At 39.8% G+C, this 121896-nt stretch overlaps 1 protein-coding gene across 3 annotated transcripts; it reads left to right on the forward strand.

Moving 5' to 3' along the window:
- Positions 1-22133: 22133 nt before the first annotated feature.
- Positions 22134-121343, forward strand: LOC124300307 (frizzled-2). Of its 3 annotated transcripts, none has more exons than XM_046754255.1 (2): positions 22134-22270; positions 114332-121343. In XM_046754255.1, the coding sequence occupies exon 2, from the start codon at positions 114385-114387 to the stop codon at positions 116308-116310; it is 1926 nt and encodes a 641-aa protein (XP_046610211.1). In that variant the 5' UTR covers positions 22134-22270; positions 114332-114384; the 3' UTR covers positions 116311-121343. The 3 variants fall into 3 exon arrangements, with proteins under 3 accessions (XP_046610211.1, XP_046610212.1, XP_046610210.1); XM_046754256.1 differs by lacking the exon at positions 22134-22270 and adding an exon at positions 51752-52077; XM_046754254.1 differs by lacking the exon at positions 22134-22270 and adding an exon at positions 84893-85377.
- The last annotated feature ends 553 nt before the right edge of the window (positions 121344-121896 follow it).

Raw genomic sequence — 121896 nt, forward strand, 5'->3', positions numbered from 1 at the left:
GTCTTACACATGTTAACGTACTAATCTAAGTCAAATACGCAGCTGCTCCTAAATGCTCCTGCCTGTTGCTGTTGCTGCTGTTTCTGCGTCTCGTCTATAAGTCGAAGACGCTCAGAATATAACGCTCTGATCCCACGATTATACACAAATCACACGAAGAGAGAAAAAAAAAAAAAAAGAAATAAATGTTGGAATCAAATTTGAGTGAAAATTTGGTGAGAATTTCAACGACAAATTTCTTTCGAAGATACAATGTAGATGACAAATTTTCCAGTATCATATGTGCGTGAAAAAGATGAAAATGTGAGGTAAAAAAATGACAGTCGGGAAAAATTGCGCAGCAGAGATTTGTTCGAAGGGAAGGGCATCACTAGCTCTATGAGAAAACTAGAGCTCCGTATGCGTAAACACACATGCGCAAACAAGTCCAATTGCGAAACTTGACACGTAACATCTGTTCGAACGTGTAGATCGCTAACTCGTCCAATTTGCTTCGACTTGCCCGAACGAATTCTCTCTAAGGATCAGCATTTTATGCAGGTACACTTGTCCGCAGTGATTCTGACAATATAACGACCAGTTTTTTCGACAAGTTGGTCAACGCGGCAATCCAGAATCAGCCCGCAGCGCCACCGCTGACCGACTGCGAAACAGACTCAATCTTTGTGAACGTGACGCAACCCATGACTGCCGAATCTGATCTAAAAATACAAAATTGAATTGTAACCGTAGGATCTGACCAGAGGTTACAAACTTTGGCTTAATCTTTGTAAACATTACATAACCCATGACCGTCGAATATAACCTAAGGTTACAAAATTTGACCCAATCTTTGTAAACATTACATAACCGATGACCGTCGAATCTAACCTGAGAATATAAAATTGAATTGTAATCGTCCAATCTAACCTAAAAATACAAAATTGCATTTTAACCGTAGAATCCAAGTTACAAATACAAAATTTGGACCAATCTTTGTAAACATGAAATAACCCATGACCGTCGAATATAACCTAAGGTTACAAAATTTGACCCAATCTTTGTAAACATTACATAACCGATGACTGTCGAATCTAACCTGAGAATATAAAATTGAATTGTAATCGTCCAATCTAACCTAAAAATACAAAATTGCATTTTAACCGTAGAATCCAAGTTACAAATACAAAATTTGGACCAATCTTTGTAAACATGACATAACCAATGACCCATGACCGTCGAATCTAACCTTAAAATACAATTTTGAACTGTAACCGTAAAATTTCAACCAAAAATACAAAATTCGCCGGTCATGCGTTGTGTTACGCTTACGAAGATTGAACCTGTTTCGAAGCCGGCCGGCGGTGGCGCTGCGAGCTGATTCTGGATTGCCATCTTAACGGACTTGTCAAAAAAATGGGAAGTACGTTTTATTATATATTCATTACACGCAGGATAGAATAGTCCGTGAGGCTGATGGGAGAAATCGGGATGTGAAGAAAACGGACTTTGGAATGCATCCGAGGATTGATATCGAGGAAAAAGAGTAAAAGAGACAAAAAAAAAAAGAAGAGGAAAGCAAACGTTCTTCTGTCGGAGCGCGAAACGGAAATTGAGAGCTACTGCGGTTGCACGGTGTATATATGTTACATACTATTCATATAGGCATAGATATATTGGGGAAAACGGATGCAGGGTCTTATCTTCTACTGTCACTCAAATCACGGTTCTACCAAGTCGAATCTTGGCACCCCGAATTTTCATTGTTATTATACGCATTTGTGTACATAGAAATAATAATAACGTCGCGATCATATCGGTTACACGGGTGATATTTTACGCTTGGTTCCGAAATATCCAAGCGCTTTAATCTATATCACGTGCGTGTAATACAAGTTCTATTTATAGGGAAGAGAATTTATTGAAACTCAAAATCGAGATTGACGTACGAGTCTATTAATATAATATGTATGTTTATTTTATTTCCCGATAATATTGACAGCAAGTATTCACCGGTTACCATGCAATCTGACGATCAGAAAAATAGTATGGCATCTACACAGGTCATCGTAAGAACGAAAATGTCAAAATGAGGAATGGAAATGGTTATGAGACGAAGAAATTGATTATATGAATGATTAAAGTAATGAAAGAAATAAATGAAAGTGACAATTGTCAATAGAATGAAAATTGAATGAATCAATTTCTATGGAAAAATATAAGTATCTAATTCACAACAATCGATACAGAGTGAAAAATTCAAAAATATTGCTTGCAGAGTATATTGGAGAAATTTTTTATTTCCAAAATTTGTTTTGAAAATATGACAGTTTCAATTTGATTCGGTTCTATCAAGTTATTAATTTTTTAGAAACATTTCAGCTGATAACATAAGTTTTTTCTACTAACCTAAACTTCTTCTTCGTTCAGAAAACGAATTGTTTTTTTTTTTTTCGATTTCATCGTTCATAGTTCAGAAGCTTACGATTGCACTTTGTCGATATTTTTAAAACCCCAATTTAGTTATCGTAAAACGTATTTTCGCCGTTACTTCTTCATCACCAAAATTCATAATTCCAATAACTACAACGAAATGACAATAACTGCGATAAAACGGGATTATGAATAGTAAGAATTGATTACGATATCAGGGCTGAAATTGATGAAAATTTTCTTCGTCAATGTCGCAAGTCCTGCATCAGCGATGAATTTTGGCGTTCGTGTTCCTCGAGTTGTTTGCCGGCTGAAGCAAGGTTGGGACATTTGTTACCCTGTTGTGAGAGTGAAGAAAAAAATAAAAAATAAAAAAAAAACAAAGTAAGGAAGAGGAGAGAGAAAAAAAAGGAGATAAGAGTAAAAAAGTTTTCTTCAAACGCCTGGCAAGTTGCAGGTATACGTGCATGTACGATAGTTTTGAATTCGTAATGTATATGTACTCTTGGCTCGCTTTGCAGAGCTTTTTGTTGCCTCGCCTTCAAACGATTTCTCTCCCTTTCCTTTCCTCCAGCCGTCGAGTTGCGTTCAGGTTGTTCCGACGTAATTATTTACGTGGACCTCGGCTGCCCTTGTGCTGTTTGTATGCGAAAACGACCTGTGTCCGCGTGTGGGTGTGTGTGTGTGTGTATGCATTCACGTGTAGAGATTTACATCCGAGTCCGTGGAGGCAAATGAAGGAATTGCAAGAAAATGAATAAACTAAAAGAGGGCGAAATTCAACGCCGCGCGACGATTCGTCTCAGACTGTAAACATCGTTTCGAAATACTTGGTTAAATAAAGTTTTTTCATTCAAACACCTCCGAGCCGCTGTAATGAAAATTTGTTTTTCGGCCTAACAAATCCTCGGCTGCATTGTGTATTATATTTCGTACTTTATAACCTCCTGATTTTTCATCCTAACGTTACGCGTTTTGTTTGCGAAAAATACGAAGTGTCATTCAAACGATGACAAAGTGGAGAAACGATATTTAATATACTTGCGCTGGGAAAAGAGTCTATTTACTGTTAACAAACGTATATTTGGATTGGATTTGTTGAGAATTAATAAATTTCTATCGATCGTCATTTGACTCGACTAAAATTTGGTAACAATAACGAAACATTTATTTCTCTATATCCAAATATAGAGAATTTCTCAGTGTGTCAAGATTTCACATCTCCAAATACTTTTTTCATTGGCTATTTTTGAAATTGCTATATTCATCAATTTCATTTAAACAGTTTAAAATATTGATCTAAAGCAACAGTCGGCTCTATTATAATATTCAATATCGTAAATTCAGACGGAAAAAGAGGGAAAAAGAATTTTAAAAAAATGAGGACATACATTTTATTGTTTATCTAGAAAATAAAAAGACGTTTTGGATAGCATTCGAAGTCTTGATTTTGCAAAAATCGGCTCTTTTGCATATATAATAAATCTGGAAAAGAAACGAACGTACGAATGTTGGAGAATGTTGAACTTTTTCAAGGGTTGACATTTCCGATACATTAGAAGCAAAACTTTCAGTAATTTCACGTACCGTAAAACGTGTATACGTTTATGGCAGAGCAACCGTGAAATCGAACGTTTCATGAAGGTTGAATAAAACCTCTCGAAATGTAACGGCTGTTGCCTAACGAAGGGTAAGAAAGCATGATGGACCGCCCGTGGCCCTTGCTCTCATGTTCACATCCGTGTTGGTCTCTCTTTCTCTCTCTCTTTCACACACACACAGTTCCATTGAGGGAGCTTCGTCATCGCAGCTAAGTTAATTTTCCAATATTTCTGCGAAATCTGTACGTCCACAGATGGAATGTAGCAGATGTCATCATTGTTTGACAAAATTCGATTCCCAAGTTTGTAATTCAGGGCAAAAAGAAAACATGTGATTCGAATCACGCGAATTACTCGAGCACAATTATCAGTAGAAATTGATCAAGTGGAGTGTGATCCGTCTAAACACTATTTCAATTTTTTCATTTAGTTGACCAATCAAGTTTTCGCTTCGTTTCACAATTTTTTTTTTTCAAACACATTTTCCTATTCAAAATGAGGTTGCATTCATTGTACAATATTGGAAGCTTTTTTCGGTGAGGTTTTTCACCGAATATATCATACTGGTAAAATTGTCTTTCAATCGTTTCATATTATTAAATCGTACAAATTTCAGCCAATACGATTAAAGAAGTATATTAAAAAGTATTTGTAGTGAGCGAAAAAAAATTTGTCATTCGTATCAGTAGCTTGTTCGAGATACTAAAAATCTTATTGAAATATGATATCACAGATAAAATTCGAGACAATTAATATACGTCAAAAATAATCTACTTCATGCTAAAGTGGAATTTACAATTGTTGAAACATGATTTATACGCTGCACTCACACAAGCATGTCTATAATATAACACAGCGGGAAAGTTTATTGTGTTAAAACGCACAAGACCTGGTAACCGCTGGGAACTCGTCGTTGGTTCCCCCGTTACGTCACTTCCGATTTGACATTTCCACAGGGAAGCTCAGCAACGCGACGCCCCGTCGAAAGCGCACCGTGGGTATATATACACACACACACACACACACACACACATATATATATATACACTTCGTTCTCGCACCCCTCCGGCTATATAGGCTTCAAATTTCTACACCGTAATTTTGTCGGCACGGACCCGTTTCATACAATTGCACGTCCGCACCTCCACCTCTCTCTCTCTCTCTCTCTCTTTGACTCATTCATATTCATTGGGTTAGAGTTGGCGCGGTTCGACTTGTCACTGGTATTTACCGCGCTCTTTGATACCTCCAACTCTCACCATCCAGTAAAATTTTTGTCCCACTATATATAGTATTCGTATTGTACGGTGATCAGGATTGAGGATTCAATTCGCATCGGCAAATTTTGACACTGCGCAGAATGTTGGCCCTCAAAGTTAATTTCACGATCAAAAGATGCTGAAGATCTTGTGTCCTCATCACCGCGCTCACGTTCCACAGATTGGTTACTTTTAAATCTAACACTTCTACAGCAGAACCAAAACTACTGTGAATCGTTGTTAGCTGTCTTTTTGGACTCAAATTATGAGGGTTAAAGATACTAATTGAGTGCATTTTTAAAATAGCTTGAACCTCGGTTCTCAAAAACATGTATATACTTTTGAATGTAACACTTGTACAGCAGAACCAAAAAATACTGCGACCTCGGCTGTTTCTTGGGACTTAAGCTACGAGGATTACGGCTACAAATTGAGTTCATGTTTGAAACAGCTTCAACCTCGTGTCTCAAAAACACGTACAGTTTTTGAATGCAACACTTCTGCAGCAGAACCAAAAACGACTACGAATCGGATCGGCCATTTTTTGGGTTTCCAGAAGGGTGATTCCGCACGAGATCAAATCCGTGCAACACCATCAACGTGCGATTAGATTATTATCGCGAGATCTCGGGTGTCTAATGCGTACGAATAACATTGAGGATTGCAGAGACCGGTTGCGTCGAAGGGTTTCGAAGCCGGAGGTCGGGGTGGACAAAAGCTGGTCGTCGGTGGTGCCGGTTGCAGGTTCAGTGCGCGGTGAACCAATGAAATGGTTCGCGGTTCACGCCTCTCCGTTTTCCCCGGGGCGATATCCAGATTGGACGAAACACACGTCCGTGTCCCCCTTCGTTCTCTCGGTGATGTTGATGTGTGTTTAGCGGTCCATGATTGTCTCCCGACAGCTCGACAACACTGCGATGTGTATTAGATACTGCGGTGATTATTCCTGCATCGTAATTCTCGCCCGTCGTGCACGTACTTCTTCTGTGTACCCATTCCGCTTATTGGCCTCGGATAGCAGCGCCGAGGGGCTCGAGACACGCGTCCATTCCAACCTCCCGGCATGCTAACTCTTATTTATATGCACCCACGTTCCGGATTGATCTATCTTCGCCCTTTTCCGACCAGAGAATAGAGAGATGTGAAAAGTTGAATACTTGTCGGAGCTAGAATTTTTCTTCCCACTTCCGATTTGTCGACCCCACGTCGGCCATCTGTAACGATATCGTTACGTCTAACTTTTGGGTTTTTCGGTACCTTGAGAGTTTTCCAATTTTTTTTAAATTGCAAAACTATTAGATCATCAAAAAGAAATGTTAAGCTAATTCCCTGAATTGTTTTGCAATTTTGGGACACTTCTAAGTGGGTTCAAAATGGCCAAGTATGATATCGTTATAGATATGATTAAAAATAGGCAACACGATTTGGACAACACTCGGAGAAACTCAAGAATGTATTCCACTGTATATTGAAGATCATTGGAAAACCTCACGATGGAGGAAAAATGCTTAAATTTATCTTCCACTTCTTTTAAAAAACGGGTAAACAAGAAGAAACGACACATAAAACGATTTTGCTGATTTCAGTCAAAATTTTCTTTCATCTTCTTCGCTTGGAATCTTGATTTGTGTATAATAAGTTCTGATAGACTAAATAGAGGGAAGTTAGCTTATAATCCTATCGCATCGGGTTCGTAGTCCATTTTTCAATTCGTCGGAGACTATCTACAGTTGTTTATCAAAGAGAGAGATAGAGAGGTTTCCACTCGATTCGTTCTTTAATTGAGCTCTACTACTTATCCACGAAGATTTCTCTTGACCAAGGGGTGAATTAGTGGGTCTTAATGAGGATGGTGAGATTACGCAATAAATCTATCAATACCGTGTATTGATTAGAGGTTCCTTCGAAATCACATTAGTGAAACCACGTGAAATCTTCAAAGTGTAAGTACTAAGAAGTTCAGTCGCTTAAAGAAAAATCTCCAGCGTTTCATAAATCGAATTTAATGGTGAGTGAAACATTCTGATTTCAGAAGTTTGTTTATCAATAAAATGCCGTAAATAAACGCTAATCGTATTCGTTGTTCAAATGTTGCACAATTGCACCAAATGTGGCGATATTGCGAACCAGATAAAGCGACGAATATTCTGATGACATTGCTACAACGTGACGTGATGCTGGAGTAGTAACTCTTCCTTCTCTGTGCCAAACACATTTGTTTTAATTACTGATTGGACCAGTCTGTTCATCTCTCATCTCTCCGTTTGAATGTACCCGACATTTCACTGATTGCGGTTGCACATAATATGTAATTATACACGCACTGTCCATACCAACGATCAGTGGGCATAATTGCGTATTCACTGATTCCACATCGAGAACCATTCATCATTCAAACTGACAATTATTAGATTAACAGCTTCCCGGCAGCGGTATCGTCACGATGTCGCGACCGTCACTCGATTCATCAAACCACAAAACTTATCATAGCTCAGAACTACACTAAACATGGCTTCCATTTGTAAATCAGTACCAAAACTAGACTGTCGCAATCTCTTGTCTCTCTAATTTCGCTGTCCAACTTGAACTTTCCCCTCGTGGGTTTCACTGTACTAGAATTGAAGAGATCCAGATGATTGAATAGCAATGGTTAAACAGGACAAAAACCTTCATCCAGGACAACGGATTATCGAAAGTTCAGGATTTACCGGACGTTGCCTGTAGTTGGCAGAAGATGAGAAGATTCGAAGTGATGAGAGGGCGATCGGAATTTTGTTTCTCTTGAATGAATCGCGACGATATCGTATCCACTACTCAATTCATCAAACGACAAAACTTGTCATAGCTCAGAACTACACTAAACATGTGCTTGTACTTGAACCAAACTACAAGTACCAAAATATGCCGTGGCGATGTCTTCTCCCTCTGACCTCGTAATCCAACTTGTACTTTCACCTCGTCGATTTCACGAGGAGAATCAGATAATTGGCCACCGATAGTCGACCGACACAAAACCCTTCATCCGGAACAACCGATCAGGTACTCCAGGTCACACTAGACGTCGCCTGTCGTATGCAGAGTGGAAGTTGTCAGAAGGCTAGAAGATTCGGAGCGATGATTTGTTTCCCTTGAATGGAAGGTGGAGAGAAGACGGGGACAAGTGGACCGTTTTGTGGGTTGGATTTGGTTATCAAGCGCCTAATGAAACACCTAATGCAATCCAATTCTCAGCGGGCACTCGAGGCTTGGGTCCCCCGTATTTCGACCGCGTGGGCGGATGGAGGAGAGGACCTTCAATAACGGCCCGGATGTCAACGAATGGTAGGTCGACGGTGATTGGCGGATAATTGGCCGCACCGTGAGGAGTAATTATCGGGGCGTGGTTGGCGGTTGTTCGGTTTATAGGCTCGACGGTTCCCCGTTTCACCGGCATAACAAACCCCGCAGATCCGTTTATTATTGGATTCGCGATGGACTCGTTGGTATTGGTCTGTAATTCCTGTCGCTGATACCAGCCTCCAGGCTGTCTTCCAGAGACCGAGTCTCGACGGGGGTGAAGAATTACTCTCGGGATGAGTATTACTTTTGTCCTCGATGACTCAGGACCCCATCCAGTCTCGTCTCCCTCCCTTCCTACTCCCTTTCTTACACGGACTTATCCCGTGAATAGTAAGATCACGCGAGTCGAGTCGAGTTGGGAACTTTTATCCTGGTCCCATTCGGGAAATGAAACCAATCCTCACTCCCCAATCTTCTCGAAACCCGCCGCGCAATCTCTCGCCGTATTTCGCGGTTCACCTTCGCGATATTCGACGTCGAGTGATTATTATTGCGTCGAAGCATCCTTCACATGTCTTTTTAGTCCGGGGTGAAGTTGTTTTGATTTCTTATGTTGAATTTTATCAATCCATGTTGTTAAAGTTCTTTTAAGAAATCAACTGTGCCACACGTTGTAGATTTTCTGTATATTCTGCGGTTATTACGAAATTTTAGGTACTCGATATGTCTTGCTCGGACTGTATCTAATCTGTAAGAGGTTAAGATTTCCTGAAATTGCAAAGTTCTTCGAAAACAAACGAAACCGATTAACGGTGAAAAATTGACTGGTCTGAAAACATTACTCCTCATTCTCTTTTCGTTATTCTCTTCATTCGCAAATATTAAAACAACATTTTTATTCTTGAGACTAACTCGGATATACCTCAGCTAATTTTTTTTTTTTTGTAATTGACCCGCTTCCCAGTTAAATTGTTGAAACAAAAAAATGCTGTTATTGAAAAAATTGATCGGACACACACACACACACTATTAGACATTCCTTAAATGTGGAGAACGATTTTTTTCAATCGAATTGTTTCTAACAAAATAATAATTGCCGTTATATCGCAATAATTACTCTCGAGCACTGAAAACCTGTTAGTATAATATAAGAAATAGCAAAAAACCGCAGGGTAATATACAAAGAACGGATGTAAAATGGGTGGTAAGAATACTTACCACTATTGCTCAAAGGATTAACGCATGAGACCTTTCTAAAAATAATCGAAACCAAGAATTATTAAACTAAAAAAACGTGTACTTTTTAAAATAAAAAATCTAGCCACGAACTACGAATTTACGAAAAAATTATAACGAATTAAAAAAATTAATCGAAAGCTTGAAGCCAAATGGTAAGGAAAATATACTCTTGTGAACAAAAAACGCTGTGTTCTGTTTTTTATTTATTTATTTTTTTTTTCTGTATTATTGAGCAAAAATGTTTCCACACGAGCTAATTTATTCACGTAGTTGTTCATAGTTATAATCAAATGATTTCATCTTGAATTTTATATTTCACCTCGAACAACGCTTGATCCTGAAGAGAGAAACGTTGCGCTGAAAGCTCGGTTTACCTGTTTCAGGTAATTCGATAATTGGTGAGAAGCAGTAAGAGGAGGAGGAGGAGGAGGAGGAAGTCGAGTGGAAGAAACAACCGAAGGATAAGTGAAGGTAAGAAAATTTCCTACAACCGAGTTAAAATATCATACGCAGATACGATTTGAAAAGACCTCACCGCTGAAGTGGGCTGAAATAGCTTTCGTAAAGCTTCTTTGCCGCGTGCATAATTCGCGCGCTCGCCATGCAAGCTCGACGTCTCTTTACGGAAATTCCGCCTGTATGCCCGTCGCAAATCGGCTACTGGCTGGAACGAGAAACCGCCAGAACATCCTTGCGGGGAAAAGACATTAATTTATTAACGAAGCTCGCGCTTCAACCGCTCAGCTTTTTGCCTTTGACAGTCCGGCTGCCAACGATGACACCTCAAGCGCCTCGACTTTGCAACGAGGCAATTTTTAATTACTAAAATAATTTCTTAAATGAGAATTTTCTCCTGTTTCTGTTTCGTCTACTCCGTTTTCTGATACTGTATCCACGTTATACTGATAAGTTTTTAAGTCATGCAAGACGCAAGCTCATCATTTTTCTTTCTTGACGAGAAAAGTGTTCGCAGCGAAAAATCGTGAGCATGAAGTATATGAAAAAGCTTTCATTCAAATTTTTGAATAAATACCAATGTTTTGCCACACAGTGAAATGATTCGTTCACTTTACTAAATACGCGACGATGAAGTTGTTTGTTTCTATGTTAAAAAGAAATGTCATTTGATGCAATAGAAAAAGCGCAGTCTGAACACAACAATTTTTTGTAATTCAGTGATATTACGTTTATATTTGAATGAATGAGAAATAATCTTTGTTTAAGGTTACATTTTTGTTTCTGTCTCGTCACAGTAATTTTTATTATAATAGTTATTGCACGTTTGTTATAAAATTACATTGAAATTCATTCAATTTCGATAAAAGTAAAAACTTGAAAATCAAGTATACAATTTTTTTCACTCTCATTTTTCAATTTAATTTGTTTATCGGATTGGCATGGCAAAAAATACTTTTTCTATACCAGGCGCGTGTTTCGTTACCAATTGACGATAATTAAATCAACAGACGAACGATGAGTATTTAATACAGGGACGAAATTGAAGTTCGCTAGAATTTTTTTCTTCATCAACCGTTTCCTTGTTTGATTGAATTATCCGTTAATTATAATTACACGCGTGCAGGTAATCCAATATCGCTGTAAATGAAACCTCGGTATTTTCACATCTCTTCATTTTTTCTTATTTTTATTTCAACAAAACGACACTGATATTGAATCTGATTAAAACAAACCTGGTTTTATAATTCTTCATAATTACACTTGACTCTCACAAATAAAAAAAAAAAAAAAAACTGAGAACATTGCTCGTGTGAGAGTAAAAATTCAGAAAGATTGGAAAACATGTAATGTAAAATTTTCAAAAACGCGAAAATCTTGATTATATCTCGAGTTTGAAAATGTGAAAATCAACTGTAACCCGTGCCTGTAAGAGGAAGGATTTCCCAATTTAAAATACACGTGTTTCGGACACGTTCTCAGTATATATTTTACTGTAAGAGTAATAATGTTCGAAAAAATCCATGAATGTGAGGTTCTAACGAGCATTAGTGCTACTATCTGAGAAAAAATTCACATCATCATACCAGGTAATATAGACAATTGCATTTTTTATAAATAAAAAGAAAAAGTCAAATTTCTAGGGTGTGCAATTCGTCGAGATTGGTTGGTATGATGATGTGAATTTTTTCTCAGACAGTAGAACTAATACTCACTAAATCTTCGCAATTACAGATTGATTCGAACATCGTCATTCTTACAATAAATTATATGCTGAGAATGTATCTGAAACAGGTTGTATTTTAATTAGTGATATCCATCCATTTACAGGCACGGGTTAGAATTGATATAAAAACCTGAAAGAATTAGGAAATTGTTTTTTAATTATTTATAGTTGATTTGGGGGATGGTCTGAAAAAAAATCATCAACACCCTAAGTATATACAATGGGTCCGGCGGTAGAGGCATATAGAGCTGCCTAATTACACAGTAGAGAGACGGTGGAGGTGTAATAATGAATCCTGAGCCTCGGTGTTTCTCGGCTATACGCACAAATAAAGCAAAGCCACCGTTAGTTGTAAAATAATACAGCCACCCGTGTTTATTTATTTATCCGCAATGCGTGACGGCGTAACATCTTCGTATGTGTCCTGCACCTACCCATCTTTATTATGGTTCCAAGTTTGCTGAACGATATAATGCGAGTCACTCGCTAAGAAGAAGAAGAAGAAGAAAGAGAGAGGCTGAGGAATCGTTTTACATTGTTGTGTGGCTCGATAAAGTAGGTCGACAAAAAAGGGGCGATGAAGTTCCGAATTTGAACAGTCCCGAAAGCGTCCAAGTCCGAATTATTTGGAGGCGAAACTTGGAGTGAAGATATCTTACTTTGAAGAAACAACAAAGTTTCGAATGGTCGGAAACCAGACGGCTTAAAGTTACGGAATACATGATTTCGAATATTCAAGTTACGATAGAGCAAAGTTCTGACGGAACGAAATTCCGAAAAATTAATTTTCGAGTTTAATCAACGAGTGGGTGTGAAAAATGAGAAAAACTAGAAATCAGAGTGACTAGGATTACGAACGCAAAAATATCAAATATCCGAAAGAAAGAGAGATCAAAGTGGCGAAATTTCGCCACGCTAGAAATTCACCGAACTAAAAATCTTCGATCATTCGGAATTTCGATGTTTCAGATTTTTGAATTTTCTCATTTTTGCACTTTCGGAATTTTGATGTTCCGTCAAAGTTTGAGTTTTTTACTTCAGGCTTCGCTACCCAAACTTTTCGAATTTGGCGCTTTCGGATTACATTCGCAGGCTCGGAAGATCTCTTTAAAAATACAAAAACAAAAAATAAGGTAATCATAAACAGAAGTTTAGATACGTCGATGCAATCCATAAGATTATTTCGGTTCAGTAAAAAATCTAGCAGGTATATTTGATAAGCTCATTTTATTCAGAAAACCAATTTCTACAAATTCACTGAAATCGTTTTCTTTCATTTTTTATTAGTTAATTCAATATTCCTATACAATTTGATTTCAATCAATGTTCTAAACTTAAATATTTTACGACGAGTTGAAGCGAGTAAAAAGTACTGATTTTATTTGGACAAGCTGTTCTTTTGATACAGATTCAGCTGTCTATTAAAAGGAGATTAAGTGAAGAAGCTGTCTCGAAATTATGAATACGTAGTGTAAAACGAAAACCAAAATTATAATCAACAGTCCTTCCCGGTATGCTCAACAAATAAACGCTTACATAAATCAAACGATTTATTTAAACGGTAGAAAAACGTTTATAAAACTTTCAGAGAGATTCATTCGCTGTTTATTCATGCGTTTAATTACACGCGTTCAAAACAAGTCGATTGAAGGATAATTATTACTGTGATCCTAAATTGTAATTCTGTCCAAAAGTATACCACGGTATATTTGCAGAACATTTTACGGCTCCTGAGTTTATTCGTAAAAAAAAAAAAAAAAAAGTGATGAACTTCGAAAAAAGATCTGTATCAAAATCCTATTCAGTTGACAGGAAATTTCCGTTAAACTCGATGAAAAAAAAAAAAATAATAACATTAATAATAATAGAAAATAGAAAAAAAAAATAACGTCCGTTCACTCCGAACCTTGTGCGAAAATGTTTTATTCCAAAAACGGAATATCAATTTTTTTTTATGCTTCATAAAAATTAATTTGGGTGTTTTAGAGAGGATTTAAAAATATTTTTTATGATAAAATCGAGTGATTCAAGAAATTTGATTTATTTAAAAAAAAAACTTTTCAATGGTCGTACTCACATAGGAAAAATTCTTGATGGAATTGACCGTTTACAAAGTTGGCGTGGAATGCCGCCTACATAAATAGATATAAATGCAATAATTAAACCGTAATAAAGGGAAGAATAACGTTCAACTTGACTCGGAATGCCTTATACACACAAAGTCGACGTAAGATTACACCCCATACATTGCGAAGAGTTGGGAATAATCGCGTACAGTCCGGTCGTAATCAGCAATCGACACATGTAGACAGTCTGTTAGTTTGCGTAATCTGCATTGCAAATTCCACCCAATTAAAAGAGCGAGTATAATCGCATACGGGTTTTATATATATATATAGCCAGTAACCTGCGGAGCAGCGGTTCGTTGCGACTGGATTCACAATCAAGTTGAAACATTAATGAAGCCACTTGGGAGAAATAGAAAGAGAGAGAGAGAGAGAGAGAGAGAGAGAGAGAATGAGAAAAAGAGTGGCTGCGCCATTGTCTATAAATTAGCGATTATTAAATCTAGAGGTAATTTGTTTAACCAAACGATAATAATTGTTATTTCAAGCAAATGAAAACGCGGAACTTCTACTTTCCTTTATTCTTTTTCAAATCGCCTTCCACTTCACATTATATTCCTGTATAAGCTTTCTGTAAAATAAGTTGAAAACTTTTCACATACCAGCCGCACTTTCTCTTATCGAATTTTTGCTTGAAAAAATCTTTCGCGTTTTTAACACCGTAAAATTGCAACGATCCATTTTATTTTACTTCAATTCTTTTGATTCAACTGTTATTTTATTTCACCATGATCCTGTGTATTTACTTTGATTCGATTGATTCGGCAAAATTACGTCAGGACTGCATCGAGGAGAAAATTATTCTCTGTTATCCAATTTAAAAATATATTGTTTTTTCAATATTTTATGGATAATTCTGATATGAATATTTAGTTAATTATTTTGAAACAATTTTCAACTTTTACTTTCTAAAAATTCGAATACCTGCAGGCTATTAAAGCAAGCAATCGAAACTTCGATAGGTTTCGATAAAAAAATTGCTGTAAACTTGGTGACAAAAATATACGCAAATATAATGGATACGAGAAATCGAATCGTAGCTTTCGACAAGTTAAAGTTTTTCCCTTTATATCTGTAAAAGTTGACAGTTTTCAAAATTTTTTTCAATTTTCCACGCATTTCAACGTAAAACAAACTTTGAAGCTTGTGTCGACATTGTTGTGTTTTTACTTTTTCTCTCAATTTGTTGCCATTGAATTAAAATTTCGGATAAAAATCGCAAATTGGAATAAAAACTTGTTTAAGGTTGATTAACTTAGGTCCAAGAGTTGAGTCGACTTCGTCTTAAGAAATGAAAATTTCCGTTGTATCGCCAGAAGTTGACTGATTTTGAAAATTTTTTCTTCGAGACTTTCGAATATATTGTGCCAAATTCATCCCTTATTCATTTCAAAACATTCTTAATTATTTTGATCATATTTTACAAGAGATAATCTCTTGTTTTCGATAACTGCAAATCTTACGAATTTCACTTTCAGTCGTTGACGTGTTTTTTGCCCATTTTTGACGTATTCCAAACACCGTTCGAATCGGACCTACCCGAGCAGTTTAATTCCCTCGGTTAAATCTGAGACCTCCTCGAAGGAGAGATTATCTCTGTACAATTACCGGGGGGAGATTTCGCCTCTACAAAATGAGCCTAACCATAATCTCCGCGTGCGGCGTTGATCTTAAATATCAATTACGGGGTAGTTTAGTTTTATTGGTGCGATAAAATTTTACCCGGAGTTTGGCCTTCGTCTCTTCGACCAAACGTCCATGCAGGTAACGGAAAAACGTGGAATACACTTTTCGCCTAATTCACAAACAAGGTGGCGTGTCAAAATTGCTGCTTTTACGCCCAATTTTACGGCTTACCGCCACTCGAGTCGGTCATTCAAAAGTCGTAAAGCTCCCTGAATTCCACGACAATCTCACGCCATCGTTAATTGTCTCGCCTGTAGTTTATCTACGCGATAGTAAAGTTAATTTCGGGTGCTGTAGACAGACTCATTATGAATTTTACCCGTCTTTACATACCTTCGATGTACGGGGATAAATGTAACACATTTCTAATGGTTTTGCATCAAGTATTTTTACGTAGAAAACACCAAATTATAGTGTCTTGCATTTTCAATTTCGAAATGAAACCTTTTCAATTGTTTCTGAGAAATTTGAGAGAATAATTGTTAAAATTATGCAAAATCGAGCGAATCTTCTTGTAACTTGGTATACATTGTGTGGTAACAGGTTCAATTTTTTCCTGTCCTTATTTCCTTTCTGCGGTTTTCTGAAATTCTGGACAATCCTGTGACACGTCTTTAAATTCGTAGAATTTTGTCTGTCAAATATTTTGAAATCACATCAATTTTACTATTGTATTAAAATTGTAATGAAATCATTTGCAACCTTTTGTGAAAAGCTTATTATTATGGGTAAAATTTTTATTGTTATTCTAGAATCTTGAAATCACGAGTAGGGAAGATAAGATAATGCAGGAAAGCAAATTAGTTTTCTCACAGAATCTTTCAAAAGTGAACCATTTCTTCGCTGTAAAAAAAAAAGTGTACGCAGAAATCTTAATTTGTAATGCAAATTTAATAATAGTGGTTTATATTTACTTTCATAAATCTGAAAACATTTTGACAAAATATTTTAGCCTTATCGGAATCAGCGTTCTTCGTTTGAAGATCAATCGATTCATCTTCTTCGAGTAATTTCAAAAAACGTTCGACTTATTTAGAAAACAAATTCAAGAAGTGAATCAGTAATAATTCGATTTAATTGATAAAGCTCAAGTCTTTAATCAAATCCTGCAGTATTTAACGATAATTTCAATAAATTCTGAACAGCACTGAGGCGTTAAGGTGCGGGGGTAAAATACTAGAATAGCCGATTGATAAAAGGACCGAAATATCGAATTCTCAAAGACGATGAAATCTAATTCGGAGAATTATTGAAATCTAGAACATCCGGGTATAGAAAATCGAAAATATAGAAAATCGAAATACTGGAAGACAAAATATAGGAAGGTCAAAACATGGAACGCTAAAATCTATGGTCTGTATACGATTTCATATTTTTAAAACGAATTCTGACGATTTTGAATTTCGAAATTCCGACCTTTCTATTTTTCTACATCTTCATGCTTCGACTTTCACCATTTATAAATTCCATAAATCAAATTTTCACTTCTTTAAAAATTCGATATTGCGATCCTTCCATTCTTGATTTCTCCATACTTTGACCCCCATCTGAGGCGTTATTTCTGAAGATGAAGTTACTTCCTGTGCCCTGTAATACGAATCTGATTAAAATGAGATTTTGTCGTCCGAAGCTCAATCAATTCACCCAATTCGAACAATATCGAGAAACGTAAGAGTAAAAGTCCCGCAAGGTTAGGAATAATTCTGTAGTGAGTCCGTGACAGTTCGAATTAGTCGACAAAGGTGAAAGCTTGAGTCGACATCTGGACCATTTAGCGATAACTTCAACAAATTAAGAACATCACCGAGGCGTTATTTTCGAATATGAAATCGCTCCACCTCGATGATATCTCGCCTCGAATGTACTACACTCCTGCATTAAAGTGCCAGGCGACAGATTTCAAGTGTGAAAGAGGCGCGAGAATAAGCAGGAGGATAAAGATGGAGAGCAGCCGAGTAGTCAACCGTATCGTTTGCCACGATAATAGTGTAAAGACTAATGAGGCTCGCTGGTGGGACGTTTGCGTTCCTTTCTCCGAGGATGGCGGGAGGATATTCGTGCGAGGTGAGGAGGGCTCTCTCGTTTATACGTAGATATGGGGTGCGTATACACACCGTGTCCGAAATGACACATTGGGTAGTAGCTCACGCGGCGAAGCACCGAGGGCACAGTGAGTGCTATACGAGCCCCGCATGAGGCCCTTGATAGGTTTATGGCAAGCCTAACAATAATACCGGCTAAACCGGATTGACTAATCGCCTTCAAGTTTGTTGTTACGACTCGACTTCCTCCGCAAACTCTAACCATCGACGAAGTGCAGATCTTCTGGGTGTCTGGGATCGTATGCATTTAACCCTTTGAGTCACACATTGTTGCGCTGAGTCAACTTTGACGACAAGACGATATTCCGCGGCTTCTACGCTCGCTGATTACGAATCTGAAATCAGATTTCTAACATTCGAGATCGCGGATCCGATGTCGTGGACGGTAATTTGAAATTCGATCGTATCCGGTCAAAACACTGATGACGGTGGCTTCGGAGTCGCTGATTACTAATCTGAAATCAGATTTGAAAAATACAAGATGGTGGATCCAATATGGGTGGACGAAAAGTTCCAATTTAACCGAATACAGTCAAAAAACTTTGGCATGGCTGATTACTAATGGGAAATCAGATTTCAAAAAATCTCTAATTTAATCTAATCCATTCAAAGAAAACTTTGTGTATGGGTTTTTAGGATCACTGATTACGAATCTGAAATCAGATTTGGAAAATTCACGATGGCGGATTGGATATGACAGATCCAATATAGGCGGACGAAAAATTCAAATTTCTTCGAATCCGGTCAAAAAAATGTATGCTGTGATTTTTGGGGTGGCTGATTACAAATCTGATATAAGATTTCAAAAATCCAATCTGACTCGCGTTGAAATCGACATAATAATAATTCAGGGTTAGTTTTTCGAAAATCGATATTTTTCATTAATTTTATTGCGAAACAATCGTACATTGAGTATGTGTCAATTTGTTGTAATTGTAAGGTATGAAGATCTCTTTGGACATGCGAAAATAAAAACGGCTAAAATTATAAATAAAAGCTTAGATATCGATCCTTCGTTTCAAATGGCTTGAAAATTGTTAAAAATCCATTAAATTCGTTTTATTCAACTCTAGGATGTTTAATCGTTCAATTCAGAAGACCATTTTATAGAAATTCATATACAGTGTGAAAAAAATGATTAAAAAAATAGTGAATATTTTTCCCCTGGAAGATTAACGCTTCGTAATTCGTGAATGTTTACAGTCCACTATAAAATTTGTTCTTGGTTCCCATTTCTGCGTTTTGTAATATATTTAACGTGCCACGTGAAAAGTATTCCTAGGTGTTATAAACTTGGCGGTGAGTTGGTTATGAAACGGAGCGTTGGTGATATAAGTTTGTTATATACAGCTGAGCCATAAATTTCCATAAGAAGTTTGCCTCGGTGAAATTCAGCTTCTGCGGTGAATTCGTCGCGGTACCCAGACGCCATTTATTGTCGAAGATTACACCAAGTGTGTAAGTCGCATAAGAGGAGCGGAAGGAATTGCAGTTGCTGCACCAACGGGCGAATATTTAATACACGAGTGCGATATTTCGAACGTGAAACGCGAGCCGCGACTCGAACTCCAGGGGCCAGGATGTTGAGGAAATACTCGTGTAACTGCCAGGGAATCGAGCCAAGTCTGAACGTCCTGCCTGCCTCGATCCTGCGGGGCTGTTAACCTCGTTTCTTGACGAAAAACACATTTTCAGATAAGATAAGACGCGCCTGCCTGTTGGATACTCATCGATGACGACATATTGAAAGTAGGTAGGTAGGTGCACGATATTGCAGCCAGCGATATGAAAACCTCCGCGAGGCAACCGATAAAACTCTTTCGTCACTACAAAACGGATTCTTCGTCTCTTCTCCGCTTGTGATTCTCGCGATAAAGGAATGTTACTATTTTTTTTTTTTCTCAATTTATTTCATGTTCTCTGATATTCGGAGTTTGCTGCTTCGCAGATACGAGTGAAAAGAAATGGAGATTGTTATGTTGTTTCACAAATATTATTGTTTATGCTGAAATAATTAATTAATCTATTAGTGGTTCAGGAAAAAGGCACTCGATCGCGTGTTTTCTTTTCCCGTTTTGAACAAAGTTGAGGTATTGTACTACAGACTGGAAAAAGATAATATTTCGCTTGACTCGTGATGAAGTATACCTAGAAATTGAAAAAAAAAAAATAGCAAAATGCAATCGCACATGACTTTGGTAATTACCCTTTTTTTTTAAAAAGTAATTCGAAAAATGCTATCAAGGAAAATCAAATTACTTATTAATTAGCTGTATCCGATCGCAATTTTTTTTCTCAGCGTAAGTATCAGATAAGATTTTTAACCGGTGAAATTTTTTTTACCCGTCAAGAGCGTGAAGAAGAAGTAAAACAATTTTAGTTACCTCAAAAAAGAAAAAATAAAAACAAATTGTTACCGCTGTCTCGAAAATATTCTTTGAATACTTTGAATTTCATCGCAATAAAAATGACTGTCTTCAAAACTATATTGATTTATAGTGTTCCGGACTTTGGAGTGTCTGCAAGACACAAAAAAAAAAAAAAAATCAAAACATGGTGCATCCAGGAAAAATGGTTCAGAGCTCGGAATTGATGCTAGGAATGCACCGTAGAGTTTCGGTGTCCACGGGTGTTGCCATGACACCATGGGCCTACCCCCATCCCTCTATAGCATAGCCAGGAAATCCTCCCCCGTTAGTTCCTTGCCCAGAGGAGAGGCCAGGACCCCCGTCCATGAATTGCGAAACAGCCGTAAAATTACATCACTCGTCCTAGAACGCCCTTCAGGATTACATTTTATCATCTTTCAAGCGTTGCGTAAGCCTTGACTCGAAAGTAAAAATAATACCAGACCACAAACGCGAACGGGACGAGAAAGTGAGGCTTGAAAATTGACCGAGCAAGAGCGAATCGCTCGAATTTATCCAGCACGCGAGTGAAATTTATCCTTTATTGAATAAACGTCGATCGATTTAGGGGTAAATGATTTTCGGTTAGGACGAAGTCGTAAACTGGACCGTTTTCATCGGTTGGGTTAAATCCGAGGATGATATATATCAATTACTAACCGTACCGTAAATTCTGTTACTATATTACCGTATTTTCACAAGTATGAAAAGGATTCAATCTGACGAAATCCAACAAGCGATTACAGCTGTACAAAACCAAAGAGTTAAATTTTATCATGTTTCCAAATTGCGTATTTATTAATGTCGAAAAAGAAATTCCGAAATTCTTAGCACTTGGTTGAAACGTTCACTTTATACGAATATTTATACTATTTCGACATTGTTATATTGAAATAGTGTTAAAGCCTTGAATTAGTTGTAAGTCATCGCGCGATAAAAAAAAATTTCACTATTATTTAACGATCAAGATTTCTCCTTTTACAAATTTCGCCAGCCATCGTAAGAAAGAACGACGAAAATTCGAATTCCAAATCAAGTCCCAACTTATGTATAAGTGGTGATGAAATATAATACATCGAAATGTGTCAATATTTCATGTATTCGGGTTACCGATTCACGGCTGCGTCGTTTCAAGATGTGACCCAAGAAGAGTTTTGAGGAAATTATCAATTTCGTTCAATTTTATCGAACCACTCTACGTTATATTTCCGTATTATATATTACAGAAATCGTAAAATTAGAGGCGATAAATAGAAGGCTAGATTGCTCCGACGAAACGAGAAGAGAGAAGAAAAAACGATGAATCGGAGTGAATGAAGCGGGAATATATGATCCGTTTTATAGCTTTATTCGCAAAATAGGAAGGTAGTTTCGAGGATGGTTTTAGATCGGTAAAAGATAAGAGGCACTAGCCAGCGAATAAACATCAGCGCAGCAAATGGAAGGTGCAAAGACTGGCGGAGGATGAAAAAAAAGAGGGTTGGGAAAGAAAAAAAAAAAAAAAAGAAAATGTAAAAAAAGCGAGAAATTTCCTATTACTTTGAGACCTTTAGCTCTCCTTCCAAGCGACGTCTGGGAACCCTTCTGATCTCACCCCGTGTAGCGAACCCATCACGCATGTGCAGGGCTTATCGATTTCCGTATTTCCAACAGCCGACGCCGGGCGTCGTTGACGTCGTCGCGATGCATGCCTCCCAAAACACTTTCCCGTATTGTTGCAACCGGCTCTTTCAAGGTTAACCCATATCCACCTCGGTTAATCGGTGTGTTCCGCTGTGATAACGGTGATAAAAAAAACAAAAAAATCAAAAAGAAAAGAAACAAAACATCACCGGAAGTCGCGGTTCAGTCCGGGGGAAGCAGTGAGGTCGTCTAAAAGTGTCGAAAGTGTTGTTCTGTTGACGAAATATTCTGTACCTGTTCGGGAAAATTCATCTGCAGATCCTCCGGTGTCACGAATTTCTGCTTCATCCACGGTCAGCCAATTTTCATGATTAAACTTACGATGTTGAATTCTTTTCACAGCCTGTGCAAATACGTATATTTTGTGTATTATACGCTTTCGCAAAAGCACGATAATTCCCACTGTAAACAAAAGGAGTGTCAGGGTGAATTCGTTCCGTGGATAAACTGGGCTTTTCGCAAAATAATTCCTCTTCAACACCGGAAGAACGGATATCCGGAGCGAGTTTTCTACCGGATGGTTCTAATTAGCGATAGAAATAGAAACACTGCCGGGATGAAGGGAAAAGTGAACGGGCTAATCCGACGCGTAAACTTGAACCGTTTAATCGAACTCCGGGGAATTGAGGAGAGCGATATAAGAACGGGAATTTGGCCGTAGTCGAAAATTAGCCGACCGCGAAGAGCCTTCGTGTCGAGGTTTGAGGGGGGGGGCGGAAGAAAACTCAAAGCGTGTCCGAAACTCGCGTAGAGTTCCGAGTAGATTAACCTAATCGAAAATCGATACGCTTACACCAAGACGTGGTACGGTGGTTTTTATTGTCGAATACTGCAATGCGGTAATTATTGCAAATCTGAAACTATTGCTTTTGGTGATTGTTTGGAAAATTTGGAAAATTTTTCAATTCGAAACAGGAGCCGCACGAGTGATAAGGAAATTTCGCAAACTAGGGAAGGCGAAAAAGTGCGGAAAACGGAAAGGAGCGATATTTGCGGGCAGCGTGTTATTATAGTATGCAAAATTGCTAGTCGGGCAATTTAAATTAACGCAGTTGTTCGACTACGGGGCTGTTGCAATTACCGCGCGAAGCTGCCTTCGCCACCCTCTCTCAACCCTCGAACTGTAATATATCGTAGTTTGAGGCTAGGCTGATTCGAATTTGCCATGCAAATTAGGCGCGGGACTCGGAATCGCGGGGGATTCGACAAGGCTGCCGCCTCTTTCCCCTCACTTCCTGCATTTTACCTTCAGAAATGCGAACAATGTTTTCTTTCTTTTTTTTTTTTAGTCGAAAATTTTTCGTTCAATTCTTCACAGTTGCATTCAAATATTCTAGTTAAATGTAGATCTTTGTAATTATGGTCCAAACCTTATCGGAATTACAGGAAAATTTTGTACAAGTGATTATATAGCACAGTATTAAATCTACTCGTTAAATTTGCTTTATTTTTTACAGCTAGATGAAACTTTAGAATTAATTTATTCTTGCACCAATATCGAATTATCGCAATAGTTGTAAAAAAATGATGGTTTCATTCTTATTTCATGTATTTAGAAGTTTATTTTTCGATTTTTGAGGTAAACATTGAAGATAGTTAAGAAAGAGAGAAAACAAAAACAGTAACAACAAAGAATTTCTCTCGGTTTAGGAAATCGACGGTACCTTTATAGACGAACAGAAAAATAGAAGAACTTTTGTTGCAATTTTGGTCACCGAAGATATATAATCACGCAGAAGTTGTTGCGCAAGGAATTTTCAATTTTTGAATTATAATATTCCAACAGCGATTTCTGCATCTGAATTCGTTTACGAGAAATGTGAGTGAGAATTTTTCGTCCACTCGGAAATTAGTATTTTCTTCTATTAGTCACGGCTTTACAATTTATCAAGCTGTATTTCGACAGCGAAAAATTTTCAATAACAAGCATTTCCAAATTTGAAATTTACGATCCTTCTTCTCTTTTCGAAAGCTCATCAATCTAGTTTTGAAATGGAAGAATGAATGAATTCTTCGGTGATCGTTAGTTCCCTAAGAACGTTCGAAAAATGCGATTATCTTGAGACTTACGATGTTGTTATGACCAACATCTTCACGATTCCTGCAGCGATACGAATATATCGCGCCAAAATGGACGCATCGATTGATCGCTTATTTATAAATCGGGGAACGATAAGTCAAATATCGTTATAGCTTATTTTATTCGTATTTTCAGCTGCAGAAGGCAAAGAATTGCTGAGGAGTATTTAAATAATCCGTCACGTGTTTGACCCCAGTCGAATTCACACATTTATATACGCCGTCTATTAGCTCAAGTACGACTTGAGCATTTTCGTTTTTCTCTTTCCTGATTTATGTCCATTAGAAATAGAAGCGCAAGTGTCATCTAAAATTTAGAAGCTCAAATTTGAAACAGAATAACGCAAAATATATTTGGCACGTCTTGTTTTCCAAATTGCGTTGCTGTAATTATAACCGCTCAAGAGAACATTAAAATTATGAATTCTTTCGTTAAAATTTGGAACTTGATTTATACAGAAAAAATGAGACTTGCTGAAAATGTTTTAAAGCTGGATTCAGATTCTTAATTCCATAATCAGTTGGATTTGTTTGGTAAAAAATTGAGGAAAGTACGTAAATTTATGACTTCTGTGACGTTTTAGAACGTTTCGTATATAACTTCCCGATATATTCGTATAAAAACTGCGCCCTAGCGCCCGGAGACAGAAAGTTATAGACAGTTTGTATACCGCAACACGATCTACTTCAAGATGTTTGTGAAGAGATTAAAAGTAGCGACGTTATTGTAGCGATGCGCACGATGTTGATGAAAAAACTGTCAGCTTATAACTTTTCAAGTATCTGAAATTCGCCAAATCTTAATATAAAGCATCGCACATACTCATACATGTATTTTTACATTTTTAAGTTGTTCAAAGTGATTCTGAAATGGCAAAATAATGATTTTTCCCTAACGTTGCGGTTTCGTTACGCTTACGCCGCTGGATTCAACCTTATGAATTTTTCACATCCACTAGCTTATATTACATTATATCACATATATACCGTATGTCTACTGATTAAATTCTCAACAACTGTAGCACGATCCGTTTTTCGCTAGAATTTAATGCGCATGCGCTGCAACGCGAGAGAGCGGTTGTTCATCAGGGCAGCCAACTGTCTCTAACCTAAAAAATGTTGACAGTCATCTGTATTGAGCACAAATACCGGTGAAAAATGTGAAAATTTTTGAGGTTAGTTTTATGACGGTTGGTCACCCTGTCAAACAGTGGCTCTCGTAACGCGGCGCATGCGCGTTAAATTTTCAAAGACAACGGACGACTCGGTCGTATGGAATTCATTCCGTATAATGTAACCTCGAGTTTTATACACCCTCTAGTAACTCGTAAGACATCGTATAGCTGCGAGGGTTTCCCCATGCGGTGAGCGAATTGATCGCAACCTGGTAAAATCATCCATCACCCAGTGACAGGCCACCCTCTCGACCTCCCTTGCGCCCTGACGACCGTCGACGTCTGCGTGCGCGGATCGCATCTACGTGTAGGAAACACAAACACAGGTGGACAGGGCTAACCGAGGGGTGAATTCGGCTGCCAGGCTGGACTCACGCAACTGCAGCTCGCCGTTGACGAAACAACATCAACGCGAACTTTCCAAACCTCCGCACTCTGTGGAGTTTGATGTTTTCTGCACGGTCGTTGATGAATTTTTATCTCGTCGCGAGTAACCTTACCTACCTTGAAATTTTAAGACGACGACGAGATGGGAAAAGATGAGGAGAAAAAAAAATAAACGTAGAGGGGAAGAGAGTTCCCAGCAGGACGCTTCTTAAGGATCTATCGGCTCTACCGTCCGAATCAAAAGTTAGGATGAGAGAAAAAACCGTTCGAAGAAATCTCAAGATATGTTATTTGCGCCAGTGTTAGTTGACAGAAATGAATCCGAACAAATCCGAACAACACAAGCTCAAATATCAATAATTTGAAAAATTCTTGATCCGGTTTTGATGCTTTTGGGCTTATTTTGGGTATCATAGGCCGATAAAACTCGCGCATGCGCGGTTGATTTTCAAATTTCTGGAGATTGTCCCGGAACAGTACGTAGGGGTGTTGTTTCGTTCGTGTTCATCGTCATCGGCGCAAATAACATTGCTGGTTGATATACTTTGCACAGTTTTTTCGCACATCGGAACTTTTTATCAAGACGATGTTGGGGTGGATTCGTTTCCTTAAAGGGAAAGGACGGCCCTTCCATAGATTCGGTTGCTACTGCCAACTACCCCTGATGCGGGCGCAATACCGTCCTCGGATATCTTTGCCACCCTCGTTCGGCGTTTGGAAACGTGGTAAGAAGAAAGTGCCGCGGCTCGATCGATGCCGGGTTTCTGCTAAGAGAGCGAGAGCAAGAGGAAAAGGAAAAGGAACGGGAAATTCGGGCTCACCGTGTTCTCAACTTTGATCGAATTTGATAATGCATATTGGACTCTGAGATGTTGTATATTCGGGTTGTTCCGATAGTTAGTCCAAAGAGTCTTTTTTTTTTTTTAATCTGCGAAAACGTTTTGCGGCAAAACGCAAAGTGTCTTCTTCACTGCGTGCAAAAGTGTTCCCTGAGGTCTGAATGCTGAGAAATTTTTTTCATTTTTTACACTAATCGCATAACGAGCTATTCTAACTTGCACGCCAAATTTTGAAAACTAAACAGTCTCTCGAAGAAAATTCTTCTCCTGGCGGAGAGTCGATAAGTTTTTGGATGGAAAATTAATCTAGGGCAGTAAAAAACACCAGCATCCTGGTATCTGGTAACCTGGTATTATTCCTGTTTAAATATTCTCTTTCTCTTCATTCATTTTTAAACAGTCTCTCACTTTAATTTATATTTATTTAATTGCAGCTTTGTCGTTTTAACGTCTTGAATTGTTTTGTTGACAATTATTCACTCGTCTTTTATTAGGTTGGTTGAAACGTGTAATATCCATATATTTATATCGCTGAAGATATCTCACATACTTAATGTTTTATGCATCTCTGATTCGATTATGCGAAACGGAATCTTCAGATTACTAAATTATTTTATTCGTTATCGAATGTTGAATTCTTCGAGAAGAAAAAGAAAATAAAAGACACATTATATCTCAGGAAAATCAATTTCACTTGTACTTGTACAAGTTTTTGAGTACAGGTTTTGGTTTACACTGCCTAAACATATTTAACTAAGCGACATTTTGAACAGTCTAAAACCGATCCTTCGAACCAAATTCAAAATCAGACTTTCAAAATTTTGGAACACCCTCATCCCTGGCCTTCGAATTTCGAAATCGTAGAGACTGTTCTTCCCACCGCAAGTATAAATCAGGACATGTAATTACGCGAAGGGGTTATAATTGAAAAAGAAAGGAAGCGGAGGTAAAAAAGAGCCGAGTATCGTCCCGGCGTTCGGGGTGCAAGGGGGGAGGGGATGTTTCGTAGCTGCAGACTCGCGCGTTTCGTTTGCTCTCTGCAAATATTGACCTATTATGCAATACAATGCACGTTTGTTTGGCTTTGCGCGGTGTTATGAATAAATTACATCAGATCCGACCACCCCCTACCTATAACCCCCCATTTCTCCCGTTTCGATTTCCTTGTACGCAAGCGAATAAAGGTAAAAACACTGTACATATACATGTATATGGGAAATTCCATGGGAATCCAACCGACGTCTGACCCTCGCCATTTCTGACTTTGTTTAAAAAATTTTCTCCGCTTGTTCCAGTTCTGAAACAGTACTCTGAATTTTTCAGATTTTTTATCCAACTGCTCAATTATTTATAAATATTTAACATTATTTTGAAAAGGACCTCTTTTGATTAGTTGAAAAAATTCTCACAAACTGTATTTTCTATTTGAAACATTTCAAAACCGGGTTCATGATGGGCTGATTTATTCCCATTTTTTTTCAGCACTACAAATATTTTCGGTCAACTAAAACATTGTTCGAATCATCTGAAAATTCCCGAAAAATTCTCAAATTTTCTATTTTTTACATACAATTAGACAATTTCTAGATCGGTTTCATTATCCAGCAATTCTTGTTTATTTCTTTGGCTCATTTGACTTGTTTTATCATCTTCATAATGAAACCAGAACCATCAGAAATAGTCTAAGTGAAAAGTAGAAGTTTTGAGAATTTTTTGAGAATTTTTAGACCGTTTAAGCAATGTTTTACTTGATAGAAAAAAAGTAAAAGTACTTAGAGAAAAAAGAAAAGTGCTGAAAACAATCTGGCCGGTCTTGAAATGTTTGGAAAAGAAAACACAGTTTTTGAGAATTACAAAAAAGATCGTTTTCAAAATCAACCTTAATATTTATGAATAATTATCCAGTTATATGAGAAATCTGAAAAAATTGAAGGTACTGCTTCAGAGTCGGAACGATCGCAGAAATTTTTTTAAACAACATCAAAAATGGTGAGGATTGGACGTCCGTTGGGTTTCCATGGAATTTCCCATATACACATCGGGGTTTTTGTTCCTCGGACAACTACGAATTACTGACTGACTGTTTTGCGTGATTGAGATAATTACTCCCCTGTGACGGTAGGATCGAGGGTCCTCAAAATCACTCCTCGCTTCCGGGAATCAGGACTGCTTTTATTTTTCGACAGGTAATTAGGGGCGAAATCGATATTAGGACAATGAATGATTCTGGGACAAGGGCTGATCGTAAATATTATATTGGGGTGAATTTGTTTAAGTACATCCATCGAACTTTTATAACGTTTCATTTTTAAGAATAATAGGAACAAAATCGAGAGACAGAAATTGTGGATTATCATTTTTTTATTTTCAGGCACTTCTTATAATTGCACCCAATTATTATTTATTTCCGATTAATTTGAAGATAAAAAAAATTTCTTCGCCACCATTCTTAAGCTTCTCGGAAACTTCAACTAACAATTTTTCGGGACAGAATTATTATCCATTTTCAGGCAATTGATGAAATTTAATGTGTAATTCAAACACGGGAATTTCAAAGACAACAACATTTTGTGTTGTAGAATTTCCGTCCGTAAATATTTGTTAAAGCAGTTTTTAACGTTATAGTTAAACATAATTCAACTCGATAAAAAACGTAGAACATCAAATGTCCGGAATTCATTGTTGCGTAAAAAAATAAGGAGAAAGAAAAACGTCTGTAGACAAAAGACATGTAGTTAACTTTTTCATTATTTTCCATCCAATTACGTTTCGGTGTTGGCAAAACTTATTGGCTACACCCTTCCTAATTCCGAGAAAACGAGCGATAATATTGATTCGCCGGTGAAATTGAATCACCGGAAGCAGTACACATCACATGGCTCGAATTCACAACATTTTAGACCCAGATAAAAGCAAGTCTGTGACTGAATATTTCATTTTTCGTTCTTCTGATTCGCCTTTTGACACAAAATCAGTATTCGATACAAAAATCACATTTAGGTTATGCAGTCTGCCAAGTTTTTGTACGATTTAACAAATCAGTAAAATATATTGTAATTTTTTGATGGTAAAAGTATCATCGATTCAGTTTTGTCGATAAGGGTTGTAGAGGTTAACAATAAAACAATATCAGCATCGATCATCGACCCTTTATATAATACGAAGAAGAATTCAAAGCCACGAGTCTGGAAATTTAGGGAAATTTGCGTACAGAAACTTGAGTGTAAAGTCAAAGGATTTAAAACTGCGACCCTTTTCGATGCAAAAACGATAACAATAACGGTGCGAATCCGCTGCAAGTGAAAAAAAAACCCAACGACCTAATGGAAGGAGAAAAAAAAAGTGTATAATCGCAGTGGGGAAATTTTCAGATACGCAAATGGTTGATTTTCTAATGAGACTCTCAGCGGTCGGCAGAGGGGAAAGCGTATAAATCCTAAGGGTGTCTTTAGGGCTGATCTCAATTACAGGAGGGCCGAAGAATTATATCGATCTGCAACAGGTGAGCGAAAAGCTTCGAGAGTCGCAGAATTGAAGGAAAAATTGAGCGGACGAGATTTTGGAGTTTTTTTTTTTTTTTTTTACGAAGATGAAGTTGGTAACGTTATAGTTACCCCCAAGTTTATAGTTACCGTCAGCGCTGTCAAATCCAGCCTCTCGTTTTCTGCACGTCTTATAAAAATGAATCGCGGAAATCCTTAGAATTAGTTAAATTGTACATTTCACAATTTTAGACATATTTACGATTTGCAACGTTAACGAGAAAATCGATTAGACCGCCGGTTGTAATACATAATCCGTATTGGGCACTTCCGTCTTACCACAATTATATTCACGGGGCTCGCGGGTACCTCAAGATGACAGTTTTGTGTGAGCACGCACGGCTTAAGCCAGCTTTGTGTGAGTCGTCTTTAATTTATGGACCCCATAGCGTATACAAATGTGTCGCAAGACACGCAGCCACGAATCCCCCTGTGGCTGCCTTTTCCAGTATCACGTTGAAATCAATAAAGTTGAAGTACGGTGCCCTGTCACTCTATCTCCATCTCTCTCTCTCTTTCTCTCTCTCCTCTGTCTCTCTCGATTATATCTTCGAGCGTATGTTTCACGGTAAGGCGTAACGACCGAGGGGCTGTTCACTCGCTTATTCCGTGGTTCATCGATTTCCGAAAGGAATCGATTTCTTGTGATTTCCCGATTTTCGTAACGCCTGAATCAGTGAGATTTCCAGCGATTCCTAGCGATTGCCTACCTGATTTTTTGTAAAATGGTTCAATGATTTCCTAAGTGAGCAACCCCTCGGTAACGACTGTGAGAATATATTACATCTATACATTTTTGTTTATTTACTTGTACTTCATTTTCTCTACTTTTTTAACGCTTTTATAGATCCTGAAACACTTTAATTGTACCGCGTTTTATAATTTTTGTTGTACATACGTACACATTTTTGTGAATACTGACATGTGTTTATTATTATTCTTATGGTCTTGGTTGAGCTGTAATTTGTAAGACTGGTAACAGCCTGGACTAACGTGGACCTCTGCTTTGGAAGGTTTCTTAGTACATTATTAATAAACTTCAACTTCTCTCTCTCCTTTTAGCATTTGTTCCTTCAGTTTTTAATGTGATTCGAGAATTTTAATTTTCATCGACGTTGAATTGAACAAACCAAAGCGAATGAAATTGCAATAAATGAGAGATTGCATCAATTAAATTTCGTTTAAAAAGATATCGTTATTCAAGTTTGCCTTTCTAGTATTGAATTTAACTTTATTTCAATAACGAATCATGAACTTCGTGATGATTTCTGAGATCAGAGAACCATTGAAAGCAGAAAATTGTACAACGGATTGTGAGATAAGAGAAGGAATTGAATAGCATAGGTAAAAAGTAGAAAATAATCCACGGCTCATTGTCAGTGATTGTTGGTCGGGCAACGTAACTTGACATGAAGCATCCTCAGGGCTTTAGTTGTAGGCGGTATCCGAGGCCTGACTTCTCCGGAATCGAGGTTAGTGTAAAGAAGTCCTGTTGAATAATTTGTACATATACGTGTAGGAGAACTTTCTCTCTCTAGGACTATTTGTAACCAGGTTCCCTCCAAGATTGTAAATGTTTGGTTAGGGCTCTCGGCGCGGTTTTCACGAGTTGTAAACGGTTAGCTAGCCCGGCTTCCAGCGGTGGCTAGACGTGTATAATGTATAATACAGGAACAAGTCGGATATTCCTTCGGCTATCTCTGCGTCTTGTCAAAACACGCCTGTGTCTCGCTTTTTCCTCTGTGTGCGAGGCTGAAGGACCCAACGACGAGGATATGAGGAGGAAGTCTTTACAGACCAGACTCAGAAGCACGATAGTGAAACGCAACGGGTTAAAACCTCCCGTTTGTCTTTTTACCGATTCATTCCTGGGACGGGTTGAAGTTCCGAATTTTAAAAGTTACGAAATTGCCAAATTCCGAGTTATTCGCTGTCGAAACTTGAAGCATAAAAATCAAACTTTTACGAAACCACAAAGTGTTTCGTATGGTCGGAAACCCGACGGCTCAAAGTTACGAAATCCAAGATTCAGAAAATTCAAGTTTCGACTGAGTAAAATTCCGAATATTAAAATATACTCATACAGCATAGTTTACTCGACGAGTGGGTGTAAAAAATCAGAACGAACGGGATTTCAAACGTAAAAAATCCAAAACAAAGAAAGATCAAAGTGGTGAAATTTCACGAAACCAGAAATTCACAGAGCTGATAATTTTTGATCATTCGGAATTTTGATTTTTTTACCAGATTTTTAAATTTTCTGATCTTCGCACTTTCGGAATTTTGGGCGTCGGGTTTCGGACCATTCGAAAATTTGATATTTCGCAAAGTTTTATTTCTTCACTCCAAGTTTCGCCAGCAAAAAAAATTCGAAATTTGTCACTTTCGAATCTGTTAAAATTCAAAATTTCAATCCGCTCCTCATCCCTCCGTGAAATGAAACCGAGTAAGAACAACTAATCGAATTTCATCGTCCCGTTATGCCTGCTATGTGCACGATTCGCGATTACTTCCGGATACTCGTTCATTGTCGATCCCTTTTCCGTCTTGATCGAGGAGAATATTTTCGAGGGTTCGAGAATTCTGTTTCTCTGATCTTGTCGAGGATTCAGCGTTCGAAGCGTGTAATGGAATACTGCAGCATGAATGTCCACCTGAAACGTCTCTTCGAGGACGTTCTAATTTCAAAAGAGAAACCGGAAACTCAGAGGGTTGAAAGCACCGAGATGAAAGAACAGGATTTCGCTTAAGAAAAAATTATTTTATTCGATGGTCAAAGTTACCTTGCGGATAACTCGGTCACTACATCTTCCAACTTAATTATAACCATTTTGAAACAAGTAATCATCGCTTTAAAGGATCATTACGAAAGGGCATAACGTAAAAAGTCTTCAAAAAAAAATGGGTTCCACTTTGCGATTACAAATTTTTTTGAGCAACGCGACATTTTTCAGACCGAGTGAGATTGGAAACAAAGCTTTAAGAATGACAACCGATTATTTTGTTCAGATCAAAGTTGAACTAAAGCAATATTTGTTGCCTAATATTATTGAACATCGTCTTTATTTTTAGTTAAAATACGTGATTTTGAAATCTTAATTACTTTTTCCTCCATTAAGTGAGACTAGATGTTTGAACGAAGTTACACTGGATGAGTGGCTTCAACTGCCACTTGTTAAACCTTTGTTTTAAGCTGTTTCTTGATCTAGCAACGCTTCGATTAGACAGCAGAGATGACGGATGATCGAACGAACGTTGACTCTTCAATTTTGTTTCAAAATCGCTAGCTTTCGGTCCCCTGTAATCTCAGCCTCTTCGCTGTACGCATCCCCCGCGAATTTTTCCCAGAACTTTCCTTTTAGCGCCAGTCAGGGGGTGGGGGGGGGGGGGTGAAAAGCCGGCGAAGAAGCCGGTCTGTTTCCATTTAAACTTGAACGAGGAGACAGGAAATTACGAGACCCTTTTTGCCCAACGAAGGGCATCCTTCTCGCGTATCCCGGTCCTGGATGACGTCTTCCCGCCGTCTGCCACTCGCCCCGTTGCGTTGTGCCCCCGGCTGCAAACAAATACCGGATTACTCACCAGAACGGTAAATCTCTCACTCACTGCCGAGCGCCGCTCTTCCGAGGGATGCGGGAGGGAACGAGAAGGGAAGAACCAGAGGAAGATGATGAAGGTGAAGAAGGAAGCAGGGCCCACTCGGATGAGGCTTCAACTTATATCCAGGCCTCCTCCGTGCTCCTCGAAACTTGACTCGCACTGTTTGCTTACGCGCCTCCGCTCGGCCACCCACCAAGTTTATGCATAATCATCATCGCCACACAACCGCGGCCGAGATACTCTGGAATAAGTTTAGTACAGTACGGACTCCGAACCGACTATCCGGACTCGAAGCTAGAGCCGTTAAGCGTGATTGAACGCTTCGGAAAAAAAAGCAGAATCTTTGAAGTAAACACAGATTTTTGATGACTTACAATATCGAGGGAACCAAAGATCGGGATGGGGTTGTATCTGGGTCTGTAACATTTATGGCCATTGGGTCGTTTACGTTTGATTGTCCTTGAAACCCGCGGCGAAACATCCAGTCAGTCATTATGCTTCGAAACATTGTAAAAACTGGACTTTTCAAAGCTTGAAAAATTTCATCCCAGACTTCGTGAAAATCGACGAAACTGTAAAAGATTTCGTGAAGCTTTATACGTTATACTAGATATCAAAGATTTCGTGAGACTTTGAGGGATTTTACGAATTGCACCGAATGTTAAGAGGTGTCAAATACGTTTCATGGGATTTCGTCAATTTTCAAGAAGCTCATTAGTACTTCAACACATTCCACGCGCCTTGAGAAGATTTCAGAGTGATTAGGATACATTAACGTCCACTGAAATTTCATAAAATTTCCACGAAACTTGACGGCTGGATTCATGAAGAAATGTCATCGAACTCTTCCAGTTTTCATGATTCTCCAAAGACCCGAGTAAACTTCAAGGACCTTTCATCGGACTTCGGATGTCCATCCGTTCACCATACTTGGAGTTCCCAACTCCTCGACTGTTTGTAAATTATCTCGGACTTTATTTACTGGATGAATAAGTGCGACCCGTTGACTCCGTAAAGCGAACCCTGATTAACATGCCAGAATCGAGGCTCGCGGTCCGGGCTGATCGATGGATGAAGTAGGAAGCGCAACGGTCTTTTAAAGCCTGTCGTGAGTTTCCGGCGGGAAAAAAGAGCCTCGACGTAGCATCACGTATGTGTCTACAACGGTTATCGTGTGCTCTATATATCTGGCCATCTCTAAAACTGTCGCCAAAGAGCGCCACGTGCTCGTCCCATGCCGACGCGACGGGATGGGCGGTAGCTGCTGGGTTGGCGTGCAGCCTAGGGCGTCGCGACGCCGTCGACCGGCAACTCTGACTTGCCCGTGCTGTTATGACGGCAATAAACAACTCGTTAAACGCTCGTAAACCACACCCTTGGAGCTTAACTTACACGAGCGGTAGAGGATGGTTGGTACTGCAAGACTTTAACTCATCACCGTCAACCCATTGACGTGCTTATTGGAAATTATCACCGCACGGGGTATAATACGTGCGATACTGACTTACAAGCTTCAGACAGTATCAATTTTCCGCCACGGAGAAGGAGGCCGATGCATCTCTGTGGCCTTTGCTGCTTCTTCCATTCACAATGAACGTCAGTTTGGTGCTTTCCTCTGATTTTATCACAACTCACGTACGTTGTGGAACATTGAAAACCAGAAGATACGTATTTTTTGTTGACGAAAAAACGGTTCGAAGGTATTGAAAACAAACCTCCTACCCCCAAATATGGGCACCCTACGGGGTAATTTCTTGACGCGTTTGATGTATTCGAACGAAACCAACGCTGAACAGTTTTTATTAATGAATGGAACGTTTTAGCGTTGGTTTCATTCAAATACATCAAGCGCTTCTATCCGAAACTGAAAAACCACCACATCCAATTTCCATACTTGGGAGCCGTTTCTATTTTCATTAACTGCAACGTAGGTACACGAGTTTCAACGAAATTGGAAAGGACACCAAACTGATGTTTCTTGTCAGTGAAGAGATGACGGTATGGTTGCTTATTCCTCGCTTCCTCCTATACACTATCGAGTTTCGTAACCGGACATCTTAGTTTCGAACTTCGGAACGGTTATGAACGTGGAAAACTGGGAAGCCTTACACAAGCTAAAAACAAAGCGTCTCGACCATCGCATGCTTGAAGGGAATCAAAGAGTCGTCGAACAGCAGACACACTATATTCTTCCGATTGTGTTTACCGCCCTGAAAGCATGCTGTAATAGGATACGGTCAATGAAAGCTGAAAGCCCGGAACAAGCGATTAATACGTGTCTCACCCTAAGTACCGTTGGCTGGGGTTGCGATGCCTGATCAGGGGATGCCTCTAAGCTGTTTGCGCACATGGCTTTTTCTCGCGGAACATCTCGCTCCGTTTGCACTTACAATGAGAGAAAAAGAAGGACGTCGCGAGCACCAAAACCGACGTTTTAACAGCCTGATTTTCAAGTTTTATCATAAATTATGGTACCTGGTATGAATTTCGGAGAACAGGAAGTTGGCTCAAGTGCCTGCGGGGCTGTGGATTATGTGAGATAAACGAAGGTACGATCTCCCACGACAAATACCTACCATGTGTATACCTCCACTACTGGAGTTGTCGTCGCCAGGTTTCTCTCTTTGACAATGAACCACGTACGACGAAATAGCCATGGGTTGGTAATGTTTATTTTAATTTTCTCCGGTAGCCTCCGCGACGAAACCGCGCTTTATCTGCTCATTTTGCCGCTGATGCTGTCGCTGAAGTTGTCACGCAAGAGTTAAACGTCACTGCAACCTCCCCACCCTAGACGAAACTTGTGTCCAGAAGCACTTAGACCGGTTGCAACACTATTCAAATTAGTGTTTACTCGGGGCGCCTTTGGTAATTACGGAGAAAATCATGCCTCGGAATAAATTAGACACACAAAACAGTTTTTTTTTTTTTATCTCTCTATCACGTCCTTCTTCCGTTTTTTTCTCTTCTATTTTCGTTATCGGTATTCTGGTGTCGTTTTTTCACCACAAAACCACCTGCAGACGAAGGAAATTTTAAGTGTGGTTTCAAAACTGCCCGAAATGGTCGTAATCCAGAGTTATCATTCATTCCGCGAATATCCTTACAATCGGTTCGAATAATTTAAATTCCAACCATTTTGAATTTTCCAAGGATCAAGATTTCTACAGGTTCAAACTTTGAAATAGTTAGCTGGTACCAGAATATTAAGTGATCCTAGGAGTGAAATGTTCAAATGTTCCACATTTCCTAAGGATAAAAATTCTAAATACTGGTCTTGATTTATTATATCTTCAGATGATTTTCCTGACAGATTAGGCAAGCTGTCCGAAACCCAGTTAAAGTCATCATTTTGTCAAATTTTGAACTTTTAAGAATAAAAACCTGCTAGCATGTATCCTGACTTTTCGAAAATTTAAAAAAATTGGAATTTTGATCATTCAAACCGATGACAAGATTCGATATAATATCCGGCCTCATTGTCAGAATGACTGGAAAAGTTTGTTACGAATGAGTCGTCAACAGATTCTGTGAGAAGTACCGAACGACATCCAGCAGAACAAATTGGTGTGAAACGTGACCGGCTGACCCGCGGCTCGTAGGCGGAACGGGAATCGAAGAGTCAGCCTGAGATCCAGAATCAAAACCATCGAAATGGCCGGTGCCTAATTCTGGTCACTTACCAAACCTGTCAGTTGCTCGTATGCAGTCAGCAGCGGCAGTAGCATCAGCAGCATTCGCTTGTACTGAGAAAGTTGGGGTGACCGGAACGATATGAAGACGTAATTGGCCGCTTTGGTCCCAATGACAGTTATCCAGCATTTATTTGACGTGTGACATGATTCCGGCACGTCCACCCGTTGTCACATCTTCAATTACCTCTTCAACTGGGCCAATCAACTTCCATGACGCCTCCGAGGCCCGCGAAGCGACTCGAACGAGACATTGACGATCGGTCAAAGGTTACCAGACAAACACGTGTTGTCACCTTGTACTTTTTGATGACTTTGACAGAGGATTGGGAGTTTCTATGGCTCTCCGCCACCGTCTCCTGATTGCTGCTTTTCAAATTTTCTCTTCGACAACTCAGTTCTTGGCTGTGCCAACGTCTAGACGAATTTTTACTGCATCGTTTCGCGGAGACGGATGACGTTTAATGGCGTTTATACACCGCCTGGCGCCGTTCAAAATACTTAAATTTTCGTTCACAATTCCATTAAGCTAAATGCGCACGAGTCATCAATGGACTCAGAAACGTGCCGCAATGACGATTCACAGCGAAATGCAAGAAAGTATTTTTACGTCTGCGACGTCGATTGTTATCAGAGCAATGAATGATCTTGGAGTTGAGGTTATAAAGTCAGATTTCAAACGTCTTGTGTCACATTCGCAATCCATTTGAGATGAGATGTCTCCACGAGTAGATGAATTTTTGTAGTAATTTATACATCTTCATATTCAAACAGATTTTGTTCATTTCGAGCATATTCAAATAAGCTTTTTTTTTTATTTCGTAAACGATTTGAAAATTCATCACAAATTCTGCGAATCGTAAATTTATAACCTCATAGGTGATTACAATTTTTTATAACGTAAAGTAGCGAGAGTTGTAGAAGTTTCGTAACACATCCCGATAAACCGATCGATAAATTTCTCCAAAATTGATGAAAGAAATTTTATTTCATGTAAATTTCCCATGAAATGGATGAGATAACGTTTTCGAATTCAAGGTTAAACTTTTTTTTTTTTGTTTAAAACCATACAAAAATTATCAGTTTCTATAAATCGAGCCATGAATTGATACAACCGTGACCGACAATGTGATCGATTTGAAATTCCCGCTGAATTATAACAATCAACGAGACTCCCGAGGTCGCTTCAAATTTGTACAAGGTCGTTGACAATCTGCTGTAAGACTTTGTCGATGGATTTTTTTCCTCTCTCGGTAAGAAAAACGGTGTCAAGGTGGAGGAGGCGCAGAGTAAAGTGTATATAGGAAGCGAGGGTTGATCCCTGTTGGCTGGTGGCTTGTTTTGTCACGTCAAATGGTACGTAGACATGTTTGTTTTCCAAATTTAGGCCCATTTAGAGAGTTCGAGGGCCTGCGGACGCGGGTACGAGGACGACAGCATCGCCCCGACATGCATCACCAGCAGGTTCCTCACAAAAAGTCCGCCGTCTGTCAAACGTAGCTCAAAATAATCGTATAATAAACGATACTCCCCGCGCCCCATTGCCCCTCGCCCTTTGTCAAATTTCCTCGAGAAGGCAACCACTGGAACGCAGTGCAGGGTTCGGAGCATAACGCAACTATGTATCCACAGCTAAGCACACATGAGCTACCGTGCATCGGACAAGTCGCACAACTTGAAGTTGGGCAAGTCATAAACCTGTACAGTCGTAACGCTTATGAAAGGGTAGGAGTTTGTATTTGTCGATGAATAAATTTAACGTAAATATGAGAAATTGAAGAAAAAAGAAGAGAAAAAGAAAAAAAAAAAAATATCACCACGCACGTCGTCTTCTATTTTACTTTGAATTTAATTTATTTATACTCCATTCATTTATTCATGATCGAATCGTTTATTCAGTAGCGGTCTTCTATATTCCATTTTACGAAGAAGCCAGTTTTGTGTACCACCGTACCTCTCTCTGTACACCTCCAACGAGGTGATTATTAGCGAGCTGACTTAACGCTGTGGTAATATTCCTTGCGCCAGGTAAGCAGGTATTCATCGCTCGACCACCGCGGCAGCTTCTCCGACATAATATTTAACCGCACAAGTGGACGTTAAACTTACCACGCTTGCGTTAGTTTTAAGTGGCCGCCGCCAGGTACCGAGCCATCCACGTCCCGGTCTGCATTAATTGAAATTATATCCTAGCTGATAATTACTGACTCGTTATAAGACGCTAGCTAGGTGGGTAAATAAACCGAGGAAATACCCAGAAACTATGCCGAACGAGAACTCGGGCCGCCTTGTACCGAACGTTGTGAGTCAACCTTATTTTTTCGGGGATGCCTTCCGGATAAACTTTTCACCTGAATTTAGTGCAGCGTATTTAGACACACAAATATAGCCTCTTCGTGATTTTCTGTCCTCGGTACTGCGGAGGAGAAGCCGTTCTGGAAAGGAGGAATTCCACTTATAGATCGAGAAGTTGGGCAGAGTTTACAGATCGTGTGTTTTACTCGAGTGCCAATAACTGTTGGAGGTAATTTTAGAACAGGTTTTAATTGAAACAACCAACCTGGCCACAAATTTCGTACGGGATATAAAGGCAGGCTGACGTTAAGGTGCGTGAAAATAAGAGCGACGTGTTGAATTTATGGTTTCTAATCCCAATGCGTGGAAGTGATTTCATCGTTATCGGAATTGGGCCAGAAAGTCCACACTGAAACGAACTGGCTCTTATCGTCGTTATCACCTGCGCTGTATAACGCCGCGCGACAGAAAGTCCGAGGCATGCTCGATCCGAAACCAGGCTACCGGTGGAAAAAATAAAGTGAAATAAATATAAAAATAGGTATGAGAGAGTGAGGCTATTGAGAAAAATTAAGGAGGGAGAAAGAGGACCAGGGGAATAAGAAAGAGACGTTGCTTCGTGACGCTCTCTTTCTCTCTCGTCTTAAACACACGCATACCGAAAGTGATTCAGGAACACGTGTGTCGGTCGTCGCGTTAGCCCTTCGACTACTTCTTAATACGATCCACTAGCGTAGAATATTTTCATAATCCTACTTTTTCCAGAAGTGAAGAAATACCCTAGCGGCTAATGAATGACTCGAGTATAATGTCGATTATTCATGATTCGTCGAGTCCTCGCGATGGTCTGATGGCTAAATTTGAAGAAAGTTGAAATTCTAAGACGGGTACGGAATTGGGAACTTTTCAATGCGTCATCAATTTAAACTGAACGAGAAAACCCATCGACTTCACAAGTTGTTTCGTATGGTACATCAATGATCACTGTTTTTAATGAGAATGTGACAAAAATTGGTGGTACACTACAGACTCTAATAAACATCCATGGGAATCGGAGCGACTCTGTAAAAACTTTTGTCAAAACTTTACCAGTAATATTTTTTTCTCTTCTCTGAAAATCAGTCGAAATGAAATGATACTGAAACAGTTTGTCACGTTATTAACGAGGTACTTGGTTCTTGGTCTTTATTTTCATTGTTTAACGAAACAGAATCAAAAACTTCACCGTAATACCATCCGAATGTTACGATCGTGTCTATTAAGACTTCATAAGTGAGTCGGAATTATTTTTGCAAGCCATCCTTGAGGTATGCAAAAGGCCAATTTCGACGGGACGCGATCCTTGATCTTGATCGTAAATTTACTCCCGCTGTTCCGACGGTGGGAAACGGCTTGAATTTCTAAGAGGGAAGACGGATGTGCCCTGTTAAGTTGACGCGACGTTAAGAAGAAGCCTGTGCAGAGCGGAGGATCACGGCTGAAACAAGGACTGAATTAATATTGAAAATAATTGAAACGATTACGGTAACCTTTCTCCTAACTAAAACATTCCTTATCGGGGGTTTGAAGGGTTGGCCGTTGAAGCGTCGACAATACATCTTCCGATTCTTCCATCTCTGGTGCGAGGCACGTTTCTTATCTTCGTTCAAGTCGCAGAGACATACGTCTCTCCGTAGATACCATTCTCATTCCCGGTCCCTCCTTCTCACTCTCTTCGTCGCTTCTGAAAAGAGTGAGAGAAAGAGTCGAGGGTGGGAGGGGGGAAATTAATACGGTGAATCGCGTTCGAAGCGTCGATAAAATTCACCGGGTAGAATTTCATTTGGTTTGATATCGCTTATGGTGCTGCGTATTCTCGCCGGCGAATCACCGACCTTTTACTGCTCTCAGGGGTTTTTTACCGCTCCGGTACGATATAAACTCCGCGAACGAGGACTCGCAGCCTCTGGCCGAAAATTTTCGGTTGACAGCCACTGCTCGGCCAATATCAGCATGACAAAAGAGAGGAACTATGCATCCATCGTACGTCTGCCAGGCGTGGCAAACTGTATCATGTAGCTTGTAGTTAAAGGGGTGTGTGGCCAGCAAAATCTGTCACCCGGACGTCAATCAATAGTTTAAGGGGGCTCGGCTTGAGTGATAGGAGAGAAAGGAGAGAAAGGAGAGGGACTCTACTGGAAGCCCACCCCGCGTGGACTCTGTTACTTCGTACATCGGACTCTGCTCAAACGATTTTACTTCCCCTGCCAATGGACACCATGGATCAAGATATGCAGTCATACGACTTTGGGTCTCGGACTCTTACCAATCTGTTAAACAATGAGAAAAATTTCATTTGTTACGGTAACTAGAAAAATTGAGTAAAACAGGTATCGTTAAAAAAACTGTTTGGAAATTGTCGGAATTACGAAAAACGAGGTACGCGTAAACATTTTGCCCTATTATCGATCCTTTTTTTGGTCATTGCAACGCAAAATCTGTTTTTTCGGTTTACTCTACTTTCTTAGTTAACTAAGGCTTTAACGTCAACATATTGTTGCACACGCATTAAATTTTCGCAACAGTTACAAGAGAATATAATAACAGTGATCTTAATGAGAAAGAATAGTAACGGATACTAGACTTTCTGGTAACAGCTACAAATCTAATTTTCATTTTGTACCTACAACTATATTCTTCGATTGTCGTAAACAATGAAAATAGTTAAGGACTGAGCGGTAACCGGAACTAAAAATTTCTCTCAGTGCAGTAGAGCTGACGAGAAAAGCATAGCGAGTACTTGATAAGATGTTGGACCATGTTTCAATAACCAGTAAACTCTACTATCCCAATTTCCACATCATGAGATAAGTTTCTGTTGCAAATCTGAAATCGTCAATGGATCCGTCCAATGTTTAGTGAAATGGATCCCAAGTTCTGCGCCGTGACAACTTCATGTTGCAATTGTACACGGAAACATTTGCAGTGTCTTTTCAGCATATTATCAGAGTTATATTTGCAGTATACCCAGTTTATAAATTGACCGTTACAAATGATAAATTACGAGAGATCTGATTAACGTACCTAGTACAAGTTAAACTCAGCCTCAATCCGGTATAAAAAATGGTTGAAAATTTTTAATTGGTGTCTAAATTCACTTTGTCTTTGTTTTTTTTTTTTTTTGTTTTCGCTTGCGAAAGGTGGGGTAGGCTTCCATGCTCGCGTATCACCGTGTAGAGGATTACAATGTATCCGTATACGCGTATCAGAGAAACAATTACGCCAACTATGCGTGGCAGATGTTGTGGACGAACAGCGTGCATCCAAGCTCCCCTCGTCACGTAACCCTCGCCAGAGGCTTCCCCGTTTTCCTGACGTCATAAACTCACCATCCAAAAATTCCCCCGTCAGACTCAAGATTTTAAACATTTAACAAGCATTTGGAAGCACATTTTCAAAATATGAATGTTGTCTTTTTTCTTTCTTTGTTACTTCAAGTCGAGTTTGAGGATGCTTACTAATATTAATCATTTACGAAATATTTACTATGCAACAAACCATCCATTTCTGGTGAAGGTTGGTTCTTACAAATTTCTAGAATCATTGATTAGGCATGTGACCTTCAGATTGTTGCCTCAAAACTTACTTATCCTAAATACTGCGTGAAGATTCCGAAAACAGTGTAACACGCACAATTTATGCTAGTATTTGTTCAGTTTTGAAGTAGCAGATGAAGTAACTACTTTTGAAATTGAAGGTATGAATAGGGTTGTACCGAAGCAACTGGCCCTCATAGAATATTCAGTAGATTTTAATTCTCTCTTAGGTCTCTCTTCGTTCTCGACTTTGGCCCACCGTTTTGTATTACAGTTTCAAGTCGCGCAACCTCGAGATCAGGCTACGAGTGATCCGAAAACCGGGTCTTCCATAACTAACTGATTCGAATTGGCCTTGTATTTGCGACGAGTGAAATCAGAAATCTATCAAAAAATACTGTTAATGGAAAAGAGACAAGAATCGCATTACAGTAGTTTGATGTCAATTTTAAACACACTTTATGAATTCTCAAGTTATTTGTGATCAAATTTTTACCAAGCAAGGCGCGATGCAATCTGGAACAATACCGTTACGTCATCGATTTTCTGACCAAATTCGCACAACGAATTTGAAATATCGTTCAGTCCTTTGTGAAAGCGCATCGACGAGACTCTAAACGGAGAACGATTCCCCGCCGGCAGGCTTCTCTCCGACGTAAAAATGCAAGAGTCTGGTCTCTCCAGTACGTATACCTATATCGTTCGTTACTTTGCCCAAGGGATTTCGCGTGTTTGGTGTTTATCCGTTGCCTTTCTCGAATGCATTAAATTCCGTGTGCACGCGTCTTTGTCGGGATGACGGGGACTGAGCTCGAGGTGGTAGGGCGAGCGTCACGACGGCGGCTGCTTTGAGGGTGCGGAGTGGCGCACTCGACGCGTCATGGCGCCCTCGGCCTCCTCCACTGGCGTAGCGGATGATCGAAGACGCAAATACGTGATTGAAAAAAGGAAGAAAACGAAGAAGTAGAAGAAGAGCCAGAACGAAGACGGAGAAGCGAAATGGACACTATCAAAAACTGCTCGTCGTCGAACTCGCAGTCCAATTCCAGAAGAGGAAACGAACGCTGATCCTTTACGGCTGAGCGGAAGACATCCGTCCCTGGGGTCGCTACGCCGTTGACTTCCTCGCCACGCCATCCTCTTCACGTCATCCACCTCCAGCTCGCCGGAACACGGTAGTGAGCGGGGGCGACACAGGCGTCCTCTTGGTCCACCCCCAGCCCCGACTCGAGCCGTAGCTGCAGTGGCAGTGGGTATCCATCCGCCCCCAGCCGCCCGGTTCAAGGCAGAGTCGCACTTTGATCGCCACTCAAACATTTTTGCTCTCATCTCCCGGTTGGCCTCTGCCACCAACTAATTACAGTGTGCATCAAAGAATTCATCGGGAGTAGGCGGGCTCGCATACTATACTGCACACGGTGCGGCTGTTGCTCGAATATCACCACCGCGAGCTTTTGCACGTACCTACCTACCTACCCACGTACGTGCGACGTTGCACCAGCTGGGTGAAAAACCGTGACCGTAGTTCTCGACGGGTGAAAGAATACCTCCGGGGGTTGCAAATCTTCTCTGACACCGTGTGCCGCCGCGGCATCCTCTCCCACCGGCAGACGTGGTGGATCGAAAAACATCTCTTCAGCAGAGACCCGGCTCCACCACCCTGAATATAGGCCCGGTTCCCTCTCGCAAACAAACCTCCGCATGTACCGCGATTTCAAGAGTTGCGCTTTAAAGGCTTTTGCCGTCAAAGTCTTGAGAAAGCTCGATGCCGGAGCTTTGCTTCTCGCGAAATAGGCACGCTGTAAACAATGGTGAACTCAAAAGTGACCGGAATTGGCTGGTCCGGATTACTATAGAAAAAATTTTCAGTCGAACTGAATATTCAATATGTGCATATTGCGTTGGATTGACGTGAAATCGTAGTCTGTAATAGTCACACCGCATATCCTTCTTACATGCAGTGTTCTCTAGTGATGAGCCTTCTCTTTTGTCCAGATCACGTGAGACTGCGAAAAGACTTCTTGTTTACTATGAGATTTCTATTGGGGCGGTATGAAAGAAAAAAACCCACCCCAAACAGCACGCTGTACCTACTGAAGGAAGTCGGGAATCTTTGACGATTCTACGGTAAAGAGGGTATTAAAGCATCTCTGATCTGAGACCAAATAAAATAGCGCTTTGTGGAATGTTCTTCGGATAGCCGGCTCTTTGAAGGCTACTTCCCTTCAAGCTTCAAGACATCTCCAGGAACTTAGTCCTTCGCCTCCGGCTTCCGTACCCACCCACTTAACTACCCAGCCGCTATAATATTACCCTCTGAAATCAATTGCTCGACATTTTTTCCTCATTCCGTGAGTTCGGTTCTCGATTGATCGGAAATCACTTTCTGAAGACTCTTCGAATGGTCGAGACGAAGCCTGTTCCTTCATTGTCAATCTTGCGAATCCGCTTGGGGCCTCGAATCCGGATGCAGTATCGCTTGGTGCAGGTACATCGATGCATCGATGGCCACCACGCACACATACGCAGCTGAACGGCAGAGTGGCGAATAACATACTCTGCCTTTGTTGCTGGCTCATTCGGGATGTCACAAAGTATAATACGAGCTAATTAACTCCTCGTCATCAAAGCCGAGCTGAAGGGGTACTCCCCGACAATATGAGTAGCCACTTTGAACGGTGTTTTCTGCATACGCCATCAGGCTTACCGCGGCGTAGGAACAGAGGAGAAGAACCAAGAGCTGAAGAGACACCGGGGCACGGTTCTTTTTGGTTGATTAGCCAGAGAAGAGCGGGCGCGGGGTTTCCATTTCAGGCTCAGCCTTCAGCCGCGAGGCCCTGAAGAGTCGAACCACAAAGAACGACGAGAAGAGTCATTCGGTTCGTTTTTTATGCAGCGAGCCAAAGACACAGGAATCAAAAGCGGTCCTTCCGCATTCGAAGTGACCGTTGAATTAATTCTTTTAGCGAATCCCTCGCATCGGGTTGACAACGGTACAGTACCTAATTGGCTCTCCACTCACCCGTCATGACGAATCTCGCATTTTTCCCGTCACTACGCGAAACCAGCCAATGCATAAGCGCGCTGCAGGTTGATGACGCTCTACGTGCCCCGTCCGGAACAAAGTGCGGACTTGAAGCCGTTGAGTGCCTAGTCGCAAAATGAAACAGAAGACCAAAGAGACGCGTTCCTCCTCCGGTTTGACCATGTCTGAGGAGCCAACTTTATACCGTTCTCAAAAGCCTCAACGATAGTCTTTACAAAGAGAAGGTGGAAGAGACACTGGAGTAACGAAACCCACCTGCTGACTGTGACACTCGAAAGCCCCAGATGGATGACTTTCAAACCCAACGTTTCCGAATCGAGTCGAATTCATTTGAAGAGAAATGGCAATTAACTTTTCATCCAGAAAGTTATACCCTCTCACGTTTCCCGCCAAAGACTCATTCCGCATCCACTTCCAAACTTCACTTCTAGTAGCTCACCCGAGTTTGACTGTACGTGTACATAAAGTACTTCGTAGTCGTAAGTCCAGGGCCGAACGGCCGATAACGTTCACCGCGCTGATCTGGGTGCTGCGCACACGATAGAATTTGTGGGCCCTCGAAGATGCGGGTTGATATCTGTTTAGTGGGAAGTAAAATGCCTACTATATTACAGACTAATGGTAATGGCGGTCATAACTTCGCCCCGATAATGGCCTGACCTGGGACCACGACGAAAAACATTTCGAACGCGATACCAAATGAATTATACCTTCACCAAAAGTACCTTACTTAACTTGGCAGTCTAGTCACTGTGTCGGCTGTCTCTATCTGTCAGTCCTTCCTGCAACTCCGCCATTCGTCTCCTGTCGTCTGATTCACCAGGAAAAATTTTCAACCCCGTTTCTGCTCAACCAGCGGTACACTCCCTCTGGCTTCGAGCCCAGACTCGATGGTCTGGCCCATTTCGTTAAAACGATTCAAAGCACGTCAGAAAAGTTTCCGAGATTCTTGTAAGTGTCATCGAAAGAGTCGGTGAACGTCAATCGGTAGCTTAAAAAATCATAACACGACTTTTCAAGACGCTGTATGCAGTCGCAATTTTGCGTTTATTGGAACGTGAACTGAATCTAGTCAATCATTTCCCAAGTGGCGAGGAGATCGATATGCTCAAGTACCTCGTTGCAGCTTTCGAATGACGATTATTGTTTCGCTTCATTGATTTGCTTCTGCAGTTGTAATATGTCACCTATATTTATCACGGAGTATATTATTCATAAGCGGGACACGTATCCGCTCGCGGTCGGTTATATTAATATCTTAATTACATTGACTGTTTTTGCAAGGACATCTGGTCAATTTTACGGCAGAGATCTGTTGGGGCGAGATCTCATTCCTCGGCGCCCATCGCGTCGCGTCCTATATCTCGAGTCTCTATTTTCGTCGCGAAAATTCAACATATATTACCGCCAAGTCGCCATAGACACTTCGTCTTATCGTTAGACTGTGCATTTTTTCTTTACGAAAATTTGACTAGGTAAATAAAAGATTCGCTCAATCATCTTCGTCGGTCTGATCATACCAAACTGAAAACCAGTCGCGTTTAGCTCGTAAAAAAATATTGGTATCCACCTAAGTGTTGGGCTCTGGGATATCAAAAGTGGAACCAGTCTATCCGAAAATAGAAAAAAAGACCTGCTGCTATAGTTTGGACAAATTTTATGACCGTTTCCGTAGCTAATCGTCCATTTCACAACCATGTCTACAATACGCCATATTATACCGATTAAACCTCGTAAGGTGTAACGCATGATTCATGATTCAAAGGCAAAGCCTACCAGAAATTTGACTGGTGATGCCTACCCTCCATGAGATTTTACCTAGTGTGTATGGAAAGCGCGTTGCATACGAATACGCGCGTGCGCGTGCGTCTGTGTGTGTGTCGGTGTATTACATAATGCGTAGATTATTAACACATATTCATATGTATACGCGAGCATGTATAAATAGAGAGGCTTTTGTCTGAATAATATGCGGTGTAAAATATGGGGGTAGATTAAGCGTGGATGGGACATAATTGGGGCGTTGTATTCAACCCCACGCCCAGTTATGCCAAAGCAATTATTCCCGGGATCATAAATTTCGGGCGTTTACCTGTGTTACCATACCTAACCTAACCTAACCAAACTTGACTCAACCTAATCATCACTCTGCCCGTTCTTCAAAGACACACAGATGCGAGAATATACTTATACGTATATTATGAGATTTAGCTGGGAACATTTCTCCCAGTAATGAACAAGATCGCAATCGTCGTATTGTTTACTTTTCTTTATAATTTTCAAATTCAAATTTGCCTTATACCTAAAGGAAGAATTTTAACCAAACATTTCATGCTTTTATTTGTACTTTTGATGAGTCTGAAAATTATTTACGATACTGGAAAAACTGTTTATCGTAGCCTCGATTCCAGATAAATTATATCGTGATTATTATTCAACGACTGAATTGACATTGGACGAATTGGACGAAATGTTTTTATAATAGCTCATTGGCGATTTCGAAGTTGGAAATGTGTCGCAGGTTTTGTGGAAATTGAAAATTCATGTCTCGTTTCAACGTCGAGTATTAGTGGTGGCAGAATACAAAATTTTCAACGTTCAAATTTCATGATTGTGAATATTTAATTGAAATGAAAAAAAAATGCAGTTTCTCAGATTCCTTTTCTTTCAAGGGTACGAAGATAACAACGAGTGTTAAAGTAATCAAGTAGACATAATCTCGGTGAAAAAAATTGCTCAAAAAAAATTTCAGAGCTACGATCGGCCTGACATCGAAACTTACCGACTGTCAACCATCGTTTCCTTTACAAAAGCAGGACAGCAAGTAATAACACCACCTGCAAAGTAAATTGACACAAGAAACGTTAGAGTAACAGAACGATGAGTGCAGAAATTCATGACCACGGTGATAAAAAGAGTAAAAAATAAAAATAAACAATAACGACAAAGAGAAAAAGCTTCCGAGAGTTTGCGTTGGCTGGAAAATTCAGTGGAAATTGTTGAACTGTTAGGAGGGAGTTGCTCAATCTTTGGGCTACTTTTTGCCCGGTTGCATTTATCTGCTGCACGCAGTTTGTGATATACTCATATGCACGCATGTGGGTATGTAATTGCAGAGCTGAGACGTGATTAAACGACTCCGCAGTCGTTGCGCGGCGGCAGATAAGGATCGCCGGTTGTTTGGTTAATGAGAGTAGCCTGCAAACATTTTTGTAACCTCTTAAGAGCCGGTTAAATATTTAACGTGTATTTTCACCTCTCGACATTTATTGCCTTGTAAATTCACACGCAAATACCCCTTCGCCCATCCTCGCTGCTTGAACGGAATTATACTTTATACCACATCGTCAAAGTACTCCGGTAATACGTATAACGGCCTAACTGCACGGTGGTTTAAATGTAACTTCCCCTCGCGCATTGAGTGTGCAGTTATTCCTTCTCTTGATCGAAACACATTTTATAGAAAATTAATTATCCAAGGATCATCAAATTTTTACGACTGTAATAGTATACGCGAGTGGAACCTGTTTCAAATTTACTTCTCGACTAATAACTACTCGTCTTTCTTATATACTTTAATTAATCGTCCTTTTTTCACATCTTCTTTTGAATAAATTTTCAATGCTGCGTTCGAAACACGTTCTTTCTATTTGACATCCCACTCACTGAACCAGAAAACGCTGCGATCAGTTGATCTAAAAAGAAAAAAAAATCGATCGTGAAGGTTTTGTCAACATTCTTGTTTACAATCATTTTTCTTCAAGCTCGTTTGAATATTATAATCATGCTAGATTATTTCTGAATCAAAAATGGTAGTCAAAATCAGGAATGGATGAATACTGCATCTTTTCATTACTGTATGAAACACGTTCAACTTAAGAATTTGCTTTATTTCGAATCAAGCTGTTACGATCAATAATAAGCACAGGTCACAGGTGAAACGATTTGAGAAAATTATTCCTTCAATATTTTTTTCTCGGCCCAAGCTTGAACGATACCAAAAAAGTAATAAATTCTTTTAAACTAACGTTTTCGTTATCGTTGTCGCACCGATGCTAAATATGATCAACGAATGGAAATATTAAATTGACCGATGACAAGAGAAACAAAAGTTTGTTCGAGAGACTTTCTAAGAGGTATATTCTTCTGAATGAAAAAAAAAATTATCAACAGTTTCGAGGCAATCCGAAATGAATAATCGATATCCGAACCTTTCTGTACAATTTGACTATTTTCTATTTTTATCTCTTCAAAGGGATTATCGTAGCACAAGAACGCAATAATTTGACAAATACTCGATGCACAACTATCTAGTAATAAAATGAATAAGAAGTGTCAATTCTTGGCAATCCAATCTCCATAATCTGCGTAATAGAAACTAGTGATGTAACAAATATTACCATATTTCTTGACATTCGCATTCGCAAAAATCGTAAGATTATTTTTCAAATGTTATTGTCACAAACACTTCATATTTTGCTTATAAAAATTATGAAAATAACATTAAATAAGCGAAAAAACATTAATTTGAAAATAAACTTTTATTATAAAAGCATGTTTTCACGTTTGAATCACACTCTAACCCCAAAATTAATTTGTTTCCTTTGTCAATTTGTCGTTAAATAATCAAACAAACAATCGACGTGGTTCGGATCAGCTCGGAAATTTCCGGAATAAGATATAATCGGCGATAATGCGTGGGTGGTACTCGCACGGTGTGCCCGTCAGTCAATCAATCGTAAGCTTTCGGAACAAGAAATGGCGCCAAATTTAAAAACGTATATCGGCATAACCGAATTTAACGTACCAAAATCGTTAGCTCTTCCGAGATCACTGGAAAATCGCCATCGGGAGAGACTTTGGGTTTTGAGAATAGAGAAAATCTTCAATTTTGGCAAAAACGAGGGGCGTTATACCTGTGGCTGCATGCCGGGTTGCCGAACGAGGCTGCGTCGCGGGCGCGTTGCGCGTGTGCGCGTTATCAGGGGTTCCGAGAGGCCGGACTCTCGACATCGGAGACCTCCGACGGTTAGTCACCAACACACGAAGGGAGACCCGCGAATCGGTGAGCATTGATAAAAGCGGGTACGTCGGCCAGGACGAGGCATTGCTGACGCGTCTCGAGAACAGGCAGCAGCACCGTCTGCAGTGTGGTTACAACGGTGAAACCGTCGAACCGTCGAACCGTCGAACCGCACCGTTGAGCAAGAGACACGACGACCCCTTTCTCGTCCGCGAGATATATATTCTTAAAAGCTTGCACTTTTTCCTCAAGGAAAAAGGCTACGGAGAAACTCTTACTCCGTGTTTCCATCCGCTGTTCATCCCTTCACTCATGATTTGCACAGGGACCAAAACGCTGCAGTCGGAGTGAAGTTGTGCGGTTTCTTTTTTTTAATTCATTCTTTTCCGTGGTAGCAGGGGACGAAATCCCCGCATGCGGTTCGTCGATGAATTTTTGTTAATGACAGTGATACGCTAAGAGGTGATAAATAATCGATCGTGACTGTTGAAAATATTGTCTTAAAAACAAAAAAAAAAAAGTCAACACCGTGATTTCGAAAAAAGTTAAGAACCATGTACAGTGAAGTTTTTCAGCTACGGTGATTAGGCGAATTTTATAGTTACTGTTGCGCGGGACTGGCTAGACTGAAAATAATCACTGCTGGTGGAGAGATATGAGTTTTGGATATCTGCAGTGGCCCGGGGCGTAATCAGCTGATAGATAATATATGTATTACATATATGCGTATATATTGCTTACAAATATAGATTCACACCTTTACATACCCTGCATCGAGGCAAGATTTGCACTGGTCTTATCGCCGAGCTACGAGAGGATTAGCATAATCTAATCTGGCAGCAACCAGGTATGGAAAGATTCGGCCTGTCACCTAACGCGGCTGTGTATATTTTGTCGTAAACATTATATTGTGTGCGTCTCAACAGGTTGCGTATATCGTGTGTAATCCAGGTACTCAACAGCTTCCGTAGAGGAGTTGAAGATTTTTACAGCGTGAAGAAAAAGAATATTTCGCGATTCGAAGTTCCCGCGCTTTTGTCCGACGCTTGTATATCATAACCTCTAAAAGCGGATATTCGTGATATGTGTTTCGTTAAATATTGTGTTAATTTTTTTCTTTCTCTCTTTTTTTCATGTCAATTTTCATTACAACGGAGACATGTTTATTTTACAATATTCTCTGCTTGGAGAAGTTGAGGAATTAAAGATTCTTACAATGTGGAGAAATTGAGTATTTCGCGATCCGATTTCCCGCGCTTTTGTCCGACGGTTGCGTGTATCATAACCTGCAAAAGCGAACGTTCGTAATGTGTGGCTCGGAAAGTATCACTTTCGTTTTATTCGTTCTCTTCTTTTTTTTTTTTTTTTTCGTTGTTGTCAATTTTCATTACAACAGAGACATGTTTATTTTATAATATTATCCGTTTCGAGTGGTAGGTGAATTTTATTTCGGTCACGTTGAATGCGAGCGTTTGTCGCGGCCAAATAATGCGTCGTTTGTGGTCATTGTCGAGCTCGCCAAGAACCAGATGTTGGTGAATGCGTGGGTAATAGCGACTGACAGATCCGTGGATTTAATGAACCAAAACTCAACTTGTGACTCGGAAATTATTCACGTCTTCGTGTCACCTTTGCGTTAAAGTTGGCCAGGACCAGCCTCATCTCACCTTAATTAACCAAAACTCCGTGTCAAGATGACAAAAGGACATTTCGTTCACCAACGATCCTTAATAAAGTCCTTGTTCAACCGACGATTCAGGAGAACTTTTGTCCACCCACGTTTCTTCCACGGAGAAACTGTTCCAGCATATTCTGACGATCCGTGAGAAGTGAGAAGTCATTCTTGAAAATGAGGCTAAATTAGAGCGTCGTGTGTAATAGTCAGGAAAATTGGAATTTTCACGAATTTTTTCAATTGTCTAGAAACTGGATTCAGTACGATTGTTGTCTGTTGTAAAGCTGAAATCTGACGCGAATTGTTCAATGTGTTGAAGAGCTTTTATCGCTCAGGATTCGAACAGGTTTCGAATCGTTAATTTTTAACGTAAGAAAAAAATCAACATTCACATATGACTGAGGTGTTACTATACGTGATGACAATCTGTATTTTTGCAATATTCCGCTGCTATTTTTATCGATTTTTCACACTTCCAAGTTTCTCGGAATTCGAACTCTAATAAAGACCTTTATAAAACACCGGCGAGTTCACACAATCCAGATTTCGCAGTCGAACAACAAAATGATTTAACTTCAAAGACTTCTTACGTTTTTTAGCTTAATTAATATCAAATTTCATAAAATCTCATCATAGCATCAGTGAATTATCCTAGCTCGTGGAATTTATTATATAATTGGTCGCAGCATCAAGGACCAGTGAGAACAATTAGTTTTTCAATTGAAAAAAAAATCAATCTTCAAGTTGTCATGTCTCATTGGTTAAACGTTTGCTAATTTGAATAACGTCATTGAAACTCAATTCTGAAAGATTACAAAACAGTGTGAATGTCAAAGAATTCGCACACGCCAGTTTTTCTGCTAATATTCGTCAAAGATTTTCGGAATCGTAAAAATTTTCAGAAGCTTGAGTGGCTGAAAATTTTGAACTTTGCTAATTTTCGAGTCTTGCAGTTAGATGAATCGATTGCTTTATTACTTGGCTGAATTTCGTCTAAAAAGATGAGGTAGTAATTTCTGTGGCATTCGATATAAGAAAATACCAATTATAAACGAGTGACGAAATATGTTCAGTAGACGTATAAAAGCTATATTCTTTTATTTTTCTCTAACGCGTTGTTTTTACCCGACGAAGAGCCTGAGGCTTGGCAAAAAAATGGTGAAAATATGCGAGGCGCGGGTGGAAACTTCGCAAGTGAGAAAGATGAAAGCATTCCGCAAACAGGGTCTGTCAACTTTTTTCCCGCGAGATTACAACGCGTGGCAGCCAGGAAGCCCCAAAAATCGCGAAGTGTCAGCAAATTAGCGCTGCTGACGGAGCCAAATTATGCGAGGTGTGCCTTTTGGTCTCGATCGATGAACGCGTTGAGGATGTTATTACCTTATCGACGCGAACGTAATCGAGCCGAAATACCTCTGCCTCCACCTAACTGCCGTCAATCTCGGAGGTGAAACATACAACATGTAAATAAATATCGGTTATCACTTCCTGCGGACCGAATCGGGGTTGCTGCATTTGTATTTTTTGAATCTCCCGCCCTTTTTTGCGAACCGAATCGGGGCTGCTGCGCTTGTGTTTTTTGAATCTCCCGCCCTTTCTTGCGCCGCTGAACGGTTACAGAATTTTGAGAAAATTCGCTTGGATTAAAGGGTTTGACCTGATCCGAGTAGCGGATGCTTAATTACGAATAATTGATTACTTGAAAATCGTTACATTATTTATCCCCAAAAATTCATCGAGTGCGACAACTGTGAGAATTGTAAAAAAATGTTGTCAGCTTGTTTTATGATTCATCTCACGAATGTATTAATTTACTAAATATTTATATTCTTATCAATTCTGCATTTGACATCTACGTGAAATTTTGAAGACATTTTTTTTCTTTCGTGTATACAATTAAGACTGGTTGCATGATTTTTTGTTTAAATTAATAACATCTACATCAAATGGATTACAATTTGTAGTACATGTTAACTTGATAACGCTTATCAATCTATTTTTTTCTCAATTGAATTCGTTTTTCATTATCCATTGACCAGTAACAATTCCTGCAAAACGGGAAAGCTAAATTGTATGTCGAATTTGTCAACAAAAATGTCGGCCATTTTATCCGCAGCCTATGCGAGTACATACCGAGTGAAAGTTCCGTCTTTAAATGATCCGCACTCGTTTGAAATTTAACTTTCCTATGACAAACGATCGTTTCAAAACCTAAAATGAAGCTGTTTCCAAAGCACGAGGATCCCCCCAGTCTGAAACGAAGCACCGCAAAATAAGCTGGCACAGCTGCGTCACGTGCCGTGTGAATAAATTACTATTTGAAAATCGCGAGGGCGTACACAAACCTAATAACGAATCGCTTCAGAGAGATTCATCAAAATTAACAAGTACCTAATCATAACCTCAAGTTATGCGCGCGCCGCGGGAAAGAGCGGGAAGTTAGAGCCCGGGAATCTTTTGGCTGAACGCTTCTGTTCGCAATTCATCCGCAGCGCGGCGCTGCGCGTCACTCCGTCTCCCCCAAACTCACAAGCCGTTGGGGTTGTTCCCGGCGTCGCGACGCTGAGTGACGAGCGGAAATGAAGGGTCGATCTCGCCCTGTTCCACCGCCACGCTCGCTCAAACTCTCCAGAACCACGGGGTGAGAGTCGAGTGCCGAGGCGCCGCAGCCCCAGTGTCAATTATCTCGAATTCCAACTTCTGACACATTATTTCGCCAAGTTTAATTATACCGAAAAAATTGCGGGTGGGGGCGATTCTTTGTCGATATTTTTTCCTCTTATCTCTCAATCTCTCTCTCTCGCGGATTCGTTTTTTTTTTACTCGCCAACAGTTCAGATTTTCCGTCAATCAGGGTGAAAAACGCTTGTTTGAAAAAAGGAATGAATTTGCCCTTCAACTTGATGATATAATTTTTAACGATTGCAATACGTTCGATTTGATTTGTTCTCATCATTTTGAGGGCGAAAAAATTTGTTACCCTTAACTCTAGAAAAATTATCTCACTGATCTTAATGACCCTATGCTAATTTGGATAAATAATCAAGAATTGGATAGATCAACGATTTCACAAAACTTTTTAAATTGCGAACGTACATACGAGCTTTGAATTGATTATTCTGTCTATTTTGTTGAAATATTATACTGTACCGATTTAAATAAATGAGACGTACTATTTCCAATGGCGTGGGTTTATTATCAATTCCGGAAAATCTGTAAATTTCTGAGTCAAATCGAGTCGTCGTTAGGAAAACATTCCAATGACATTTTCAATGTTCCCTGAATTCCGGTAATCAAGTCGCAGTTACACCTTTTCAAAAATCGATCATTCTTGAAACTTCGGATGAAGTTCCGTGAAATTTATCGGATGAATAAGAAGATGCATAAAATTTATCGAGCAATAAACCTTCGTTAAATCAGATTCGAAAATCGTTGAAGCTCGCGTCAACTTTGGAAAAATTTAAAACTCCAACGTCAATTTCTCTAGTTCTGACAGCTTATTACCCACTTGTGTAATTGGACAAGGCTCCATTCATGTTTCTGCAACAGCCACGTCAAGGCGTGTGCACTCGGAGAGCTGCAGAGAATCGATGAAGCGGAAGTGCTGGCTATAGAGATAACGAAATGACTCTGTCGACGCGTAGTGTTACAAGCTGGGGGGACAAAACGCTCCGATCTCTCAGATACGCCTTTTTCCCATGATGCTATTTGGTTCGGGAGAGCGTGTTTAGCAACGATAAACACACGCGTGGTTTGTTCATAAATTGCACAAGACACACGAGATCCGGGTTAAATCCACTGGAATCGACTGAAATTTTACTCTCTAATTTCTTTTCGGTACAAAAATTCAATTTTTCTCAATAATTCTACTCATATTATTCAGATAAAATCACACACGAATTTCCAAGCATTTAAATTCGTGAGTCGTTACAATTCTGGAATATTTTTTATATCACTTTTTTTATATGGTTATTTTTCATGCGAATAGATTTGAGTTATTTGAAGTAGCAGAATATGTCCAAGATTTTTTTGAAAATGTATGACTCGGTTAGTAGTAATAGTAGTCTGCACTCGGAATCTATTTTTATTACTAATCCATTTTCTCAAGAAAATACTAATCAATTTTAGAACAATAATAATTACTTGTCACTACCAAAATCAAGTTAATGTTTCAATTCGTACCAATGAAATTTATTGTTCAACCATTTCAAAAATACCGTACTCGACTTTTAAAAAAATGCGTACAAATTTTAGCCTAAATTCGAAGATATATCGCATCTCATAAATTAATTTAAAAATACCACTTTCTCGGGTTTTCCGTAACAAAAGTTCTTCGAAACTAGCGTTGCGCGCAATTTCCGTCTCTCGTAATCTTGAGAAGTTCACGAGTTCGATGACTCGACTAGTTATGACGTCACTCGACACAGAACTCGTACAATAATGAAACTAAAGCTGAAACTGAAGTTTCTGCAGAACATGATTTAAAAATCGATGTATTATCGCAACTTTCCGCATGTAAGTTTATTAACCGTGATACATTTACAGAGAAATTTGTAAGTTCTTTTTTCAACTTGAGAAGAAACAGCGACACTGTAAGTTTGCCATCCCAGATATACACTGAGAAAAATTTCATTTGTTACAGTAACTGGGAAAATTGAGTGAAACAGGTATCGTTAAAAAAAAACTGTTCGAATATTGTTGGAATTACGAAAAACGAGGTACGCTTAACCATTTTGCGCTATCGTCGATCCTTTTTTGGTAATTGCAACGCAAAATCAGTTTGTTCGGTTTACTATACTTTTTCAGTCAAACAAGGCTTTAAAAAATGAAAATAGTCAAGGACTGAGCGGTAACCGGAACTAAAAATTTCGCTCAATGTATCGATGAATTTCTCGCTGTAACTAAAATGGTCTGAGCGAAGAAAATTCGGCACGCCTTTTCTTTCGGACCGTTGAACCCGTAAAATTGAAAAGTACCCTAAGCGGGAGTCGGAGAGTGATTCGTTTGACGCGAAATAGCCAATGTAGACGTGACAGATCGATGTGTCGTCTAGACGCCCGTCTAGGTGCCCATAAGCGACTGCCGAGCAAACCTCGGAGTTTACAAATTTACGTTCAGTCATACGTACGCGTACACCGCGTTATATGCGCGCTTGGAGTTCCGCGGGTTACCAAGATAAGGAACTTTGCCAAGGGCTGAGCAAATTTACAACCGGAGGCACGAAACTCGCTCCAGCGAAACCTGCTCGCCACGGATCGTAAATCACTTCTGAATTTGGCCTTGCAAATATTTGCCCGATGATGCGTTGTGCAAATGTATTTACACGCGTCTCTGTATGCACGTACAACGTGTAACCATGTATCTCATCCTATCCTGCCTACGTACGTTGCGTGCAAATTATGCATATGAGGCATTCCGCGCCAAATCGACCGGGTTTCGACTCCCGACCCGTAGGACTTGGTCCACGAATTTTTATGTTGTTTTTCCAAAGGTAAAAGCACTTGAATACTTCGCTTCATATTTCTTTAAGCAAATTTGTTTTAATCGTGATTTTTGAAAACCACAAAAATACTTAAAAATCGTGTGTTGGATACCAAAATTTTTAAGTCCGGTCTAGAACGGGCCCCGCTTTTGCTTCTACTTTTTTTGAGCCGTTTGTGAAGAAAAATTGAAGAGAAAAAATTCAAAGCAATTACAAGTCTTTTGTAGGTTGCAAAAGTTTAAGAAATTTTTCGGGTTTTCAAAAACTAATTAATCATTTGCAATTTTTTTAACTTGAAAAATTAAAATCCGTTCGTAAAAATTTTCAAATAGCAATCCACGATAGACTGACTACTTCTTTAGACTACTTTTAACTTTTTTGTTTATTGACCCAAAAAAGAGTTGGTAAAGCGATCATGTCGGACCACTTCGGGTCTGAACTTGAAAATTTTTATATCTTACACAAGATTTTGAGAATTTCGTCTGACGTTTACATTACGTCAAGAGACATTTTGACTTTCAAAAATCACAGTTCTGGAAAATTTATTTTTACAAAATTGACAAAAAATTTACTAATTTTTAGAATTGGTAGAACAATATTACAAATGGCTGACTAAGTTCAGGAGGTCGAGGACCAGACCCTGGTCGATTTGGCGTGGAATGCATTGTATGTACGCACGGACGTTGTTCACCTGGGGATCAGGTGTGCGTGGGATCGGTTTAACAAACTTACATTCGTTTCTCTGCATCCGTACAAAGAGAGGGAAAGAGAGAAGGAGAGAAATATAGGGTTTATACCATACGCCACGTGTGTATTATGCATATTTATTACTACCTTATACGTTTATCTTCATCTGAAATGAGAGTTTATTGTACATGTATACATTATCGACATACCTTATACTTTTCGAACATTGAAAAGCTGATGACTGAAGATGTTCGTTTCAGTGAAAATTATCCCGTCGTAGCTTTTGTGCTAAATTTTCATCTCGAATTTTGATATAATCAATACATTTGTTAAAGTGACTGGATTGTTTCTTTTTTGTTCAAAACAAGCAACTGCAATTTTTCCAGGCCGTTTAATTTAATATATATATATGTATATTTTTTTCTTTTACTCTAATTCGTTGTAGGAATGAGATTAAATTTTGGCGCAATTGGAAGAAGAATAAAATACGAGCTAATCACTTTTTCGTCAGCTATTCAAACACGCAATAATTAAAAAAGAAACAAAAAACAGGATCTCTTGCAATTTTAATTTCCTCAACCGATAACCGTGAGCTCAAAAAGGGTTGATTTTACGAAGAAAAAAAAATGTGTCAAATCTTGCAAGACAGTTTAAAAATTATCATTGCTGCAAATTATGTATTCAGAGATTCATTGTTCAGTTAGCAAACAACTGAGCAATCGCTTCGACAGTGTTTATGTGAAATTATTTAACCGAATAAAAACTTGCAGTATAGCTGTAACGAAATTATTTTTAAATATCTGAAGTGATTTACGCGAACGATGAAAGCCTGTTTTTATTACCTTCGATATTCTCGAGACGTATTGAGATTGGTAAGCCGGTAAAATCCGGGCTTTCTTCAACTTTACGCAGCTGGTCGGTTCGTTCTATGGTTCTTGAAAATCTCGATAATGTATAATATAGAACGAACGGCAAGTGTGTTGACGATCAAAAGAGGCGAACATTAAGCGGACAATAGGCGGACGGGTCTTCGGTGCTTTTTGCACCGCCGAACCATTCTTCGCAACCCCAAATATCCCCTCGGTTGTTCGTGCAATGGGGAATGACTGGCTGCCCCGTGAGCATGGGGTTGCACCGTCGGACACGCAACGTGCGCCGGAAAACGCTGCGCTTCGTGAAAACCGGTGTTAATCGATAGAACTTTGCTCGAAAACACGAGCTTCGATCGTCCGGCATTCGCGAGATTCTAATGGAATTCATGTAAAACGAGAAAAACGGGGAGGTTTAATAAAACCGTCCAAGAGCCAAGGCTCGAGGTGTAGAATTAATAGAGCCGATTCCGTGCACCGCGGACTCAAAAACTTCGAATATACCGAGGGGAAGATAAAATTATTTCAAATATAAAAGGAAGCGGCTAAGTTATGGCCGCGCTTTCTTCTCTTCTTTATATTCCCACTTTTCCACCTCGGTTTTCCGAATAAGAGGACCCCTCATTGCTCTCGAGAAATTCACCATCCTTCTCTCATATTCCGAAGCTCTTTTTATTATTATACATTCACCGGGGGAAATGGGGGCGGAGTTGAAATACCGAATTTTACAAGTTCCGAAAATACCAAATTCCGAACTTTTTCGTGGCAGAATTCAAAGTGAATGGAAGTTTGACGAAACATCAAAGTTTCGAATCGTCCGAAAGTTTCGAATCCAAAAAATTTCGAAAGTGCCAAAATGAGAAATTTAAAAAATCTACAACATAGAAATTCCGAATGATCTAAGATTTTCAGTTCTGTGAATTTCTGGCTTGGAGGAATTTCAGCAGTTTGATCTTTCTTTGTTTTGGATTTTGGATATTTTTACGTTCGGAATCCTGGTAATTTTTATTTTCGGTTTTTCTAATTTTTCACAACCAAACGTTGAGTAAACTACGCTGCGCGAGTATATTTTAATTTTCGGAATTTTACTCCATAGAAACTTTTTGCTCTATGGGATCTTTACTTTTCGGAACTTTGCTCTATCGTAACTTGAATTTTCGGCATCCTGCATTTCGGAACTTTTAAGCCATCGGCTTTCCGACCATTCGAAACTTTGTTGTTTCGCAAAAATTTGATTTCTCACTTCAAGTTTCGCCACCGGATAATCCGGAATTAAGGATCTTTCGAAACTTCAACCCCACACCAAAAAATCTACCTTGGCGTTATAACCTGTATTATATCATTACAAAAGCGACAGAGTTGAACTGTCCGTTTCACCAATCGGCCGTAAACTTCATCATTTCTATTTATTCAGACCGAATGGGTCTCATCTTGTATGAAGAAAAAAAAAACATCTCTTCGAGCACAAGACAAACCCCAAAAATTTACCCGCTTCGAAGACATTTTTTCTTCCGCATCCGTTGAAAAGTAGCGATGTAAAAAAAGGAATGTATCGGTGTTGCGGTGTGGTTAAGAGGGTTGTGGATCAGGATCCACGCTGCAGGTGCTGCTGGATTAGTGTCCGTCACTTACGATCGCCTGATAAGCTAATGGGTGAAATTAGCCCTTTGAATCAGGTGTCAAGCATGTGGAACGGTTTCCAATCGGTCGCAGGAATTAAGCCCTAGTTTCTTCTTTATCTCAGGTAATCCTCGCTGTTTTCTCTTTTTTCCATCCCTCGGCTTTCGTGTCTTCGAAATAAAATCGGGACTCGCAACGAAGGGAGAATCACAGCCCCGAAATAATTCGGGCGTCACGAGGCGCAATTTTTGGAAATCAATCGTCCTTGTTGCGGTTTTAATTGCAGGCAACTATATATTACTACGGCATTTACTTCCGCCCTCCGGTAATGGAAAAAATTGCTCGAATCTTATTTCAAGACGTTGCCGGCTGTGGAACTTGGCAAATCTTTACTGCAATCAAAGCGTTTGTTTGTACAGTATAACGTTCTCTGTACACGCGAGCTTTTGTGTACGAAGATACGGACCTACATATACATATATACGTTTATATATCGTGGAAGAATTACAGGCGGAAAATAATACTGAAGGTATTCTATTGCTTTCGTGATTGGAATTTCTCAACCATTTAATAACTGGGAGCTTTTATAAGATTCGCCACGCGAACTTGTCATGTTTGCTGTAATATTGGAAGAAGAATTTACTGCATTTTTTCAACTTAATATATGGAGGAAAAATTGAGACTATGTACAAAAGTTCGGTAAAAATGTTGGTTAATTTGTCAAAAATTGATTATTTTTTAAAACCTTGGAATGCTGGCTAGATCGATAAGAAGACGTCTCGTTGATTTTGCAAACATTCACGGCGAATAGAATTTCAGTAGTGAAAGATGAAAAGTAAAATCCGATGAAAAAATTTTGTGAAAAAAATTTCGTGTTGCTGCTTTTCTGCTTCTGATGATACTGGATAATTAAAAAGCTTTTATAGATTAAATCACACTCGTAGCGATTTTATCAGTCTCAATATTTCTCGTTTTTATGCCTCTGCTGAATGAAATTAACACATGTGATATTACCTTTGAAAATTCATACCGAAAACTAATTAAAAGAAATCATATTCATTAGATCGTTACCTAGACACGAATTTAATCCTCTATGCATCAATATTCGCAAAATTTTTTCAAACAAATCGTATAAAAACTATATTCTACAATTACTATATACTCGTACTTTGACTCCGAACGTACGATTCATTTTTCCATCATCAACAGCGCTAAAATTTGAGCTAGAAGAACAGAAACGTTCCATTTTTTCGCACTAGAAATCAAATGCTGAAACGATGAATAAGAGCTGCGTCAAATCAGCGGCGGGTTGGTTAGAAAAAAAAAATAAATAAATAAAAAAATTTTCTTCAAAGCGAGCGAGACGTGTTTTTATACACATTTGCCACAGCGCATTTTATTACAGTTTCTGAAATTTATTCCTGGCTATTATAAAATCTCTGCAATATACCCGCGGTAGTAATTATTCGGTATTTTTTTTTTTTTATTTGTTCAGACTTTGTTTTTTCACACGATTTTTATTATTTTCGTTCCTCTTCAACTCTTCCACTTCTACTACTTCCCAACCGCGGGCGTTTAAATTCTCCTCGTTAAACCGACGCCTCGCCTGGTTTTAGACGACGCCGACGCCGTTTCTAAGCCTCTTTGTCCAGGTCCCTCTTCTCCTCGGTCCTTTGAATCGTTCACGATATAGAGGAAATATTGAAACGGTTCCCGGTACTCTTCGCTGTTTTCTTTTAATCTGTTCCTTCGTTTGATTTTTACCTTTTATCCCTCTCGTCTCATTTCTGTATTTTTATGCAAATTTCACCTGTTTCGCTTGGCACCGTTTTCGACTCGGAACGGCTGGCTAGAAACGTGCATGATCTAGGATTCACGCACACATGGACCTGGCACATGTGTGAACCGAAAATCGACGTTTCGTATGCAGCTATCGTATCTGTCGAAATACCATCGGCATCCGTACAAGGTCTGAAGCTATATAGCCGCAGGTGGAGACGGAATCCCGCGTGGATTTACTCGCCTTCTTGATAAAATGAAAGACACTGATTTCTATTGAAATCAAAAGAGCCAGGCGTTGCTTTGGCCCTTGGCCGAAGAGTCGCCCTGCGTAGAATTGGGAGGAAAAAAATTCCTGCCGCGTCACCTCCGCGTGGAAAAATTTCTCGTCGTTGTTATTCACGTGTCGGAAGACACGAACGATGTTTGGGACATCGAGCATGAGAAAAATAACGATAATAGAGGAGAAAAAAAAATAAAAAAAAAAAAAAACGAACAGTCGGTACGTAAATAAAATATGTATCGATTGCTATCGCTGCAGTTTGTCCTCATAGACAATGAAAAAAAAAGGGTAATAGAAAAACGAAAACAGAATACTGCCTACATTGACGACCGTGCGACAAGATAGGGAATGTTTCGTGACCAGCCTCGTAAGACTTTGCGTCTTGGAATCAATGAGCTGTGAAGAACAGACGACTCGAAAAGAATAGAAGAGACGAAGAAAGAGGAAACGAAGAAGAAGAAGAAGAGCTTTGGTTGAACGGAGACGTTGGCAGATTTTACTGTTACTGGCTTACGGGTCGATCTCTGATTTTTATCTACACGTGCACGTATTGTTTTACACGAATTCTTAGGCGCCATTCCATGCCAACATGATCAATATTCAACTCTTAACGTCTAGGATGTCATCCTTTTTATTCCTCTTTTTTCGAAGCTTTTCTGGTCTCTAAAACGCGATCGCAGCATTTCTCGGATCGTTATTCTATCCGAGTTTCTAAAAATTATTTTTCTGGAAAAGAATCAACTGGATAACAGTAATTTTCGATTATTCGATCTTTTGTTCGGAATGCAATGGATTTATCATTACAAGGAAATAAAAAAAAGCGGGGAGAAAATTCCAATCTTAGGATTCCCGTTCCTGAACAATGAATAACGTGTTTAATAGCCATACAACAACAAGAAAACTTTCGCTCTGAAGAATTTATAAGTATGATTCAGCAACACGATGATTTGTTAATTAATTCAAGCAGTCGGATGAATATCAAAAATTCGTGCACATCGTTATGCACAACGATCTTACACTGAGAGAAATTTTTAGTTCTGGTTACCGCTCAGTCCTTGACTATTTTCATTTTTTACCACAATCGAAAAATATAGTTCTAGGTAGAAAATGAAAATTAGTTCTGTAGTCGTTACGAGCAAAGTCTAGTATACGTTACTATTCTTTCTCATTACGATCACTGTTACCATATTTTCTTGCAAATGTTGCGAAAATTTCATGCTTGTGCAACAATAAATTGACGTTAAAGCCTTATTCAAATAAAAAAGTAAAGTAAACCTCAGAAACTGATTTTGCGTTGCAATAACCGAAAAAGGATCGACGATATCGCAAAATGGTTAGGCGTACCTCGTTTTTCGTAATTCCAACAATATTCCAACAGTTTTTTTAACGATACCCGTTTTACTCAATTTTTCCAATTACCGTAACAAATAAAATTTTTCTCAGCGTACTAGAACACGCCGATTAAATTGGGAAGAGAACGAAGACGACGAAGTTCGAATCGACGCGGAACGCCCCGTACAGAATACACATTTCGTCCTGAAATTTTAGCCGCTTCCTAGGAATCTTCTCACTTGATCTTTGCTCTGGGCTGTTCGGCGTTGAGGAAGGTGGAGGGGGACTTTGAAGTGAGCAACAAAGGGTCCCCGTTATGTACGTGTAGGTATACTACCCTCGTCTTCCAGGTGGTTAGCGCGATTGACGCGTCAAATACTGTCAGACTCACTTTTTCACGGATCTCGCCTATCCTGAAAGCGGATTAGGTTATTTTCTTTTTACCCCTAATGCGATTAAACGCCTTGCCAATACATTAGAGTTCAGCTGAGGATAATCCGGCTCTAAAAACGCTGAGGAGGTTTCTCCCTCCCACGACAAAAGCTACAAGGCTTGCACCTCCTGCTTAAGATGTTGCCAAAATTTGACGCTGGTGCGAAACAGCGATGAAAATTGAAAAAAAAAAAAAAAAATGAAAAACAAAAAATAAAAGATCCCGTGAGATAGTACCGAAAAGCTGATAATTACCCAGACCGTTTACTCTGACGAAGATTCGTTCAAGTGTCAACTTTTTGTGCGGAGCCTTTTACCAAAAGTGGGCACATTGAAATTGGTGTCTCAGATCACGTAACCAGTGTTAAATAGTAGTTTTTTTTCCCCACCCCGTTTCTCTCTCTCTCTCTCTCTCTCTCTCTCTCGTGTGTGTGCTTCAACGGTCTTCCTTTTCCCTCGGCCTCGCTTCATACGGCATTCAAGAAGGCGATTGTATGAATAGCCGGAGCGACACCCTAATGGGAAACAATTAAAATTTGAAACGACGATATTCTCCGCTGAAAGGACTAAATAATCGTCAAATTGAACGGCGCCGATGCCCCCAAGGCTTGGTTCGAAGCCCCCCGCTGCTCGCTGGTAACTTCGTACAACGCGATGGGTATCTTGGTCACGGATATAAATTAGCGTTATTTATATGCCCATCGCGTATCGCATTGTCCGCTAGTGTTTCATGGGACAGCCTTCTCCGCAGGCGCTGTCGCTGCAAGTAAGAAAATAATAAACGTACGTCCCGCGACTTCATTGTCCGCCTCTGGTGCTGTTTCATGCCCCGTTCACTTGTCAGGGTCCGTGATGCTACCGTCTGGTCATCCTTTTCCTCTCACCGTCCGTATATCATTTCGATAATATCGAGTATCTCCTGACATCGTTGGAGACCTGTCGAGTCTGAAGATCATTCTGACGTCATCCTGCCACAAGGTAAATCCACTGATTATTTTTCACAACGTTTTTAATGAATTGGCTTAATTTTCTTTTCCGCGGCGGGGGATTTGAATGACAACCCAGATCCCAGTGCCAGATAGACGGCTGAAGAATCAACTTGACAAATTGTCGTTGAGTAATCACTTTTGGCTCCTTTAGGAAGGCTAACCATGATTGAGGTCAGGTCTTCACTTGACTTTGGCATCTCTGTTATGGCTAGGAAGCCTTTCGCGTGTCGTTGGTTACAAGTCTGACGAATCAACACACCTCGAACTATACGATTTCTTCAATTGATCGACTTGTATTCTGCTAAAAGAGGCACCGTCAACATTCATCGTCGCCTCAACCTGGCCTGATTACCATCGTGTCGGAGGATCAATGAGGACAGAAGAACGAAAAGCGTTACCTTTTTTTTTTCTTCACCCGTCCACCTGTTTTCTGAGACAGCATAGCTGATTACGAGATGAGAAAGTGAAACGAATAGAACAGAGACGAAGACGTCCGTCTAGGAGGACAGGAGCACAAAGAGTCGGCGAAAGGAAGCCGTGAGAGATAATGGAAGCAAGGCGAGTTAACGTGCCGTGAAATCCTTGCGGCACGCGCCATTACGCCTGGTTCGTCTTCTTCATCTCCGCCGTTCTCGTCCTCGGACTCGTTCGAAAAGCACGGGCCGACGGACCCAAAATCCATGTCATCCGAGGCCCCGTCAAACGCACGCGCCTCCGGCAGTCACCGGCTTGTTGGACCCAATGAAATGACCTTATGGTGTAAATTATGGATTCCATGCAAAATACTTCGCGCATCCTCGCGCGATTCTCCATTTTCCCTCGGTCATCCTTCGATTCCAGCCCAAGGTTCTACACCATTGACCGTCTCGGGTGTGCATTAAGGGGATGTGAGGTGTGAAGGAAGCCCCGCTAGTGTCGCTCGTAGAATGTAACCCTAGATCACCCTTGTTAAGGTTTTACACTTTTACGCGTTGCCTCGACACCTTCGTGCGATCATCGTCCATGTACGCTAATAAATATTTCGTTGAAATTGACATGGTCGGACATTCGGCACTTGGGAACAATCGTTTAGGAAACTCCCGCGCGAATGGTGACCTTCTCTTAATGGAGGGTAGAATCGTAAGTGAAAGTTTGATCACACCGCATTCCAGACTGAATTTCTACCTAGTGGACAAAATGATGACTCTCCATCAAAAGGTTAAAACATCATTCGGAAGGGTTTCTTCACGGACCTATCGGAAGGTCATTATAGCAGTGAGACAGTGTGATCTTAAAGCGCATAAAAGTTGGATCGTGGAACAATAATCGATTTGAAATCGAGCTCAGACAGCTTTCAGTGGTTTTACAACCGTTGTCAGATAATGGAACCACCAAACGATGACAGTGACGAGCGAACGTTGCGGTAAAAAAGTTGAGGAATGTTTTCATCCTTTAATCTATACCTTGTAAAAGACTCCGATATCTGTAAACGGTGTCCGAAACGATGCTTGGCTCGTTCTCTCTGCACCGGATACCGAATCGATGAATTGCTGTTTCTGGTGCCGGGCTTTGCCACGTACGTTGCTGGAAGGCTGGGAAAACAATTCGTGCGGATGTGAAAATAAACGAGGGAAGAATTCGGCCTCGGTTTCGTCAAACATATAGCCAGATCCGTTCTATCCAGATCCAGGTCTCTGCGCGGATGGTAACATGGTCTCCAACATCGCGGTGGTTAGGAATATAACATCCAATTAATCCAATAGCCACCGTGTGGCTCCGGGGCCCAGACGATGGCTATCGGGACTTGTGACGGGCAACGCTGAAGTGAAATTCGGTTTTATTCCACCCATGAAACGCCGTGACCCCGTGGCTTATGACTGCTTATCGCGAGTGATCAAATTCCAACGATTGATGAGCGCTACGGTGGATCTATCACCGTTCCTCGATCAGCGGAGGACCTCGCAGTAGTCTCCCGGATTCTGGGAGTGCCCATCGGTCCAAAAGGACCAGACGGAAATTGAGCATGGTACCAAAACAGAATGGTAAAAAGGCAAAAGAAACGGTGAGCAAGTAAAATAAAAGGAGATCCAAGAGGAGGAGAGAAGTCCAACCGCGGTCCTCGTGAGGTCCGTGTCCGCCGGTTGGTTCATGCTGGGTGAGTTATGATGACTGATTTCACAGTGACTCTCATCCGAGATGCGCAGAGCGTTGGTATACGGCGTCTAGAAAGCGGAAACCGAATATGCATTCACTGCTAGACGATAAAGGCTATTGTTTAAAGTCCCTACGGCCATACGATGAATATGCTTGCAAGCTCGAAATGGAACGCGTGCCGGAGCTTAGTCATCTGCAAGATGTTAAAAGCATGGCTGATATCTCACGCCCTACCTTCGGATCCCGTTGCCAAAGATAACGGAGATTCGCGTATCCTGCGTTTTATGCACACGAGCAAATCTCAGGCTCACGATAAATCCGCGCCCGTTTACTTTGGCTGAATTCAGACGCGTACTTTTTTTTCAGCTTTTTAAATTTAACCCGCGCCGAATTCCTTCAGCCTGATTACGGATTTGGTACGTGCGGCTCGATTATTTACACTCCGTTTTTTCGTGCACACGATATTACAAAGAGAGTTTGAAACTGTAAATAGGACTGGTTACATATTGCACACATAGTTTCAATCGAGTGACGACTACTCTGTAAATTCGGACATGAAATTGAAAGTAATAAACGCAGAGAATCAGGTGAAATAAACGATTCCGAATTTCGAATCTATGCGTCTCATAAGTGAATTCGAGAATGCCGAAAATCTTTTTAACAAAATCGATAGTTAGTAACCGTACATATTTATAGCATCATTTTACGAAATCAAGAAAAATCATCAAAGAAGCTAAATGATGAACGAGTCTTTGAATACTTGGTTCGATTATTCAAAGTCGATATTTTGTGCACTTCGAAAGCTCATTGCAATTAAACAATAACGCTGTATTTCTCAGGTATTTCACACGGCTGCTGGTATTTTTAAGAAGAAAATACACAGACTCCGAAAAGAACGCGATGAGCTGTTTAAAGCTTACGGAAAACAGAATAAGGGAATGAAATTCGTAAACTCAGCCCCGAGTCCTGAAAGCCCTTTCAGATCCGATTAAGAACTCGAAATCTCTTCGTCTCTTGTTCTCGGTGGAAGAAGAGTAGGAGTTAATGCTTTGGATAATCGCGATTGTGCAGAAGCGGGGGAAATAAGTGTAAGACATGATCGTATTGTGAATATGGTTTATTCCGAGTAAATGATCGACGAAGGGGTTTATATACCCGGAGTCAATAAATCACGGCGACAAGGATTGACGAGCCGGGAGACAGGGCACGCCTATTAACGGATGCAGCGCGAAACACGCGCCCGGAAAGACTGCAGACGTTGATTTACAGACCTCTGTGAAATGTAAGCGGAATAACAATTGACTTTATGGCTAAACGCGACTCGGAAGACGCGTTCGAAACGATTGTGAAAAAGAAACGCAGTTCATTAGCGACCAGAAATCAAAATCGATGGTTGACTTTCCTTTGATATTCTCGTACAGGCACGTGCTCTTGGCAGTAGCGAATTATGCAACGGACGAATTTCTCCGTAACGTAAGAAACATGTATTTATTTCATTTTCTTTCTTCCCTTTAACGCGATGTAAATTATACTCAGAATCGGATTTTAATTCGTTTTATAAGCATACTTTATGCAACACGGCTATTAAGAATCTGCAAGTTCTGGGAAAAAAAAATAATCAATGTCAGACGTAAAAGTCGAGATTTATCGCACATTTAAATATTTTGCTCCGAGTCTTTGCCGTTTCGACGAAGCGAGAAAATAAAAACTTTGTCGTGAAAAAACACAATTTCAGATTATAAAGTCGAATGAGCGCCAAAGAGGCTGGGCTTTTATTGACCGAATGAACACATTCGCAGATTTATACAGTAATTAGGTATGCTAATTAGGAAAAGGAGCATGCGGCAGGTGCTACAACGTCGATTAATTTTATGTCAGAATGTAATTAAACTTTACTACAGGTGTGAAAATCTACCAGCTTACGCAACGGCGAATTGTACAATTCTGTTCAAACTCGGTTCTTACTGCGAGCCGAAATAACGCGAAATAAATCAATCAAATCAATCTTGTCAATCGATGCATCACGCAGATCGACAAGAATACCTTTTGTTCGACCATCCGAAATGGAACTGCGCGTTGTTCTAAACAGAATATCTCTTAACACAGAATCCAAATTTAACGCCAAAATGTTTGGCACGTCTGTGTATTTTTTTTTCTTTTTTTCCGCTCGTTCTACTTTACATTTCGTTTAAATCATTGGCAAATCGAACACTGTACCATTATTACATATCATTTTGAAAATAATTGAATCGAAGGAATTAAAATGTTCGATATTGGTTTGAAAATTTATTGTAAAAAGCAACAAACTAATCGTGAGTTTTTATTGCTATAACTGGTAAATGGACGTATAGAAACCATTCAAATAAAGCCAAAAATTCTACAAACTCGTTGCTTCATTGTTTCACAACATCAATTCATCAAAAAGAACCAAACTCAAGCTAGGGAATTTTTGCTTTCAAATTCGGTTTTTTGCGTCGGAAAAATCGATTTACAGAAACGAATATATATATATTATACATTTAGTATTGAGAATTTACTCATGGTGTCTTATTCTGGTTGTTAATAAACATTGTTAACAGACTGAAAAATTCCACAAAAGCAGTTTCAATGATTCTAACCTCAATTGGTGAAAAAGCACCAGACTTAAGCTAGGGAACTTTTGTGTTTCGACTTCTAGGGTGAAAAATCAATTCAACGAAACCACCAATGGTCATGATTTTCACCGTGAATACATTACCAGTATCAATTCGGTTATCTTGACTTATTCTAATTCATAACAAAGATTACTAGCAGACCGATAAATGCATCTACAGTGATTTTTCTTGATTCTAAGCTTGATTGGTATAAAAGAAACAACCACCATCTTACTAGGGACTTTTTACCGGCAAGTCCGAACGACCTTCCAGATTCTTTATCGCATGTAACTCATAACCTTTGAATAATGGTCCCTTTTCTCGAGATAATCGAGTACGATCGAGACACGTAAAACATGACTGGCGTGAACAGAGAACGCGTCGTTTCTCAAGGCGTGGCGAGGCTCATGAATCATGCATAAATTGAATTTCATGTGGGTCAAAACCGCTGTATCGCGCTTCGAAACAAGACGCCGAGGCGTCGTTCTGTCATCCCGTACTTATTCGTCCGATCCGTTCAACACAAGTGGATTCTATTTACGGATTAACACATTATAATATCCATCCAAGAGAGGAGCCGAGTTCCTCGTCCAGAGTCTCGACGACACTCAAATGCGTATACCTACCGTTTAATTTATAACTTCATCAAAGAAAAAAAACGACACAAGTATAAAAATTCCACCGAGTCGAAAGTACGTCCTGGTAAAGATTTGCGTCCGCACGTTTGAGAACGGGTCCGTAAACGCCTCCGGATGAATAATCAATCACCAATCGTTATGTACTACTTGTGCAGGTATTTGCCTTGAATCATTGCCAAAAATTACCCGTCCAAGTCAGTCACTGGTTTAAAAAAAGAGAAAAAAAAAAACCTAGAAATCTAATTGGGAATTCACTCGTCTCGTTTTTTTTTCGACAATGCTTTCATTGTTCCTATTTTGAATAACAATATCGACGTAGCCGTTCGTTTTGTGGCAGAATTATTAGTACCTTATTAAAATCTGTATTATTTATATATTTTTTATTTTTTTTTTTTTTGTTTTTTACCTCTTCGTCTTCTCTTTTTGTTTTATTCTACAATACTTTGGACAAACTATGTGACAAGAATCTTATTCGGACTCTGATGAATGTGTTGAACGTTTCGAGAGATCCAAGATACGTGCTGCGGTATTACGGAGTTGTGTTGAACGCACGCACACTTCTTGTTCATCATGCGTTATAATATTATACGTGCGTATACGGATAATATCGTGAAGTGTGTCCCCGAGATTGTGAAACATCTTTGGCTAACGAACTCAGCAGACCGGCTGCGCTTGTGTTTTCAATTTACTTTTCTTCGTTATTCGTCGAGGCGATAAATCCTCTGCCTGTGAGAGAAGAGGGCGAGGATATATAAAACGGCGGAGCTAATCAGCGGATTAATTAAATATTCCGAAACACACAGAGAGAGAGAGAGAGTGAGAGTGAGACACAGAGAGAGAGATAGAAAGAGAGAGAAAGAGAGAAGAAAAAAAAAAAAAAAACAAGCACGAAGGAGGCGGAGGGAGATTAAGGTGTGAAATTCGAGACGTGAATAAAGTGTCATGCGATATACCGTGTAGGATACAAAATTTATACAGTTTTTGTTTTCTCCCAATAAAATTTCTACGAGCCGGTGCACCGATGCCGATGGCGCTGCTTCTGCTGCTGCAACGTCCTCCGGCGGACCAACGATGCTCAGGGACAAACCAGAAAATCAAGATTTAAGCCAAGCCCTCGAATTCTCGGGAACGAAGTCCGATCGTCGTAAAGTACCTGCGTAAATCTAAAACAACCGACCGACGACGAATTACCGGGCTTGTCGCCAATGTAGACGACGATTCCTTGTATATAATATATATATATATATATCCTGGGATTCACGCCTGCCGAAAACGCTGAGATCGCACCCTTCTTTTTTTCTCTCTTTCTCTCTCTCTTTGCCTCTTTTTTTTAAATGTCGAATTTTTTGTGGATAGTTTTATTCCCGTATATTTCGGTCTTATTATCATGCATATGGACTTCAACCCGGACATAATTTGCATACATTAGCATCAAATACGAGTAACCGTAATTTCTTTCACGCCAAATTACACATTCGTTCGCATGGTTTTAAATGAAAATAATTAATAATCTTGCTAATTGCGGTCGTACATCTTTTCAGCTTCTTAAGCTGTACGGCTGCGGTTCGTTCGAATAACGCCAGCTGCCTGGATTCAGATTACGCTATGATTTCTTCATCACTCTTCATTTTCAACTCTGATTCGTGCCAGCGACATCAATACCAGGCTCTTCGTTCACAAATTTATGCTTAATTAAACAAAATTTATGCACATTACTTGTCTTAAGAGATAAAAAGCAAATTTAACATCTTGTAAATTTGGTGGAATTTAAAAAACGAAAGGTCTTTGAAGAAAGAAAAAAGATCGGTCGAGTAACGTTTTTATCTTGTCAAAGAGCTGTTTGCGTTCAATTATAGATACCAAATGACCTGACATCGAATCATCGGTCAATCCGACGACCAGTGCTCCGTATTTCGATGTTGAATTGAATTTCGAACGACTACGGACCGGCTATTAGAAATAATTCGTCACGGATTGTAAGCTCAGTTTTCAATCTTCAGAAATAGCGTTGATCTCATCAGAGAATGTTAAGTAAAGTGCAGGGAGTATATATGGGAGAACAAAAAGGAATATGATTCCACTCTGTCTGAGAATAAGAGTCGATTTTAAAGGCTTCCGTGTACCTCGTTAAGTTAAATTGAAAAAGAAAAGAATGAAAAAAAGAAAAAAAAAAAAAAACGCAAAAGAAAAAGAAAAGGAAAGAAAATGAAGGGGAGAAAATAAGAAAGAAAAGAGGAAAACTTTTTCAAGCGCCCCGAGTTTCACGATTACGCGCGTTCAATTCAGCATTCAGATTGGTTTCCTTTGTTCGTCGAAGGATTTTAATTAATTCATCGTATATATTACATACGTACGAGAAGGATCTAAGTTGCATGCCACCATGGCGCACTTGCGAACCGTCAGGGCTCGAGCGCAAGTGTTGATGCTGCGTTTCAGCAAACTCCGGCCAAAATTTGTTTTCACAACGAACGAGAGGGCGCGCACAAAATTCCGTACCAGGGAACGCGCCGCAACTTGATTGGAACAAGAAAAGAGCAAACATTCGTTAAAATCGCGTCAATACTCAAGGGGTTGAATTTATAATCCGCGCGCAAGAGCATCGAGCTATTTTGAAACGTCTCTCACTCTCTCCCTTTTTTTATTTTCATTTTTTAACTATCGTAAATACCAATCAGCATAAGTTTTACTTTATTTAAATTATTGTTGACTGTATTATTGTTTTTTATTAAGGTTTCACTTTGTTGTATTTTCCGGGCAACCATAATCTCCAAACATTCGGCATACCTTTTATTTTTACGATTGCCTGGACTATCAATGACCTTGAGTCCTCGGTCTTATCAATAAAATTCTCTCTCCCTCTCTCTCTCTCTCTTCTCCTTCGGGATTCTGGGATCTCAGGGTGGATGAGCCGGCGTCTCGAATGACTCAACGAAGAAGCGGTTCGTCGGAGAAACCTCTTGAGCCGAACACCCCGCGGTTGATCGAAGTCGGACTCCTCAGATGAGCCTCGAAGAGCCAACATGATCCCACATGAATTATTTAGGGTTGAGAACACGGCGCGTCACGTAGCATTCACGAGTACCTTCACAGTGTTATTTTAATTCGTGGCATATTTTTATATTCAAATACCATTCGTAAGAACGCTTCGAAGTTCTATCTTTGATCTATGGTGTGCGGGAGAGCTGCTGCAACTGCCCGATGGTCACCGTTGGTGCAAGCCATTCGAACCAGCTGCACATCGGTTACGTTCGAAACGATACGAGCACGGACCGAAAGTGGCCAAACAAATTTCGGATTCTACCCTCGTTCACGAACCTTATACGAGATGTTTTCATACCTGCGGTGTTGTTCACATGCCACTGCCGGGGGAAACTCTTATCCTCCTACCGCGCAATCCCCTTCTTCACTCGATTATTTATTCCGTTTATCCGTCCGAGGGACCGCACTTCAGGGTCATCGGCCCGAAGGAAAACCTAAATTGTCAGTAAAAGAGTGAAAAGGATATTCAGAGAACCTCTGAACGCACATAGACCATTTGAGATAACAGTGTCTCTTTTCTTATTCAATGCACTGTTTAATGGTTCGGTTCCGTTTCGATCAGCCAGTGAATTCGTTTCGTCAGCGTGTTTGGAAGTAGTTCGAGTCTGTAGATCAACCGATCTCTTGACAGGGACCATCAACCTCGTTTCGAGAATTAGGAATTAGGATTCCTGGCGAGTGGAAATTGTATTACGATCCGAAGATCGCCTCTGAAGATCGGACTTGTTCGAATCCATCAGCACGGACCCACTTTTCCCGAGTTCCTCTTCCTCGTCTTAATGCTACTTGTCAGGTTTTTTCTAATCTCCAACGTGTCACCCAGTTGTTGTGATCAGGATCTCAATCCGTAGCGTCGTCCAGAAGTGGCTTGCGGTAGTATAATATGAGCGGTGAGCTTAAAAGCAGGTCTTGACTGGTCCGATGATGAAGGACTGTGACAAGGCCTGCCCAGTGAGAGAGAAAATGAGAGCTTGCTGTGGAAGACGGACGAGAACCTGTGGATACTTTTTCAGGGCTTCCATCTCTTAAGCCTCTTGATTTGCCGGGATTACGCGCGACGTCATGCGAGCTGCGCCTCGAAGGAAACCAAGATGCCTCTTACAGAGTAAATAGAATGGTTATGTGTGCGCGCGTGTAAGTTAACCCGCAATCTGGTTTATCATCGCGACTCATGGATCAGGAGATCTTATTTAAGGGGCACTGATTATGCCTCTAACGAGGAAGCCGCGACGAATAAGAATGACAATGAATTCACTTCGCTCATGTCAGGATGAGCTAACTGCAAAAGAATCTGTGGAACAACTCTCTTCACGAAGGTTTATTTCTCCTCAGGGTCAAGTGGCGAGAATTTCTTTAAGAGAATAATCACGTCTAAAGAATATCATACATCGGAAGAGTATGAACATTCTACCAGCGCTCCTTCTCTGGCATTTGGTTTTTAATTTTTACCAAGTCTGCGAGTTACGATTACACTAACGCGTTTAGAAAAGGACGCATTCCATCATATAAAGTTGTTAGTAGAGGTAATCGTCAATTCTGAATTAGCTAATTAGGAATTATTTTCCCACGATCTGACCATGAATGACAGAAAATTGAATTGATTGACCAACACCTGCTGTAGATTTCACTACTTTGTTGCTCAGGCGAAAAATTAGGAGTCTACGCCTGAAACACCCCAACAAAAGTTCGTTCGATTTGCATGAAAATTGGTATCCTGGGGTTTTCAGGGTCGCTGATTTCGAATATGATGTCAACGATGTTGAATTCGTAGTATCTGAGGCAATATTAACAACCCGATTTAAGTAATTATCAATTTTTGGCAATCGCTTGGAGCTTCCATAAGCTGTAATTAGCAAATCTAGAATGACCAATCAATATTACGAAATGATGAACAAACCACCATCACAGTTTTTATAAATTGACTAGAATTTGGTAGAGAAATATGAATTATAACGGAAACGGTTTAAAAAGTTTTCGTTTCCTTTTATCGTCGATGGTATTCAAAGCAAACGATCATCAATACCGATACGTTAGGTCAAATTGACAAGTTGACTGAAACAGTTGTCGATTTGTGACGATGCTCGTGGCTCACCTTTGAAACGTAAACTTCCTTCACGGTAAAAGATACTAACGCCTCTCTGGAATTTTTTCCATTATTGCGAGAGTGCAGCGAGCGGTATAAATGTATTTTATCCATACAAGTTATTTTATACGCGAGTCTCGATTCAATCATACTATATATTTATGGGTATTCATACGTGCGCGGGTTTACCGCAGACGGGTTTCGGGTGAGAACGCAGCGAGTAGGAGCAACACGTTGTGGTAAATTTCAACGTTATGACCGTCTACAATTTTATGGCGAATGGAAGTCTCAGCGACGGAAGGGTGCCCATATTTTCTCAAATTTATGGAGAAGTTACAACTTTATTATTACACAGTCACACACACACACACACACACACACGGCTGTGAATAAGTGAACGACTGACTCGACGGCCACCCTCTATCAGCGATCGCAGTCAAACCTTCTCGAATAACATTTCTCCGGGGGGGTCAGATAAAAATCGTTATACCTGCCACGGTCGGATTTTGTTTTAGCCCTGCAGAGTGTTCTTTGACCGCATTTGAAGAGGAGGATTTTCGTGTTCGGTTACAGGGTCAAAGCGCGGACGAGCACCAAGTGTGGAAATAATAAAGCGCGGGAGAAAAGTTGCGTTATTTCCTTGCTAAGGTTCCTCATCCCTCGCGACGTTATTCCGGAAAGAAAATCGACGCCTTTTGCGTCGGCGTCACGCCGCGGACCCAACGCCAATATATTAAAAAGTGACACATGGTACCACGCTTTTTTCAATGCGAGTAATTTGAGTCCTGGAAATACCTACAGGTACCCGTCCCACGTATCGTCCCTGGTGCCTCACCATTTATTAAATCTTATTTCAAGATCTTTTGGATCGTGTTACGCTGCCGGGTGTAAGATGCCTCGCTGTTTCACTGCTGCTGACGCTGCGTCAGAGCAGCGATGAAGACCGAACACTGTGCAGTCCTGCTGCACCCAGGAATGCATCCTAGGCGTCGAGATTTATTTTTCTTTTGTCCCCTGATTTACAGAAGGCTTCCTGCTCCTTGACAGCTGAGTGCTGGCGCATCCGCGATCTTAATAAAAACACCCTACCAACCATTTTACCTTGTACCTTATCCTACCTCATTTTACTACTCCGGGCGCGTGTCGCTACATGGTTTCCACATTTTTTTCACATACTTGCCATCACCGATTTTTCACACGCTTCAAATTTCACCCTGTAGGTATGGTCGAGAAAAATATTTTTTTGTCGTCCCGTTTCAAATTTTGCGGGTTAGGAGCTTCGCGTAATCCGATCTCGAAAAATTACACATCACTCAAATTGCAAGAATAAAAATCGATAGATGATCTAGTGAGATTTTAAGATTTCAAATTATTGTTACAAACAAATTGATGTAAGAATAATTCTTACCGTGCCGCACTTACGATGTAAGCCTGCATTTCCTCTGATAGAAAGATCTTTTTTAAACACTTCAGATTGACTAAAACCTCTAAAATCTGAGCATCCTAGGGGCTGATCCTGATCCTACAAAACTGCTTACAAATCCTGTAGACCTTGGATGATTGTGGACTTCAAAGGATAGTCCATAGTCACGATTGTTGTGATGAGTCCGTGTAGTAAAACGATTTCGCTGAGACATGCTCGTGCAGCATTGCATACGGTTCAAAGACTCTTCTCCCCTTTTTTAAAGTAAATGTAACGAGTCAGGTGCATTTATTCTATACATATTAAGTTAATGCAGCATCAGGTCAACCTATTAAATGTAGGGACACTAATTTGCTGTACTGTTTGCTGGTAAAGTGTTTCTAATTCAGTCGACATGCGATGCAGGCTTACAAACACGTGGTAATGAACCTAAAAAGGTAGGAACAGCCAGATGCATGGTATCCAACTGTAAATAGGACTTGTGGAAAAGAAGAGGACTTTGTTTATGTCGATGAAGAATAGCGTTGATAGTCAAAAACCTGTTCATTTACAAAAATTTGGCGACGAAATATTCACTGTGTGAGAAAATCAGTGACGAATCACCGAATTTATGTCGAACAAAAAATTTGGGAATCCGGGCCGAAAAGTATTCGTTATCGCATCGGTGATTCTACCGCGGACAAGTTTCGCTCTTATCCGTTTCATTCTGTGTATACAGAGTAATAGAAAAACGGAGTACTGATAATAAACGGTTCAAGACCCAAGGGCTGTGCAGCGACGGTTTCTCCATTCAAAAAATACAACCACTGTCAGAGTGACACAGTATGTACGGTATTTTCCCCGAATCTTTTGGAATTCAGCTTGGACGTACACATGAATGAAACACATGAAAAACAGTTTCAATTCCTGACGAGTTCCGACGAGTGTAAAGTTTTCGAAGGTCGTACGAGTCGTATAAAAATGACAAATTAGGGTAAAAATAAGGGGGGGAGAGGAGAGAAAGTGGCTCGTATGTTTGCAAACTTCTGTGAAACGTCAACTAGCTGGATGGGTGGGTCGACCATACCCACCCAACGATATCCATGGACGGAAGTCCTTTTGTCCCTAATGAGGAAAAAGGCAAGCGTAAAATAGGCTCCTTTACGATGGGACTTGGAAGGACCGTCCAGCAGTCAAAGGCTCGCCCAGCAGGGGACTTGAGACCTCGAACAGAGAGTCCCGAGGTACATTCTCGTAAGACTGCCGTGTTCTTTCACTTTTCAATTTTTTTCTTTTTTTTTTTATATTTTTCAACTTGTGTGTTTCCAGTGCGGTCGTATTATTTTTCCTTCAAGCTCTCTCCTCCTCCCTTCCGTCCTTCCGAAATTCACGAACATCGCGTTGCATCGAAGTTGCGATCGATTCCAGGAATTCGTAGAACCGACCGGTGTGAGAGACGTGCATAGCGTGTAGAGATATCGTGTTTTCGGATGCCTCCGGATAGTAGGAAGCAACCAGTCGGAGCGAATCGCACCGTGTTTCCCCCGGCTTGATAACAATGCCATCCATCTATCGCTGAGACAGTATCTACACTGATGTGACTAGGTGTTCCGCATGTGCTTGGTGGGTGCGTGCACACACCGGCGTTCCAAACGGGTGCGTTATCTCTCCGGCTCCGACCACCGGGCCAGGCGAGCAACGCCGCAACGCCAGGCATACCAAAGGCCAAGACTGCCATGCACGGTGCCAAGAATTCGTCGACATTGATTTGTCAAATTCTGGATCAGACCGAGGCGATTGGAAGAACCTCTGCAGCTACATTTCCACTAGCGGTCTAACGAATGTAAATTTTTAAGTATTCGCGAATGCGAATGCGAATGCGAATATACATTTTTAAATCTCGGGCCACATCTCTGTGGCTAAAAGTTGACGATTGATTGACTGACGGGTATACCGTGCAAGTCGCACGCACACGTTACCGTCGTTTGCATCTTTTACCGAAAATTGCCGAGCTGATCCGAATCAAGGATGAATTGATAACTGGAATTAATTAATTTTGAGGTTAGGGTGTGATTTAAACATGAACATAAATTTTTAAAATAAGAGTTAATTATTAAACTGATGTTTTTTTTTCTTATTTGATGTTATTTTCACGATTCTTATAAGCAAAATATAAAGTAGTAGTGACAGTCGAATTTGCAAATTATTTATTATTATTATTGCGAAATTCCAAATAACTGTATCCATATACATATTTCTGGAGTATATATTGGAGTTAAAATATTAGCCGAAATGCGGAATGTTAATCAATCTTTTCAGTTTATGATCCCGTCTGAGTTCTGAAACGATGTCTGATTCCTGCAGTTGACAGTGAATTGTGAGTTCAGTTTCAGAAGCCGTAAATCCTTGTTCGAATCATTAAATTTTCATTCTTTGTCGGGAACGTATAACTCAATTTGTTGGGAAATAATTACGTGACGTACCGACTGCAACCTACAACCCAAATTGTTGTCCATTCGTCAAAGTGAGCTCAAACCGTTCCCCTAATTACTGGATGAAATAAAATTAATTCGTAAATGCAGATAATTTTTATACTGTTAGAGAGGTCGGATGAAATTCGCTACAGACATGGGAACATTGGATACCTCGCAATTTGCCCCCTCCGTTGTAGAAAATCGAGTTAGCTTAGCAGCTTCTTAAGATAAATTGGTTCCGACGGATTTCTAAGGCGCAGGTTTCGCTTCGGTGGCGTCGTCGCCCTGCACAGTGTCGGTGTTGCGGGGACATTTCAGGACTGCCTTTTGTGGCCCAGGGTGGCACTCCCCGGGGTCTTGGGCTCGTTGGGTCTGCCCTCCAGCCCTCTGGATGCCCTGAATGTCAACCGTGACCCAACAATAGAGAGACTCGGATGAGGGGCTCGGCTTTGCAGCCCCTCTTCCCTCACTCCTCGACCAGTTTCCGCATTAGCTACTACAACGTGTATAATACAGTATTCAATTTACTTTCCGTTCATGGTATCCGTTGTGGAGAAATAATTTCTGTCAAATATATTACATCGCAGTGTTTTCACTGTGTTGAAATTCTTTGCTTTAGAAATTAATACGCGTTTAAAATCGATCTTGCATTTCGTACACGTTCATCGTCCATTACGAACCTCTGAATGAGGTGTTTGGAGTCTCGCTAGGCTCTTTAAAACCCGTATAAGTCCCGTGAAAATTCATCTTGAGGATCCTTCAAATTTGTGAAAAACCCATGAAATCCAATTTGTGACTTCAGAAAGTCTCGTGAAATCGTCTTTAACTTGTCTATGTGACTGAGGTGCAACAGCCTTTCCAGTTGATTAGTTGGGTAGAAGTTGAAGGTGTCGGAGAATCAACTCTTCCAAAAAATGGTTTTCGGATGTTTTCGTCGCACCTTTAGTTCCAACCTTCCAAAGTTGCAATTCCGACCCCACAAATTGTTTCACCGTGTATTTCCGGGTCGTTACTCGGCAGGTTCCACCACCAGTAGATGCGTTACATTAACAACCCAGAACTTGACTTGGTACGGTACCGCAAACAATGCGTGGCTTCTCTCCCTCACAGCTCGGAGTCACTATACTATACGGTCGTTGAGAGAGTGTGGAATTATTATACTGTACATAATTTTCGTACAGACTGCACCTAACGCAATGTATAAAATACTCACTGCAGGTAGACGCCGCACGCCAGCTGCACTGTACCGATAACCAACTCTCGGAGTCTCGAAACTTTGCCAATTAATCTCTGGATCTATCCAATCTCCGGCCGAGTTTTCGCATGTAGACGTACGTCAAAAAGCTTGTATGAGAAATAAAAAAAAAAAAAAAACGACAAAGAAAAAGGGAAACGAATGAGGGAAAAAATGTAAAACCGTCGAGAACCAGCTTACAGACAATTTATTTCATCTCGCTAGGCGTTCGGTATCGTAATTGGTAATCCCGATGTGTTTCATTATGGGAAAAATGAAACTTCAAACTTATCAACAAATGTATTTCTATGTTCGAGATGGTTATTTTGAACAACTCGCAACTTGGTCAACTTCAGCTTCACTCGTTAATTACGAACAGGACTGAATCAAAAGATAGGAGAACAGAAAAAACAGTTATTTGCACAATGATAAGTGAACACGAATGAAATAACATCACTATGTGTTAGAAATGAATTTTGACTGTGAACAAATTTAAGGAGCACAGAGCTAACATAAATATCGACAATTTTATGAAAGGTTTCATAGTTGGAAGTTCAAGTATGATTAAGATCTCGTGTTTTTGATCCGATTTTAATATTTCTTGCCCTCGCTTTATCAACCATGGAGATTAATCTTTTCATACATTTTTGTTGAAACGCATTTTTTTTTTTTGACGTTTGGTCAGCGTGACTTGTGCCTACCAATTAGTATACAAATTGAGATTCGACGACGCGTCGTCGGTCGGGCTTCGGAGTTTTCTGGCCATTCGTGATCAAAGCGATGGTTGAAAACTGTCGACTTTCCGGAACGTCCGAAACGGTTCTGCGGTATATCGCCAAGAAGGGTGCCAAGTCCAAGGGTGGACCTCACATGACGAGGCATGCATGACAATGGGTTGCGTATCTACCAAACTCCTCGTCCGCAATCCTGCAGCTCCGGGTGATGTATAGCCGAGTCCTATTTGCGGGACTCTAAAGTGGAAACAATTCCATCAGGAGACAGCTTCGTCGGTCAGACTAGGCCGACTACCTAACCAGAGATCAAGTCATCTGGCTTCGGGTCACCAGGAAAACTACCCCCTGGCGCGAGGGCCCAAATATTTGTCCGATGGCTCGGAGGATAGTCGAGGAGGAGGCTGGTCGAGGGTTGGATGTTTTTTGTCCCTCTCGAGGCGGGCGCAGGGTGAAAGAAACGGTCTGTAACTGCCGCCCGGCCTGCAGGTTTCGATTAGAAATTTGTTTATTTGGTGTCTCGAGTGTGCTGCATGTACGAGGGCCGCCTTTTATTCTATTTCGTTTTATGTTTTCTCGTATTTTTTTTTTCTATCTATCTGTCTATCTCTCCATTTCTCTTTCTCGTTTTAACAGTGAGTCGGATTTTTTTCTCGTTTGTTCAACCCGGAGAGACAAAAAGTATCGAAGAATAGTCTAAAGTAAAAATCTTCCCGCCAACGCCATGTAGATATGTAATGCGGGGGGCCTTGTGCTGTAAGGAGGCCTGTTTAGTGTTTATCATCTGCGTGATTTAAGAAAGCCGCTTCGGCTGACCCGAAAGGCTGAAAGGATAATGACTCGTATTTGCGTTTGGTGAAAGTGTCCAACTTATACGATTTCAACAATTCCATCGAAGATGAATATAGTTTAGAAGCACTTATTACGTACTTGGCGTACAATCTTTTGATTCGTAAATCGCGGGTTGTTTTTTTTTTTGTTTTTTAAAGCCTCGGGTACACGTACAGCCGTTCCTAATTCGGCAAACCAATAACTTTCACATCTATCTTGGAACACAATTTTAATTTACGCACATAGTCAAAATGATTCGATGTTTTTTTCTTCTTACTTTTTTTCACTTTTTTCTCGACCAGGGTTAACGTTTGTAACCTTTGAAACTAGAGTGAAAACCTTACATCAAAAAAATAAGCGATTACGTGTGTAGGTAGTAATTATTTGGATTTGATGTTCAAAGAATTTAATCAAATTTCAAAATATTGCAGAAGATTTCATCATCGTGAATTTCTGTTTTTTTTTTCCATCATTCTCATTCAGATCTCCTTAATATTGAGAAAAAAATACATTTAGAAAATATTTCAAAGATTTCAAACAAATATTTATAAGAATACTGCACTCCGGTCGATAAACGATAGGTTGACTAAAACGATTTGTGGTGTCAATAAATAGGTCGTCGGTCTTGCAGAGTACGGGCTTACGTACCCAATAAGTATGTATGAAATTAATTGGTTTCAAAATTGAGGCATGAAAGCGTACATAATACACAAACACACCTGCGGAGTCAATGCTACCTATGATGTGAGTGTACAGTACTGTGGCTATGAAAAGTTTTATTTTCGTTCTAGAAACAAAATAAAAAATAAATAAAAAACAACATGGCTGAGTGATGAGAAATCAAAAGGAGAGGGTAAAAATGAAACGATGAAGAAAAAAAATACCCACACACACACACACACACACACACACACACACGCAAGCCGAGAAAAGTAAGAAAACTAAAAACGAGAAAACAGCGGCGCCGCTTCTGCATTACTATAACCGTGCAGGGAAAAGCATATATGGTGGATGGAAAGAAGGAGGGTAGAAGTACATACGTGACGTGCAGGTAGGCTTGCCGAGAGGGAGAGAGAGAGAGAGAGAGAGGGAGGGGGATAGACGATGGCAGACTGAATACGGAATTACAAATTAAAATGACGGCTGTCTTGTTATCTCGACGCTGGCGACTGGCGTGCACGACGCCCCGTGACGTCACGGGCGTACGGCGAGCGTCGCTCCGTCGCGCGGGCGTCTCTCCCACTCCCTCTCCTCTCCTAGCAGGCCGGTCGATCCGTGGCCGTGGTTTGGCACCGGAGACGGCTGGCTGGAGGCTTCAGTGCGTGCGCGACCGTAAGAGAGGCAGCAGCAGCGGTGGCGTCGTTCGGTTGTTTCGCGGTTGTTTGAGAAGTGTGTTTTTCGGAACCCGAGGCTGCGCGGCGCGGCGCGAACGAGCGGCGCACGGGACGGATAATCAAAATATTTAAACTCGCGGGGAAGCCCCTGACTCACCGTGGATTTCGGATAAGGGAGTGAGAGGGAGAGAGAGAGGAGAAGACGCATTTATGAACCTGATTTAGTGCCTGTGTACGTTTAAAATCTCCCGCCGCCCGCGGTGCGGGTTCTAAAAAGCATCCCGGCAAGTTTTAAAACTCAACCCCACATAACCCTGTTTATTATTCTATTTTGATAAACGTGCGTGATAATGGATTAATTTTCTTCAACAACACAAAACCTGTTTAAACAACCCCGCAATTTACACTCTGTGCTTAGCGTACGCCAGTGCTCACCTACGGCACCGGCAACCACACGATAAATTAAGGTGAGATTCTTTGACAATTCTCAATTATTTTAATCTTACGAATATTACAACGTCGCGCAACACGTCAAGGGTTTTTATACGACAACTGTATTCTCTATTCGCCGTGCGTTCTGTCCATTTTTTTTTTTTGTTCTCTTGTTTTCACCCGTTTTTCTGAATTTCAAACTCTTACGCCGTTTCGATTTTCGTTCGAAATTCAAATCAACCGCCGAATTTGAACCACAACCGCCGCACGTGATAGCTTCGATCATTCATCCTTCAGCTCTCGTGTGACAAACGCGAAGGCTCTCCACTCCGGTGTCAGGTCATCAATCTTGGTCAAACTACATTACACTTTCTTCTCATATCGAGAATTACACGCCACGCTCTTAATTCTATCCCACTCGCCATGGAGTACAAAAATTATATAGTAGAATTTTTTTCATGAACTTTTTACAAATTTCTTCCTCGAATTTAATCGTTATTCGACGAAATTGGATGATTGTTTTTTCATTCCTCGGATTCTCGTACATGTACAATATATTCCTCAATCAATCACAGTTCGAACAAACGGTTTTATTTTTTATTATTTAATTGAAATCGCTTTATTGTACAGATTTTAGTTTAAAAAATTAAAATCGTTCCTTTATTTTCGCGGTTATAATAACGACGAGGACGAGACGAGCAGCAATTAAGTCCGTCCTTTTCTGCCGGTCGATACTTTTTAACCACAATGTCGTGCAAGAACGAAGACTGATTTACGACGTAATAATTTACATATAATCAGGCCTCGTATCCTGACTCTGTAACTTGTTAATTACATGAAATTGGTGCAAAAAATGCACCCTTACCTTTAATCATACTCATCATCGGTACAAGCCGACAAAAATTTTCTATCGACGTTCTTAAAACTGTCTAAAAGTTCTCGAGTTTCAATTTCACACAGCGCAATTCCCGCGTTTCAAAAAACCGTTCCCAATATGCGTATTTTCATAAAGAATTTCGCTAATTTGACGATCAGTGATTATACTTGAACGTAATGTGGAAACTATTCACGGCAGATAAGATTCGAATTCGTAACTGGAACTCACCTCAATGAGCGATGATAAAAAGAACGATGACACCCGTAGCTATTATCGATCATTGTGAATTACACGAGATTGATCGCATCGAGCCGGGTGGTCTTGATCATATTTTATAAATATCTTTACCGATACGACGAAATCTGCGAAATTATCGGACCACAGTCTCAACACTCCGCGTGATTGATTTCCGGCGACCTTGCAGCAGCGATTGCAATGCGAGGACCCCTTTCCGTTCTAATTTCAACGCTTATCGCTCCAGATATAACGACTCATTTGTGCGATCGATGTACGCATATTCTTTTCTCAGCGTCGCAGAATGCTGAAAAATATCAACGCGAAAAATTAGCTAGGGGTAAAAATATGTAACAAGAAACGCAGAAACCCGTTTTATAGAACGTCGACAAAAATTGAATAGATCTAAGTATATAAAAGTCAAAATATAGATGAATCGGTATAATCTTAAGATATCCAAATTTTGAAATGTCGTATAGACTAGTTTTTTCTCCCGTCTTTCAAAATTATTGCGTTGTAACCTGAATATCAAATAGTTAGGCAAAGGTCCGGTGGACAAGTTAGACAAACATGTTTACGAGATGTCCTCTCTAAACAACAAACATTCTATGGCCGACGGCGTCGGTTCGTAAAGATAGGCTCACCGTGAAGAAATGTAAAAGTCTATCATTCGTTAATAGACACAATTCGTTGTAACACGGACTCCTGTGGTTACTTTATTCGAAGCAGACGGTCGAGAAGTGTGCCAAAATTGATCGCGAAGATTTTTCTATCTTCCGATCCTTCTACGTTTTTAATATTCACCCGAAAACTCGACACTACATGACAATCGGCATGACACGAAGTATGCGAAATGTGAGAACGGCACCGGGCGCGTCTTTTTGCGATTCTCGGGTGATCTTACATCCCGCGAAGATGAAAATAAAAACGGACCGCAATATCTATCACGTACAGCTACACACGTAAATAACTGTATCTTGCCAGCTGACGAGTCAGCAGCCTAAATTTAAGATTCCAGACACGCTCAGGTTGTATTCGTCGATAACACCGCCAATCGGTGATGCCTGATGGTGTGTTTGTTTGTTCGTTAATTGTCAAAGATATACTGCCTCTCGATTATTCCCTCCCCCCTCCCCCTTCTCGCCTTTCCGCATGCCGCTTTATATTCTCAATGCCCAACGCCTCTCGCTGTTACGCTTGCGAAACAAAATTAACATACAGCTTATAACATGTGGTCTTTTCTACGGTCACGCACACGTCACGGCATTATGCTATACGTACAAGCTTATTTATTTTCAGGCGAAGAAAATGTCTCGCATCGTTTATGGACATAAATAAACCGTTTTATCACTTGGTATAGCGAAATTTTTTATGCGCGCGGGCGTGAATCGCAGAAATTGTTACGCCGAAAAGAAACGTGATTGAAGTTAGCAACGTTGACCCGACGATACATTGGAGGGAAAAATTACTGTTTTCAAGTTTATAGTGACTTTGAAGTTGTTCAGTTTTTCAAATAATCATAAGTTTTGACTTATTGTGATTCGCTGAATCTCAGGCATTCCTGCAATTGTGAAACAAAGATTTTTCGAAACGTTAATCGTTGCAATAACTTTACCAAATTCAGCATCATAAAAAAACTTCACTTCGGACCGTTCGAATTTTCTGGAATTCGGTACAAAACCCAACTCCGTGAAAGTTGTTTGAAAATTGTAAAACAATAAATTTCTTTCCGATGTTTCGTGACGTTGACGTTACTTGCTTCAACCTCGTGAAAAGGAAAGGATTAATAAAATATGATCGCACGATCACGGAGATGATACAGAGAAACTGGACTCTGCACACGTTGTCAGACTTCTGTTTTTTTTTAATTTCGATTTATTGAACGCAGTCATGAATATCGAGTGGCTGACTATATTTAATATTATTATGAAATGGAACGACGGTGTGCAATTTTGTGTTAAACTAGAAGTGATTTATTGAAATCATACGACTTAAGAATAACACTTGAAGCGAATTCAGGTCACCCTAATAGACATTTTCACTACACGAATTTCAATGACTTGTTATAAGATACGTGATGTGATTTAAAATCGCTTCTTTTATTTATTCGGCCACTTGACGTGCCTTGAAAAAAAAAAAACTCGCTGATACGGTTTCAAGTTATTTTAAGGTATGACATAGGTATTACGACTATCCGCAACTTCAAGTTATACGACTTGAGGAATTAAAATCAATACAAATTCATTAAACAAACGAATTCGAACATGTTCAAGTCAAACCTATGAACATTATCCGATGCGCATTGATGTTTAGCGGAGTCGATTAAACGAATTCAAATCACTCCTTCACACGATTACGTACAAGTAATAGGTATATGATTCAATTCTGAATTGAAACGACTGTCATATGTACGTTGAATCAAACCACTCGAGAGACGTCGTATAACTTGAAGTTACTTTTTGTGAAAGAGAGCTGCCAATCGTCGAATTGAATGACACTATTATTATTGGAGTACAGGGTATGTTTATTGCGTGGAGTTGATTTGATGATTAATAACGAGGCTGAAGTTAGTAACGTTACTGTAACGACGCATACGTTTGTTAAAAATCGTTACTTCGAACCTTTAACAATGTCTGAAACTCAGTGAACCGTGACAAATAAAATGTACCTACTCATATTTTGCAAAGCCAATACCTTGAAAGTCGTTCTAAATTTTTCCCGAATTCATCGTTACGTGAACGTTACTAACTTCAGCCTCACGATTAGTACAACTTGAAGTGGTATCCGACTTCGAACTATCATTCCTTCGACAATATCGATGAACCTGATTCACCAAGTGTTCTAAAATCAATTCCATCAACTTCTTTGACAAGGTTGACACCATTTGTCTTAACAACAACGAACATGTCTCGAAAAGAGAGAGAAAGAGCGCCGATAATAATCGAATTGAATTACACCATCGTAATCAGAGTACACGGTACGCTTATTGCGATATTTCCTGCAGCCATTTCGGACAGACAGACCAATAGTCCAGTAGAGATAGACATTCAAATGGAAGTAATTAGGCGGAGCGATTTTTTTTTTTTTTTTAAACTTTTGGGGGGGGGGGGTGGTGGTTGGAAGTAATTTACAACTTTAGAGCAAAAATTAACGAGTTATTTCAGAAAAACGAAAAACTTGAACTTTAAATCAAGACGGCGGCGAACGCAATTGCGGGATTTTTCCAAAAATCGAGATTTAGACTTCTAACCCCCCCCCCCCCCCCCAAAGTTAAAAAAAAAAAAAATCTGGACTATGGGACGAGGACTTGATCTCGCGGTTATAAATTCCTCGAGCTCCGCGTATCGGGTGTTGTTTACAACGCGGTTACGCACGTAGTTGCATGCGTAGAGCTCTGCGTGTGCCCTGAAGTTTGATTCACTAGGGCCGAAGGGCAGGGGGCAAACCCGGACGCACGTATTTGGCGTAAATAAGCAATTTGTATGGTCGGATTAGGAGAGCCATCGTCGCCGACGCCTGCCGAATGGGGGGATATATCACCGGACCCCGTTTATGCCGCGAGGATGATGCGAGGAGGCGTGAATTACTTACTCACCGTGTGTGTAAGACCGGGACTGCAGTCGTTAATTGAGGGTCTATTTCCGAGTGGCATACCCGTTGTTTATAAATTACCCGTCTGAATAGTACGTCCGAAGGAAAGGAAGGAGATGAAAAAGACGACTGTCGCTTCGTTTTAGTCCCCTTTCGTTCGCACATTTTTCAATTTTTAACATTCAGGCCGGAATTTTGTTACTCGGGGAATTTTCGGCTCCAAACAAAACTGTCAAAATTCGACGACAATGGCCGAAACTTATTGTTACTCCACGGTTTTTGGGGTTTTACGAAGTAACAAAGATCATTCGAAGTTGTAGGAATCTGCGCTGAATTGAATTCTACGAATTTACTTTTGCGATTTCGTATAATTCGTGCCAATTCTTTATTTCTGCATCGAATGAAAATTTTTTGTAGCGCTTTTGATTGAAATTGCGTAAGGAATGAGACTGTTGAACCCTTTTTTGCGTTTGAAATACGTGGACTTCGATATTTGGCAAAAACACGAAGGAAAATTCCACCGTTTCCGAAATTTTAGGCTCCATTCATCTTCGATCGTTGTTTATTCAAGATTCGAGTTACGCAACTTTTGACGAGCTGCGATGATCTCGGCTGATACCATCGTAGAAGAATCTTTGATCGACAATTTTCAATCAATCAACTAACTATTTTTCTCTCTTTATCTTTATCTATCTCTGTTTCTAGGGCTTCTCATTTTAAATTCTATTCACGCGTTACGTAGTTTGTTTTTATTCTTTTGTACATACATACATCCTCAGGTATATTTATTTTTCGTTGTTTATTGTTCGGTACATATGCTTATGTACATGCAACTGTGTGTACAAGTTACAATGTATCGTGATACATATTTGAAAACTCTGCTGGTACAGGACGACGAAACGATTGCCAATATACGACGAAACAAAAGAGAAAAAAAAAGACAGTTTTTAATTGACTCGAAACTGTGTCACTGATTAGAGTGGAAAAAAATTCGATACTGAGATATAAATAAACGTCTATACACTAAAAATGCATTGTTATTATCAATTATAAAGCAATTTCAAGGAAACATCGATTTCAATGAACAAAAATACTCGAGTAATCGTCGAAAATTAATAATTTTCCTCATTTTCTTTACACGGCTGACGACGAGAAACGTTTTTATTAGTGTACAAATTCACCTTTACACGACTACGAACACTTCACAAAATCAACAATTTTCATTCGTGCGTTAGAAAATTAAATAATCCGTCCAAATGCGAGCAAAAGTTGAAAAACTGTTCCAACCGCGTACTTTTCACACCAAAGAAAAGGAATGAATGAATAAATAAAAGTCTAACGAACATCATCTAGACATCTTTGATTCATTGTCATAGCAACATCCATCACGCGTTATCTTATCGGGTGTAAAACCAACACCGAAGGAATAGGCATACCTATGCCAGCCAGCATCGTGTGTATCATCACGTTAACTCGCACCAACACGTGGCGACTAATCAACAACCGTGCCTGCAGGCTACTGATCGCTTTATCTCTCCGGCTCTTCTAACCCTTTTAAAGCAATAAAATTTGAACTTCGTTCATAATTCTCATTACCTATATCAATTTATACATATATATATATACATAGAATATAAATAGTATATACTATTTGGAGTAATAAAGTTTGGAGTAATAAAATATTTGTTTTTTTTTGTTCCATCTCACGAGCTATTCGTTTGGAAAAAAAAAAATGTTCGCGAAAATTGTAGATATTTGAATAAAGAATATTTTAGTTGAAAGAAAAATGCATGATTACATTTGAAAAAACTGGTCCGTCCTCCACAGCATCGCCAACTGTGACGCTGGACCAAAAAAACAAAAAAAAAATTTTCGTGTGTCCCCCTTTGAACCGAACAACTTTTGTAGGACACATTTTCCAATTGAAACGTTAATTCGGCTGAAAACGTGATGCGTATTTTAAATTGGGACACCCGGTATATCCACATGTGTTACATGTAATGTTACGCCGCGTGTATTTCACAATACGAAATGCACTGATTCTGTGGAAAAATAGCGTCGCCATAGTTTTTTTCACTTTTTTTTAGTACCATCGAAAAAAAAAAGAAATTTATTTGTAGGTTTGGTATTTTTCTATGTACCGGGACGATATGTTGAAACTTGAAAATCAACCGCGCATGTGCGAGTTTTATCGGCTGTTCGTGTAGGCTGGCCATCCCGAGTTTTCTGTTTTTGCCCGCGATGTAGTTGATACGAATTTTCGAGGTTAGAATCTCAAATAATTGAGGTAGCTGCTCGGAAAGGCTTGAGAAACATTTTTTTATTGGCTCGGAAAGTTGATTCTTCAAAGAACGATCTAAATTTAATGCTTATGCTCTTTGAAAATTAAAACGTACACATTTTGCGTACGTTGGCACGCCTGCATCGCAGACAAAAATATCGCTGCCGGAAGATTTCGCCGACCAATGAGATTTAATTATTTAGCGCATGCGCGGTTGATCTTCAAGTTTCAAGAGATTTTCCCGGTATATTTACATACAGGGAATTATAATGGATCATAAGGAAAATCGGACTTATTTTATAAATCGTTTTCAAACTACAGCTATATGCTTTGTAAATTCAGTTAAGCTCACTTTCGAAAATGGTATTATTCAATTCTTAATTATATGTGTGGAACCAAGCAATACTATACATGTATTTTTTAGATCCAAATTTATATATTGAAGATGCACAACTTCTGGTGCTTTTGATCATAAAAGCTGCCTAACATTCTTCAAGTTTCATGGGAAAAAATCGGGAAATTCTGAATTTTTTTATCGGAAAAATCAGGGAATTTTTATGTGAGCAAAATTGTCACCACCGTGATTACATATTTAATACATCATCATCATCATCATCATCATCATCGCCTCTTCAGAAACTATGCGATGTAAGCGTAATTTAATTTTATAATCCTTTATCATCGCGGTATGTAATCAATATTTATCACACATATTTTTGTACATATATTTGGTAAATTTCTACATTAAAATTTGTTTCCCATGTATTATCAGTGTGATGATTAATCCAAGTTCTAAAATTGATGTAGGTACTAGTTCTGTTTCTGTTTTTCAAATTTCTCATAAATTAAGGTAATGTATAAATTCGAATCGCTGCAAAATATTTTCTAAAATCTCGAATCAAATGAACCAAATTTTCCTTATTGTATTAAACAATTATATATATAACATATACACAAACACACACACACACGCACACGATTTCAACAAAATGCCAGTTGCTATGAAAAATTGATCAAAATCATTGCACATTCCAAACGAAATTCCATTTCGTTAGATCGTTCAACATATTACGCAACATAAATCTCGCAAGCCGCATGTACGACACAGTAAAATCGTTCGATAAAAATACATGCATACATTTGTAACATCAAAGTAAACGATGATGTTTCTGGGTGCGGTTAATTCAGCTTACGAACGACATTACAATGCAAATAAGTGTCGTAATAGGTGTAACTGCAAATTTATACGCTCAGCTGATGTAACGAGCAGCGAAGATCTTGTCACATTTATACCGCGGTGTTTTTAAAACTCGCGTTCGCATTCTTCTCGTGTTTAATTAAATACATACCCCACTCTCGTTTAGTTTCCTTTCCTTTATTTCTCCCCCCCATTTTCCAACCAACTATCTGCAATTTACGCATACCGTATGTCACTGACTCAATAATCGTAAAAAACAATACTATCATTGTTATTGCAACGAACGCGTCGTTTCTCCTCGTTGTTGGAGTGATAAAACTGCTCAATTGGGTCAAAGAAATTGCTAATTATTGTTATTATGGGATTTGCGGGGGAGGAAGTAACGCAGATGGAAAGAGAAAGGGGGGAGAGAGAGAGAGAGAGAGAGGAGAGGAGAGACGTCTGCGTTTTACCTCCTCCTTGCTTCGCGTGCAAGGCCTCCAGGCAAACGGCAACGAACCCCGGTTGCTTTCCAGCGACTGAATAAGTAAGCATTCATCGAATGCATCTGGTTTCCGAGAATTTACACGTTTAATTCTGGACCAGCGATGCGGGATTTATACACCTACGTTCTGTCACGTTGAGCAGAACACCTCAACTTGCTGCAACATCTCGCTCAGACTGTCGTCGTAATTTAATTCCCTTCAATATTTCCCCGACGAATATCAACGACTCTAGCTGTTCCATATGATATATAACATACGAATTTTCTCGTATTTTTCTTAGACATACGATCGCTTTTTTCGAATATAACTGGAAAAGTCAGGGAATTTCAGTATCGAAAATTTTCCGAACTAACCCCGATATATTTTTAAAGTAACAAGCAATTTTCTTGAAAACAAAAAAAAAAAAAAAATGTTCGAATACATGTATGCATTTTTCTGTACAAAAACTCGACTGCTTGCTGAGACGTGTTAAACTTGTCGGACAAATTTAGGATTAACGCCAATTTTTATTCCACATATAACACGTCAATTACATTTATTTATTAATTACCAAAATAACAACTAGACTAATACACACATGCATATGTATGTTCACACTCGCGCCAATTGCACTTTGCACGCAATGCTCGTGTCGATTTGAGAATGCAAGTGCGAGTTCGCATTCGAGCTGTAATGTTTAACGGTACTGAGGCGTGTATGGAATGCGAAGAGGAGGAAGAGGAGGAGAGGAATAAGTTGCAGGAGAACGAGATACGTTCATATACATATATATATATAAACATATATAAACCCACATGTGTATAACGCACGTGGTGCATGGACAGTGTCACTCGCATTGTCATTTGCGGCTTTGGTTAATTCTCACTGTATGTACACTTGGGGACAATGAATCTGAGACGGGTAATTTTTTACACCAGACAGTTACGTTGGCAACACCGAGAAACCTGCAGCGCCACAGTCGGCCGAGCGCGAAACAAACTCAATCTCAATAAAGAACAACGTAACCAATGACCGTCGAATCTAACCTTAGAATACTTGTCGACGTGTCGATCGCTGAGAAAAATTTCAATTGTTTGAGTAACTGGAAGAATTGAGTAAAACCGATATCGTTGAAAAAAAAAAAACTGTTTCAATATCGTTGGAATTACGAAAAACGAGGTATGCGTTACCATTTTGCGCTGGTGTAAAAAAATTAGCTGTCTCAAATTCATTGTCCCCAAGTGTACGTGACGCACTTGACACCTAAAATGCACTCGTAAACCGAATACACGCATCATGGTGATGGCCGTATTATATATACATGTATAAATGCACACACACACAGTTTCAAACTAGTCATATTATTTGGACGTGGCGTTATCGCGTCGTTCGTGCCGCGTTCACTTCTCGCGCGCTATCTTAAAGGTTCTTTTCTTTTTCTTGTTCATTTTTTTCTCGTTTCTTTTCTTTTTCATGATTTAAAAAAAAAAATAACAAATAAATTTCTGCTCTTATTTTTCGTCTGCTTCTCGCCTCGGTTTAGACGAACAAGAATTATCCTCCAGACAGTACAGCAGCGCAAACGCGATTATATTATATGCATATCTGTGAGATGCGCTGCGTGCATATATATGTATAATATATATATATATATATATATATCACGATGAAGCGAGTTATCGCCTTGCGGACTTTTACAATTGCACGGGAGTCACGCAGATGTATTATGTATAAGGCATTCCACCCCGCACTGATCTACGTATTATCATCACCGTTAGCGATTTAAAAAAAAAAAAGAATTTTTATTCCTTATTTTTAAATATGTCGTGGAGTGAACAAAAATAAAAAACATCTTGTACCTCGATTTTTTACTGCTTCCAAAAACGCGTGACTCCAATTTTCGAATGCATAGGCCCAATCGATTGACTTCACATTTTTTTATTACAAATTCTTCCTTAAAATACGAAAATTTTTATAGACCATAATGAAAATAAAATAAATACAGATTTATATTTTATTTGTATGTTTAATTTTTTTTTTTTTGTTTCACTTCTCGATTACTTGTTTTGCCTGTAGCTTCTAAGCCAAAAGTTTGTCCGCTTTCATCTTGGTCTCGAAATTTTTGTTATTTAACAAAGAATGTATGACAAAAATTTAAAGTCAATCGATTGGGGCTGATTATTCGAAAATTTGATTTTCGTTTTTTGGGTAGCAGTAAAAATCGAATCCGATATTCGAGAAATCTAAAACTCGACGAAAGGCGTTCTTTTTGTACACTCTGATTGAAAAAACAATTTTAAATAACAAAAATCGCCGTTGGTGAAGGTCAGACGTAGGTTGGCTTGGTGTGGAATGCCTTATATATATATTTATTCCCGTTTTCGCGGTCTTCGACACCTGAAGCCTCGCGTCGTCGTCACGCCAGGTTAAAATAATAACGATTATACGTGCACAATATATGTACAGTGGAGAAACGGTTTCAGCGAATTATTTTCGTCTCGTTTTCGTGCAGTCGAGAACGAAATTAAAAAAATGAAACAAAGGGGGAAAAAACACGGTTAAATAAATGAATGAATGGAAATAATCGTTTCTTAATTTTTCAAATTTTTCACGAAATTGTTTCTCGCTGCATTATTTTATTTGTTTTATAGAAATTTATGTCAAATTTTTTATATAAACGTTTATGAACTGGGAAGTTGGAATCACTGCTGAAGACTTATGAAAAATAAAACGTGACAATTGTAGACGCGCCGTTTTGTTACACAATACAAATCTTATAATTTATTATAAGCTATAAATTTTTACTACAGTGAAATGAATGAGTGAGATTTATATACTTGATATCAAATGTACGGTTGTTTAATTCCATTGTTGACTGATCGAATGGTACAAATTTTTACATTTTTACACACTAAACGCAATAGAATAAATACAATGTATTTAATATGATAAAATTGAGAGTGTTCAAATATTGCATTCGAGCCGAGGGGAAAAATAATTCGGTGAATTGATGTGTCAATAAGTTTGTGAATCAATTATAATTCAATTGATTCATCGAGAGTTAACTGAATTATTAAATACTAACTCTCAAATAATGATAAATTACTGAGAAATGAATGAATTATGGAAAATTAAGTCAAATTGGATTTGAATCAGTTTGGATTGATGCCAGAATTATTTATTCGCAGAGAGAAAAAAAAAATCAAATTAAAACATGAAGTTGAATTAACAGAAAATAAAAAAGGAGGAATTGAAATATTTTAAGACTCGCTTCAATTCGAATCGAATCAGAGTGAACGATCGAGAATTATCGAGAGAAAAATTGAAATTCATGAATTGGAACAAATTACACTAGTTCAATTAAAACATTTCTCTGAATTAAAAAATTAATTCGAAATAAAAAAAAATTGTTTAAATTACATGAATTAATTTCGATTAATGCAACTAAAAAAATTATTTTGCCAGTCAAATCTCGAGTTATTTCCCTCTTGATTACGAGCGTTATTAAATTATCAGTATATGAAATTTGTGAATTATATTATAACAATAATAAACATTCCTAAAAAATTTTTATTCCTTTGGTTCACGAATTAAAAATTCAAAACTGATTCTGGGTACAATATTCAAACTTGTATACATTATAGCTGTATTATTAATACACAAAATGAAAAGGTATAAAATGTCTGAGATACGAAAAAATAGAATCCTTACATCGCAGTTACATGTGTCAACTTATGTGAGAAACGGAACGTCGCGAATCTACTTAATTGTAAGTTCACGAGCGTGCGGTTTTAACAGGCTGTCCATTATATTATTAACGCGTAAAGTATCCTCCTGTTTGAATTCCCCGTTTACATGATACTTGCGGAAAGGGAAGTGGAAAAAAGAATTAAATCCAAGGTAAAAAAAGCCATCTTGTAACCGTGTAGCTACCGGATTATACCCTTGACGCATTTCGCTTCAAGTGTAATACAGGCTCAACTCCCTCCCTTCACCCTCGCCCTTCTTTCCCGGGCATTTGCACGTTGACTCGTTAAAAATAATTCAGTTAATCACACGTACGATTCTCAGAATCGAACCTCTTATACTCTGACATCTACCTAACTTTCAACGTACCTACACTTGTAACGTCCGAATTATTCGATTGCAATACCAATTATTTTAATTTTTTATATTTGTTATTTTTCGGAGGTGTTAAGAGAGAAAATTCTGTGAAAAAAATATAAGTAGAATCATTACAATTAACGGTTTAAATTGTATTGAAGTTGAAACTTTGGTGTATACAATCAGTAATTAGACAATAATTATTTTTTATAGTTAATAGCAAAGTCGACCCTTTGAATAACAGTAATTACGAATGTGAAATTAGATCTAAAGAATTCAAGATGGTGGATCTAATATGGTGGACGAAAATTTGAAATTTCATCGAATCCGGTCAAAAAAATACTATGTAAGGATTTTTGGGATCGCTGATTGGATTCTCGGCATACTGAATTTTTTAAATCTGATTTCAGATTCGTAATCAGCGATCCCAAGAACCCTTAGACAGAGTTTTTATTCTTCGGATACGATCGAATTTGAAATTTTCGTCCGCCATATTGGATCCACGATCTTGAAGCTTTTTAATTCCGATTTCAGATTCACGATCAGTGACCCTAACAACTTATAATTTATGTAAAACGTGTATATATGTGTAGAGGGGTAATTTTCTCGGAAAGCAATTGTTCCTTCAATTTTCATGTTTTTTTTTCTCAATCAATTTGTTTCTAACAATGTCAATTTACATTATATAGCAATAATTACTCTCGAGTATTGAGAACCCTATTAGTACACTATCTACCAAGAAATATATAGAAAAGTTTTCTAAATATACAAAAAATGGATGTACAATAGGTGTTAAAAATAATTACTACTATGACTCAAACGGTTAACGGTTAACACCATTTTTTTTTTTTTTGTTTTTATTTTCGATAATTCCCATTAGCATCAATTTACTACATAGCAATTATAGTAGCGAAAAAATATAGTACATGTGTGATACAAGACAAAAAATGTAGAAAAAAAGGAGTACAAGATTTTCTGGCTCTACGGTTATACATGTTCCTTTGGGTGGGGGTAAGAAACTAGAATGACCGATTCATAGTAGGACGAAAATATGAAATTTTCAAAGACTTGAAAATCCAATTCGTAGAATTATCAAAATGTAGAAAGTCCAAGTACAAAAAATTGAAACTAGAGAAATATCAAAACATAGATCGGTAAAATCTAGAATCTGTATCCGATCCTACATTTTGGCATTCTGCATTCTGATCTTGCTACTCTTTTTGCATCTCTGTACAAATCGATTTTTCACATTTTTTCAAATTTTTTCTCGTTACTGTAACAAATGATATTTTTCTCAGCGTATTTTCTCGCGGCGATTGCACAAAGTATATAAATAAACGCGTGCTGATCCGCGTAGGCGCAGCATGCACGATGCATTTTCCTTATTACCAGTGTAATTCCGCACTGCTGCCGCACTCGCCGGTTATAACGCTGTTACTGTGACGCGAATAAACCGTGGAACCCTCATCATCTGCACGTGCAATCCCGAGAACGTGTAACTCGCGTTACGTTTTGCAAATGCGGTGCGAAAAAAGTCACGGACCTCGCACGCGGTTCTATTTTTGAAATTCTCTTACTATCGTCCTGACGTTTCATGAATGAAATTAAACGAACGCGTGAAGTTCATTTAATTAACTACGGTGTTGGTATATATATATACATGTATATTGGACTGCCTCAAAAAAAAAAAAAAAAGAAAACTATTTTTTTTTTTTCGATCTTCAGCTTCATGAAATCATAGCTTATAACATAATATTGAACCTCGTGAAAGGAAATCGCTGTGCGATTTTTTTAAGACGTGCCGCACCGAGATTTTGTAACTCCCATTTGATTAACACGTAAGAAATCCAATTCTGACGGTTGGAGGGAGACAATAATTTTTCTATGCAACGAACGGAACTCTACATAGTTGCGCTAAAGGGTGAAATCACCCGCCTTGCCCCCTTTCAATGGTCTAGTAGTCATCATAGATAAAAGACGTTTAAAAACCTCTTATTGTCTTTAAAAAGAATAAGGTTGCTGCGTCAACCAACATTATTGTAAAAACAGTCTCGTTTCAGACTTAAAACCAGAAACACGTACCCTGCAATTAAAGTTTTTTCTCAACATTTTATTAACGCCTTTGATTTTGGCTTGATAATTAAACTCACGGATCCATATTTATTTTTGTAACGTCCAAGAACGTTACACTATATAATATATGTTTGCTGAGGCCAATGTATTATAAGAAAAAAATTTGCTCTCGTATAAGAAAAAAAAAATAATAATAATAAAATTGGCACGTGCAGTTTTTTTTTTTTTTTTTCTTTAAATTCTTATTCTCTTCTTCATTTTTTCGTTTTGGTCTGGGAATAGGAAAGGAATTTTATAATATGGAAAGAAAAAAGTGCAAGTAAATAACGAGGAAACAAGCATGAACAGGAGAAGCGGAAAGATCGAGTCAGAACGAGGCGAAGTTGCAGTGCAGTACTATCTGCGTGCCACGCCTATGCGTATTATTGATAATTGAGGTTCGGCGTAGGTGAAAGCCGTTCACTTTGCGTCATATCTCCCCGAGGTTTGGTGTTCAACGATCGTAGGTCTGGTAGGAATTGTTGAGCCAGTGGGTGAAAACACGCCCATGGGTACACAGAGCATTAGTAGCGGGATATATATATAAATATATATATACATTATTATAAAACTATAGCTATATAACAGATGTGCAACGGCTGAAACAACGCCGCTGATCGATCATTGCCTTAAACGTACCTACCCGTGAGCTGCTCCGCTACAGAGAGGCCTTCGAGTTCCGATCCATCCGCGAACGAACGAGATCACTTCTTACCGCTGATTGCGAAACGGAATTTACCCAATCCGACTGCAGGCCGATCCGCAAAGGCGTTTGCACCATTCGATACACCGGATTCATTTCGTGGAAATTTTACAAATTACTCCTTTCATCTCAGATTGCATCATTTTTCTTTTTTTTTTTTTTTTTATGTAAAGTAAAGTTAAAGCAAGTACAACTGGTTGAAAATTGCACTGTGATATTGGAAATAGCGAAATTTAATCGCATGTAATTATTGCATGATTATCATGTTTAACTGAAATCAAGAAATATGACCCAATCATTTTTAAATACGAAGAAAAAGGTAATATATTATTCATGAAACTTCGTTATTTAACATTCTGCAATGCAGAGTGCAGTTTTACCGATCGAGATTTATGCAATCTACTTGTGTCGCGGTACGCGATTGGCTGAGAATCGAGGCGTCGGCCAATCGCGTGAACTGTGAGAAAAATCTCTGTCGATAATACTTACCCTTCGAGTTGCACGGACGCAGCTGGATTTAACCTGTGCTAAATTGTCCGTGTAATATTTTCCACGAAATCTCGCAGCAGCTTGAACCTGGAAATCGATACCCAAGACTCGAGAAATTAACCCTCTTCCTCCGTATCCGTAGCGGAAATTTTTGCACCCTACTCTACATCAATCATCCAACATTCCCGAAACTTGTAATTATACACTGCGGGTTGCAGCGAAGACCGACTTTTGACAAGGTTGAAGGCGACGAAAGTTATAATGGATGCGCATAAATCAAGTTTTCTAAATAAGCATCAAAATAGATTTTAGGATAATTAGTTTTTTTCCGGTTTTTGTGTCGATTGTAATCCAAAAACAGACTATATGCTTGAGAGTTGAATTTCCTTTCAAGTTTTCAGTTTTTTTTTCTTCTTTCCCTGACTTAAAATTTGTAATAAAATACTTGGCGGAATAACAAAAAATTTACGACATAATATCAATACTTCAAATATCAGTATATGTTCCTGATTGTAAACTTGATCAACAAAAACCAACGATTATAATTAAATACGTACGAAAATTTTATGTATGAAATGTTATTCCTGATCATTATGTGAGTGCACTGTAATTACGTTACACAGAATAATCTTTGACAGGTCGATGTCGCAATGATGCAAACACATTTTAACGACCTATTTGGCAATATTCGTACAATCAAGTAAACACATAATACAATTGTAAGAAACATTTATTCAACGAACGGAATTTCTTTAAAGTCGATTTCGTTGAAAGTTATATCAACAGTGAGTTGATTTAGTTCTTGGACAAGAGAACACTTAAAGGATTTTGAGAATGAAGAACGTAACGGGAGTTGAATGGGAGTGCCGTTAATAGATCCCAAGGTAGAAGGATCGATCGATCGGCGGATCTCATTTATATCCGGAGTTCAGAAGGCTGAACAAGTTGGTCATTATTCTATCAGGCGTTTAAGGAAGTGGCCGGTTTTTGCCTTACCTTCCTCTTCTTGACTTTCTCCTTGTTCTCCTCCTCCTCCTCCTCCTCCTCCTCTTTCGAAGCGAATGACAAAAAAACTTGTTCTTGAGGAGTATGCGCCTACTCTATACGTATCGTACGTGTGCCTACTTGTCGGCCACTTCGCATGCACGGGAAATCTTATTTATTCTCTTTTGTATAACCATGCGTTGCTGCTGCTGCTGTTCTTTTTCATTCTCGTCTTTTAACTCTATTCTTCCCCGCCCCGTTCTCTTCAATTATCTTAAGCAAATTTTACGATTCTTGAAAACAAAAAACAGTTGAGAGAGATTCATCTCGGGACGAGTAAATACACGACTATGGTATTTTCTCTATGGTTAGTTTAAAGACCGTTCGAAGTATTTAAATCATTAATGAAGTAAAATAAGAAGATGAATTAAATTAGTCGAAAACGTAACGAAGAAAAAAATATGTCAACATTACATTTTCCAAAACTATTCTTTCAATGTAAATTACATGGTGGTCGGATACATGGAAAAGCTAGAAATGTAAGGGAATTTTTATTACGGTTATGGGAGAAACTAAAAATATCGGTTTTCTTTCATGGGAATTAGAAACAAATTTTTGAGATAGCAAATTTACTTGTTTTACGGTTTCAGAATTGAGAATTGACTTTGAACCGAATGTAAAGTTGATAAACTTAACGATTTAGATTTTAGTAACATGCTAGAACTGAGAAAATGTCAGGAAAAACTGAGTTTTAGGTTATGGAAAACTTGGAAATGTCAAAGATTTTTTTTTTTCACCAAAAATTTGTGGCCACCCTAACATTTCTTTTAAATCAAATTTATATCTCTGTCAAAATAATATCTCTCTCTACTTTGAAGCTTTCCACAAATTTGTCGTACGTTAAACAATTCTTATCATTTCGTTTATTATTATGCAAAATCCTGTTGTTCTCCATTTCTGATGATCAATCCAGTAATAAAATGAGTTTTTGAAATCCTTACACTTAATTGTCATTACCCATTTACTGATCAAAGGTTTTCCTTTCCGCTTAAAACATGCATAGTCGAATTGTTTAAATTTGTTTTTCCACTAATTACTCTGAAAGTCCGTTCAGTTTGCGAATAATCTTACGTTTCTTCCTCCACCACTTGAATTTCGCGTTCGAAATTTTCCTACCTGTTTTTTCAACTCCTCCTTCAACGTTATACTTCTATTACGGACCTCGACTTCCGCGCCAATGTCGATGACCGTCGATGCATCACGTAGCTGTCAGGCCTCGGTTGTCTCCCGTAGATAAAAGCGCCTGCATGCAGCAGGCCATCGAAACCCTGCATGTACCTCGTACGCCCAACGTGTCCCTTCGGTCCCACCCATACCCATAGAAATTATGCATGTGCTTACAGAGAACCACATACTCACATAATATCCGTAGCCACCCACTAACGACCTCGGTGAACGATCTGAGTATGCGACGCAATTCACACCTTTGAAAAATTCAAGACAAGATCTCGTATAAAAGTGCTCCGTAATGTGTACATTGTTTTACTCGCAATTGAAAACGATATGAAATAAGACGAGAAAGCAAACGAATAAACAAATTAGAGAGGTGATAAATTCAATTGTATTATCTCGTAACTAGAAAAATTGAGGTATCGTTACAAAAACTGTTTCAACATTGTTGGAATTACGAAAAACGAGGTACGCGTAAACATTTTGCGCTATTATCGATGCAACAGTGATCGTAATGAGAAAGAATAGTAACGGATACTAGACTTTCCGGTAATAGTAAAAAATGAAAATAGTTAAGGACCGAGCGGTAACCGGAACTAAAAATTTCTCTCATTGTCAGTGGAGAGATAAAAAGGGGATCCTGAAGGACCAGACGGTGTCCAAACGGTCGTGACTTACAGCTGCGGCAAGGAAGAGAGAAGAGGGGGGTTGGGCTTCTCGAAGACAGATCATTCGGTGCCGATAGGGACCGTTTTTGCTCTCTTTCCCGCACGGCGGCGCTGGTGGCCAGTCTCGGGCCGACCTTTTGCCTTCGTGGCCTTCCTTGATACAGCGGCGCAGGTAGGGGAGGCAGGGAGATCCCCGACGGAGATAACGCGAGAGGAAGAGAGAGAGAGAGAGAAAGCGAGGGCGAGGGTTGGGGATGATTTACGAACCCGTGTCCGCCCCCGCTACGCGGCGCTCGTTCATCAAGGGCCGTTTCTCTCCTCCACCTCGCCTCTCTCTCTCCCTCTCTCTCTCCCTCTCTCTCTCTCTCTCTCTCTGTGCACGGTGCGCTCACTGTGCGGCAGCAGCAGCAGCAGCAGCAGCGCACTTTCCGCTTTGGAAAAGCAAACAAGCCGGCGCGGCGAGGCGCAGACTCGTGTCTGGATGGTGTAATAAAAACCCCGTCCGTGGAACCCGCGATTCCGGCTTCAGCTTCTGCTGTTGCTGCTGTTGCTGCTGCTGCTGCGCCGCTTCGTTGACTAATTAATTACCTGCTAGCCTAGCGAGCTAGACCGACGACGCGACGCCGCTCGTTATTAGACGCACCTGCGTCAGGTCCTCTGAACCCGGATCAAGACGCTACCAACCCGAGCTTTCAACCACCTGGTGGTCCACGGCAAACTGCCGATCACCCTTTTAACCGAAATCCAACCCACTTGATTATTATGCCTTAAACCGATATTACCGGATTACGCTTATTTCGATTTGGGGTGGAGGAAATTATCACGTTTTTACATTTTTTTTTTTGTTTTTTTGTTACCTTCTTTTCATTGGGGTGATTTCGAGTGGCGATGAAAAATTTTTATGGACATTTTATGTGCAGGGTTGAAATACTGATGCGTTTTGGAAGTAACTGTAGCTAGTCGTAAGTGAGGGAATAAATGAGAGAATTTTAATGAATACCTTACCAGATATTAATCTTGTTATGATTAAGGATCCAATTCATAAATAAATCATATATCGTGCTTCGTGGCCAGATGTGAAATGATTTAAAAAAGAACAAATATAATATTTCTAATACCGAGTTTCATCTTTCGTGGGAGCATTATTCCAATTCAGAGCTCTTGGATTGGAGTTGAAAGTTTATAATCCTTGTACAAAGGATCGCGAGAAATCTGTTTCCTCTTTGCCAAAGTGAGAAGGTGTTGATCATGCATTGTTTAATCAATTGCTTTTGGAGTAGATTGTAAATTTTCTTTGTCACTAAAACACATCGAATTCATTTTTCTATCCAATCGGTTTTATCCAAATTGACTCTAGTAAATGCGACTATATCACAAAATGTTTTGTTGCTCGAAAATAATCTGTGCGCTACTTATTTCAGAACTACCAATACAATTTTTACTCGTCGATATTTTCGGAACTCTGTCAAGTTCATTAATTAATATTTCGCGAATACGGTTCTCGAAAAGATTGGACGCGAAAGACAATTCCGTAAGAACGAAGCGGAATCGGTTTGTGCGGTTGCGTGCGGTAATAAAATCGCATCCGTAGCATGATGAAGTGGTAAATCCATAATTCATCGGCAATTAATTACATCGAACTACCTTATGCGGCGAGCTGAAGGAATCCTTGACACGTCTGGTATCCACCTCTGCTGCAAGTTATACGAATCGCAACGGTTATGGTCGTTTTACGTGTGTGACACGTCTGTCAAATGTTCTGTCTCAGCATTTCACCCGCTTAATATAACTATGTCAAAATTTCTTGCGTAGCTGTATTCCCATTACTACGCATATCAATAATTATTTTATTCAAAAAAAATTTCTCGTGTATAAAAATTATTAGAATCAAGTTGTATTGGTGTTAATTTTACGGTTCAGTTCTCGATTGAAGACAGAAATATTCATATAATTTTATAAGACTGAAGAATATCGTCTCTAATGAATGGCATACCTATTTCTTGATGAAATGAACTATCTGTTCATTGATCCTTTCTCCGTATCAATTAACCGATTCACTTTACCCCACTATTTTCAACGAGAGAGAAATTCTCCTGTAATACAATTAACGTGACGTAATAATATTCAGCAATGTATTAATTAAATAGTTAGAAGGTTATAATTGAAGTTGAAAAGACAGTCTTTCTTGGTTTATTGATAGAATCTGAAAACGGACCTCTTATATTTCTATAATTAGTCAACGGTACTCGTTTTTCACCCGAAAGCTCGTGTTGACCCCAATTAGTGACTTTATAATGCAAATCCAAGAGCAAATCGCGCCGTAAAATTGTATACTTAGTGCATACTTCCCAAGCTTGCAAAGTCCTTCCTTTCTTCCGGTTGAAAGGTTTGTTCCACGCTCGACCGACTCTGGAAAGATTTGTTTCCGTTCCAAGGGAAACTGGACCAAGGGTCAGAGAATCTCGTTGTTTATTCGTGCCAACCAGGCGGCTCTTATACCTACCGCACAGAATTTATTCGCTTTCAGAGGCAGCGGCTACCTTTGGTCGGGTCGATACATCCTTGAGCACAACAGACCGAGCAATTATCCACCGGGGGTTTCGGCTTCGTGGATTCAGATAAAGATCCGGAACCGAAGTCGCGTTACCAAAATCGCTTTGTGCCTTCGACTGTGCGATCGGTTTACTCAAAATAGACATCTAGGGGATGAAAACAGTAGTTGGTTCATTATCCGTTCAGTGCATCGATGATCGAAGGTGTACAAAGTCGTTTGATGATTTCGAAGCACTGCAGCTTTTTCGTATCGATAATAATTTCGAACAAGGACTTTTGAAATTAACGCAATCAACCAAAGTCCAGGAGTTTCACGAAGTGTGATTAAAAATTTTCACTGTATTTGAGCAACGTGTAATTGATGCACGTACAATGTAACTCGTATAATGTACGTGCAGGTTATACCACTGAAATTCTTTAAATATTTGTCGGAAATTAGAACTTAAATAGGAAAGAAATTATGACCATGTGAGAAAAGAGGGAATTAAATTTCATTGCCTCCCCTTAGAGTACCGCGAGTCAAGCGCTCAATGCTTGCACAGCTTCCATTCCATCTCGCCCTGGGATACGTGACCAGATTTTCCATCCAGAAGAAGAACCATGCCGCTGCTTTGTGCTGCTGATGTATAACGCTCGGTGACCCGATTTCGTGCCGGTCACCCGTCGCATCCAATCAGCGATCAATTATCCTCCAAAAAAGGACCTCCGCGAAGCTCTTGCGCGTGTGTGGTACTATATGGTGTTGGTTTAGTCGATTACACACCGAAACGGTATGCACGACCCATGAACAACCGGTGCGCACAGACTTTTTACCCCAGGGGGTACCTCATTAATTATTTAACACATTTTTTCCGTCAAATAAGGTAAGAACGCGAATTTATTTTCGCATCAAGGCACCAAATTATTGCAACATTTGCAAGAAAGTGTAGCGCGAGTCATCGTGATAAAGAAAAATTGTGTCGAGAAAATAGAAGTATATTTTTTGCTTATCTTGTTAAAACTGAGACTAGGTAGGAACCGTTTTTTAGTACCCACGACTAGAAATTTCTCTTTGTGTGGCTTCCTGGCTCCCAGACTTAGCCTCGGATCGATATCTCATGAATTTTTCGTAATCGTACATGTGTGGGTGAAAACCTATCTGGATCTCGTCGCTGGCACGTTCACCTCGACCGAATTGATGACCGTCCTCAGGTTTACGAGGGAATCTTGCGAGATGAGCTTACTTTAACGAATTTGTTCAGTTACATTTCGTTGAGTTAAAACTTGCGATGTTTTCTACTTTAATCGAAACTCATTCCATTTTAATTAAAGGTAATGATTGTAGAGTGAAGTAAAGTTCTTGATTACTAGAAAATTGGCATGACTATCTAATGGTTTAAATGTTCTCGTTCGTCTGAAGTGTTTTCCAATTCCAATGAGACTAGGGACAAACTCGCAGAACCTTTCCAGAGAGCTGATTTGTTGATTTCTGATCACCTTACATGATCTAATCATTAGTTGAAAAACTGTATATACAATATTCATGAGACAAGTCACGATTCTCAATCTCCCATGTTCGATCCATTGTCATTCCGTAGATATTGATGTCGGGTGAACAGCAACAAAAGAATCAGAAAGCTGGAACCTTGTCGTTGAAAGCTGGGTTTTCTTGTTATCATCGGTCTGAAAGCATGATTATTTTCAAATAACTCGTAACCTAACAAAATTGTACTAAAACGACTTATCGAAATTAAGGTCCAAAGATCGGAACCCCATACAATACTTGTAACCTTTAAGACATGTGAACATCGTTCCAAACAAACTCAGCCGTTGTCTTCTTCCATTAACTCCGAGAACAACAACCCAGGCATCTTAAGCGTCACTTTTTCATGATCCAAGTTGAATCGGTGTCTGGAAAATGATTTAGATGGCTCGCGATCCGACGATCGACTTTGAACATGGTTTCTTTCATTCAAAAGACGGAGCACCGATCGACGTTGAGAACCACTGAAAACTACCGGCTACCTCTGGCACGAAGCTAAGCCAGTCGAGTCTTGAGTACTCTTGAGAGTAGGACCGTGAAAGCTACTGCCTGCAAATGCAGCCTACCTGGAGTTTGTTCAGGAAACTTCATGGGACACCTCTTCGAGCGGAGTTGCTGACCGTAGAGGGACGTAAATAATTCCCGAAAGAAAAAGAGGGAACAGGTTATATCGGGTATAGTGCGCATGGCAATAATTTATGCAACGGGCGATTCGAGTCTTGGCGTGGCGCGTCGTTCGCCTCGCTCGGTACGGCGTGAACTCACACAATACTGGACAACACACCGACCGATCCGCGAATCGATCTCACTGAGCGATCGTCGCGCCACCCCGACTCGAACCGACCACCGTATATTTTTCAACGAGGGAGAAAGGAACGAATGGAAAGGGAGAGTAACAACCTCTCTACTCGCTTTTGGCCCAGAGTGTACACCCATTACGAGTCGAGTGATTTACACGGGGGAGTATATCATAACCCAAACAACGCCAGTCTCTCTCTCTTTCTCTCTCCGGACTCATCGTATTCCTGGCAGCAGCGATGCTAAAACTGATTCATCGTCGGCGATACACCGGGTTCTGCCACTGCAGTATTTGTGGTCGTTCTTTTACCCTCGATCGCCGTTTCGCTTCTTGTGTTTTTTCAAGTCCTGATTGCGCTGCTGTCTCTGTTTACTTTGTAGTCGCCTTAGTCGATTAGGATTAAGTACCATGATTCTCTTCAGTCTTCTTGAAGTTGCTGTGGGTTAAATTTTCGATCATGGTAATGGTCAGGGACGTCGGGTCAGGATGGGTCGTCGATGAGCTCAGTTGTTGATTGGTGAATGTTTATTGTTCGCGGTTTGCAATGAAATATATCAATCATATTCGTATATATGTAGACATTCTAATGAAAGTTCATCACCTTTATCTGTTTTCAAAACGGTCTTCTATTTTTCTTTTTTTTTTTTTGTCTCAGTTATTCGTTTAAAATGGTAGAAAAGACATTGAAATTCACATTGGATTTTTATTTTCATTGAATATTCTTTTAGCTACATAATCTACGTAATCTGAATTCATGTATTATAGTTATATTGACGTATATAAGTGAAATGATATGTATAATAAACAAACATTTAACGCGGAGGAAACTTTCTTTGATACGAAGAGAAATATATAGAGAGATGAAACTAGTCGAGCTTCTGATTCAAATAGGTATACGTATGTATGAATATGTTTAATTTCTAAACATACAGCCTCCGTATTCTGATGGGATAAACATTTACTTGCTGTATCAGTGCGCATAGAAGCCCTTATTTATTTCAACGAAACATTTTTTTTTTTTTTTTAAGTCTAAATAAACCAAGCGCAGATCACACTTGGACTGCTCAGTGCAAGCTTTGACTTTGAGAAACTGTTTATTTTACGTAATCGTACATGTATGTTCAATTTCTGGACATCAAATTTGAAGTGCGCTTACCTTGCGGATTTTTTTTTTTTTTCATTTTGCCCTGGATTACGCTTAAAAATGTCGAATGGTTTGATTGTTTGATACTGGTACGTTAAAAGCTGCGCGTTTTTGAGACAACTCTCGCGAATTTATAGTCATGGTATTTCGGTGGTCTAAGAGGTCACAAATATCCTTGCGGCGTCCTGCGAACCGAGTTATCGTGAAACCCAGCCGGGGGTCTTGGAGTTTGCAGTCAGGCGAATTTTTCATTTCACTTTTCACTTTTTATTTGAAAATTCAACGACATTAATACCCTGCAGACCGTGCAAATGTCCCGCTGCTGTACCACGGCTATATAATATACCCAGCTCATATCTGCTGAATTTATGACTCTGCAGACCATCGTAAATATTTAAATCATCTTCCATCCGTTGGACGAGAATCGACTCACTCGGTCGCAGGTTATATACCCGTGCAAACGAGCTCCAGGTTGTTCATGGTGGGCGGTTTTCTCAGGCATACCCTCGAGTTAACGCTTTGTCCGAGGTCGACCCCTGACCACGTCCACTATTGATACAAAATGATAAATCAATAGTTTAGTATTCATTTGGGATTTCACCTATATGACCCAGACACTCGCGAAATGTGCTTAAACCGCTTTAGTACCGATCGATTGATGGCTTGCAGAAAGTCCTGACAAGTTGCAAATCGAGGCCACGCAACATTCTCGATTGGTCATCAGAGTGAAACGATTCGTTTTAGGCAATAGTTCATATTATGGCTTCTGAAGACGTTTCGAAATGATTGACGATCTTTTAGAAATAGGGATACCGCGTCATGTTCATGATTGCAGGTTGTGTGACCATGGTATTCATTACGTATACAGTAAGCTCAGGAACTTTTATTGGTTCCTAACATTCATGAAGCGTGTGCAGCTTTTACTTCTACTGTATTCGAAGAAGTCGCCCTTTTATTCTTATTTATTGTTATAAAAGTTGGTATGGCAATACATATATTTTGATGTTTTTGTATAAAATGACCATTTTAATCTGACGTCAATCGGTGAAAGAAACTCAAGGAAGCCCAAGTATGAACTACAAAAAATGAATCCCTTTCTGTGGTGACGATCTTTTCTGTATTTTAAAATCCTTCATACGTCGTCAAAAATACGAGTCTTTGCACATTCGGAAACCAATCTTTGACCTGATCCCCGGCTCGAATATCCATCTCCGTCATTCTTGACCCGTGCGTCTGAAGACGTATACCCTCCGGGGAGTCGGTGATAGGCCAAATCGAACGAGGAAAAATTGTTCAATATTACGGTTAGATGGGTTCCCCCCCTCCGCCGGAGCGACTTACGCATGGGAGAGGACGAAATTCCCATCCGTAAATCCCGTCCCTCGGGGGTATCGAAATCAGCCCCCTCTATCCATAACCACCCGGTCTTTTCGCCCGTGTACGAGACTTTCGCATTGCCCCGACGCCTCGACACCGCGTGAGTCACGTGTTTGCGTGGGGTGGTGGTAGGAGGTGCGTATGCCAGGGAAGAAGAGACACCCTCGCTAATTGCTTCGCCCCTCCAACCCCCGCCCGCACTATTACTGGGACTCGTTTGATTGACGGGTAGGAATCGAACGCCCTCAAGTTCTGTGTTGGAACCCAGCCACGAACGTAGATAAAATCACGCATCAAATTCGAGTCACGTTTCGACTACGAATCAGTCAACCGCGTCGCGTCATCAAGGGGAATCGGGGAACGTGGTAGTACCTTTATCAAGATTTGATTTGATTTTCATGGAGTTGAACACTTTGCGAGGGTTTCTTTGATCGTCAAATTCGCATTTCAGGTAATTTCAAATTGCAGACAATGAATCCAATAACAATCACGAGCACAACCATCGTAAAATACTTTCATCGAATGAGCTGCACTTCTTGTCTTGACGTGGTTCGTTGCATGTACTGGCAGTGAGTAAAACATTCCTGGAATAACGCGTCAGCATAAATATGACCAAAGATATCGCCGGAGAAATGGAAGTAGCACGTGTTAGCACCTAAAGTATTCAAAATATGACTGCTTATGATACTCTCTTCAGAAATTATCACTCAACCTTACGGACCAACTGTGACTTGAAGAAGCAGGAATAACACGTGATCCATAATGAATATTCATTTATTTCTGTTTGTTTGTCAATAGTTTTCATTTGCCTCGTGCGCATTGCTATTATACAAAGGTCAGAAATGATCACAGTAAGTAAACTATCACATCCCTGCGTTCACGATTGGATTGTGTCGTTGACTACCATTTGGAATGTTACATGTTGTTGATCAAATTTAAATCCACCGATTAACCAGAGAAAATTTTGTAACGTGAATATCTTCAGGAAAATCAAACTGTTCGGGGGAAATTTCGAATTCGGTTTGGATCTCTTGAGTTCCTGATTCTCTGAACACCTCATGCCTGCAGCGGTGAGATGAAATGAAAGAAGATGAGACGAATCGAAACGAAATAAGCGGTGAGGAGAAGAGAAGAGAGCCAGGGTGGGGAGAGTATTTTGCGTCTGAATCTTTCGAATCCCGGAGATCCGGCTCGCCTATCAAACCACACACGACGCTCCGGTGGGTGTATGACTGCAGCAGCAGCAGCAGCAGCATCAGCAGGCTCGTGTTGTTCCTTTCCTCGAGTTGATCCCGACTCGTTCGTGTGTGGATGGAACCGCTGCAGCACCTCCGATGCATCGCCTCCCACACCTATAAATAGCACCACATTAGGCAGCAGTTAACAAACGTTAAAACTAACACGGCCTCCAACAATAACATTTTGCTCCGGTCACGTGGCGCTCCCGCCCCACGCCCCCTGCCCCACGACTATTATAAGACCCGCGACTGCTGCGATGCTGCTTCTACTACCACTGCCAATGCCGGTGCTGGTTCTGTCAGCGTCGCTCTGCGATATAACCGATAAAGCTCGGAGTTTGTGGGCCAGTCCTAACGTTTTACAACCTCGTGATCCGGTCATTGTCAATATAACCAATGGGCAAGTGGCCACCACCACCACCAATCGGCTAGTCGCAGGGTGCATAATGCGCGACATCCTTTATCCGCAGGACCTTGAATAACAGTGAGAAGAGAACAGACAAGATCACAGTTTTTTTTTTGCAGGCATCACTGCCGGGGAAATCATGAGCTCGCGTTCTGGACGATGATGCGTCATGTATTTCTTGCGGTATGACGAGGCTGTCGATACAGGATGAGTTGGAATTTCTTACCAATTGTCCATTTTCTTTATTTGGATCAATGGTGTTACTGCACGGTAATATAGCTGTAGAAGCAGTCCTCAGAAATGAAGACCATTATGTTGAACATACTGTTTGATTTTGAGTACATGTGAAACACCTGGTTGTAAACCAAGCGACGAGTAATGGATTTGTGTCTTTTTTGAATGAATGTTATATTACCAGTCAGCTTCATCACCTTTTACGTTCATCGGTATTTGTTCGTGGATGTTATACTTCCAGCTTTGGTAAATACACAAAAGACGATAAATAAAAGTGTATATACGGTAACCGTCATCACCTATAAGTCATAGATAAGAATGTAATTCTCGTTAGTCGTTCATCTCGAGTCGTCGAGAAGAACTATAACGGAACAAAAACGAAAGAACAAAAAAAAAACAAGTAAAGAGAGGATATTTTTTCGACTCCCGACTTCTCGGTTCCCAGAATCGTTGTTCGCACCACTCGTGTGTCAGGAGTGGTTTCAGAGGCGGCGGTTGTATAGCTGCTAGGTCGAAAATGCGAAGGTGGTGCGGTGGCAGCGGCAGCAACGACATCCGGTCCCTGCACTGCTATATGCACAAGAAGTTGTTTGCCCCGACGAATTCTTATTTTGACTTGTCGCCCGTCAGTCGAAGCATACGCATACACACAATTTGTAGTATATACCAGGCGGCTACAACAGCCTCGTACCGTTGAAAAAAAAGATACATTGCACCAAATTGACTGGTTTATTTACACATTTAATCTCACTGCTTAATTCCAACCGTTTTCTGCTTTCAGGCCGAAGTGATGCAACGGACAGGCTTTTGAAGGAGTGCGGTTTCGCCGTGAAGATGGGTCCCTGTCGAGGCACGACGGGTGCTTTGGTGGCGCTGCTTATCCTCCAGGGAAGCCTTTGGGGCGCGGAATCGGATTCAACTATTGGCGCGTCGAGCGGAAGTCCCTCGGGATCGGGGCTTGGCTCTTCGAGTTCCGGGGGCCACTCGAGCCTCGGAGGTTCAACGGGTAATGGAAGGTGCGAGGAGATAACGATACCGATGTGCAGGTCGATCGGTTACAACCTGACCGCGATGCCGAACGAGCTCAACCACGACACGCAGGAGGAGGCCGGCCTCGAGGTCCATCAGTTCTGGCCCCTGGTCGAGATAAAGTGCTCGCCGGACCTCAAGTTTTTCCTCTGCTCGATGTATACGCCGATCTGTCTACCGGAGTACTCCAAGCCGCTTCCGGCCTGCAGAAGCGTCTGCGAGAGGGCAAGAGCAGGCTGCGCACCGCTGATGCAGCAGTACGGGTTCTCCTGGCCGGAGCGGATGGCCTGCGAGCGGTTGCCAAATCACGGAGACCCGGAGAACCTCTGCATGGAACAGGACAACCACACTAGCAGCGCCGCTAGCAGCGCCCCCATGCCGCCCCCACCACGGCCGACGAAGCCGTCGAGGCCGACGCAGCCGCCGAGGTGCAAGCCGGGTAAAAATCAAAAAAACTGCCAAAATCCCCCAGGGGAAAGGGCGAGGGAGTGCGCGTGTCGATGCAGAGCACCTCTCGTACCTCTGGGGGTCGGCGGGGCGGTAAGCAGCGTGGCCGTCGGGGGGGCGCCAAGTCTGGGGGTGGGGATGGGTCTGGGACTCCCGCAGGACATTGCCGGGGTCCCAGACTGCGCCCTACCCTGCCACGGCGCGTTTCTCACCCACGAGGAACGCGGGTTCGCGGCGGTCTGGCTCGCACTGTGGAGCGGCCTTTGCGCCGCAAGCACTCTCATGACCGTGACCACCTTCCTGATCGACACCCAACGCTTCAAGTACCCTGAACGGCCGATCGTCTTTCTCTCGGCGTGTTACTTCGTCGTGTCGCTGGGTTACCTGGCACGCAGCGTCCTAGGGCACGAGGAGATCGCTTGCGAGGGTCCGGCACTAAGGTCCGGGGCCCAAGGCCCTGGCGCCTGCGTCACGGTCTTCCTGATGATATACTTCTTCGGTATGGCATCGTCGGTCTGGTGGGTCATACTCGCGTTCACTTGGTTCCTCGCCGCCGGTCTCAAGTGGGGTAACGAAGCGATCGCCTCCTACTCCCAGTACTTCCACCTCGCAGCCTGGCTCGCCCCGACGGCCCAGACCGTTTGGGCCTTACTGGCCGGCGGCGTCGCCGGCGATCCGGTCGCCGGAGTTTGCACCGTTGCTCCGGAGGGCGTTCGCACCTTTATTCTGGCTCCGCTACTCGTCTATCTGCTATTGGGCACGAGCTTCCTGCTGGCCGGGTTCATCAGCCTCTTCCGGATCCGGTCGGTCCTGAAACGTCAGCCCGGCGCGAAGGCTGACAAACTCGAGAAGCTCATGATTCGCATCGGCGTTTTCTCGGTCCTTTACACCGTGCCAGCTAGCGCGGTCCTTGCCTGTCACCTATACGAGTCCACCCTCAGGGACGAGTGGTTAAGGTCCCTGGCCTGCCCTTGTCAGCCGCGGGCACGACCTCTCTACTCGGTTCTCATGCTCAAGTACTTCATGGCCCTTGCGGTCGGCATCACCTCCGGTGTATGGATATGGAGCGGGAAGACCCTCGACTCCTGGCGGCGGCTGTGGCGTAGACTGTTCGGATCGGGCCCCGGCAACACCGGCGTCAAGGGGGGTGTCGGCCGCGCTGGGCCTCAGTACCCCCCACCACCCGCCGGCGGGGCTCTTCTCCCACCCGGCAGCGTAGCCAGCGCTTCTCAGCACCACCTTCACCACCACGTGCTCAAGCAGCCGCCCCTCTCGCACGTATGACGTCACCAGTCGGCGGGGGGCGACATGAGCACCGCGGGTTGCGAGCACCAGGAAAGACCGTCCGCGCTTAGCAACTACGGACCCATTTAGCCCTTCGCCCCGGCCTCCAGGAGGCACGCGTCCTCGACTCACCAACAACCACCCACCTCCCACACCGCTCCTCACACTCCTCACACCGCTCCTCACACACCCCATTCAGCAGCTACCATTTACTCGAGGAGGTCACTCGCGTCCACCATGGGACCACTCACTCCGGCCCATGCTCTCACACCGTCCTACAATCAGGCCACAGAGGTGTGAGACGGGGAGCGGGATCACCGTAAGGGATTCTCTATTGGCAAGGCAGTCTCAAAAATTACGGTGTTTGAGAAAAAAAAATTTTTCACCGAAATTCTCGCATCTCACACGATAACGATCGAACAACGTCTCGTTACGGTGGTTTCTTTGGTTTTGTCCTAGCACTGATATCATCCATTTTCGATTTCTCGTTTCTTAATATATTTATTTTATAGAAACTTAAATTTGACTCGAAGACAGCGCAATTTTAACCGTTAATTTTTTTTTTTGTCCTCTCATGACGACACTTTTTATGATTGTAGGTACAATACGATTATATATATCTGAAGTTTGAAAGACTATCGATAAAGTTTATCGGTTCAATGGATAGATTTGTACATTCGGGATCAACAATGTCTTTGCACAACGAATATCTACTTTCATTTTTGCACATTTCAAAAATTGTTTTCCGGCAGCTTCATTCTTAGACATTTCTCGCAATCGGACGCAGTGATGAAATGAAAAATGCATATTTTTGAGATTTCGATTCGAAAAATTTCTTTCGAACACCTGGAAAATTAAAAAAAAAAAAAAAAAAAAATGCCCGCCTGTTTGAGGCTTATGTGAAACATATGTCGCGTGTACATACATGGAGAAAACCTTGGAAAGATGATGGTGAGGGGTTGTGTTCAAAACGTGAATCAGCGAGTCTGATTTTAATACCTAAATTTACTCGAGAGCCTCGAGTGAGTGTCAGAGCTTTTGCCAAAATGTCTTTATTCACTATCCGCCATCCGATACGTCTCAGATAAAGTTATCGATAGATATTTCTTCACCTCTGTTGCTCATGGACATTCGGTACTCTGTTGCACGGTGGATATTTTCCGGAGGAACCAGTGTCTGAGTTTGATACGAACCGTTCGAAAATACGCTATCTTACTGCTCATTCGATGTGAACCAGTGATAAATAAGAGTAAATTAATGATTGCAAAGTGTAAATATCACGAAAAAATCCGATTTGGAGTGACTTGAATGTACCAAAATCCTGAAATTATCGAACTAAAGTTTCCGTTTTGTACATTTTTATGAATCGTACGAATATCTTGAAATTTCCAAGTTGACCGTGAAGTAAAAATTCTCGTTCACCTAATGAACAAAATTTGAAATAAAATATTCTGGGTCCCCGTAATTTCCCGCGCGCTCAAAATTTAGGAACCGATAAAAAGTAGAAGCATATTCGATTATAAATCCTAAACAATATAAAATGAGGAGAAAGAAATACATGACTAGCTATAAGAGTTGGCTATACAGGATGGTCCTGCAGCGCTTGCCGAAATACGTAAATCCCGTGTCTTAGAACGAGCCTAGAGCCGAAAAAATCTTGCGTCGTCGGCGTGAATGGTTTATTTATTGTTAACGTTTTCTTTCTTTTTATTTTCTTTAAAAATCACAAAATAAAAAAAGAAAGAAAACGAAAACTATATTGTGAGTTGGATCGTCTTGGAACACTGAAACGCCTCGTCGACCGGAAGTAGATATGTCTTGACGCTAGGCTCCTTCTCCTATTATATTACTATGTACTATGTAAACCCGCCACATAATTCTTTCATCTCTTTCTTCTCTCTCTCTCTCTCTCCCTCTCTCTCTCTGTCTATATCCACCCCCTCCCCCTCCCCCTCCTTTTTCAACTTTTACACTTTTCACGTATGTAATAACGTTTGCGGACATTCCGTGAGTCCGTTTCTGTCCGTCTCTCTGTGTGTGTGTCGTTTCGTCTATTTATCTATACATAAGCGTAGCATATTATAGCTGTAACAATACATAATACAACATAAAAATAGCGGTAGTAGTAGTAATAATAATAATAATGATAATAATAATAATCATAATAATAATAATAATCGTAATAAATATAACTATAATACAGCAGGATTCGCGACGCTCGTCAACGTATTTCCGGTATCCACTATTTAATAATGTATCACCGTATTATATACCCAATAATACATTAGTTATAGATTTTTCTACGTCATTGTAAAACGCGTTTTCATCTTCATCGATTCCCGCTCTTAGAAATTACGTGTGTAGAACATTTCGCAACGAACCACGGATGACGGATCGGTATAATTTGTCGTTTGAAAAAAGTTTGAAGGTAGAAGGAAAAAAAAAAACAAACTATAACGAACATTTTTGCCCGTCATCGCTTTTCAATATTATATATACATGTGTGTATAATGACAGATGAAGGAAACTTGACATAAAAAATAATTTCTCATCTCACCGAAGAGGTATGTGAAAGTAATTGGAGACCGTTAATAGGTTGTCGAATAGTCGTGATTTGTAAAGATTTTGAAAAAATCGTTTACAATTGGATAACTATTGAAATGAGAATTATAATTGAAGTAAATGCTAATTACGACAGTAGTTATTATTAATATATATAATTATTATAATAATTATGCCATTGTACATACCACACGATTAGGGTTTAGATCATTGTAAATAAATTATCATTATCCTTATACGTACATATTAATAATAAGAATATTGACTATATGTATATATACATATATACATGATATATTATTAAATACGAAATCGTAGAATTTAGAGTGTACAGGTGAAATAATAATATAATCGCATTGCCGAATGGACGGTTCGATCGGAAATTACGTTGACGTTGGGAGTGTTGAACAAAAGATATGAAAATATTTAGTTTACATTATTATTTTTATTCACTTCGTCATTCTCATACGGAGTAATTTTTACGGTCTATAACTGTATAATGAATAATCCTCGCCTTCGATATGTCCAAAAAAATTTATTCGAAGGTAAATCGTCCTCCGTCTTTCAATTTTTTACCACACCCCGTATCTTTCTTGTTCTGTGCTATTCCCCCCCCCCCCCCCCCCCCCCCCTCCATTATATTAATCTTTCTTTCGTTTGTTTTCACGTAAAAAAAATTGAAATGAACATAGCGTGAGAATCCGAAATATTACACGTTTCGGAATACCCTGTTTTTTTGTTTCATTTTTTCTTTCGTAATTCTCTTTCCGTTTTTTGTCTTCTTGTTTCATCATCGTTTTCTTTATCAGTTTCCATAATACTTAACGGCTGTAGAAACAACGCGATGTACATTGTATTCAAAATACCTGTGGTAGGTAGTCGATATATATACACACACACACACATACATATACAACACGAGGTCATAACAAATAACATTTTCCCCTCCGAGTGAGAAAAAAAAAAGACCATCGGGTAAAAGCAAGTCGTAATAAACCTGATAAAACGCGATAACTGCAAAACCAAAAGCGGCAGCTGCACTTTTGAAGAAAAAAGTTATTCGTGCAGTCTTTGACAAGGGGGGGGGAGGGGGGGGGGGCGAAAAAAAAACTAAACGCAAGAAAACATTAACATAAAATTGCAAACTCACAGTGATAATTGCACGCGTTGAAAATCGTAAAATCGTAATTCATAAGATACGTATCTTTTTTTGAATTGCGTTGCGTTGCGTCGCGTTTAAAGACACGTGACCGCCTCGAAAATAACTCAAAAACCATAAACTTATATATATATATATATATATACGTATTATCTGTATGGACACACAAATGTGATTTCTATTAACGAGACTCTTAGTACATAATTTATACTATATATATAACTGCTCGACACTTGCCGCAAATTATTATATGCGCATGAATTAAAAAAAAAAAAAAAGAAAAAAAATAGTGAAGAAAAAACTGCTCTGCCAAACGACCGTTATACTAATATAGCGACGTGTAATTTGTAATGCGCAATTAAACGATTAACAAATAAAGAAAGAAGAAAGAAAAGGAAGATAATTTATTCTCACATATCACCTAAAGTTATTACAAAAATAATAATAATGATTATAACAATAATAATAATAATAATAATAATAATAACAACAATAAATCGAGTAATATTATTCGGTAAGAAGAATGTTCGTATGATAATATATTTATAAGTAAAAAAAATATAATAATAACAACAACAACAACAGCAACAACAACAACAACAACAACAACAACAATAATAATAATAATAATAATAATAATAATAATAATAATAATAATAATAATAATAATAATAATAATAATACTTGTATCTACAGATTTTGCATTTTACCGAATTATGTATACTGCGTGCGAGTCAATGAGAAGGGAACTTTGATCGAGAAAAAGTTTATATATATATATATAAAGATATATATATATATATAGTATATATGAGTATGGAACAAAAAAATATAACAAATATTTGTAAGTCACTTTTTGTCATAATAATTGTCAATAAAAAGCGAAAATACTATGTGTAAAGAAACGGTTTAAAATAATTATTATTATTACTGCTATTATTATTACTATTATTATTATTATTATCATTGTTATTTTTTGCGACGGTTAGTTATATTTTTATTTAGTTATTATTAATATTATTATTATTATTACTACTATCATTACTACTATTATTATGATCAACATCATCATCATCATTATCATTTTTATTATTACCAAGTTCAATTCTTGGTTTCTTCTTATTCTTATTTCTTATTGTTATTGTTTTTATCAGTTTACGGCTTGGCGCGAAAGCAACATTCTTTATCTTTCGTAAAATAATCACACTCTTTATTTCAGCACTGATGGTGATATATCATTTTTTAATTTCAAGGCTGCAGAAGTTTTTGAATTAAAATAAGACGAGTAAAAGATTGAAAAAAAAAAAAAAAAGAAAAAAAACGAAACCGAACACAGATTAAAGATAATTATATATGTATGTAATTGCGCTAGTATACGTATGTGGATACTGTAGCATGTGTATTTTACGTAGTGCTGTGGCGCATAAAGAAAAACGTAAGGAGTAGAAAAAGGAACAAAAAGAAGAAGAAAAAAAAAAAAAATATCGATTAACTTTATATATATACAGAAATCAAAATTGTATACGATTTTTTAATTACATTTTATTATTATTTAATTCATGCGCGTCATTATTTTACTGCACACTTCTACAAAAAAAAAAAAAGAATAACTAACCCCGCAACAATACATGCGAATAATTATAGACAAGGTAAGTTTGTCTATTTGTTTATTTGTTTTTAGGCCTCTGTTGATCATACATTTTTCGATGTTGTTTTTTTTTTTTTTTTCTCTTACGGTTTTTAATTTTTTGGAAACGGAATTTTTGTTTTTTCAAATTTTTCACACTTCCGCTCTACGAACGTCGTTATTACGGTTATTACAAACGCCGCACGGGGCGCGATACTTCGGCAAAAGAGTAAAGTGA

This window comes from Neodiprion virginianus, chromosome 3 (genome assembly GCF_021901495.1).
Source record: "Neodiprion virginianus isolate iyNeoVirg1 chromosome 3, iyNeoVirg1.1, whole genome shotgun sequence".
In the NCBI taxonomy this organism is placed as follows: Eukaryota; Metazoa; Arthropoda; class Insecta; order Hymenoptera; family Diprionidae; genus Neodiprion; species Neodiprion virginianus.

Coding starts and splice junctions, on each gene's coding strand:
- LOC124300307 (XM_046754255.1), top strand. CDS start 114,385: ATGGGTCCCTGTCGAGGCACGACGGGTGCTTTGGTGGCGCTGCTTATC.